Genomic DNA, 144,179 nt, shown 5'->3' on the forward strand with positions numbered 1-144,179 from the left:
CCACTGAGGCAAATCTAACACCCAATATGTTTGGAAGACCCAGCTGATTATTTGCTATAGTTGCTGAGGTATTATTGAAGGTGTGGACAGAAAAATAGCACAAGCCTTTGCTATCAGAGGAATTTTTAATTTCTTTGCTTGGAATGGACAAATATCTATGATGAAGAACAATAGTATTTTAATATACAGTGCTCATTAATTAAAGGTGGAATTCCCAGAAGGGATTGCATTGCAATGCTAAATTTAAAATAATGGAAAAATGTTGCTTATTAAAATAGTTTAAACAATTTGGCACATTGAATTTGAGGTTTTTAGCAGTTGCTGATTTTTATCTCCAGAGACTTTCATTTATACCCTGCCAAGAAACATATCCAGAAGGTTAGTTCCCAATCATGTTTGATAAAACTCACAAGAGAAATGAGACAGAGGCATCTGCAGTTTAATGCCAGAGGACATCAGTCTGCGAGTCATCCTTTTTCTCTGCTTTGCTCATAATTTAAACATTAGAACCAAGGAACAATCTAAAATATAACAATTAGGCAATGGTCAGTTGTTGAGGAAATGCTCAGTATTGTGGCATTCCTCTGAGTATCAAATTCTCTTAAAGAATATAGTACATAGGCTCATATTAGAGGATTAATTAATGTTCTTTCTAATAAACAAAGATAAGTAAATAATAATAGAAAGTCCTTCTGCTTTACAATTACAATCTACTCCTATTACAAAGCAGATTCCACTGCCTATGTTTCTTGCTTGGCTTAGTAGACTTCAAAGAATTGAAAATGTATATTGGTATAAGCTGTTTGCATGAAGACGTTATGTGGGTATATCAGTCTAAATTAAAACTATATTGAATGTTGCTTTAGATAGTGCAACATTCATTGATGTGTGCCCATCAAATATTTGTTGATTGGTAAACTTGTTTTTCTATTCATTTTTCTACAAAACATAATTTAAGCTATTAAAAATTCTTTGATATCAATTTCAATTTTTGTCTTTATAAATATATATTTCTTCTCATTTTCTCTCCTCCTCTTTAAAGCAATTAAGGGTAAAATTGAATAGTGCCAGCCTTCCTGGCATGAATTTGGCAGAGGGAATGATCTCTGAACTGGAACAGATAGGCCTGAGGCACACTCAAAATTGGGCCTCAGATCTTATTTAAATGAGACTGGCATATTACAGACACCTGTTGTGTATCCACAAGCTGCTTGTTGGCAAAGCGGGTTCAGCCCTCAGGTTGGTCATGGGAGAGGAAAAGTGATCGGGATGTGGCAGAGCGGTCGACGGAAATGGTCTTTGGGACTGCAATGGAGAAAGGAGGAGAACTTTGCTCCCCACATTCAGGTAAGCACTTATTGAAAAAGTATCCTTTTGGTGGCAGCCTCCAACAGTCCCTTTAAAAATTGCTGGTTAGGCTGCATGTAGACCTGGTTATCCTGAATTAAACAAGAATGGCACTGGCTGCATTCCAGGTAGTTTAATTTCAGGAAAGACACCTATTTGTATGTGCAAATGAACTCAGGCCTGCTTCAGGCATGGGCCTTGGACGGCAATACTTTTGCTTTTTTCAGTACTGTGGGTGTTGCATTTCTGGTGCAGTATGTCTGCGTGCATATCACTTGCCATAACGGATACTTAGGAGCCCATTATATGCTTGTAAAGTGGGCGGATGACAATGAATTTTTAGACCATTGAGACAGGATGATGCATTCCTCCATGGGTGCCTGGGTAACTCTGACAGCTTATCCAGCTACCTATCGTTTATGTACAAGCTTTGACACTGAATGCAGGATTTGATTCTTAACCACCATTAAAGCTGAGGCAGGTTTAGGCAACAAATTGGGCAGGGATCCATTCCAGCTGATCCCCATTCAATTTTCTGTGCATTGCATGCGCTGCCAGAAGTGTTGACAGCCCCTGGGAGTGCTTGTATTCAAATTGAACAATAATATCATCTGTTACCGTTTCCACAATTATTGTTTTCACAACATTGGACTTAAAGAACACCTGTACATTACAGGCAAACTGTGTTACCAAGGGAATTAAAATAGATCCAAAAGATTAAATAAATGAAGTAGGATGACCAATGCATTGCATTGCATTGCAGTAAATATTATTGCTAGACCCAATTCTGTCCTTAGCTGATGTCCAGAAATACACACTCCAATAAGGGGTCACTGAATATCAGTACAGAATTGGATGGCCAGACTTATTTTTTTCACTCCCTAACCCAGAGGCATGGTAAAAAAAAAAAGTTAGCACCTTACTCCATCAAATACATTTCAGCTGATAATTCTGACATAACACTAGGGATTGAGATGAGATCTTCCACAGAGGACAATGCATTTAGCAGCAAACACATAAGAGGATCTGTAGATATCATTATCATTTGTTTTATTCACATTAAAAATAATTTTATGCAGATACCGTAGTTGTTCTTCAAATGAAATCCACAAAAAATATAAAGCAGTGAACAGACAATGAAGACTCTGCAAAACTGCAGAAACCATGGCCAATAATCACCAGCGAGCCACATAAAAAGGCTACAAAACCTCAGAAACAACCAATGTGGAACTGGCTTTCTTAACGCAGGAGATAGATAAAGTATGAGTGGATAAAGAACTTTAAAGTACTTCCCCAGGTAATCTCAGAGCCAGGTCTGCCTCAATCATGATGTTGTGAGCTGTGGGCTGATTTGAAGAGCAGGGGAGAATGGGATGTATTTTTTTCTATCTTGCTTTTCAATGAGGTCGTACAAGCCCTACAGCTTGTTTTCCATGAGACCATGCCAGACCATTAATGAAGATGTAACAGCTGTACTTGTCCAGAGACTGGATTATTATATTTGATTTCCCAAGGCAGCAAAACGGCACAGACATCATCAGAACAGAGCCTACTAGAGCAGCAGCATTTCTCAGTGTTTGCTGTCTTGACATTTTGTGCTATTCCAGCTACCTATCCAGATGGAATATCTGTTCAGGAATTGGAAGTGGTTCCTTTTCATAGAGAGGAAGGTGGGCTAGATGCTTAAGTGTGTGAGCATGAATATGTTCTTTTTTTCACCAAGGTCAACTGACAACTAATTAACAAATTCATGGATTGATGCCTACAGCAGTTGCCAGGACCAGCTGTCGGATATGTTTCTTTATAAAAACTGCTACTGGAACTTGATGACATTCTAATTGACTCTGATTAGCTGATGTAGTAAGATATGTCTGTGATTTGATTTTTGAAAACATGCATAACATTTTGTCTCAGAATTTGATGAAAAAACAATGACAAACCAAACAGGTAGTGTGCAGATCACCAGCAACTTGTGATAAGGAGGAGATATCCCATGAATTGTGAATCAGCGCAAATTGCGAGACGATTTGTGCCACCCCACCATTAACTTTGAAAAATGGTATCTCGAGCTTAACTTCCCCATGAGTTTTATGATGTTGCTGTATTTGCACATTAATTGCCCATTGAACTCACCACAGAAAGTTAAGTCCAGTAATTAACATCCGAAGTTTCCTTTTAACAACTTGGTAATTGTTAATTACTGTCAATCAATCGCTCTTGCTCAGAAAGCAACCAATTAAAAATGTGGAGTTTCATTCCTTCCTTCAGGTTGTGAATTGTTGTTGGAGATTTCATTTTTTTCTTAAATCTTTAAAAAGTCCTTTTCCTTTCTGTCACTTTTATCTATCTCTTCATCCAATCTTTCTTTCGCTTTGTTCATTTCTCTTTCTGTACCTGATTTGACATTTAATTGACCCACTCTAATTTATCCTCCTTCTCAGTCCTTCCTCTGTTTATTTCTCAATTCTTTAATTTCATTGGTTAAGGAGGTACATGGTTCCTTTGTCCACAAAGGTTCCAGATGTCCTGTTGCCCTTGCTTGCACCTCCAGCAACTTTGTGAGGAAAACATATTTGAGTTGAAGGTACAGAAACAAGTCCAAGTAACAGAGCATATCATGAGATGCGCTGCTTCAGCAAATTCTGGGCCAATAAGCGTCCTACACAATGATTATGATGCAATATGCTGAGTGGAGATTTTTGGTTGAAGCGAGACATATATTTTTTGATTAATAGTCTTTTCAATGCAATCTCTTTGTAAAATAGCTTCAATTATAACCAGCAGCAAACAGCATTTTCCCCAGTAAGCAGCAGCCTGGCAGTGAAATCAAGGTACTTAATCAGTATTAATTGCACTTTAGCCCCTTAACAAACAGGAAATTACCCATTTGGCCACTATAAAACACCAGGCAGTTGGCAATGCAGATGTGCTGAAACACATGCAGGACGATAAAAGCAAAGTTGAATGAGGCAGATTGCTCAGAGTTTAGAGATTGCCCTCATCATAGAAAAAGTGTTGGCAGGCAGTTAAGTTTGGCATAGGAATACACTCTTTCCAATCCACACTTCAGAAAACAGATCATGTAGGAAGTAACATTGCCATCAAATATCACATCGTTAGAAAAACTCAGCAGAATGTTAGAAAATGGCATTATGTCTTAAAGACAAGTGGAGAAAAGGTCATGTCCAATCAATTGACCAGAAAGATCACTACATCAGAATCACAGAAATTAAGTGTTCTTATCGAGCTAGAAAAACACTGTGACCAAATGTTTAGCCTAAGACAGGGTAATTTTAACTTAACCACTTTTCAGGAAACTGACAGGATAACATTGGCTGCCAGTTTTACACTCTGCCTGAATTTATTACCACAAATTACCATCTAGCAGGAATGATGAAGGCTGATATTGGCTAAGTTATCTCCCAAGCTTCCTTTTTGCTTGATGTTGGCCGCAGTAAATAAAGTGCTTTTGCAGGCTTCCACTTCAGAAGAAAGCTTCTATTTCAGAATAAGAGTTTCCACATCAACATTTCAGTTTATTTAGGCTGCTAAAGATCGAAATCTTATCTAGTCAAGCATATCCTTGGAGCATTCCAGTAAGGAAGGCATGCTTGTTGCCTTATGTTTTATGGGATGGTTTTAACGAAGATTGGAAGGTTAGGTACGGTGTGTGCTATCTCGGATGAAATGGCAGCTAGATGAGAGACAATGGACATTATTGATGGGAAGCCTTTCAAGAATGTGTTTTAATGTATACAAGCCTGGGCTTGGAGCATAGAATGCAGAATATTCTCAGAGCGAAACTGAACACATTCAAAGTGTTTACAAGACCATTTCAAGATGGACCTCATGGTGTTAGTCAGGTTGTATATCTACAGCTCATTCACTGTGTAACTATTTAATGAATATAACCTTTATATTTTAATAACTTCTTGTATTGAAGCTTCCTTTGTAACTGTAATACACATATATACTTTGGAACAAGGATCCTCTAGTCTCTGGGAATCTAATGGCAAGGACTTTGAGGTCAGCAATGAGGGAACGGCACTCATCGACCATGTCGCTAACAACTGCCCACACAGTTTTCTCATAATTTTGAACATAGACTTGCTCTAATTCAGTGTGACACCCTCTACAGGGCATCAGTGACAACTGTGAGTAGAACAAGCTATAGCAAACCTGTTCAACCAATCAAGTTGAGGAATCTTTATGGAGACATGCAGGGCGGCATCTTCTCCACTTTGAAAAATTTCAGGTATCGGGTCCAGTTCCGGGTCCCGAGCCTGCACGGGTCAGAGGTGCGCTGACAGGGAATCTTCCAGAATTGTGTTCGCCATGGCTGGCAAGCTTCCGAAGTGGGACACCCAATCAGCGGGCCCACAGCACTCAGCAGATGACAACCCCACGAGGAGATGTGGACGCTGCTGAGGAGCACAAGGGCGTCATGAGGGGAAACCCCTCCATGGGAATGGTCATGGCCCAGGCTCCGTCTTTTGCAGTCATGCAGCTTAATAATAGGGCCAGTGAGATGAGGGACTGATGGCCCTCTGGCCTGCCACCGGGAGGCCAGCTCCCAGTTGCTGCTGCCCTCCTAACCTAATATGGGGGCCAGTCCGATGCTGGGAGCATCCCAGCGGCATCTGCACCTTAGCCCAAACTGGGTCCATAATTGACCCTAATTGGCTATGGACCACTGCTAGGTAAGTAGCCACTGCCACTTAGAGCCCACTTCCACACTTATAAAATTAAAATTTCAGAGCAAGAGAGATTGTTTGGCACTAATTGTCACTTATCATGCCACTAAATATTCACTTACAGCTGAATGCACCAGTCCTAACTTTTTCTGGCATCTTTAGTGGGGAACTAACAAGTGCAACAAGTTCAAATCATTGCAGTGTTGGGTCCATTGGCAAAAACTGTTAAAGCGCACTCTGTAGAAGAGCAGGGCATGGAAGATTATTGAGGGTAGGTGGAAATATGGAGTAATCAGTTCAGCCATGAACTTATTGAATGGAGGAGCAGGCTCGAAGGGCTGAATGGCCTACTCCTGCTCCTAATTCGTAGGATTGTATGTATCTCTCTGATTGCAACTTCCAGATTTCCATGTTTAACTGCACATGCACAGATGCCAGAAGTTGCTGTCAGAGTTTCTCCATTATAACGGTGAGTCTAAAAGCCTCACAGTTATTTCCAGCACAAAATGCAGGCCGATATAAATAATTTAAATGTACCACACCTAATAAGTACTATCGTCTATAATAATAGTTGTACTGTATGATATTGGATGTGATTGATTGCTTTATGTAGTGTTATGTGCCTTTCTGCAATTATACTTGAGAATATGACATAAAACTGTTATAAGAAATATACTGCTGAGTGGTTCCAGCATTTCTTGTTTTTATTTCAGTTTTCCAGCATCCGCAGTATTTTGCTTTTATATAAGAAATATACTGTTTGTTAACAATTAATGCTAATTTTCAGTACAGTTTACCTGTGATCACTTCTAAAGTCAGCTTTGAATGGCATGCCCATGATTCCTAAGAATCAAAACCTGACTTTATAGCGAAGTGAATGGCACAACATGACACAGAGTGAACAATGAATGTTTACATGAGGATAAGCATCTAAAATAGTCACCCTCATGATCTCTCTGATAGATGGAGAGACACAAACATTATAGATTGTGTAGCTAAGGCTAAAAACACTTCAGGAAGAGAAAGTAATATACCCAGAAAAGTAAAATAAGTCAGCAAATTAAAATAATAACACAGTTCTTAAGTCTCAACAGCACTTTAAAACCTTTTCCTGATACTAAGTAACAACAGTCCGTTGCTGGGATTTTTGTGGAAGCACAAGCCTTAATGTTCACAGAGTTCTGCCTTACCACAATAATCTGTAACATTGTAACTTCAGCAGAAAAATGAGGGATCCACCCCCACCCTCAGCCCCTGAGAAATTACATTTCTTTGAAGGTGCTGCTGATATCCCTGCAAAGTTACATGGGAGACCAAGAGAACATATGAACAATTTTAAAGCCACTCACTCATCTAATACAAATTAAATCTTGCACAACAGGAAAGAGTCTTGCTAGCAGGCTGTGCACTGTTGGCACCATTTTTACTTTATGTTTTCTCAACAGCCTGATAAAAAGTGGGCTAAATTAAATAGCCCCTTGAGGATTGTGATGTGTAATTAGCCCGTGTCCATTGATTTCAACTCACCAACTTCATGCTACCTGCTTATTGCCATGATCTCTGCATTCAGCCAGTGGTAACCATCCTGTTCATTGGCTGGATGCATCAGCACATCACCAATATCGTGAGTTGCCAGCATCACCTAAAGCTAACATGCTCCATTTAAGGTAGCTTGCACCACTTTAAGGGGGAGATGCATTGTGCCTGGAGCAGGCGCTGTTTGAAGAGAATCTGACCTGAGAAACAGTGAGGAATGGCACATCAGGGAGAGTGTGGATCTCCAGGTTTTGGACATTGGCTATTTGGTGGAGGGTAGAGTTGACATGCAGCACTCACAAGGCGATATGCATGCAGTCAATGGCAAACTGCACAATGGGGAAGCCTGCAGTCCTAGCAAAGTTGTGTGCTTGCTCTGTCTGCTTGACTATGACAAGAGAGAATGAAGTGTAATTAGCTGTCTTTGAATAAGGGTGGCACAGTGGCGCAGTGGTTAGCATTGCAGCCTCACAGCTCCAGCGACCCGGGTTCAGTTCTGGGTACTGCCTGTGCGGAATTTGCAAGTTCTCCCTGTGACCGCGTGGGTTTCCGCCGGGTGCTCCGGTTTCCTCCCACAGCCAAAGACTTGCAGGTTGTTAGATAAATTGGCCATTGTAAATTGCCCCAAGTGTAGACAAGTGGTAGGAAAATTGTGGGGATGTGGTAGGGAATATGGGATTAATGTAGGATTAGTATAAATGGGTGGTTGTTGGTCAGCACAGACTCGGTGGGCCGAAGGGCCTGTTTCAGTGCTGTATCTTTAAATAAAATAAAAGGAGCCTCAGTGACCTCTCTTATGCAATAATTAGTGACAAACCGGGAGATGTTGCAAGTATAACCAGCTGCAGCTTGGAAGGAGCCAAACATATAAAAGTTCATCACCATGGTCATCTTCACAGATACTGAAAATGAAGTCATTTCCCTGGTCTAAGATTGCTGTTGTGGATGCAGCAGGTAAATGATTTCAGTGAGGACATCCTTACTAAATTGTCGACATCTCACACATTATTCCTCATTGCAGTTCAGGAAGCAAAATTGCTCCCTGAACACCCTGGGCAGATATGTCCTCCTACTGAGAGCCCTCACCCTCCTCCTCCCTCTTTGGCAGCTTGCCCTGCTCTGCATGACCTGAACTGGTTTGTGCACAAGCAATGAAGTCAGCAAAAAGTCCTTTAGTACATGTTACACCACTTCCTGTAGACTTTTTCAACTTTGAACAACAATACAAAGCATCAAACACTTGTAGAATCATAGAAGAAATCAACTTCTAGCTAACCTGTAAGTAGCTGATAACTGCTTTAAATAGCACTGATGAAGGGTCCTTCCTGCTGCTTAACGTGTTTTCAGCTGTGTGACGTTAAGTGAGGGTATTCGATGGAGCATTGAGCTCCAAAATGGCACTGCTGGCATCAAATCAGTGTTGCACTCTTACTGATTTTATAAATGGCCTGCTCTGCATACTTCCAGCGGATGTTTCCTGTGTGTGCACTAATGCCTGCACAAATATAGCATCCGGCACAATCCCCCCCACCAGTGTGCATATGCACCACGCATGCCATTTGGAGCTCTAAGAGCATTCATAGCATCCAAAAAAATCAGGCACCGACAAGCCCAATTCTTTGCTCAAGTTAATTATTTCTTTCATCTGACTGGCTTTTGTATTTTCTGATGCTTAATAGGCTTTACAAATAACTTGGTCCTAAGCAACCATTAAATGGCTGATAGCAAATGACAAAATAACACAACCATTGTTCTTCAAAGCGTCCAAAGTTTTGTGGACTCTAAACTAACAATTACTGAAGCAATTTAAAATGTTCGTTTTCAGGAGAGAATTATTGAAGTCATTTAACACTTGATGTCCCCAGATAATTGGTGAAATCAGCTAACAAAACAAATTTCTTTCCTGAAAGATACCAACAAAAGCAAGTTTAATCTGTTGGAATGTAAACATAAACACAAAATCTAAATATATTTAATAAAAATAAAATGCAATATGGAAACTCATAAGATGAAACTTGATTGACCATATTTTTTCAGAGCCTTTGTATCATAGAAAGAGCTAGCTTATATTGAGCCATTGTATATTTGTGCAGGTAACTTGTGAATGCGGTTCGCATTTTACCGCCAAAATAAATACAATACAAACACAATCAACGAGAAATAAAATGCTACTCTTGAAGATCATCTTAAATGCAGTTATAGTACAGGAGATCAGACTTATTCAAATTAGTGCATTCCAACATCGTTAAAGTAAAAGACTGCACAACTGAAATCTGTCGCGTTTTTTATTTAACAAGGCATGAAATAAAATCTTTCAGTGACTGAATAATGACAGAGTATGCACTGTGTAGTTTAATGCTATGAATGTGCACATGTCAGGAGCCCATTTTACTTAACCCTCAGACGTGACTTTGGGGCATGTTCAGGATTTCCCATTTTCCTTCAGGAACAGGAATTTGTAGGGCATATTGAATTTTGGCAGCTGCCCAATCTCTTTTTATTAGATTTCCTCAATGAAACTTCCATATTAAAGTTATCATTCGGTTTTTGTGAAATAAGATTGCAGTAATTATATCAATTTGTTATTAACAATGATGCATTGTTGCTAAAATTACACCGCCAGATTAGAAGATTGGTAGGAAGATTAGATGCGTTTGAAGTTCAGGTTATCCTTAATGGTTCATTACTGGACAAAACTTCACTTCACCTGTTATGGTGAGAATAAGAAATACTGAAATGTTGTTTCTACAGCTTGTGGAAAATTACCAAGAAGTCATTTTTACACAACATAATGAAATCACTGAAAAAGAGAACTGATAAGGGTATGTAAGTAAAGACCTTGAGACAGTACAGCAGTTAAAAATTGTGCTTAGGCAGAGAAAAGAGAAACAGCAAGAGTTAGAACAAAGGATGTAGTGAATAAGAAACTGCCCCACTAAGATAAAGGCTGACAGCTGCAAGTTAAAACACACAATGGAGAGCCAAATAAGGTAAAACAACAACAAGAGTTCGGGGCTAGAAAGTTAGAGTAGGGGGAGAAGTAAACAGAGGAGGAGACTGTAGCAACTATAGGATCGGTTAGTGTCATAATATGTTATAACCAATAATGTAAACTAAAGGCGTGGAAAAATGGATTTGTATTGTATAAACATGAACTGAGTATGTTGATCGGTGTGCCTGCTTGTAGGACACCCGATCTTGCAAGAACGTTAAATAAACTTACTTCTTCTGAGTTTGACTTGGTGTAAATTATTATTAAGTGGGCTACGTTTCTCACATTATGAAAATGTAATTATATGCAAGCATCTGCAAGACATACAAGTTGTAGCCATTCCACATTATTTTTGTTCTATTATTAAGCCTATTTTTTCAGCATCGAACTTTGCCCCATGATAAGCTACACTCCAGATATTCTTTTGCAAATGAACAGTGTATACTACATGAAATAACATTCCATTAAAAGAACACAACAGGGCAGATTGTATTTTTTTTATCCGTTCGTGGGATGTGGGCATCATTGGCTAGGCCAGCACTTATTGCCCATCTCTTAATTGCCTTTGAGAAGGTGGTAGTGAGCTGCCTTCTTGAACCACTGCAGTCTTTGGGATGTAGGTACATCAACAGTGCTATTACTAATAATATATACAATTTATATAATCCTATCATTACAAAGTATATATAGCAACATTTTAGTGGGTTTGTGCTTTTTCTAATCCTCTTGCACTACATGAAAGGGAAGGGAATAAATCCATAATATCCTCAATACATCCCATCACCGCAGTTCATTTATCTCTACTGAAGGAGCTTTAGGTGTAAACATAAACACCTCAGGGTATTTTCCAATGCTTGTGCATGTATATCTAAAATAAAAAGACAACATTTTAGAAGAGTGGTTTTGTGAATGTTTTCATAAAATTATGGGTCATAAGATTTGTCAATCATTACTCGTAGCATGTTTCAATGTCTTGTTGTTTGCAGAATTTTGTTTTGTCCAAATTGGGTGCAGCGTTTCCCTCTGTACTACAGTGACGACACTTCAGAAGTATTTAATTGCCTGTGAGGTGTTTTGGGACATCCAGAGCTCATAAAAAGTGCTACATTCTTTTTCTTCTACAATTATAGGAACAAAATGTTCTTGCCCACCCAAGAAAATAATGCATTTGCATCAAAAACAAAAAGTGCTGGAAATACTCAGCAGGTCTGGCAGCATCTGTGGAGAGAGAAGCAAATTTAACATTTCAGATCTGTGACCTTTCATCAGAACTGGCAAAGGTTAGAAAAGAATTAGGTTTTAAGCAAGTGAAGGGAAGGGAACAAAGGGGAAGGTGTTTGATAGGGCAGGAGAGATGAGACACTTTATCAAACACCAGGAGGGTGCTTAAAACCTCATTCTTTTCTAACCTTTGCCAGTTCTGATGAAAGTTCACAGACCTGAAACTTCAACTTTGCTTCTCTCTCCACAGATGCTGCCAGATCTGCTGAGTATTTCCAGTACTTCTGTTTTTCTTTCAGATTTCCAGCATCTGCAGTATTTTGCTTATATTTCAATGCATGTGCATCTCCTGGTTGCTGTCCTCCCTGCTTGCCAAGTTGATTTCATTGTATGTAGGGACTTGTGTGCCCTGCGTCCCTACTTCAATCCACCTGATTCTCTGTATGCTGTTCTCTTTCTAAGTCTGTTTTCCCATATGTCCAATTCTGTATGTGTGACAGTTATCATAGGTTCACTTTCCTATCCATTAGATTTACTGTATGACTACACCATTTTCCATGGTATTCTTATTTTATTTTTCTGTGTGAGCTCTCACCTAATTGATATTGTTTCTTTTAATAACAGAGTACATTTACAGAATTCTTTGCAAAGCTTAAAGTTTCATCAGTTATAAATGACATATCTGAAAATAGCATTATTTCACCTCTGTGCTAAATGGTTATTACGACTAAAAGTGCCTTAGAAATCTCCTAATTGTCAGGGATTGATTAGGTTGCATGGAAATACTAGATGCAGGGGCTACATAAATATTACATTTTCAAGGACAAACCCAAAAACACAATATATTGGCATACTGGGTTCTTGAATTGGATTCTTTGATAAATACATCTGTAAACTGATAAATCATCTCATGAATATGGTAAGAAGAAGGCCGATAGTTGGTGTAAAGAGCGATAAACTCTTTTGGACTGGCAGCTAGCATTAAAGGAAATCCCAAAGATTTTTTATAGACATTTAAATAGTAAAAGGGTGGTAAAAGGAGGAGTGGAGCTGATTAAGGACCAGAAAGGGGATTTACACAGAGAGGCAGAGAGCATAGCTGAGGTATTAAATGAATACTTTGCATCTGTCTATCAAGGAAGAAGATGCAACCCAAGCAAAGGTGAAAGATGCAATTCAGACACTAGAAGGGTTTAAAATTGATAAAGAGGATGTGTTAGATAGGTTGTCCATGCTTAAAAATAGATAAAGCACCAGGACCAGATGAGATGTATCCAAGGATACTGAGGGAAGTGAGAGTGAAAATCGCTGAGGCACTGGCCATAACTTTTTGGGTCTTCCTTAGACTCGGGGTGGTGTCCGAGGACTCGAGAATTGCAATCATTACACCCTTGTTCAAAAATGGGTGTAAAGACAAGCCCAGCAACTACAGGCCAGTCAGTTTAACTTCAGTGGTGGGAAACTTCTAGAAAAAATAATTAGGGACACAATTAATAGTCACATGAACAAATGGGAGTTAATTAAGGAAAGCCAGCATGAATTTCTTTAGGGAAAATCATGTTTAACTAACTTGCTGGAGTTTTTTGAGGAGGTAACAGAGAGGGTTGATGAGGGCAATGCAGCTGATGTGGTGTACATGGACTTTCAAAAGGCATTTGATACAGTGCCTTGTGAGGCAAGACTTGTGAGCAAACTTATAGCTCATGGAATAAAATGACAGTAGCAACATGGATATGGAATTGGCTGAGTTACCGGAAACAGAGAGTAGTGGTTAATGGATGTTTTTCGGGCTGGAGGAAGGTTTGTGGTGGAGTTCCCCAGGGGTCAGTGTTGGGACCCTTGCTTTTCCTGATATATATTAATGACCTAGACCTTGGTGTACAGGACGCAATTTCAAAGTTTGCAGATGATACAAAACTTGTAAGCATCGTGAACTGTGAGGAGGATAGTGTAGAACTCCAAAAGGACATAGACAAGTTGGTGGAATGGGCAGACAGGTGGCAGATGAAGTTCAAAACTGAGAAATGTGAAGGTATTCATTTTGGTAGGAAGAACACAGAGAGACAATATAAAATAAAGGGTACAATTTTAAAGGGGGTACAAGAGCAGAGGGACCTGGGTGTACATGTGCATAAGTCATTGAAGGTGGCAGGACAGGTTGAGAGTGCAGTTAATAAAGCATACAGTATCCTGGGCTTTATTTATAGGGGCATAGAGTACAAGAGCAAGGAGGTTATGTTGAACTTGTATAAGACACTAGTTCAGCCTCAGCAGGAGTATTGTGTCCAGTTCTGGGCGCCACATTTTAGGAAAGATGTGAGGGCATTGTAGAGAGTACAGAAAAGATTCATGAGAATGGTTCCAGGGATGAAGAACTTCAGTTATGAAGATAGATTGGAGAAGTTAGGACTGCTTTCCTTGGAGAAGAGAAGGCTGAGAGGTGATTTGATAGAGATATTCAAAATAATGAGGAGTCTGGACAGAGTAGATAGAGAGAAATTGTTCCCACTTGTGAAAGGATCAAGAACAAAAGGGCACAGATTTAAAGTATTTGGTAAGAGAACCAAAAGTGACATGACAAAAGACTTTTTCAGGCAGAGAGTGGTTAGGTTCTGGAATGCACTGCCTGAGAGTGTGGTGGAGGCAGGTTCAATTGAAGCATTCAAAAGACTTATATGAAAAGGAAGAATGTGAAGGGTTACGGGGAGAAGGCAGGGGAATGGAACTGAGTGAACTACTCTTTCGGAGAGCCGGTGCGGACACGATGGGCCGAAAGGCCTCCTTCTGCACTTTAACAATTCTGTGATTCTATGAGAATAGTGGAGAAGAGGTGTGAATTAACATTTTCCCACAATGATCAATTTGTATATCAACAAGCAATTAGGGAGCTGAACAAAAGTACAGTACTTCACCACAGAGAAATGGGAAAATTTTCAGACTAATTAATCCAGTGATTTTCATCCACCTCTAGTGAGTAATTACATGGCAACACTGACAAAGGTCCAGGGCAGGTCATTTGTCTTGCCTCCTACTCAGATACTTGTTCCAGGACATTGTTTCTGACACTGGTAATTACATAAAAGATACTGGAAAAAAATCATTACTCTAATGTCAGATTGATCCAGTTCATGTGGAGATATAACAATGTGAATTAAACTGTTCGGAAGTCACCACGTGCTAGCTATAGTAATAGCAACTAGCTATAGCTGAATAGATAATTACAATAGGAAAGCACAACACGACTAAATAACTTACCTTGTGACCATGAAAAAATGTAAGTCTTATTTAATTATTTGTGAGAGATTTTGGTGAATGGAATTTTCAAGGTTTTCTTACTGGCTTGGAACACTTTTATTTCGAATTGTGCATAATTAACCCTACATACTTCATTGTATCTGTGTGTGCCTGCAGTATATGGCCTGTCACAATAAGACAAGTACTGTCTTTTTAATACTAGTGGAACTCCAGTGGCACATTTTTCACTTATTTGTTTAGAATAGGGTATTTCCTCTCTCTACCAAGGCTGGTCAGTGGTACTCAGAAGTGGAACCTTTAGTGGTGTAGTGTTTTGAAATTACAATTGCATTGTGCATTGTGTACATTTGTCGCTGCTGTTGAACACATATGCTTGCAAAGGGAAAGTAAAAGTAAAACACAATAAAGAAGAAGCCTTTATGTCCAACAGCGACAGTTTCTGTCTCACACATCTTATACTAAACCCGGCTAAACCACACTCCAGTCCTGAGGACATTACAAAACCTTTGCTTTCTTCCATTATACTCATGCTGCCTTAAGAACCTTTCTTCTCCCTCTGTGAGCGTATTCCTTATCCCACTTTCTCCCTGAGATATTTTTAGCTCAGAATTCATCCTCTCCTGCTCATTACTTCATATTTCTGTTTTCTCAGACATGTGTTTCAAAAAATGATTAAATAAAATTGGGAATTCAAATGTAACGGCAATGTGCTTGCAAATTTAATTAACTATTTTTCTTTGGTGAAGTTTAAACTTTATTATCCTTCAATGAATTCCAATGCCTTGCAAGGAATAAAGGTGCTGCTTAACGGTAGTTTTAAATAGCTGGTGGTGGAACCATTTTATGATGGATGCTGTGTTATCTGGGAAGAATGGTACAGGTTTTTGGATGGTCCCATTGAGTTGAATGGGTTGGTTGGATCACCAAGTATTGGGGGCATTGTATACCCAAGTTTAGGGATGTTTTTCAGAGTTGGGCGGCACAGTGGCGCAGTGGTTAGCACCGCAGCCTCACAGTTCCAGGGACCCGGGTTCAATTCTGGGTATTGCCTGTGCGGAGTTTGCAAGTTCTCCCTGTGTCTGCGTGGGTTTTTGCCGGGTGCTCCGGTTTCCTCCCACATCCAAAAGACTTGCAGGTGATAGGTAAATTGGCTGTCATAAATTGCCCCTAGTGTAGGGAGGTGATAAGGAATATGGGACTACTGTAGGGTTAGTATAAATGGGTGGTTGTTGGTCGGCACAGACTCGGTGGAACGAAGGGCCTGTTTCAGTGCTGTATCTCTAATAAAATAAAATAAATAAAAAATAAATAAGTTCGTGAGGCGCATTGGGTCACATTAAGGATCATTAATAAAATCATTGGAAGAATAAACAAAATCAGAAAGCTGAAAGATGACTTGATGGTTATGAAATAAATATCAGGCTTGTACATGCAGGCACAAGGGGCCCGGATATTCTGCTGCTTTGAAAATGGGTACATTTTCAATATGGCGGGACTTCTGCTGTAACAAAGATGTGTCACTAACGGCAGCTGATTTTCCAGCTTTAGGATCATTCATGTATTTCTGATGAGCCCCCTGGGCTCCATAAAGGAATTCTCCTGTAGTGTGGCAGAAATTGGCTGCAATATGCCTCTGGACATAAAAGTTTAAATGTGCTCCTTCAATACCATAACAACACTAGAGGCCAGGGACAAAGGCCTTTGCCTGCAATGTTACTATAGGGCAAATGACAGCACATATGTTATAGGTACCATTTCCAATATTTAAATATAATTGCAATGCATACATCCATATCTGGATGGATTGACATACCTCAATTGTTACTTCTCGTAGGAAATTGGAGGAAGGTTAAAATGGACAGGAATGCAACACAGTGGGCTGTAAACCCATTTTTCATTCTTGTGGGGTCAATTCTTCAAGATAACACAGTACTCAAGCTGGATAGAAGGACTGAACTTTTGTTTAAAAATTGAGGAATTATCCCTTTCTGTATAATGCAAACTTGTACTATTGTAAACTGAAGTAGCGTAACTCATAATTGAACCTGAAAAAGTAAAAAATGTGCATGGGACAGAAATTACATAAAATTATATCGCAACTTATGTCTTTTTTGCTGTTTCAAAATGTATCTGGCAAGCTACAGTCAAGCAGTTTAATCGCACATAACACATTATCCATAGCATGGATCAGAAAAATGGATTTCATTATCACTTTGTTTGACCAATCTTCTTACATTCTAAAATATCTTGTTCAAGTAATTCTACTGTAAGCAACTGCCTTTGTATTACAGTGGACCATTGATCCACGAAATTGGGAACATCCCTTATCACTTAAATGCTAAGTAAAATTGCTTGATACTTAATTAGAAGATACTTGGAGGTTTAAATTCATTATTGCCTGAATATGGGGTGAAAGAGTTGACAAGCTCCAATCAGGTGCCTCTTCATGTGGGCCTGGGGGCCAAGTTTAATTTGTATCTGTGCCTGCTTAACATGAAATAAATGAGCTGCCAGTTCTATTCGTGCTCTTCATTGGCAGCTCGTCTAATAGGGGTGTGAGAAAAGTCATGGCACCACTTAAGGGAACCAACAACTCTTAATGGTGAGGTGCAAGCAGCTCTAAAGTGGCATACAGAAATAATTTACTGGAAGGTCTCCCTGTTTTTTAGATGCAGTTGGGGGTGCTGGTGGATGAAGACTGCAGGAGGAAGGACTTCACATTTCTACCTAATGGCAAGAAGATATCTCAGCAACTATGGACAGAATTGACAGATAGTCAGCTCCAGAAATGTTGTTCCAAGAACCTGGCTACAATGCAGAAAGAGTTCAATTACATGACAATGGATAATAAGGTAAGACTCCTAAATCATACCTTCATTGCCCTCTGCCTAGCCCTACATTACCTGTTGCATTAGCATTCACAATGTTTTCCTTCCCTGCTTCCCACCACTCTGCTCCAATCACTGCAGCACTTCCTTCAGCTGCTACAGCACTCTGCACCTGTTACTCACTTCTTTATTACTTCTCTCACCTTCTCACATCTCTGCCACCTTTCACATACAAGCAACACTAATCTACACCAATATCACATCTTCAAATAATCTCATCATGCAAACAGTAACACTCCTTTCTTTCTTGCAGGAGAAGCTAGCTTGCAATAACTGGAAGTAGGTGGCCTCAGGAGAAGGCCCGCCATTCATATACATCCTGTCCCTCTGAAAGAAATCATCATGGACATTTTGGGCAGGGATGCACATCAAGAACCTAATGGTTCGAAAAGCTGAAGAAAACATTCACTGGGTTTTTGGCCATTTTACCCTCTTTCCCTTGCCAATAAAATCTTTCTCTCATACATTATGAATGACAAAGGGCTGTTGCTTTCTGCAGACACTCACCAGTCACTGCTTACCTGTGCCAGTAACAGCTAAAATTTGTACTTCTATTACCTTGTAGATCCTTGTCGATGATGGACTTTTTTTTGGTCTCCCCAAGACAGGTTCGGAGATGGGGAGATCCATTGACTTGTGACGGGAGGTGGGAGCGGAGGGCCCGTCACCTCCCCGTTACAACATAATTTTGTCGGGGGCGGGATAAGCCAGTGATGGCCTTCTCGCCCACAGGCCAATTAAAGCCTTTAAGAGGCCTATTAACAGCCACTTAAGTGCCTCTTTAACGAGCGGCGTGGAAGTCTCCGACATGTGGGGAGGTTGCCCAGTAAAACGAGGTGAGGGGACAGCCCTCCTCTGTGGGTAATCTGTGGGCCCCTGCCAGCAAACAAAACACCTCCCTGTAACCCCCTCCCCCTGTACTCAACGCTCACCCTTCACCACCCCCAGCATTAGGCCTGGGTCCAAGACTTCTTCAGTACCGGCAGTGGCCACCGCTCCCGGTGGTGCTGCAAATATTATTGAACTGCTGGCCCTCTAATTGGCTCCAACCCCGCCTTTTCAGCCCAGTGCTGGAAGCTCTGCCATTCGCACAAACCTCAGGTCAATATGTACAAGAACTATACAGTGGTGCTATTTGGGGAATTTAACTACCTTATATTGGGATAATATTAGAGTTAAGGGAAGGAGGGGGAGGAATTTCCAAAATGTGTTCAGGAGAGCTTCCTTGACCAGTATGTTCTTGGTCCAACTAGGAAGCAGACATTGCTGGATCTGGTGCTGGGCAATGAGGCAGGCCAAGTGGACCAAGTGTCTTTGGGGGAACACCTGGGTAAGAGTGATCATTGTATCATAAGGTTTAGATTAGCAATGGAAAAGAGCGAGGAGCAATCTAAAGTAGAACTTCTAAATTGGAAGAGGGCTAATTCAATGGAATGAGAGGGGATCTAGCCAGGATAAAATAGAACCAAAGATAGAGGAGATGTTTCAGATACAGACTAGGTACATTCCAATAAGGTGAAAGGTAAAGGAACCAAAGCCAGGGGTCCTTGGATGATAAGGGAAACAGAGAATATGATGAAACAAAAAAAGGTGGTGTATAATGCATGTCAGGTGAATTCTTTAAGTGAGAACCAAGCCAAATACGATAAATTGAGAGGGGAAGTGAAAAGGAAAATACGACTGCCCAAGAGAGGATTATGCAAACAGAATGGCAGTGAACATAAAAGGGAACCCTAGTACCGACATGTAAATAATAAATTTGTTTTAAGAGGCGGGGTGGGGCCCATTAGGGACAAAGAGGGTGATATGTCCTTAGAGGCACAGGGCAAGGCTAGAATACTTAATGAGTACTTTGTATTGGTGTTTACTAAGGAAGAGGAGGCTGACAAAATATTTGTAGAAGGGAAGATGGTAGCAGTAATGGACAAGATGAAAATTGATAGGCTGGATATACTGGAAAGGCTGTCTATGCTTGGGGTAGATACATCATCTGGTCTGGATGGCTTGCATTCCACATTGCTAAAAGAATTGGGAGTGGAGATAACAGAATGGCTTGCCATAATCTTCCAATCTTCCAATTTTCACTAGATGTGGGGGTGATGCCAGAGGTTTGGAGAGTGACAAGATGTGACACCCTTATTCAAGAAAGGGTGTAAGGACGTCCCTAGTAACTACAGGTCAGTCAATTCAACACTTGTAGGCATCGGAAATAATAATCAAGGAAAAATCAACAGGCACTTGAAGAGGTTTGAGTTAATTAAGGAGAGCCAGCATGGATTTGTAAAAGGCAGATCGTACTTTACTAATCTAATTGATTTTTTTGATGAAGTAACAGAGCAAATTGATGAAGGGAAAACAATGGATGCTGTCTAGATGAATTTTAAGAAAGCCTTTGACAAAGTACCAAATAAAAGGCTGTTTACCAAAATTGAGGCTCATGGAATAAGAGGGTCAGTCTCAGCTTGGACAGAAATTTGGCTTAAGGACAGAAAACAGTGAGTGGTTGTTTTTCAGACTGGAGGATGGTAAACAGCAGTGTTCCCCAAGGTTCAGTGCTAGGACAAGTGTTTTTTTTGCTATACATAAATGACTTGGATATTGGAATACAGAGCAAAATTTGCCAATGATACCAAACTTGGAGATGTGGCAGGCAGTGAGGATGATGCCAAGCAACTGCAACAGGACATTGATAGGCTAGCAGAATGAGCAGACAAATGGCAGATGGAATTTCACACAGAAATGTGAGGTGATGCATTTTGGCTAAGGAATAGGGAGAGGCATAGATACTACACGGTGCAATCTAAAAGGTGTACAGGGACAGAGGACCTGGGCGTTCATGTGTATAGATCTTTGAAGTAGGCAGGACATATTGAGAGAGCAGTTAGCAAACCATATGGGATCTTCAGCTTCATAAACAGAGGTATTTAGTGCAAAAGCAGGGAGATTATGCTGAACATTTATAAACCTCTGGTTTGGTCACAACTAGAGTATTGCATCCAGTTCTGGTTGCCACACTTTAGGAAGGATGTGAGGGGGCTTGAGAGGGTGCAGAGGAGAATTACCAGAATAGTTCCAGGAATGAGGGATTTTAGCTACAATCTAAGGCTGGAGAAGCTGGGGTTGTTCTCTTTGGGGAAAAAGAAGATTGAGGGGAGATTTGATAGTGATGTACAAGATTATGACAGGTTTGGATCAGGTAGACAAAGAAAGCTAATCCCATTAGCTGATAGTACAAGGACTAGGGGACACAGGTTTATGATTTTGGGTGAGAGAAGCAGGGGGGAATGTGAGGAAGAACATTTTTATGCAACGAGTGGTAATGACCTGGAACTCATGCCTACTAGGGTATGGAAGCGGAGATGATGAATGATTTCAAAAGGAAATTAGATGGGCACTTGAGGGAAATAAACTTACAGAGCTACGAGAATCAAGCCGGGGAATGGGACTGATTGGACTGCTCTACAGAGAGCCGGCATGGATTCCATGGGCAAACGACCTTTTTCTGTGCCGTTATGATTCTGACTCTAGGATTCCTGTAAATGTAGCGGTACAGCATGAATGGTGGATGAGATGGACAGTCAATCAGAAGATGTTGTGCCACTCAGTCTTACCTAGGCACGCATCAGCTTTGAGATTGTCATCCTGTGTAGTTGAGAGGTTAGAGAGGTTTGTACTTGGAGATCCATCAAGCACAAGTGCACACAGCTCAGGAAGCATGATGACCTCATATCCTACCCTGTTGCAGAAGGCAGATGTTAAGATCTTGAACCTTGAGATGTTACAGAAGAGAACTGATGCTATTACAATATCAACTTGCATTCCTTGGAGTCTTTATCATAGTAAAACATGCCAAGGCACTTCAAAAGTGTATTATCGAGTACGGTTTGACACCAAGTCACAGAAGGAGATATTAGGACAGATAACCAAAAGTTTGGTCAAATAGGAAGGTTTTAAGGAGCACTTTAAATAGAAATTGAATAAAATAGAGAAATAGAAAGGTGAAGAGGTTTAAGGAGGAATATTCATGGAGAATAAACTTCTTAGTATACTAGGCAGCTTGCCAGCCAGCTTGTGCACAATGGCTGTGAGTATAGGTCCAACTTATATGGAGCCTTTGCACAGAGCATGGGGACCAGTCACTCATGGAGTGAGCTGCCAGCGCTATGAACACTACAGCATGACTTACAATAATGAAGTCTCTGCTGGCAGCTTTGAAAGAAGCTCAGATTGCTGCTAGCTTGACACTGGAATCCAGCATATCCTCTAGTTTTCAACATATGAAGTACAGCATGGAAAGAGGCTTTGAGAATCTCACATCACTACGCCAATCTGTTCTCATGCAGAGCTGTGGGAGTGCTGAGACACATGTTAATGAGAGTGGGGATGGTTCCATGGGAGATGCAGATGTTGTTATTTCTTAGGATGGCAACAAGCCTGTTGATGTCAGACTGGGCCCGATTGCCCCGGTCACTGCTGAGATACTAGAATCTGAATCTGGGCCCTCTACAGCCAGAACTACTCAAGGTCACCCACAAAAGCCATCTCCAGTGTCCTTTTTGAATATTCAGCCACCTTCTGTTTCCCTTGATGTAGCCACTGGGGACGCATCTTGTAGGAAAACTAGAATAGGTAAGCGAGCATAAAAGATAGGCACGGGTGATTTTTATGTTCAGTGTAAGCTTTTGTCCAATGAAGAGTGATGAAGCAGCTTTGCAAAGTAAACTTCCTTGGATTGCTGATTGCCTTAATACTCTTGGTCAGATGGGCAGCACCCATTAAGTTGGACTGTACGAGGGCATTCAGATGGTAATTGAAAGGACTGGGTTAGGTGGATGGAAGGACGGTTGGTGCATTGGAGAGGGGAGGGAACGTTCATGAAAATCTCTTATCAATGTGTTGCTGCCAAAAAAGGCTAGGGTCACAGTGAAATTCACAGCCATGGGCAGTGATGTGGACGCCCTGGTGTGGGGCTGCAATTTATAGTTGAGTAGGTGGCAGAGTTAAGTCACTATCTCCCTGAGGAACCAGAGCCACTGGATGCACTGATCCTCTGTGAAGTTGAGGCAGGTAGTCCAGTTTCTGTACACTCTCATGCTGTAAGCCTGCCTCTTCCCTTCCTTTTTCCCCCCTCTGATAGCAGTTTGTGCAGCTCTCCGCTGCCTTTCTGACTGTTTCTGCTGCTTCCAAAATCCCTCTTCCACATATTGCAGCCTCAAAAGCAGACCAAACAAAATGCCCATGTCCCAACAATATTGAGAAGGCAATCCTCTTGAAGGAGTGAAGGACCTCCTAAAAATCAATCTCTGAGTTTAGGTCAGCAAAATGGAAACCAAAAATACTACCAAAAAAAAACATGCCTCTAGATCATTTTATACCTATCAATTAAAGATAAAAATTCCTCCCTTCAGTTTTCATACTAACTAATATATATATATGGATGTGTTAATTGTTGGCAAAGCAAAATGGCCCATTGCTCTTCTTACCAGATACTCTCACTCACTGGAACTCTCCCAAGCACCAGCTCAGATAATTTCACCTGGGGCTTGCGGTGGGTAGGGGTGGCAGGTTGGTTTGATTTGGGGGGGGCAGGGTGAAGACCAGTACATGAGTGAACAGGAGATCTGGCCCAGAGGAGCGTCAAGGACATGCTGTCCAGATGGTAAACTTGAATCACTCTTTGACGATTAGCCTGGGGATCTGAACATAACAACCTAATTTCAAAAGAAGGTTACTTTGTGAGAATTGTACCTTGGTTCAATCATTCGGGAGTGTGCCAAGCGTTGTGCTGAAGTTGAAGTATTCATGATGGGGTACAGTAACTGTGTTTACTGCATTGCATCACAGTTTTGCAACATTCCAATCCATTCTGGAATGTGTGGAAGCACCAGAGATATCCAAAGTGAAACCACCATGTCCAGGACCTGAAGGGAGTTAGTGATCATCCTATGATTGCACAGACTGCTTCATAGAGGCCTGGATTTTTAAGATTAACAGGCTATCTCTTCTGGCTTGCATGGAATTGGTAGTGAGCAAGAAAGAATGACAAGATCGAGTTCAGTGATCTCATCAGCGCTTTTAATTCTGATTTTACACTGATCGGTATCCTTATTGAGTCAAGATCCAGCAACAGAGACATGGCTGGAACAGAAACTAATCCTGATTCATTCAGGATGGCAACACTTCCAGACATCTCTACCAACTCCTGACGTGTGCCTGGAGCGTACAGGGCAGACCACCTAGAAATTGCTTAAGTCGTCGAGCTTGCAGCTAGTTCTTTTCAGAAGTCAACAATCTAGCAGCAAGGACCTATTCTCAAAAGAGTGCTATAGAGATACAACAGCCATCAGCCTTGCATACACCTGCCACATTGGTGGCAGCCAGATTAGAGGATATGCATCACACTGTCAGCATGGGAACCACCTTGAAACAAACAATAGGGTCTGAGATTTTTGCTTTTGCAATACTAAAGTGGCGTGCTCAGGCACTCTACTTCCAAAGGTTTATAAGCATGTTTCATAGGCTAGCAGGAATGGAAATTTTGTGAGTTGCCTGTAACATTTAAAGCACCATAAATGAGATCATATTTATGGAGGACATGGTTAATTGTATACAGGTTTGTTGATGTAACAGACATCTTGCAAAATTAAAAGAAAATCTTCTGTATCAGGCCTTGTCAAATGGCTCTCATGACTGAATTCTGTTCCACAGCCTAATCAAGCTCTTCTCGATGTGTGTGGGGGTTTTGCTGTTTTGGGGTTTCCATGATGATGCATCTTTGCAGCATGCAGCAAACAACAGCAAACCTTAATACCTCAGCTGAACTGCATTGCAAGAGACACCCAGGCAAATGAAGTGCTGCTTTAGCAAGCAAATAGTGAGCTTAATGATTGCTTGGGTGGATGCATTGTATCTGTATTCAGTGGCTTCATGTGGTGTCATGAACCAGTCCATCTGGCACACAGGAGAAGAAGGCTAGGAGAGATGGTCTTGATTACCCATTAGCCATTCTAGGACTTGGTGTTGAGGATCAAATATTGGGAACAAGGACAGCCTTAAAATTAAGGCATCATGACAGCTTCCTCAGAAGCAAGTGCTGAGTTGCATAATCTGGTGCTGATGGTTGCAAATAAGGAAAACTTTCAGAGAGTGACGTCCCTTCTGATTCACATAGGAAGTGGCAATTTGCAATGGGGTATGTTGAGACACATTGTGCAAACAATAACTCCTGGCTATTTAGTTAAATTGCACAGCCCCCTCTCATGATGCTGTTCATTGATTAACCTGTTTGATGTCTCCAGTGAGCCATCATCCAGATGCGTAGAAGCTAAGGGTTGTTGTGATAGCAACAGTCACTGATGGAATCATACTTGTAGATAGGTTTGACTGAAGGTCACTTTGCAGCATGTGGAAAAGTATGAGGTACAACTCTCCCTTGTGAATTGCAGCCAATGCAAGTATTGTTCCACTGCCAATTGGAGGTATGCAAGTCTCAATCTATAAATTTGAATGCAGGGATACTTTTTAATGGGTTAAGAGTGGGTACAGCCTGACCTCTATTGATGCTCTACACCCTTCAAAAAAACAGATATATATCTTATGGGGAAACCCATTGTGGCCCAATTGCAGCTAATGGGAAATAATAGCTGCGTGTCACAATCAGCAAAAGGTTTATCAATACCAAGCTCACTCTTGGACCCTGTATGAGGGAGCTGATAGAAAAATTCTTCCCCTTCATTGAATGTCCAAGTCATGTTCCTAGCCTGAAACTACTCATTGAACCCACATGTATCATTTAGTTACTGGTATGCCTCAACTCACTCAGTCTACTAACCCCCAATTTTATGTCTGGTTTCCAAAAGGCTGAAGCCCAGGAGATATCTGGACCAGCAGTCCCTGGTTCCACCTCACTCCAAATCTACCCTCTTGGAATTATTGGCCTTGTGAGGGGGTGGAGCAGAGTTTTTTGCCTAATCTGGAACCTGTCCAAATCCAGAGAGTAACAGAAAAGCTGAGCATTTTGACTCCTTGTATTTTTGAAACTAATAAATTCCATGGGAGATCTTCAAGTCTGTATATAAATGTCTTGCATATTGCTTGCATCCACAGGCCTGATACCAGAAAACTAATGTTACATACCGCATGTTGCATTTTATTACAAGTCCAAAGGTTGGGGTTGTTATCCTGGGAACAAAAGGGATTGAGGGGAGTTTTGATAGAGATGTACAAGATTCTGACTGCTTTGGATAGGGTCGACAAAGAAAAGCTATTTTCATCAGCTGAGGGTACAAGGACTAGGGGACAGACATTTAAAGTTTTGGCCAAGAGATGCAGAGAGGACATCAGGAAGAACTTTTATATGCAACAACTAGTAATGACCTGGAACTTACTGCCTACGAAAAGGGTGGAAGTGGAGATGATGAATAATTTTAAAAGAAAATTGGATGGGCACTTGAGGGAAATAACTTACCAGGCTATGAGGATAGAACCGGGGAATGGGACTGATTGGATTTCTCTACAGAGAGCTGGCATGGACTCAATGGGCCTAATGGCCTCTGTCACACTCACATGAAGTGCAGCGATGAAAATAGAGAACCCAAACTGAAAAGTTATAAAAATTGACTTTTCTTTTAAAAAGGTAGACAATGTGCTGCAAAATGGCCACCAAAGTTTGAACAACCTGGCCTTATATATTCAATTGACTTACTGTCTGTTAAGGACAAAAGGATACATTCTGAGTTAAGAGGGGGTAGATGCACCCATCCTGAACCCACCAAGAGACATTTTTGAATTGAATGGGTTCTTCTGAAACAAAGAAGGTATGAAGTAGCCACATCCTGGTCCATTGTTGGTCACCAGAAGGAAGGGCTCTGTGTCTCCCAACATGTGAGAGATTTTTGGACCTCAAAAAGTAGCTCTCTGGAGAGACAGGGGGAAATCAGAACAAACATCACAAAAGCCTGTCCAGCCGAGAGCTGTGAAAGACCCAGGCAAAGCCAAAGAAGGAGCCCCACTGTGAATTATACAATTCATCTTGTTGCAGCAGAAAACTGAGCATGATCACTGTCTCCAGACTGAAGACGCAACCACCAGAAAAATCTACAAACAACCCATGCCTGGAACTTTAAAAGAGAAATTGACCTCCGAGAAGATTCACCAGGTTTACAATGAACCCTAAATGCCTACCTCACTTCAAACCACAGACTCTTTCCTATCTATTTATCTATTCTTGCGTGTGTGTGTGTGTGTGTGTGTGTGTGTGTGTGTGCGAGTGAATACATTTGTGGGTGTGGTTGCGACCATTTCGGGAATGAATATTACTCAATAAATAGTTAATCTTCTGTCATAAACCTACAAGAAAACCTGTTGCTGTATGTTTATTTTACAAATATAAAACAAGCGGTTAAAACGCTAGTAACAAAAGCATTTTCTTCCATCAGTTGGGAGGTGAACAGTGGCAACCACCCACACCCCTTAGCACCTGGCTATAACACCTTCTCTGTACTGTAATGACTCTATGACTCTAAAATAATCTTAAAATAAGAGGAATAAAGCCACTTAGTGAACTACAAATTGACTACCAGCAACAACTTATCTAAGATTAACTATTATAATTAACTGGATTTGTCCATTTCGAATGAAGTAGAAAGTTATTTTCATCAATTCATGCAATGATTGTTCAAATCCTTGATCTGTTCCTTTGTTTGTTCAACACATTTATCTAATGGGTCTCTTTTTTTCTAGAGAAGACCAATGGGTGAACAGATAGAGGTCATTAAGATTTAAAAAGGATTTGATGGGATAGCCATAGAGAAGATGTTTCCACTTGTGAGAAGGACCAGACTAGGGGCCATAAATATAAGGTAATCACTAATAAGTTCAATAAGGGATTCAAGAGAAACTTCTTTGCCGAAAGAGTGGTTAGAATGTGGAACTTGCTACCACAGGGAGCAGTTGAGGCCACTAGCATAAATACATTTAAGGGGAAGTTGGATAAACACTTGAGAAAGAAAGGAATATAAGGACATGATAGTGCATTTAGAAGTAGGGTCGGAGGAGTTTAATGTGGAACATAAACACCAGCATGGACCTCTTGGGTTGAATAACCTTTTTTGTGTTATAAATACTGTCAAAGTCATGCAAATCAGGAAGAAACCAGATTCAGTCTCAGTTGGGGCAGGAGGAAGGTGCAAACAATTTCCCTCAGCAATTTTGGGCAGCATAGACACCAGGTAAGGATCGTGTTCTGTGGCCAAATAATCTATAAATTCTTTGTGAAGGCTCATGAGTGAATAACAGCCTGGAAGGAACACAGCCCCTGTGGAACTATACTAGTGCAAAGAAGCAATACCTTTGGGAGAGGAGACGTGAAATTTTGTCAGTGGAAAAATAATTGCGTTGAATCTTAAATTCAGCATTTCTATTAAGTTCATTAACTTGGATGGATTGGTGGGTTATATCATTGTTTAACAATCTGTTATCATTAATTTGAAAGTCTACACTGACTATCCTTGATTATTTCCATTTCCTACAGGAATAAAATTAATTTGCATTTACACGAAGAAAAAGTCATTGAATCCTGAAAATAAATTCTCTGTCAGAATGATTCCATATGATTGTACTCAACCAGTTAAGACAGGACCAAATTAATTTCAAGATATTCAAGGTTTACAAAATCAGATTTTAATTAAAATCTCATCGACATAAACAGAAGGCTCTTGGCACAATGTTCGAAGGAAGAAAGCACACAAGAAACAAGGAATTAGACTGAAATTATTAAAGCAGAGGAAAAGGATGGGCAAAGCAAAATAATCTCCTATCTTAAAAAAGATCCAACAGAAGACCTATTGTCACTCAAGTGTTGGATTTCTGTACTTATACATAATCCTTCTAATTATTTGATAATTTCTTTAAAAATATGCAGAATATTTCTTAAATATTGTACAGATTCACTGTAAACAATGCAAATAGACATCTTATGTGTGCATCTTTAAACTGTTCACATCTGCTAGATTCCTTCTATCCAAGTCTCATTTTTTTTCATATTTATAAAATGATGATCAAAGAAGTGCCAGAGAATAATATTAACAAATGAATGAGAGTGTTGCAGTAGTGCAAATATAGTAGCCTAGAAATAGCCTAGAAATGACTGTGCAAATATAATATTGTAGGCATGTGAAATGGTTCGAAATTTTAAAGGCCAGTTTTAACTATTAGGCAGGTGACTTAAGGAGAGTTATCTCCTGGCAACAGACAGGCCAGAGCCATTTTGAGGTCTGCACTCTCATAAGCCCACAAAACGAATGAAACACTTACCTTTCTGGAGCCTATTCGGCTGTATTGCCAGTGATATTGATTAGAGAGTGCACACCGCGGGCTGAATTTTATGGGCCCCCTCAGGATGGGCATAATGCATTCTTTCTGTCGTCTGATGCAACATAACTGAAATGCGTGGAGTCCAGTTGGTTGAATATCTCCAACAGATTTAATATAGCTAAGCTATCATATACAGTAAAGACCAAACTATTGACAGAACCTTCCTCAAGGTGTTACAGTTGCTGTGTGACTCTGGCTTGTCTGTATCCTGGTACTTAGCTCATTAACGTACAAAGATCCTAAAGGGACATCACTCTTAAAGGCAATCATACAACATCCCCTTTCTTTCCAAAGATAAGTCTCAGTGCTATAAGTAAAAACATATAACATTGGATAACATCAAAATTATGTACACATGGATAGAGATTGTGAAATTTACACATGCAGAAGTTTAAAAGTCTACTTATTGTTTTGGTTGTTTGACAACTCTTGCTTGGAGAATTTGTGTCTCAGCTGTTGCTGTTTTTTCTGAGGTTTCTCCCTTTCTGCATTCAGTTTCTGTTGTTCTGCCTTCAGCCTGTTAATATATTTTGTTGCTTTTCTCAAGATGACCACTTTTGAGGCCTTGGCATTCTTGGAAAGTTCCGGCACCTCATCTTGAAGAGCCAACCGACAATGCTTTAACTCATTCGTCCTCTGCCTCTTCAGGACATTTTGTGTCTTTCACCTCTCCTCATGATCTGCGTCTGAAGGTCTTGGGCTCAAGGTTGAGGACTTGTTGGGGAAGGAGTACTTGGCCTCATGGAGGTACCTGTTCGTTCTGGCTCATTGTGGTGCTGGAGGTTCTCTAGATAGCAGAGGTGAAGGCATGGCATAGTTGTGCTGTTGCTGGGGTTCCAGACTGCACCATTTAATGCTGGCCAGAGTCTAGTCCGAGTGGGTTACAGTCCTTGGAGATTTCCCCTTGGCAATGCTCCCCACTGCCAGCCTTTGCTTCTCAGTACTGACACCGTCAATCTCTTCTGAGTCACTGGAGCGTGAGCTTTCATCATCTGAGTTTGTATCTTCATTCTCTTGATGTGGCATCTCTGAAAAGGGGTTGATACTTTCCAAACCAGAAACGCTGAGATCCTGGAGGGACTGTGACTCAATGTGGGTACCCTTGGTCTCTTCTGCTGTTATTGGTATCTTGGATGACCTCGTGGATAGTTCTGATGTTGAGGTCCTTACACGTCGGTAGTCCTGCCACTGCTGGTCTGCTCGTGTCTACCAGGTGGAATATTTTTGTTTCCATGCCGACTTGCCATAGCTGCATTGCATTGTCAGTGTGCCACTGCAAGGGATGGGTGACCCGTTGTATGCAGATAACTTGGCAGTTGTTAAGTTGTATCATTGATTTCTAACAACTCCTTCAGGATTCGGACTTGTAAGATATTTGCACTAGCTCCGGTGTCAACCTGCTTGCCAGATTTCTTTGGGCATGCGATGTTAATGGCAGCAGAAGCTTCCAGAAGTTGTTTGATTTCATCAACATGATGTGTCAGGTTCAGAATCTGAAACACCCACTGGTCTTTTGGCTGAGAATTGCTTCTCTCTCAGTCTTGTCTGCGGTGTGTTTCACTGTGGACCTTGTGTATCAGCTGGCATTTATGCAGGTCTCTGGCGCCTTCCTCGCTGCTGTTGCCCTGTTGCTCTTCCTATCTGTTTGTTTTTGTCCTACTGTGACTTCTGTCTGTGTCTTTTTGTTGATTTGTTGCATAGGTGGGCCCAATGTCCTTTTGCACCCCACATCTTGCACAGATCTTGAAATGCAGGACAACTTCACGGTGAGTGGGACAGACCACACTTACCACATAGCTTGCTTGCTCTTTTTGACCTGGTTATCGTGACGATACTGTTGGCTTTACCTAGTGTTTGCAGATGCCGTTGTCCAGCTTCGTATTTCCTGCCATCTTCTAGCAGTGCATCAATGCTGTGACCTTTCTTTTTCCCCAAGACATCTTTCTGATATATTTCAATGGGTGTTGAGACAATCACCAGCTCCATTATTCACTCTGACAGCTCAGCTTCTGAAAAATTGCATTTGTTGCCCTTACTATGGCATCTCCTGATGAACTGATCAATTTATTACTATAGCTGTTGCCTGTTGGACATCAATTCCAGGCAGTGAATTCTAAAATTCACTCATAACCGGAGCTGATCTTCTAGCACTTTCCATATCTTTGCGGGATCTTTCTGGTTCTGTTCAGATAAGCCAGAGGTATTGATTCTGTGTAATCCATCATTGCCACATGCTATTAGTATTTTTAGAGCCTGTTTTTTCTGGTTGTGCAATCACTTGGTCTGTGAAGCGTAACTGCATCTTTGTTTGAAAAGTTGGAACTTGGATAGGACATCCATGGCCTTCCAGTTCATGCTGGGAAATTTGGTATCCATCTTCCTGCTGTTCTTTTGCTTAAAACTTGCATTAAGATTTGTTCTGTGACTCTACACTGCTTCCCCATTAAGAAAGTCTTTGTCATTTAGACTGGTTGTTTGGATGGGGAGGAGAAGGTGTTTTATAGTGTTCTGTGTTTATCTTGCTTGCAGCACTTAAGCTAGTCTGTTTACGTAGCTGTTCACGAGGTGGTTCCATTGCATTTTTTTTGCTACAGTTTGTTTATGTTCTTCATGCTCAAGCAGTTTAATGGTATTTTTAAATTTTGGCTGCGTGGATGAGGCTCTGCAGTGATTGGGGCATTCCCGTGCTTTTTGCAATTGGACTCCTCCTATAATGGCACTGACCTCGATCAGCCTGAGAAAGTAGTCAGGTCTTCCCCGTTGTTTTCCACAGAGTCTTTAGGAAAAAAATCAATCTCTTGAGCACTTCAAAACTTGTATTTTTTAAACCAGTATCCCTCGACCATTGGCACAATAACTCACCTGATTTACTTGTAGCCTGTTGTTCTGAGATCTGTCTTCTACAGCTTGAGATAAGTTCGTTTTTTCTTTCTACTGTTTGGGCCAGTATTTCTGTGGAACTTTCTTTCAGCTGTAGGAAGGGTCATATTCAAACATGTTTTAACTGTGATCTCCAAACTTAGAGTTTGTCTTCTCACCACAGCTGCCACCATGTAATGCGTTATTTCTGTTGTCTGATGCAACATAAATGAGATGCATGGAGTCCAGTTGGTTGAAAATCTCAAACAGGTTCATTATAGCTAAACTGTTATATACAGTACAGAGCAAATTATTTACAGAACCTTCCTCTAGGTGTTACTGTTGTGGAGTGACTCTGGCTTCTAGTCACATGATTGCATCCTTGTATTTAACTCATTAGCATACTAAGATCTTAAAGGGACATCACACTTAAAGACAATTATACAACAATGGGAGCGGATCCCCGACTTTAAAATTGCATTGGAAGGTAGAAGGCGGAATGCAAGTCACCTTCCTGATGCCTTCCAATTTAGTCTGGGGCAGGGAAAGCCTCTTCCCACCTCTAGCTCAATTTAATATGGGCAGAGGGGCCTACAACTGCGAGGAGATGCTTCCTTATTTAACCTGCAGGCCTCCAAGCAGGGTTGGGGGTCCCCCACTTCGAGGCAAGCCCGGGCCCCCAGAGGGCCCCTCCCAGCAGTGATCAACACCCCCCTCCCCAGGAAGTTCTCCCCTACCCTCACTACCCCCCCTCACTTCCCCATTGCCGGGCCTGCCTGAATAGCTCTGGTGACCCTTACCCCATTCACCTATCCCAGGGTCACTGCTAGTACTGCAGATCTGCCAGCCTTCTGATTGGCTGGCAGCTCTAGCAGCGAAAGCTCGTCCTGTAAAGGAACAGTGACTGCAACAGCAGGAAGCTAATTGGCTGCCCGCCATGTAATTGCAATTGGGGTCCGATGGAGGGCTGAGGTGGGGTCTCCCCCAACCTTCCAGCCCACCAGTGGGATCCCCGTTTCCATACAAAATTCAGCCCTGCTTATGCTCCAACTCATTCTGCCTTAAAATGGCAATCAGGTCCTATGTACATCATAGGATTCCAATTTGCCTATTGAAATAGACTTACCACCTAATGCAGTGGTAGGCACCTGTGAAAATGGTATTGAGCAAATCACAGCATTAATGAGGTGGGAAGCCATATCTGACCTGTTAATGCTGACTTCTGGAAGTTAAAATCACCTCGTCTGAATTCATTTGATCAATTTTCTCTCTTCCAATTCTGAAGACACTTGAGGTAAATTTTCAGTTTCACTGCACAGTAACTTGATGGATTGGATTGCCTGCTGGTTAGAGAAGCCATCTGATTTTCATACAATCCAAAATCAATGAAATAAAAATTGGGCAGCTTCATATTAGGCAGGCAATCCACTTTATAAAATTATTAGGCATGCAGCAAAGACAAAAAATTACCACACTGACTTTTGCTGGCTTGCGATTCAAGAAACACCTCTCCAGCACTTCACCCAAATAGTCATTCTTCATGTCTGAGCCGAGACAGCAGCGGGCTGCATTTCCACTTTACAAACACTGCTAAAGTGAGCAGAGAGGGCGGAAAAATTAAGTAGGGAGCCACTCCACCAGCTTTCAGCCACTCAATGCTGCCTCAGTTGTACAATATGCCTATACAAACTTAGACAGGTGTATTATAATTAGATAAGAATGATGGTATTCCTTGACATTGCACCCTAGCAATGCTGGGTGCGAGGGATGCCTTGCATGAAAATAGCTAACACAACAAAAGGCAAGGAATTGATCCTGGGGAAGGGGTGGGTTCAATTTCCACAGTGGTTTTCTTGTTCATCTGCCGTAGTGTAGGTGGAGGAGCTGCAGAATCCCCAGGAACAGTGCCGGCTGTTTTTCTAAGGTGTCTGTGACTCTTCTACTGAAGTAATATGCAAGGGTATGTTTTGCTTATGTGTCTTAGTATAATGACAAAGTTGCCTTTACTGACAATCTGAGAAAGGTGTCTTGTACGTGGTGGTTTTCTTCAATTGTTCTCATACATTTATTAACTGTCCCCATTGCCCTCTTCACAAAGAAATATAGACTTTCCGAATCCACCTGCATGTTTCAGAAAGTCATGAGCAACATACCTATGTGTGCTGGCAATGGATGAGGCACCTCATTCGGTAAACCTACTCTGTGTTGTTTTAATTACCACATGAATTAGAGCCAGCAATGACTAATGTTTTGTTCTGATGATGCAGTCTCCAATTGTTAGAACTGTGGCCCAGGTGATAATTAAAATATAAGGACAGAAAGCCTGGTGAAGGATTGAAACCAAAATGTTAACTTGCCTTTTCTCTCCACATACATTGTTTGGCCTGCTGGATTTACCCAGTATTTTTTGTTTTTATTTCAGATTTCCAGACAGAATCCATTTGGTTAGAGTTGAGAAGCAAAACAGATATGATCACTTTACTAGGGGTATTCTCTAGGCCTCCAAATTGTGAGAGGAAGATAAAGAAGCAAATCTGCAGGGAAATCACAGAGATGTCTAAGAACTACATAGTGATGATATTGGGGGACTTTAAATATCAATTTGGATAATGTTAGAGTAAAGGATAAGAAGGGGGAGAATTTCTGAAATGTGTTCAGGAGAACTTCTTTGATCAATATGTTCTCAGCCCAACTCGAAAGGAGGCAGAGTTGGATCTGGTGCTGGAAAATGAGATGGGCCAAGTGGACCAAGTGTCTGTCAGGGAGCACTTGGGTAAGAATGACCATCGTATCATAAGGTTTAGACTCATAATGCAGAAAAGCAAGGAACAAAATAAGTTAGAACGTCTAGTTTGGAAGAGGCTAATTTCAATGCGATAAGAAGAAATCTAGCCAGGGTAGAATGGAACCAAAGACTGACAGGAAGAGCTGTATTGAAACAATGGGTTACCTTTAAGGAAGAGAAGCTTCAGGTACGGGCTAGCTACATTCCAATGCGGGCAAAAGGTAAGGGAACCAATAACAGGGCTGCTTGGATGATGAGGGAGATAGAGATTATGATGAAACAAAAAAAGATGGTGTATGACGCATGTCAGGTGAATTCATCAAGTGAGAACCAGGCAATATATAATAAGTTCAGAGAAGAGGTGAAGAGGAAAATTAGACTGCCAAAGAGAGAATATGAGAATAGAATAGCAGTCAAAGTAAAAGGGAACCTAAAAAAAAAACTCGACTGGCATGTAAATATTAAGTGGGTAGTAAGCTGGAGTGGGGACAATTAAGGATAAAGAAGGTAATATATGCTTAGAGGTGCACGGCAATGAGTACTTTGCATCAGAGTTCACAAGGGAAGTGGAATCTGACAACATATCAGTCGAAGTGGAGAGAGCAGAGGCAATGGATTGGGTAAAAATTGAGAGGGTGGAGGTACTGTGCTTAGGGTGGATAAGTCACCTGGTCCGATGGCTTATAGCCTAGGTTTCCAAAGAAAGTAGGGGTGGAGATAGCGAAAGGGCTTGCCATAATCTCCTAATCTTACATGGATTTAGGGGGACATGCAAGGCGATTGGAGAATGGCAAGAGCGACACACTTATTTAACAAAGGGTGTAAGGACAGTCCTAGCAGCTACCCAGGCCAGTTAGTTTAACATCAGTGGTGGGTAAGGTTGTAGAAACAATAATCAGGGAAAAAAATCAACGCACACTTAGATAAGTTCGAGTTAATTAAGGGCAGCCAGCGTGGATTTGTAAAAGGCAAATCAAGATTGATTAATCGAATTGCATTTTTTAATGAAGTAATAGAGAAGGTTGATGAAGGGAATGCAGTGTATGTTGTCTATATGGATTGTCAGACAAACCCCCCACCTGCCAAGACTGAGGCTCGCATTATTTTGCCACATGAACACTAAAACTTAAAAATTGCAAGTTCCTGACTGAAAAGACATTTGCATAGTACCAGACAATGTGGAAACAAAGGGAGCCAGTACCCGCCCCCCAATACACAGAAAGAGACCCGGTCGAACCAGTCAGTCACGTGACCACTTGCTGGCCAACTAGGGGAGTTTTAAACTGGAAAAACAGATTATGAACTCAGAACGCCATGTGCACATGGACTGAGAACATCTTCTCACCTGTCTGCCTGTCTCCATCTCTTTCCCACGAAACTGAATCTTGTGAAGACACCTAACCTCAAAGAGAGAACAGTCTCCTACGTGAACAAGGTTTAAGATGAATACTGGGCCCCAACGAAACGCAAAACCATATCTCCAATCAATGGCTACAGCGAGTTCGAGAAAAAGTAACAAGATATTGCCTCAAACTGTTCTACTTATCTTTTCCTGCTCTTTTCTGTCCCTATTTGCATGTGTGTATCGCAAGTGCATGCAAGCGTGGGCGCATTGTATATCCATAGGCGTTAACTGCATTAGTGTTTAAGTTTAAGGTTTAATAAATTTAATCTTTCTTCTTTAAATCGCAGAAAGCCTGTTCGTGCTTATTTCTTTGCCTTATAATTGGAAAGGTGTGAACAAGTATTGGCAAAGGGGGAGGTCAATACACAGTGTGTTTAAAATTAAACCCTGTTACAATAAGACCAGTAAGAGACACCTAGACACCTTTCGCACCTGGTCGTAACAGGATTTTAAGAAAGCGTTTGATAAGGTATCACATAAAAGCCTTGTTAACAAAATTGAGGCTCATGAAATAGGAGGGTCAGTGTCCAAATTGGATTTTAAAAATTGGGTTAAGGAGAGAAAACAGAAAATTGTGGTAAATGATTGTTTTTCAGACTGGAGGATGGTAGACAATGGTGTTCCCCAAGGGTCAGTGCTGAGACCACTGCTTTTTTTGCTATATATTAATGACTTGGATCTTGAAATACAGAGTAGACTCTCAAAATTTGCTGATGACACCAAACGTGGAGTTGTGGAAAACTCCTGAAGTCCCCAGCATCACAGATGCCATTCTTCAGCCAATTCGATTCACTCCACTTGATATCAAGAAATGACTGAAGGCATTGGATACTCCAAAGACTAGGGGCCCTGACAACATTCCGGCAATAGTACTGAAGACCTGCGCTCCAGATCTTGCCGCGCTCCTAGCCAAGCTGTTCCAGAACAACTGCAACACTGGCATCTACTCGGCATTGTGCAAAATTGCCCAGGTATGTCCTGTACACAAAAAGCAGGACAAACCCAACCCAGCCAATTACCGCCCCATCAGTTTACTCTCAATCGTCAGTAAAGTGATGGAAGGTGTCATCAACAGTGCTATCAAGCGGCACTTGCTTAGCAATAACAGGCTTAGTGATGCTCAGTTTGGGTTCCACCAGGGCCACTCAGCTCCTGACCTCATTAAAGCCTTGGTTCAAACACGGACAAAAGAGCTGAACTCAAGTGGTGAGATGAGAGTAACTGCCCTTGACATCAAGGCAGCATTTGGCAGCAAGGAGCCCTAGCAAAACTGGAGTCAATGGGAATCGGGGGAAAACTCTCCGCTAGTTGGAGTCATACCTAACGCAAAGGAAAATGTTTGTGGTTGTTGGAGGTCAATCATCTCAGCTCCAGGACATCACTGCAGGAGTTCCTCAGGGTAGTGTCCAAGGTCCAACCATCTTCATCTGCTTTATCAATGACCTGCCTTTAATCATAAGGTCAGAAGTGAGGATATTCGCTGATGATTGCACAATGTTCAGCACCATTCGCGACTCCTCAGATACTAAAGCAGTCCATGTAGAAATGCAGCAAGACCGGGACAATATCCAGGCTTGGGCTGATAAGTTGCAAGTAACATTCACACCACACAAGTGCCAAGCAATGACTGTCTCAAAGGTGACAGAGGCACCTGGGGGTGCGTGTGCCTTGAACTTTGAAGGTGGCAGTATATATTGAGAGAGTGGTTAGTAAAACATATCGGTCCTTGGGCTTCATAAACAAAGGCATTGAGTACTAAAGCAGGGAAGTTATACTGAACCTTTATAAAATTCTGATTAGGCCCCAACTGGAGTATTGCGTCCAAATCTGGTTACCACACTTTAGGAAGGATGTGAGGGTCCTTGAGAGGGTTCAGAGGAGATATGCCAGAATGATTCCAGGGATGGGGATTCCTTAGAACAAAGGAAATTGAGGGGATATTTAATAGAAGTGTACAAGATTATGACAGGCATAGATAAGTTAGACAAGGAAAACTGTGTTCCCCTTAACTAATGGTACAAGGACTAGGGGACACAGATTGATAGTTTTGGGCAAGAGATGCAGGGGGAATTTTTTACGCAGTGCAAGCAATATTGACCTTGAACTTGCTGCCCACAAGGTTGGTGGAAGCGGAGACAATCAATTACTTCAAAAGGAAATTGGATGGCCACATGAAGGAAATAGGTTTGCAGGGCTATGGGGATCGAGAAGGAATGTGGGTGTGAGTGGATTGCTTCGGGAGAGCCAGCATGGACTCCATGGGCTGAATGGTCTATTTCTGTGCTGTAAATGACTCTATGAACCTATTTGCAGATTGTCTTTTAATTTGCTTTTGCTTCTTTCTTGGCCTATCATCATTCAGCATCTAACTCTGTTTGGACTAATTTCTCTTGCACTTTTGATGAAACATATTTAATGACCTACCTTGTTTTGCCCAACAATTACATCTTGCACTCCAGATGTAGGAAATGGGACCCATAATGTGGAATGGAAAAGCTAAGCAAGTCTACTAAGCAGTCCATATTGAACACATCTTGGTGAAACAGCAGTTTGCAAGCTTGCTTGGATAGAGGTCTGGTGATGCTATTTTTCCTTCCTGGAAACAACAGCACTAGAGAACTACTGTTTGTGTCAAGTAAACATTGGGCCACTTTGGAAAGGTGATGCTCCCTGCTTTTTCCTAGCATACTGTAAGCAACTAAAAGCTAAATGTTGCGTGTTCCTTGAACTTCTGTGTCTGTATAGACTGTACACAAAGACTGACGACTCAAAATGGGATCTGCAGCATACTCTGTGGGTCCTTTATTGATTACTGAGAGCAAATGTCCAGGTATATCTTCAAGACTAACACTCAGAATCACATGGTGTGTTACATCATAGCTCTTACATAACTAACATGATCTTGTAGCCACACCTCTTAAAGGTTTGGACACACAAAATCCCCACCCCCCCCCCCCCTTTTCCAAAAGAAAAGGAAGAGGAAAGTATTTACAAATTTAAACATCTCCTTAAGGCAAGTAGATGTTAACTATATACATGTACAGAAAAGTATCAGGAGATAATACAAAAAAGACAATAAGAATATGCAAGAACATCAATCGTGAAAATGTAAAGGTGGTTTGATAACGCTGCCAGATTTTGAAGTAGGATAGCAGTTCTCAGATATTGGAACAGATGTTTGTGAATTGGATTGCACAGAAGAAGATTGTGTAGACTCTGCCTGAGATCTAGTCTTAGATCTTGTACAAGTTGCAATGGAATCTTCCATGGACGTGGGATAATGAACAGCTCTGACTTGAAACAAAAACAAGAAATGCTGGAATCACTCAACAGGTCTGGCAGCATCTGTGGAAAGAGAAGCAGAGTTAACGTTTCGGGTCAGTGGCCCTTCTTCGGAACTGACAAATATTAGAAAAGTCACAGATTATAAGCAAGTGAGGTGGGACAAGAGATAACAAAGGAGAAGGTGCAGATTGGACCAGGCCACATAGTTGACCAAAAGGTCACGGAGCAAAGGCAAACAATATGTTAATGGTGTGTTGAAAGACAAAGCATTAGTACAGATTAGGTGTGAATACACTGAATATTGAACAGCAGCAAGTGCAAACCTGAAAAAAAAACCTGAAAAAAACAGTGGGTAAGCAAACTGAACAAACTAAGATGAAATGCTCTGACTTGACCTCGGTTACGATACAGTGTAGTGCCAATAGGTGTAGTTACTTTGTAAGAACATGGTTCTGGTCCAACTTTGGAGACTGTTGCAGAATTCTATATACCAGTGATAGGATTTTGAATGGTAACTTGCTGACCGATAACAAATTTGGGAAGTTCACTCCCAGCGTGACTGTCATGCATATCTTTCATTTTCCTTCCTTGTTCTAGAAGAGCATCTTTAACTTCATGTACTGGGTACAGTTCACACTGCGGGTACGGTATATTGGATGTAACAGGCTGTGCCTCATCCTTGTTCTCACTCTTGGGAATCTTGAAACCACAAGATGCGCAGAAGTTGAATCGAGCTTCTATCTTCTGACCAGAATGGGCAGAATTGAAAAGCCATAGGAAAACCAGGGGAATCACAGCTCACATTGCACTTCTTTGTTGCAAGGCACCTTCTAGTTACCGTCTGAGGACTGGAGGGAGATAGTGCTTGGTGTTGCCCGATACCGTGGATGGTAATCAAAGCTAGGTCACTGCATGCTCACAGTCCAGCAATAGCAAGTCCATTTGTTTGAACAACATAGAAGAGTTGGGGTTTGGGCTCAGAATTATATAACAGCACTTAGTCGCACTGGATCCGAGACATGGGATTGGGTACCCATTGTAAGCAGTTAACTGAGCATTGGTCGAAGCAATCTTGGCATGCCATTTACCTGGATACATGCATTTTAAGATGTGTAAGGGTAAAATGTTCACACTGGCACCTGTGTCCACTTTTGCCGAGAGCAAGTGTGTGCCCACTTTTACTGAACAGGAAATGCGACTAGATGCAAATGCTTCTAGTGGAGTAATTGAATCAATGTGCTTGGAAACATTGGCAACATGGAATCCTGTTCTGCTCGCTCACTTGTGCTTATACCCTGATCTTCGGGGTCAGTAGTGTTTGTGTTACCTGAAATTTCATGGATGAATCAATTGTGTCGTGACAAAGAATTACAAAGCTTGTCAGGGCGCGGAGCTGTCCTGTGGCTTGACCTGTTTGTGTCCAGGACTCTTGCCCGCAGTGTCTGTCTTGGCTTTGTGACATTGCTGCTTCCAGTGGCCTCTGACACCACACGCTTTGTATATGGATTTAAGTGCTGGACAGGCTTTAAGGAAATCTAAGAGCCTGCAGCTTGTGCATGGTGATTTGGATTTGATAACTCTGTTCAATGCACTGATGGTTCCCGTAACACATAATGATCGAAGACTTTGTTGAGCCACGATGATGAACTCAAATATACAGCCATCCTTCAATGAGGTGTCAACCGTGTATTCTTTTGGTTTGTTCAAAAGATCCTTGTGGCAGAGTTCCATCGGTGTGGATGCAATCACAAGCTTGATGACGCGATATGCCAGTTTGGAGTCAGTAAAATTGCACTCTCAGTCTTTGGCACAACAACGACTGACAATCTGGTCTGTGGATTCGCTAGGTTTTTGAATTCGAGTCGGTGCACTTGAAAATTGAGCATGAGGCATAATTGGCCTTCTAGAGTGGACCAAATCTTTGTGGGATCCTTCTGCTCTTCATTATTAAGACCAGATGTGTTGAGACAATGGAGACCTTTTTTGACAATAACTATGAGTATCTTTATTGCTTGATTCCATGGATCAGGAATGGCTAAGTCATCGAAACAAAGCTTGACTCTCTGCTTGAAAAGAAGAAACTCTGAAAGCAGGTAAGATACTTTCAAATTAATGGAAGGGAAAGGCATTGCCAGGATTGCAATGGCTCTGTGTTGTTGCACCTACAGAAGAAAATAACAGAAAAACTTGCAGTACTACTTCCGAACAAACTTGGATGGTGTGGTGCTGTCTTCTGCAATGGAAAAAAGCAGTTGCAGTTTCACTGGTTGACTGGTTTGGAGGTTGTGGCGCTATCACTTGCTTGTGAGACTCGTTGCAATACCACTAATGGACAGGCTTGGAGGTTGTGGCGCTGTTGCCAAATTCGCATACCTTTGGTTTAACCCCACCCATGAAGGGTGAATTTGGCATGAAGAAAAACTAAAGGCCTGAAACTGTGATGGCGATTTTCCCCAGAAAAAATAGCAATCGCGATTGTTCCTCCTGAAACAACAACCAAAGAATTTCCTTCATTCTGTGTTTTGACTATCACCCGTTACCCTGTTCACTGATGGATCGCGGCACTCTCCGTGCTGATTTTGTGCTCAAACCGGTAGCCCACTGCCATTATGGCACTAAACCGTCAGATGCACCTTGCAAATGTAACGGGGTCTGTCACCTCTATACAACATTCACTCGCCCATAGCTTTTCAACTTGCTCCCGATGTGGAAAATTGATCTGGGAATCCCTGTTTCAATCAAGTCAACCGGACTTTGCAGCTACCTGAGCTCACAGCCTAAAATGAAAAGAAGTGCTGCTGACTTCATTGCTTTGAAGGTAAGAAGGCTGAATGGGTTGGGGTGCTGGAGATCCAGATCGTTGCTGAGCAGATTTGAGAGAAACAAAAAGCTTACAACGTTGTCTGATCTTCCAAGAGTAAAAGAAAACTGTTCTCTTCAGTATTTTAACACCATTTTTATCTATGGGTCTTCAGAAATCTCACCGCTGTCAACTTACTGCATGTTCCTTGAACTTCTGTGTTTCTATAGACTGTACAGAAAGACCGATCACTCAAGATGGGATTAGAAATGCAATATTGTGGGTTCTTTATTGATAACTGGGAGAGCAGCTAGTGCATTGAGATGGTAACTGTACAGGTGTACCTTCAAGATTAACACTCAGAATAACATGGTGTGTTACATCATAGCTCTTGCATGACTAACATGATCTTGCAGCCAGACTTCTTAAAGGTGTACACACACAACACTAAACTGTTCTAATCCCAGCATAACAGCTGCTGATGGAATAATATAATGGCCTCGATATTAAACCCCCCCCCCCCACCCACAGTAGGTGGTAGGAGCTGACGGAGATTAAAGCATTAAGAATGTTGGATACACATGGTGCAATTTTTACAGTGGTGGGTAGCCTATTGTGTGAGTGTCTTGGCAAGGTGGGAGACTTCATTATCATATCTAAATCAGGTCCTCACAGTGCAGTTAGGAGCCTGACTTAAATTGAACAATTGCTGGCCTGAGCCTTGGGAAGCCCGGCAACAATGTGGAAACAGGAGCTTCTGGTTCCAGAAGGTAAGTGATTTTTATAGCACTCTTTAAGCGCCAGCAGGAGCAGAAGTGACCCCGTCACTCTGGCCCCTCAAGCCACCCTCTCCCTTTCTTTTGCTGATTGTGGCTGCTCTCTAGTCACTGCCACGATTGGTGACACCCCTCCCCCTTCCACAAACTCTGATGTAGCCTTGTTTCTGATTGGCAGTCCTCCCAGCCCCCTAATTCCTGATCTTTGGCCTTCCCCACATTGACAGCTGACGCCCCCCACGCTCCACTCAACCCCGCCACCAACTCCTGATTTCTGGCCATCCCCGTGATTGCGCTGGACTATCGCCATTGTAATGCCTGTCAATTTCGAAACAGAAAAATATATTTATAATGGGGTCCTGCCATTACACTTGGCAGAAATTCTGCATCTCCGAGCCTCAACAGATTCTCCCCGCATTCCCTCGCAACCTCATTGCCAATATCAGGGTCAATCTTTACAAAAGAGCACTAAGGTTGAGCATTTGTAATTAGCATTTTAAAATTATTTGATTTCTTCTATTTTGAAAGTACAGATGTTTCTGCACTGACTTGCAGCACTGCAACTGACTTTTAATGATCCACCAACTTCAATATAAATGCTGGGAAAGGAACAGGAGAAAGGCTGTGTGTCCATGCTGGATTTAAATATATTAAAATGACAGCATTGCTGGGGGCTGAAAGTACAGCTTACAGTGCTACATTGGTACTGGAAAAGGTCCAGTTTTGTCTAGGTTTGCACAAGAAGAGAATTCTGCCCAAGGAATAAAGAGAATTTTTAAGAGTAATTTCAAAGAATTGGCACAATATCCATTTAAAAAGACATAAGAGCTTATGAAACTGACCGAGCCTAACTAGTATATTCAGTTGCCAGAGGGAAACTTTAATCGGTTGTCGAGTGAGAGAATTGCAGTCTATTAGTGGTCTTGGTAAATAAATTAGATTGGCAAATTCACAAGCCACTTCTGGTGGTGGGGTGGGGGTGGGGAGGTGCTGCTAGGGATGGTAGTAACTTTCAATTGTCATGTGGAAAATGGACAACAAGCAGATGAATATCGGCGTTTATGTTGTATCCTCAACAAAAATCTTCCAGCTGAATTGAAATAAAGCCCGAACTTGAAAATGGCTTGGGTGTCCTGACTGCAACTGCGAATGAATGACATGGTTGCTGCAACCACTTCACATCCATTTCAGCTCAAGTTCAAAAATCTCTCCCATAATTATATGGGTTACTGATAGCTTATAGCATACTCTGAGTGCACTGTTTCTGCCTTTATATCTTTGCAAAAATAATAATTGACATCAATTGGTACTATCCCCAGCACAAAGAAAACCCTGTTAAATGATGTTAAAGCAGTCGTATCCCTTTCTTTCAGTTTTTTAAAATCTACTAACTAATATTTATGAGTCTAGGGAGGGTGATGCTATGGCACATTGGTAGTGATGAGGAGGAGAACTTGGGGCTGAACTCAGATCCACCAGGATTTCACCCATTCTGGCCATTTTGGAAATCCCAGCACTTTTGCGAACAGGCTACAGATGGGAAGGCATATGACAATACAATGTAGGGAACTATGTCATACAATATATTTCTCTAATTTGTATCGTCAATGAATCCAGTTGCTAGAGATGCCTGGAGAGAGGCCTGATGGGGAGAGGTGGGGGTTGGTGGGGAGGGGTTGGGGGGAATTAACAAATCCAGAGGCACAGTGATTGATTGCATTGCCAAAACTGGAAAAAAGAAATAAATTGTAGTCTTTCAATAATTTTGGACTTCTGATGGATTCCAGATGGAATAATGACTTTTTCAGTGGTTGGGCAGAAGTTCTGTTCCACTCCCCATTCAGATCCTCAGTCTTTGGCAAGCAGTTGGTCTAATGAGCCTCCAAAAATGGTTTATGGCTGCAGGTAGTGAGGCTATGCTGGCTTTTGATTAACCTGGGATACATTCTTTCAAAGAGTGCTGCAGAAAGTATGATATACTTCGTTGGTCCAAGTCCAGAAAAAACAAGGTCAAGAGGACCCATGGTCTCTCTGACCCAATTTTGCAATGGGAGCCCTGAACCCTAATTTCAATGGACTAAAGGCACAGGAAAAGTTTTTTTTATTCTTTCATGGGATGTGGGCATCGCTGGCAGGGCAGCATTTGTTGCCCATCCCTAGTTGCCCTTGAATTGAGTGGCTTGCTAGGCCATTTCAGAGGCCAGTTTAGAGTCAACTGCATTGCCATAGGTCTGAGTCACCTGTAGGCCAGACCAGGTAAGGACGGCAGATTTCCTTCCCTAAAGGACATTAGTGAACCAGATGGGTTTTTATAACAATGGGGACAGAGGTTATGATCTAAAATTGTTGAATGGTATGTTCAGTCTGGAAGGCTGTAAAGTGCCCAGTTGAATGACGAGGTGCTGTTCCTTGAGCTTGTGTTGTGCTTCATTGGAACACTGTAGCAGGTCAAGGACCGAAAGGTCAGATTGGGAGCAAGATGGCGAATTAAAATGAATGGCGATTGGAAGCTTAGGATCACGTTTGCAGTCTGAAGAGGTGTTCCAAAAAATGGTCACTCAGTTTGCAATTGGTTTCCCCACTGTAGAGGAGTGAATCCAATATACTAAATTGAAAAAGTACAAGTAAACAGTTGCTTCACCTGGAAGGAGTGTTTGGGGACTTGGACAGTGAGAAGAGAGGAACTAAAAAGGCATGTGTTGCATCTCCTACATTTGCATGGAAAGGTGCTGTAGGAAAGGGAGAGGGCATTGGGGGTGTCTGAGGAGTGGACCAGGGTGGTGCAGAGGGAATAGTCCTTTCGGAAGGTTGGTGGAGGGGTGGGTGGCGGTGGAGGTTGCGGGACGATATGTTTGATGGTGGCATCATGCTGGAGGTGATGGAAATGGTGGCGGATGATTCATTCTTTGTAATTGAGATAGATGACCAGAACTTAGAAGCTCAATGAAATGTGGTAAAATTTCTAAATGGCATCAAACGAGGAGGGCTGGTAGAAATAGGGGAAGAAGTTCTGAAATTACAGAATAAATTGGACAAATTATGGAAGTGACTTGAACATTGGCAACTACATAGCCAAATAAACTACATAGCCAAAATAGCAGAATATAGATCAGAGGAGATAACCAAATTTTATCATATCTCAATACAAATGCAAAATTTTGTGGGCGCTGGAAATCTGAAATAAAAACAGAAAAATCTGGAAATATTCAGCAGGTCTGGCAGCACCTGTGGAGAGAGAGAAACAGAGTTAATGATTCAGGACGATGACCTTTTGTCCTGTGTTACTCCAATCTTCCAGATCTCCTCAGGCTGCAGACTTAAGGGGTGGCTGCTAGGAGCCTATATTTTGGCTCACGAGACCCATCAGAAACCCCAACAATGAAGCTCAATTGAATGTCATATCACACCACCAGATGTGTGATTGAACAGGCCATCGGCATGCTCAAACATCACTTCAGGTGCCCAGACAGATCTGGAGATGCTCATTGGGACATACCAGCCAGGGTCATCAGAATGATGAGTTAACGTTTCAGGTCAGTGACCCTTCTTCAGAACTAGCAAATATTAGAAATGTAAAAGGTTATAAGCAAGTAAAGTGGGGGTGTGGTGCAAGAGATAACAAAGGAGAAGGTGTAAATAGGACAAGGTCACAAAATAGCTTACCAGAAAGTCATGGAGCAAATGCAAACAACACGTTAATGGTGTGTTGAAAGACAGTGCCTTAGTACAGATAGGGTGTTCATGGACTGAAAATTGAACAGCCGCAAGTACAAACATGAAAAAATCTTTGGGTAAGCAAAGTGAAGTGAACAAACTGCGATGAAATAAAATAAAATAAACGCAAAAAAATATTTTAAAATGGAAAAAGAAGAAAAAAACGGAAAATAAAAGTAAAATGGGGGGCCCGTCATGCTCTGAAATTTTTGAACGCAATGTTCAGACCGGCAGGCTGTAGTGTGCCTAATCGGTTAATGAGATGCTGTTCCTCGAGCTTGCGTTGATGTTCACTGGAACACTGCAGCAATCCCAGGACAGAGATGCGAGCATGAGAGCAGGGGGGAGTGTTGAAATGGCAAGCAACCGGAAGCTCAGGGTCCTGCTTGTGGACTGAGCTCAGTCCGCAAGCAGGACCACGAACTTCCGGTTGCTTGCCATTTCAACACTCCCCCCTGCTCTCATGCTCACATCTCTGTCCTGGGATTGCTGCAGTGTTCCAGTGAACATCAACGCAAGCTCGAGGAACAGCATCTCATTAACCGATTAGGCATACTACAGCCCGCCGGACTGAACATTGAGTTCAATAATTTCAGAGCATGACGGGCCCCCCATTTTACTTTTATTTTCAGTTATGGTTTTCTTTTTCCTTTTAAAAATTTTTTTTGTGTTTATTTTATTTTATTTCATCTTAGTTTGTTCACTTTGCTTACCCACTGTTTTTTTCCATGTTTGTATTTGCGGCTAATCAATTTTCAGTCCATGAACACCCTATCTGTACTTAGGCTTTGTCTTTCAACACACCATTAACATATTGTTTGCCTTTGCTCCATGGTTAGCTATTCTGTGACCTTGTCCTATTTACACCTTCTCCTTTGTTATCTCTTGCCCCACTCCCGTTTTACTTGCTTATAACCTTTTACATTTCTAATATTTGCTAATTTTGAAGAAGGGTCACTGACCTGAAACGTTAACTCTGCTTCTCCCTCCAAAGATGCTGCCAGACCTGCTGAGTATTTCCAGCATTTCTTGTTTTTATTTCAGATTTCCAGCATCCACAGTATTTTGCTTTTTTGATCAGAATGAACATGGTTTGCTGTGCACTGCACAATATTGCATTATGGTGAGATTTGGATCTGCAGGAGGAACTAGGCAAAAAGCTCAGATCCTCCTCAACGATTTGGAGCAGAAGGAGGAGGAGGGTGATGAAGTTTCCCTAGATGCTCAAAATGCTGCTTGGAATGCCAGGGGGCCCTTATTAATAAGAGGGTTATTTATGCTGCACAGTTGGGGCAATGTCAGAAGCACATGCAACAGCGACTCTTCCCATGCTCCTGCCTCAGCAATGCTACTGGCACAAAGCAGTTCTACAACCAGTTAATCACCCCTTCAATCATCCCCCATTCCCCATAGGCCTCCATCAATTCATGTCGTCATGTTCATCATCAAACAACTTAGAAGGCCGCATACAACCCAACACCCAAAAATAGACAAGATGGAAAGGTGGTGAGAAAGAATATAATTTATGTGATGTAAATAAATTTATCAAAAACATCAAAACAACATTTTCTCAGACACCCTTGTGCAACTGCAAAGACTGTCATGAGTTTTTTTTTTAACTCTGAGGTCTGTGTGCCTTTAAGACTTGTTGCTTTCTGTGAACAGTGACTACAGAGACTTGTTGTGGTATTTGAAGTCCAGGCTGAAGGATAATTTGTATCCAAGCAACCTGAAGGTTTTACGATTGTCTTGTGACTCTATTGTTTGTAAAAAAGGTCTTTCAAGTTCAGTTCTGCAAAGGGAAATGGAACAGCTAGCAATGGCTGGAACTGTCATTTGCTGATAGACCAGAGAAAAATACCTATTCTCTCTGAAAATGGGCTTTGCATTTCAAGGGAAAAGTGCTACATTTAAGGTGAGGTTATGACCTGCCTGAAGAGAGAGGAAAAGATAGAAAAAAGAGGAGTTTCTATGTTCTGTGGAGAAACACTGCTTTGGAGAAAGGAAGCCTATATTGTTGAAGGTAGCCAAATGTCCTATTGTCTCCAGTCTCTGGAAAATTTCTGCCTCAAGAGTGAGTTTTGTCGTTACTGTGCTCTGTGGAGAAGGCTGCTTTGCTGAGAGTAAGTCCTGTTGACTTTTGTGTTTTGGAAGTTCCTGAAATCTCAAGAAAGTTTCTACTATTAGACTGCTACTTTAAAAATTTAAATAGACCTGTGCTACAACCTGTTGCTGAAAGATCTGTGTGATGCCTGCTGCTGACAAACTACCTTGAATGCCTACCCACCACAGACTATTCATTAAATTCACTTGGAGATTTTGAGTGGCATCTGACTCTTTGACTCTGGGATACCTGACTGATCCAGGAAAATACGACCAGAAGATACAACCCTGTTATTTTATTATCCCTAAGAAACTGTTATAAAATCAATTTAACCATTTTCTCTGGTTAACCGTTGGTAATTGAATATATGTGTGTGCATGACGGTTAAGAAGATTAAGGAGTTATAAAATCTTTTGATATATATAGATTCATCTCATTATCATTTAAATCTTAGTTTATTAATAAATAGTTAATCTCTTTGTTTAAAGAGACCTGGTTTGGTGTGCTTTATTCTGGGGGTTAATAAAGTGATTAATTTGGCTATTTTTTTCAGTAGATGGGAAACTTTACTAATATGCTGTGACCTGTGGAGCGGTGACACTGAATTAACAATGCATTATTCCCAGCTTGGTCTTTACAAGCCTTGCTTTTTTTTCTGCTATTCCTACGTGGTACTACCCCTCTGACTTCAACAGAGGCAGAAGCAGGCTGCTGAGATCCCAGCTCTGTCTGCTGAGATGCTCTTCGCCCGAAGATGTCCTCCAGAAAATGAAGCCTGTTATGCTCTTGCCAAAAACTGCTCCACCTGCACCTGCAGAGGGGAAGACTTGGCCATCGGGAGAGGAAGCAGCTTGTCAGCTACTGACTTGAGAAGTGGTTGAGAAGTTGGCATCCCCACTTCCATGTCTCTTTTTGTGCTACCATCCTCATTATAACCCTGACACACTTCACTGCTACCACAGTGCTGGAGGACACTTTGGTGTAGATCAGTACAGCCCTGTAAGGCTAAGGTCTCTGCCATTTTATTTAAGGTAGCAGGCATGTTGACATACAGGGCCTGCACAGAGATAGTCAAGGCATGCATAGGTACATCTGATGGGAGTGTATAACAGTACATGGTGCTGATCACTCTATCCATGGAAGAAGATAGCATCTCAGTGGACTGTGGCATCATCTCCTTCATGCTTGAGTTGGACTCCTCCAATCTTTCTGCAATTGTGGTGATTTCACTTTGAAGGTCAGTCAGTGCATCACATACCGTCTGCTGCTGCACAATGATTCTCCGATTCTTCAGTGGTGCCCATGTTGCTGTTTATGAAGTGTGACTCACCAAGTGAAAACCAGTTATCTGTTCTGGTGCATCGTCTGAAAGTGTCCTGTGATGACGTAACCTCAGAAGAACTCAGCTCCTCTAAGGACTCATCACCAGCCACATCCACTGACTTCTATTGCACATGTGAAGGTCCAGTGGCAGATAAAAGACATGAATTAGGCACAGCGAGGTAAGAATGTTGCAGTTATAGTTATGAAGATGATCATATTTCAATCACTGAAATCAAGTCAACATAAATGATTGCTATATATTGCACGTGGATGGCTTTTATTTAACTGTATTGACAGCCAAAATGTTAAAAGTCCACTGATCTCCAGTGCCGCCGCCTCTGCAGATGTGAGCTATGCAATCTGCAAAAGGCCCCTTCCTGCTCCCTCCTTCTTCCTGATGTTCTGGGCTTTCTTCTCCTGCAAGAAGGGAAAGAAGAGACAGCTGAGAAAGTGTAATGGCATGTGTTCAGCAAATGGATGGAGTGCATTTGATGAGGGTAACTGAGGTTCAATGACGGCATTGCATAATGATGGGGGTGATGGTCGAATAGATGTAGATAAGAGTAAGTCGTTACAAAAAGTATGGATGTACCTGCAAGTTAAGTGGGTGTGAGTTGTGATAGAGTAGGCTGTTAATTGTGTATCAATTGTTTAATTCTATGCAAGTGGAGAGTGTTAATTGGGGGCCTTACTAGAGCACTTATAAGGGACACTTAGTGGAGGTTTTGAGTGAAGAGCTATTTGTTTATAATCCTTTTTATACTCTGTAAATAAATATGAAACTGAGTAAAGATAGGCTCTGGCATCATGCTTCTCACAAGAAGCTTTCTGGAATTTAGCATGGTAGCAATGGATGGTTGCTGAAAGCTGAAGGTTGGAAACTAACTTTTTTTGACATAGAAAACTATAAAATCTCATTGTGGAAAATAAAAGCAAATGCAAATGTAAGTTGTCAGGGTATGATTACCCTCTGATGTTCTGAGTCTGAACCATATGATCAGTGGAAGAATGAAAGGGATTTGTGGGCACCGGTTACATCCCTACCAAAGAGGAAACAAGGTATGACCTTGGCGTTGTCACTTCCTACCAAAAGTAAAATCAGAAGTAAAGTGTTTTGTGAACTGGTTGCTCGTCAGTTGAATAGTGATGAAGATTTGGAGCTTCTGTTAGAATTTTTCGATGAAATGTACAAGATGGCCTATTGAATGCATATGAGGCATGGTCACATTTTGATAGATGTCAGAAAACATATGGTTATTCAATGGAGGAGATACTCAGGTGACACATATTGGTTGAATGCTCAAGATGATGGTCACATTAAAATCCAGCCCAATGTATCGGGCTGTCATCTGCTGTAGCTACAATTGAAGCCTCAAACCAGGACATGGACAGCACTGCCTGTGGCTGTCAAGGTGGCCATGTCATTTAACATTTTATGCTAAGTGATCCTTTCAGGCTGAAGCCAGCAACATAAGTAACATCTCCCACTTTACTGTGCAGTATTGTATCCTGGAAGTCACCTAGATCTGGGGCTCCACTTTTATTTTTTTTTAACTTGGTGCCCTCTTATTATACTCACACTTTTGCAAAGAAACAAAATCAGTGAAGCTTCAGTATTAATAGTTTAATTGATTCTGACCAAAAAAGACAACTGACTAATATTTTATGTTGGGAAAAACCTTTTAAGACCTTTGGGCAGATGACCTGTTCATAAGTGAAGACCTTTATTGATATTACAACACATCGTGATGTTTTAAAGTTTCAATAAATGGAGCAATTAAAGTTATGGGCCAGATTTTGCTGAAGTGGGGCATCTCGTAGCATACATGTTTAGATCTAAAACATTTCTGCCCACAAAAGTACTAGAAATTCAAGCTGATAATGGTGCAGTGAGGGCAACAGGGCATCTGGGACCTTGGTGCGCAATGGGACAAATGGTGTATCTTAATTAATGAGCTTAAAGAATAGAGAAATAAATAGAGGAAGACCTGACAGGAGGGTGAATTAGAGTGGATTAATTCAATGTCAAATCAGGTACAGAAAGATAAATTAATTGGGGGAAAGAAAGATGAGATTCAGTGAGAAAGAGACAGAAAGGAAAAGTAAGAAAATAACTTTTGAACATTTAAAACAATTCACAATCTCAATCACAAAATTGCTCACTTTCTGGGCAACAGAGATTGATTGGGAGTCATTAATAATTTTAACATTTTAAAAGGGCACTTACACCGTTAATTACTAGACTTAACTCTGTGCCCAAATTTTAATGGACAATTGATGTGCAAATACATGAACTTCATGAAAATCATGAATCCAACAGTGGAGTGACGCAAATAGATCTGCAACTTGTGGTAATTTGCAATTCATGGGGTATCTCCTCCTTGTTACAAGTTACTGGCCAATTTACACATTAATAAGTTTGTGCACCATTCAGATGCCATCATTTTGTCTGCAAAATCGGACCCATTAAATTATCATCCCTCTGAATCAGTTCAGTTTTTCACTTGGTGTACAGTCATTCATATTGCCTTTCACAGATCAATTTGAACATCCTCATCCTTGCCTTCAACTTTCTCCATAACCTCACTTCAGCCAAGCTCAGGACTGACTCTACTTGCCTGCCCTTGCACCCTGCAGTAAAATCTGAAATATGGACTCCTTTGTACTGGATCAACATGTTCGTTGGGAGATTGTTTAGAACTCTTTGCATTCATTTTATTTAACCAGCAGACTTTCTGTTGTTCTGAAGTTCATGACAGTGAAAGGTTTTACCCATTATGCCAGCATGCATGTTTGAACAAAAATAGACCTTTCTTGCTCTGGTTAAAGCTACAAATAATCGCTTCATAACTGACAACCTCTAAAATAATAGGAATCATACTTCAAGTTGTTTAAATCAATGGTGTTTAGACACAGGGCCAACTGTACAAATGTGCCACCATTTTTTAATAAAGTTGATTCCAAATTAACTCATACTGGATCACCTCAGGCCATTTGTGGTTTAGAGATATGTTTAGTGCAACTGTCTAGGAATTAACAATATCTTGGATAGCACACTGAATCATCCAAGCACTGTGGTTGATCAGTGTAGCAGTTGTGAAAGTTCGGAACATATCAGTGCATGTCAATAATTATTAATGCAGAATGCTCAAATGGGCGATTATATTAAGTCAATAGATTTATCATCAATTTGCTGCCAAATGATTGTAACATATGGTCCCCTGTTATTATTGTAGTTCCAGACCAGTGTGAAATCTGGAATTACTGTCTAATCCAGTTGATGCTTGTAGTTGAATTACATTTCCCATCAGACTCGAGAGCAATGAAAACTGACAAGAGGAAAAAAAAACACATGAATCTCAATTAGATCTCAATTTATTCAATGAAAAGTAAGACTCCAAAATAGAATGGTGCTGGCAAAAAAGGGACCCATCAACTTATAGGAGGGAATACTTGGCACTCTTTTTTTCAAATTATTTCAGGACAGTCATGTCATTTAAAAATAAACTAGTATCAAAGTTAAATTTGACATTGCAGATGGATCCATTGTGGTTTCCACTTAGAGTTGTTTCACTGTTCACCACCAAGAGCTGGGCATATCATTCCTCCATGATCTTTGACCATGTTACTATTGGAATAGCTGTAAGAAATAGTATACAATTGAACCTGATTAAGTCTTTTGACTCAGTGGGCAGGATCTTCTCTGCTATACTGACTGAAATTGGGCTGTATAGTAGTGCAAAATGAAGGGAAACGGGACGGAGCGCTCTACTGCTCAGTGCCCAGCCCTGCCAGTGGTGTCAGAAAACTTCTTCCCCCTTCTCCAAAGCAAGATTATGGCTCCTTAACCACCCTGCCTCATTTAAATGATAGTGAGGGACAGGACCCAGCAAACCAGTCAGTTTCCCGGCCTCAAATGCTAAACCCAGTGACTGCCAAGACAGAGGTGATAGTGGCAGAAAACCTGCTATTGTCAACATTAGAGGGACATGGCCTAATATTGGACATCTTCCTTGTCTTAAAACTCTTTATCTGCAGCTAGAATGCCAATATCTCAATAAAAACTGCTTCTTTATATTAAAAAAAACAACTTTGGTGCATCTATGTCTTTTAAGATATCCTTTGTTCCAGTGACACCAAGTAGTAATGATCATCTGAAGCCCACTCTACACATTTAATGACCTCAACTGAGGAAAATGTATAAGGTGCACAGAGGGATCAGGCTGATGGGGATACTCTGCTACAGAATCATAAGGCTGAATGTTCCAGGGTCATGCTCCCTGTCACGCAAATGTGCTAGGTTGAATGATGATTTTTTTTTTAAAGCCAATGGCTGGAAACCTGAATATTTTAAACTGGTGGAGAAGAAGCACTCAAACCTTGCAAGCTTCGAACTCTGTCTGCTGACCTTGAGCACTGAGGCATATTCCCTGCTGCAGACTGTAGTGTTCAGTGGTCTAATTGATCTGTGTTTGATTGTGTTAGTCTGTTCACCGATCGATGCTCACTGTGCTTAATGACTGAAGCCTGAGGGGGATCTAGTGGGTAGAGAACTTTCCAGAAAGAACAGAAAGAAACCTCTTTTAGCTACATAGTTTTGAGAACTTTCGGGAAGAACAGACAGAGATCTCCCTTGAAGGAAATCAGCTGCATTGCTATCTCCTGGATAACCATTGAATTAGCATCCACCTCTTCAAACCGGAAGCCAGAGAACCATCAAATCAGCATCCATATTTACAAGCCAGAAGCCTCAGGGCTATCGAAGGAAAGTCGCACGACCACCAAATTCAGCCTGAAGCCAACCAAGTCAGCAACCTCTACAGACTGTATACTCCTTTTATTTCTCGGGTCTCGATTTTGACCAAACTATCCTTCCCCACTCTAACTTGTGTGTGTGTGTGTGTGTGTGTGTAAGTTGAAGCGTATTTTATTATTTTTACTTAGATCGGTTTAAGTACAATAAAGTTAGCCTCTTTGGTTAAACTCAAGAAGACCTATCAGATTGATTTTATTATGATCATGGCACGTAAACAAGTAAGCACTCACCGAATTGGCAAATATATCCACTTAAAGAAATAAATCTGTTGTAGTCAAACAAGGAGAGGGAAAAGAGGGGAGCTCTTTGACCCCTCCTCACCTGATCGTAACATCCCGCAGTTCGTCTCAGTTCTGGGTTAGGAATCCAGCAGTATCCGTGGCAGGACATCAGTCCCAAACATTCTGGAGGCAGCCAATTATGAGGCCACCTCTGAGAGCCCCATCCAGTTAAGGATGGTGTATGGGCCAGGGAATTGGCAGGCCCAAAAGGAGGGCCCACAACGATGTGCAGCCAGCAGCCCCATGTTGAGGCAGGCAGGAGACCACAAGCTCACCTCAAGATGTACGTGCCCCCCTGAACAATTATGAAATTGTAAAAAAAAAAGTGTGGCCACAGCTGCCAGGCCATCATTATGGAGGGGGACCCCCTCCACAGGATGGCCTGCAGAAGAGGCCATGGCCCCCAGCTCCCATGGATCTGGGAAGGGAGGATGTAAAGGAGGTGTCTATGCTCCCCTCACCCCCACCCCCCCCCCCAAGCCTGCCACTGGGAGGCCACCTCCAGGCAATGGCTTCAGCAGGGGTCCCATCTGCTGTCGGGAAGATCCCGGTGGTGTCACCACTTTACCCCCAAGTGGGGACTGAGTTGAGCATAATTGGTCACTCACTGCTGCCAGGCGGGCAGCCGATGCCGGTCAGACAGCTTCTCCGACAAGATCTCTCGGGACCGGGAACGTGTCGGTGAACCATCCCAATTTGAGAATCTGTAATTTTACTCCCGGTCCCACCTCCTAACCTGCTTCTGTGGGACCAGAAAAGTTCAGCCCATTCTGCCTGTGCTGGTTCTTTGAAAATATTATCGAATTACTTTCACTTTCCTGCTGTTGCCCCATAGCAAGTTGCAGAGTTGCTTCATCGAAGAACCTGTCGAGAATCAATGTAAGGAAATTATAAGAGTGCTCCTAGTGGCTCGGTCAGTAAAAGTTCAGTCCAATGTGATGCTGAGCCATAGAGATAAGGAAGATATTAGGTCGGTGCAGATTTAGTTTAATTGACACGTAAATGTTCTGTTGAGCTCAGTAGCCCTTCACTAAGGGAGAGAAAAATCAGCTCAGGTTCACACTCCTGATTACTTTGCAGTGAATCCTGCTGGTAATTGTGTACGTGTGGACATTAGCTGTGGTCAGGATTAGGTTTGGCTGTGATGCTCATCGCTCGCCTCGTCCTCATAGTGAGATAGATCGCTCACTTCCTGCGCGTACACACAAAGATGATTTGCCACTAAACCCCAGCATTACCCTGATGTCTTCAGGAGAAAAAGGATGGCATTTTGAGGAGGAGGGCAGCAGTGAAGGAAAGGAGGCAAGTAACAGTTTATAGGAAATGAGAACTTATCTTAGTATTCGGACTTGCAAACTGTATCAGTTCAGCAATACACAAACTCTCAGGTTCAACTTTTTAATTTTGTTATTGAAAACAAACTGAGTAACATGCATCTGAATTTGTTTTTTGCTACATCAAAAATTCTTGTTACATAAAATTACACAATGGAAACAGGCCATTTGGTGTTTATCCTCCACTCTAACAGTTGTCCTAATCTTACATGCATGCCCCGTTCCAATAGTCCTTTACTTCCCCTTTCTTCGACTACCTATCTCACTAATTTTTAACTGTTGACCAGGGCTGGTCTCTGCTTTGGTCGCGAACTCCAGTAGTGCATTCTAGATCCTCATGACCCTCTGTGTAAAAACATTTCTCCTGCTCTCTGTCCTAAATAACCTAAAATTAACTTACCATCTATATTCCCTCATTTGAAATCCCTTAACCACTGGAAAAAAATAGATGGGATTTTAACTGCCTCCCCCAGCAGAAATCAGGCAGCACAGGATGTAAAATTAAAGCCATAGGCTTAAAGTTAGTTATCTGCCTCATCTGTCACTTTCCCACCACTGGTTTAATAGGCAGCTAAGTCAGCCACCTGACTCAGGCACATGTCTCATGAAGACTTTTATATTGGGGTCCTATTCCACAGCTAGGACCCAAAGCCTAATGGGCAAAGCAAGCACCATGGACGCTTTGCTCAGTAGAACCTGTTGGCCAAGAAGCGGATGCTCTTCCTGGTTCTAAAAAAATAAGCTGGACCTCTGCTGCTCTGGGTTTCCCCCTCCCTACTTTGCAATCATGAAGTCCCCCACCGCCAGGGATTACCTTGATGACAGCAGGCATCCTCCAGCTGTCTGATATTGCACTGGCTCAAATCCGGCGAGTTGCTTTAAGACAAACAGTTGGGACAGGGAGCTTGCTGGTTCTACTTAAATGAGGCCAGGTCCTCAAAATAGTGCAGTCCTCCCATTGGAACCTCCTAGACGGTCACCCACATGATGCACCAGCTACCTGCCAAAATGATTAAATACCTTCTCATACTAGTGCATCTACCCTGTCCCATTTTAAACACCTCCATCAAATCACTCTTCAATGACCCCTCAACATCTACTGTGGTTCAGTTGGTGGCACTCTCGCCTCTGACACAGTAGGTTGTGGGTTCAAGTCCCACTCCTATTTCACAAGAGCTTGAGCACAAAAAATCTAAGCTGACACTTCAGTATTGAGGGTGTACTGCACTGTAGGAGGTCCTGTGTTTCAGATGAGGTGTTAAGCCGAGGCCCTGTCTGCCCCCTCAGGTGGATGTAAAAGGTCCAGTGATGCTATTTTGTAGAACAGGAGAGTTATCCCCAGTGTCCTGGCCAATATTTATCCCTCAATCAACATTACAAAAACAGATAATGTTGTCATTATCTCTTTGCTGTTTGTGGGAGCTTGCTGTGTGCAAATTGGCTGCTGTATTTATGTTGCACCAGGGACTACACTTCAAGAAAGTACTTCATTGGCTATAAAGGGCTTTGGAAGTCCTGAGATTGTGAAAGGTGCTTTATAAATTGAACTCTTTCTTTTTTTCAATCTCCTCTGTTCTGATGAAAGTAGGACCATCTCTGATTGGAACTTTGAATACTGGATTTGAGATTGCGTCATCCAGGGGATTGTTGTCACACTCAATGATCCATATTAGGCGCCAAACCCTTGAAGTAAAATGTGTGTTTCAGTGAGGATTCTACAGTTTGATTGATTGAGGAGACACACTGTTGCTGCCGTGTTTACACATGTCAGATCCCCTGTAGAAGGCACTGTGCTGTATCAGACTCATGATTACCATAAATTGCCATGCAAAATCCCACATGAAGTCTGCGGGCAGCTGTAATCATAATGAACAGTGAGAGCCATTCAATCGCCACTGACCGCAAAATTTAGGCCACTATAAATGAAATAAATTCAAGTGAGTACAGCGCAGCTGCAATGTGTCTAGATAGCGAGTTCACATTTTTGGACCAACTTTTGTGATATTTTTAATTCATCATACCATCCATTATCCAGGTGAATATGTGCTGCATCTTCTCTATTACCTCAGCATCCTGTCTTTAATGAGGAGCCCAAAAAATGGCACAGTGCCTTCTACAGGGGATCTGACATGTGTAAACACGGCAGCAACAGTGTGTCTCCTCAATCAATCAAACTGTAGAATCCTCACTGAAACATACATTTTACTTCAAGGGCTTGGTGCCTCATATGGATCAGTGGGTGTGATGACAATCTTCTGGATGAAGCAATCTCAAATCCAGTATTCAAAGGGACAATCAGAGATGGAATTTGGAGGGGTTGTAGTTGGAAATAAGATAAGATAGGACAATGAACTCCCAGGTACCTGGTGACACAATTAAATATCAGCGGCCCACAAGTCATACAACACTCATTCATGTTGTCTTGATTTCAACAGCAAGTGAAATACGATCATCTTCACAATAGGTTGCAAAGTTCTTTTTTTGCTAGTACTAACTCATATCTTTTATCTCTAACAGAGCCTTCACGTGTGCAGCAGCAGAAGGTGGAGGTCATGAACAATGATTCCTCAGAGGAGCTGTTTCTTTCTGAGGTTGCACTGTCACAGGACTCATGCTTAACTTCCACCGCTCAGATAGTCACATGTTAATAGAATCAGTGAGATAGAAATTTGAGTTTTCACCAGGTGACTCACACTTCACAAGCGAGCAAGAGCAGATGGTGGTGATAATGACTGTAGTACAGGATTTGAGACAGGTGATGGAAAGGCATACATGGGGAAGCTAACCCCAATCACTTTCATGATATTGCAAATTTGTGCAAGAGGAAGGTCCAAGGATGCATTCTTGGAAACACATCGGACAACCCATTTGGCACAAATCACCAGGAGAAAGGAGAGGAAAAGAATGAAGAAGAGGAGCCCCTGCCCTGTTCAAAGATGAGGGTTCCCTGCATCAATTGGAGTGAAAGGGATCCAGATGTACAGAGACCTTAATTGGAACACAGGGCTGCATTTTACAAGCTCACCGCGGGCTTTACTCCGTGATATTAAATGCGGCGTAGATCGGGCAGACCGCCCCCACCCCTCCCCCCCCACCCCCAATGGTGGAAGGGCCCCCACCCCTCCCTGGCAACGGCGTCTGGCGCCACTGCACAGGTGCCGACACCATTTTTAAAGGCCTTCCAGCCTTCACAATTAATTACCTTTTTTTCAAATTAGAGGAGTTTAAAGCTTAAATAAAGTTGCCCCAACCCTCTCCCACCTCCCCCGCCAATTACAAACAAATTTATTACTTGCCCTCTTCCCCCCCACAAAAACTTGTGCTCCTGAACTTCCCCCTCAATGTTAATAAACTATGAAATTTATTTCTTCCCGCCACATCCTAGACCAATCAAAAACGTTTAGCCCGGCTGCCCCCCCACCCCCGCACTGCCCTGAAAACTTGCCTCCACCCGCTCCCAAACACTGTTGTGCCTTGGATCTCCGAGAGGAGATCCGAAGGCGCGGGAGTCCTGGCAAATGACCTTCATATCGCAGCGGGAAGGCCGGCAGGAGCAGGTAAGTCATTAATTTATTAACATATTTAAATTCTGCCCCCTTTGCCGAACGTCAGGAGAGCTGCCATGATGCTTTGCCGCCGACGACAATATGGGGCCGGGTCTTCCTGGCGCTGAGGCCCGTAGTGGGCCTTTCCCAGAGGCATTTTCCTGGTCCCCCCTGCCACGACCCCCGATGCTAGAGGGTCAGTAAAATTCAGCCCACAGAATGCTCTCAGTGCACAAGAATTAGTTGGAACCATACCGTGGCACCACAGGTGGCTCAGCTGCACAGGAGGGCAGAAAGAAGAGTGGAAGGGCAATAGTAATAAGGGATTCATTAGTTAGGGGAATGGACAGCCGTAGACGTGACTCCAGGATGGTGTGTTGCCTTCCTGGTGTCAGGGTCAAGGATGTCATAGAGCGGCTGCAGGATATTCTTCTGAGGGAGTGTGAATAGCCAGAGGTCACGTTGGTACCAACAAAATAGGTAGGAACAGGGATGAGGTCCTGAAAGCAGAGTTTAGGGAGTTAGGAATGAGATTAGCAAGCAGGACTTCAAAGGTAGTAATCTTCAGATTACTCCCAAGGACACATGCTAGTGAGTATAGAAATAGGAAAATACACCAGATGAATGCATGGCTGGAGAGATGGTGGAGGAGGGACAGCTTCACATTTCCGGGGCATTGGGACCGGTGCTGGGGAAGGTGGGACCTGTACAAACTGGACGGTCAGCACCTGAACAGGACTGGGACAATTATCCTTGCAGGAAGGTTTGCTAGTGCTGTTAGACATGGTTTAAACTAGCTTGGCAGAGGGATGAGAATCTGAACACAGTCTTAAGGCAGGAAACAGGAGGCAGAAAATTCGCGAGTTACTCTGAAAGACTGAAGAAGCAAAGGTTAAAAAGTGTGCAGCACAGGAATTTGGCAGTATTGAAGGGTATTTATTTAAATGCAAGGAGTATAGTAAATAAAGCTGATGAACAGAGGGCATAAATAGACACATTGCAAAATAATGTTGCTAAAATGGAAACGTGGCTTAAGGAGGGGCAAGAATAGCAACTTAACATCCTTGGATATAGAGTTTTCAGGCAGGATAGAGAGGGAGATAAAATAGGAGGGGGTGTAGCATTATTCGTTAAGGAATCAATAACTGCTTTGAGGAGGGATGATATGCAAAATGAATCATCAAATGAGGCCATATGGGTGGAGCTCAGAAATAAAAAAGGGGCAGCCACAGTACCAGGAGTGTACAATAGACCTCCAAATAGTTAGAGGGAGGTAGAAGAACAAGTAAGCAGGCAAATGTATGAGTGCAAAAACTATAGGGCAATAATAGTTGGAGATTTCAACTACCCCACTATCAAATGGGATACAAACAGTGTGAAGCGCACAGAGTGGACAAAATTTTTGAACCGCGTTCAAGAGAACTTTTTTAGCCAGCAAAGCCCAACGAGAGAGACGCAATTCTAGATTTAGTCTTCAGTAATGAAGCTGGGCAAATGGAGGAAGTAACAGTGAGTGACCATTTTGGAGATAGTGACCATAATACAGTTAGTTTTAGCATAATCATGGAAAAGGACAAAGATAAAACAGGAGTAAGAGTTCTAAATTGGTGGAAGGCAAATTTGAAGAAACTGAGAGGTGACCTGGCGAAAGTGGACTGGATACAGCTACTTGAAGGAAAATCAGTGGCAAACCAGTGGGAGGCATTCAAAAGAAAGAAACTACAGGCACAGCGTAGGCATGTCCCCACAAAGGTAAAGGGCAGTACTGCCAAATCTAGAGCCCCCTGTTATCTAGAAGCTTACAGGGTAAGTTAAAGCAAAAAAAAAGCTTATTACGATCACAAAAATCTTAATACTTTAGAAAGCCTAGAGGAGTATAGAAAGTCCAGGGCTGAAGTAAAAAAGGAAATTGGAAAAGCAAAGAGAGGACATGAAAAATTACTGGCAGGTAAAATCAAGGAAAATCCAAAGATGTTTTATCAGTATGTTAAGAGCAAGAAGATAACTAAGGAAAAGGTAGGGTCTATCAGAGACGTACAAGGGAACTCATGCGTGGATGCAGAAGATGTGGGCAGGGTTCTTAATGAGTTTTTTGTCTCTATCTTCACGAAGGAGAGAGCTGATGTAGACAATGTAATTAAAGAGGAGGAGTGTGAAATATTAGCTATGATAAGCATAATGAGAGAGGAAGTACAAGAGGGTCTGACTTCCTTGAAAGTGGATAAATTGCCAGGGCCGGATAGATTGCATCCCAGGTTGTTAAAGGAAGCCAGGGAGGAAATAACGGATGCTCTGAGGATCTTCTTCAAATCCTCACTAGATATAGGCGAGGTACCAGATGATTGGAGGTCTGCAAATGTTGTACCATTGTTTAAACAGGGTGCGAGGGTTAGGCCAAATAATTATAGGCCCATCAGTCTGACCTCGGTGGTGGGTAAATTGTTAGAATCTATTCTGAGGGACAGGATAAACTTCCACATAGAAAGGCACAGATTAATCAGGGATAGTCAGCATGCATTTGTTAAGGGAAAGTCATGTCTTACTAACTTAATTGAGTTTTTTGAGGAAGTAACAAGGAGGATTGATGAGGGTAGTGCAGTGGATGTGGTCTACATGGATTTTAGTAAGGCATTTAGCAAGGTCCCACATAGCAGACTGGTCAGTAAAATGAAAGTTCATGGTTTGCAGGGAAATGTGGCAGCTAGGATCCAAAATGGGTCAGGGCCAGGAAACAAAGGGCAGTAGTCGACAGATGTTTTTGTGAATGAAAAGCTGTTTCCATTGGCATTCTATATGGCTCAGTGTTGGGTCCCTTGCTGTTTGTGGTATATATTAATGATTTGGACTTAAATGTGGGAGGCATGATTGCGAAATTTGCATATGACACAAAAATTGGCCGTGTCGTTGATAGTGAAGAGGATAGCCGTAGACTCCAGAAAGATATCAATGGTTTGCTTGAGTGGGTGGAAAAGTAGCCAATGGAATTCAATCCAGATAAGTGTGAGGTAATGCATTTCGGGAGTGCAAATAAAGCAAGGGAATACACAATTAACGGGAGGATATTGAGAGGGCTAGAAGAAGTGATAGACCTTGGAGTGCATGTCCACAGGTCCCTGAAGGTGGTAGAACTGGTAGACAGAGTGGTGAAGAAAGTATATGGAATGCTTTCCTTTATTGGCTGAGGTATAGAATTCAAAAACAAGGATGTAATACTAGAACTGTATAAAACGCTGATTAGGCCACAGTTGGAGTATTGCATACAGTTCTGGTAACCACAATATAGAAAGGACATAATTGCTCTGGAGAGAATACAGAGGAGATTTGCAAGAATGTTGCCAGGGCTTGGAAGTTGCAGCTACGAGAAAAGATTGGGTATGCTAGAGTTGTTTTCCTTGTAACAGAGAAGGCTGAGGGGTGACTTATTAAAGGTGTAAAAAATTATGAGGGGCCTAGATAGACAGGAAGGACCTGTTTCCCCTAGCGGAGAGATAAATTACCAGGGGGCACAGATTTAAGCGGATTGGTAGAAGGATTAGAGGAGACATGAGGAAAATCTTTTTCACCCAGAGGGTGGTGGGTATCTGGAATTCACTGCCAGAAACGATGGTGGAGGCAGAAACTCTCAATTCTTTTTAAAGGTACCTGGACATGCACCTAAAGTGCTGTACCAGCAAGGCTATGGACCAGGTGCTGGAAGGTGGGATTAGATTGGGCAGCTAATTTTTTCAGCCAGCATGGACATGACAGGCTGAATGGCCTCCTTCTGTGTTGTAATTTTTCTATGGTTTTATGGTTTCTAGGAAATAAATTAAAAAGCAGGACCTCAAAAGCAGTAATCTCAGGATTACTCCCAATGCCACGTGCCAGTGATTTAGGAATAGGAGGATTGAGCAATTGAACAGATGGCTGAAGAATTGGTGCAGGAGGGAAGGCATCAGATTTCTGAGGTATTGGAACCTGTTCTGGATCAGGTGGAACCTAAACAAGATGGACAGGTTGCACCTTAGCAGGACTGGGACTAACATCCTGGCAGAGAGATTTGCTAGTGCTGTTGGTAAGGTTTAAACTAGATTGGCAGGGGGTTGGGAACCTGAGAGGGAGCTTAGATTGGAGGGAAGCAAAACTGGTAACAGGAAGTAGAAAAGTAGTAAGCAAAATTAGCAGACAGACGAAATGAAGGCAAACATCAAATAGGATCAGAATGAGGAATAATGTTAAAACAAAGTTAAGGGCACTTTATCTGAATGCATACAGCATTCGGAACAAGGTAGAAAATTTGAAGACACAAATAGAGGCAAATAGATATGATTTAATTGCCATTACAGAGACATGGTTACAGGGTGACCAGTACTGGAACTGAATAGTCAGGGATATTCATCATTTAGGAAGGATAAGTGGAGGGGAAAAGGAGGTGGGATACCCGCTGTTAATAAGGGATGGGATCAGTACATTAGTGAGAGAAGATCTTAAATTGAAGGAGCAAGATGTAGAATCAATTTGGGTGGAGCTAAGAAACAGCACGGGGCAGCAAGCATTGGTGGGAGTTGTTTATAGGGCACCAAACTGTAGTGGTAATGATGGGCACGGTATAAATCAGGAAACTAGAGCTGCGTGTAGCATGGGCAATACAGTAATAATGGGCGATCTCAATTTACATATAGCCTGGGTAAACCTAATTCGCACTCATGCTGTGGAGGATGAATTCCTGGAGTACGTATGGGATGGGTTTCTGGAGCAGTATGTTGACGAACCCACTAGGGATCGGGCTATTTTAGATTTAGTATTATGTAATGAGAAAGGGCTAATTAATAACCTTGCTGTAAAGGCTCCATTAGGAAATAGTGACCACAATATGATAGAATTTTACATTAAGTTTGAAAGAGATAGGGCTGAATTTTATTGGCAAGCTGCACATCGCGGCAGCGTGCTTTGAACTCAGCGGCCTTCAGGCATGGAAGTGCCATCGTTGAGACCTCGCGATATTTCGCGTGGGGGCTCATTTAAATGGAGGGGGCGGAGCGGCCGCCCCCGATGACATAGAGGATCCAGCCGCTCCATCCCCAGCAATGGCGTCCAGCGCCAACACACAGATGCCACCGGCATTTTCAAAGGGCTTCAAGCCCTTAGCATAGATTTGAATTTTTAAAGGTTTAACACATGTTATTTTATTTTTAAAAACATATTAAAAGCTGGAGGCCCTTTCCAACCCCCACAATGGTTTTTTTAATTGTCTGATATGAATAAAATCTAGTTCAGTCCCAACCCGAACTTGCCCCCCAACCTCTTTACATTTGCCCTTCAAACCCTTCCCACCATCCCCACTGCCAAAAGGAATTGTTTTTCCCACTCACACCAACACCTCCCGCCCCCCCCACCGCCCTGATAATGCAAACGGAGTTCCGAAGGCGCACGAGTTGTGGCTGGCGGCCGCCAGGACCAGCTAAGTTAATTAGCATTTGGTTTTCATTAATTTAAATATTTAAATGAAGGCCTTGCGCCACACTGAGGGCCTTCTCTGCATCGGGAGTCGTGGCGGGCCTCTCCCAGAAGAATTTTCTGGCCCCTCCAACCCCCTGCCATGACTCCGGACATCAAGGGGCTGGTAAAACTAAGCCCATATAGTTCATTCTGAAACTGGGGTCTTAAATCTGAACAAAGGAAATTATGAAGGTATGAGGGGCAAGTTGGCTTTGGTGATTGGGAAAATACATGAAAAGATTTGACAGTAGACAGGCAATGGCTAGTATTTAAAGATGTATTACACAGTTCACAACAAATATAGATTCCTCTAAGATGCATGAACCCAACAGGAAAGGTGAATCCACCGTGGCTAACAAAAGAAGTTAAAGATTGCATTATATCAAAGGAAGTGGCTTGTAAGGTCACCAGAAAAAGTGGTAAGCCAGAAGATTGGGAGCAATTTGGAATCAGCAAAGGAGGACCAAGAAACTGATAAAGAAAGGGAAAAAAGAATATGAATGCGAGCTATCTAGAAAAATAAAGTCAGACTGTAAAAGCTTCTTTAAGTATGTGAAAAGGAAAAAATTAGCAAGGACAAATGTGGAGGCGGAGACAGGAGAATTCGTAGTGGAGAATGGGGAAATGGAGAAAGACTAAAACAGAACTGATGTCCTCGCAGGGGCATTTGCTAGTGCTGTTTGGGAGGATTTTATCTAGAATAGCAGGGGAATGGGAACCTGAGTGTGGAGATTGAGGAGGAGGAAACAAGGATAGAAACGAAAGACAGGAAGCAAAAAGCCAAAAGTGGAAGGCAGAGAAATCAAGGGCAAGAAACAAATAGGGCCATAGTGTGAAATAATGCTAAGATGACAAAGAATGTTAAAAAGACAAGCTGAAAGGCATTGTGTCACAATGCGCGGAGTATTCATAATAAGGTAGGTGAATTAACCGTGCAAATAGATGTAAATGAGTATGATAATTGCGATTACGGAGACATGGCTGCAGGGTTACCAAGGATGGGAACTGAACATCCAAGGACATTCAATATTTAGGAAGGACAGGCAAAAAGGAAAGGAGGTGGAGTAGCATTGTTAGTAAAAGAGGAAATCAATACAATAGTGAGGAAGGATATTAGCTCAGAGAACACTGATGTGGAATCTGTATGGGTGGAGCTAAGAAACACCAAGGGGCAAAAAACATTGGTGGGGGTTGTATATAGGCCACCAAACAACAGTGGTTATGTAGAGGATGGCATTAAACAGGAAATTAGAGATGCATGCAATAAGGGTGCAACTGTAATTATGGGTGATCTGAATCTACATATAGATTGGGCAAACCAAATTAGCAATAATACTGTAGAGGAGGAATTCCTGAAGTGCGTACGTGATGGTTTTTTGGACCAATACATTGAGGAACCAACTCGAGAACAGGCCATCCTCGACTGGGTATTGTGTAATAAGAAAGGATTAGTTAACAATCTTGTTGTGCAGGGCCCCTTGGGGAAGAGCAACCATAACATGATAGAATTCTTCATTAAGATGGAGAGTGAGAGAGTTGATTCCGAGACTAGGGTCCTGAATCTAAATAAAGGAAACTATGAAGGTATGAGGCGTGAGTTGGCTATGACAGATTGGGGAACGTTACTTAAAGGGTTGACAGTGGATAGGCAATGGCTAGCATTTAAAGAGCGCATGGATGAATTACAGCAATTGTTCATTCCTGTCTGGCGCAAAAATAAATCAGGAAGGGTGGCTCAACCATGGATTACAAAAGAAATTAGAGATAGTATTAGATCCAAGGAGGAGAAATATAAAATGGCCAGAACAAACAGCAAACCTGAGGATTGGCAGCAGTTTAGAATTCAGTAAAGGAGGACAAAGGGATTGATTAAGAAAGGGAAAATAGAGTATGAGAGTAAGCTTGCAGGGAACATATTCAAGATTCTATAGACTCTGGAACAGTTCCAACAGATTGGAGGGTAGCTAATGTAGCCCCACTATTTAAAAAAGGAGGCAGAGAGAAAATGGGGAATTATAGACTGGTTAGACTGACATCAGTAGTGGGGAAAATGCGAGAGTCCATTATAAAAGATGTAATAGCAGAGCACTTGGAAAACAATGACAGGATCGGACAAAGTCAACATGGATTTACGAAAGGGAAATCATGCTTGAAAAATCCACTGGAATTTTTTGAGAATGTAACTAGTAGAATAGATAAGAGAGAACCAGTGGATGTGGTGTATTTGAACTTTCAAAGGGCTTTCGATAAGGTCCCACATAAGAGATTAGCGTGCAAAATTAAAGCACATGGGATTGGGGGTAAGGTACTGACATGGATAGAGAACGGGTTGGCAGGCAGGAAATGGTAGGAATAAATGGGTCTTTTTCCGAGTGGCAGGCAGTGACTAGTGGGGTACCGCAGGGATCAGTACTAGGACTCCAGCTATTCACAATATATATTAATGATATAGATGAGGGAATTAAATGTAATATATCCAAGTTTGCAGAAGATATAAAGCTGGGTGAGCTGTAAGGAGGATGCAAAGACGCTCCAGTGTGATTTGGACAGGTTGAGTGAATGGGCAAATACATGGCAGATGCAGTATAATGTGGATAAATGTGAGGTTATCCACTTTGGTGGTAAAAACAGAAAGGCAGATTATTATCTGAACAGTGATAGATTGGGAAAGGGGGAAGTGCAGCGAGACCTGGGTGTCCTTGTGCACCAGTTGCTGAAAGCAAGCATGCAGGTGCAGCGGGCAGCTAAAAAGGTAAATGGTATGTTGGCCTTCATAGTGAGAGGATTCAAGTACAGGAGCAAGGATGTCTTGCTGCAATTATACAAGGCCTTGGTGAGACCACATCTGGAGTATTGTGTGCAGTTTTGGTCTCCTTATCTGAGGAAGGGTGTTCTTGCTATGGAGGGAGTGCAGCGAAGGTTCACCAGACTGATTCCTGGGATGGCAGGACTGACGTATGAAGAGAAATTGGGTCTATTAGACTTGTATTTGCTAGAGTTTAGAAGAATGAGAGGGGATCTCAAGGAAACCTACAAAATTCTAACAGGACTGGACAGACTAGATGCAGGAAGGATGTTCCCGATGGCGGGGGAGTCCAGGACCAGGGGTCACAATCTAAGGATAAGGGGTAAGCCATTTAGGACTGAGATGAGGATAGATTTCTTCACCCAGTGAGTGGTGAACCTGTGGAATTCTCTACCACGGAAAGCAGTTGAGACCAAATCATTAAATATATCGAAGAAAGAGTTAGATATAGTTCTTAGGGCTAATGGGATCAAGGGATACGGGGAGAAAGCGGGAACCAGTTATTGAGTTTGGATGATCAGCCATGATCATATTGAATGGCGGAGCAGGCTCGAAGGGCTGAATGGCCTACTCCTGCTCCTATTTTTCTATGTTTCTAAACAATTACTTTGTATCTGTCTTCGTGGAGGAAAATACAGAGAATCTTCGAGAAATACTTAGGGAACCAAGGGACTTATAAAAATGAGGAACTGAAAGAAATTAGTCTCAATAAAGAGGTGCTACTCAAAAAATTAATTAGATTGAAAGTTGATAAATCCCCTGGACCAGATGAGCTACATCCCAGAGTATTGAAAGAGGTGGCTATAGAGATAGTGGATGCATTGGTGGTTATCCTTCAAAATTCTATAGATTCTGGAAGGGTTCCTACAAACTGGTAAGTAGCCTATGTAACCCCACTATTTGAAAGGCAGCAAGAGAGAAAAAGGAGAACCACAGACCAGTTAGTTTAACGTCATCGGTAAGGAAAATGTTACAATCTAATATAAAGGATGTGATAACTGGACACTTGGAAAATTATGATATGATTGGGCAGAGTTAACATGGACATATGAAAGGGAAATCATGTTTGACAAACCTGTTGAAGTTTTTTGAGAATGTTACTTATAGCAAAGATAAAGGAGAACTCGTGGATGTGATGCAATTGGATTTTCACAAGGCTTTTGATAAGGTTAGTGAACAAAATTAGACCACATGGGATTGGGAGTAATATACTGCTATGGATTGAGAGTGGTTAACAGACAGAAAGCAGACAGTCAGAATAAATTAGTCGTTCTCAGGATGGCAGGCTGTTACTAGTGGGGTACCACAAGGGTCAGTGCTTGGGCCACAGCTGTTCACAACCAATATAAACGATTTGGATGTGTGGACCAACCGTAATATTTCTAAATTTGCCGATGACACAAAACTAGATGGGAATGTTATTTGTGAGGAGATTGCAAGGAATCTTCAAGGGGATTTGGACAGGTTAGGCGTTTGGGCAAGAACATGGCAGATGGAATATAATATGAATAAGTGTGAAGTGATCCACTTTGGTAAAAAAAGAAAGGCAGACTATTTCTTAAAAGGTGAGAGATTAGGAAGTGATGATGTCCAAAGGGACCTGGGTATCCTTGTTCACTAAAATTTTGTATGCAGGTGCAGGAAGCAATCAGGAAGGCAAATGGTATGTTGACCTTCATTGCAAGAAGATTTGAGTACAGGAGCAAAGATATCTTGCTGCAATTGTATAGAGCCTTGGTGAGACCGCACCTGGATTATTATGTACAGTTTTGGTCTCCTTATTTAAGGAAGGATAGAGGAAGTGTAATGGAGGCTCACCAGCCTAATCCCTGGGATGGCAGGATTGTTTTATGAGGAGAGATTGAGGAAATTGGGCCTGTATTCTCCAGAGTTTCGAAGCGTGAGAGGTGGTCTCATTGAAACTTACAAAATTCTTACAGGGTGTGACAGGGTAGATGTGGATAGGATGTCTCCTCTGGCTGGTGAGTCTAGAACAAGGGGACACAGTCTCAGAATAAGGAGCAAGTCATTTAAGACTGAGATGAGGGGGAATTTCTTCACTTAAGAGGATGGTGAATCTTTGGAGTCTCTACCCCAGAGGGCTGTAGAAGCTCAGTCATTGAGCATGTTCAAAATAGAAACTGATAGATTTCTGGATACTAATGACATCAAGCGATATGGGAATAGTGGGAAAAATGGCATAGAGGTAGATGATCAGCCATGATCAGTTTGAATGGTGGAGCAGGCTTGATGGGCCGAATGGCCTACTCCTGTTCCTATGTTCATACACCTGGCCATTTCCAGCATATAACTGCTATTGTAAGGAATGCAGGGATTTCAGACTGCTTTGGAGTGAGTGATAGCTCCTGGACAGCCTGTAGTACAATCCCTGAGAACTGATGCCACAATCCCAGACTTCTTATTTCTCATAAATGCCAAATTGCTGCAATCTAGGCATCAGGATGCATTATATTGTCCCCTATTAACAGCCTGATGGAAGAGCTATGATAAATAAAGAGAAACCTGGGGGTAACCTTAACTCCCAAAAATGGGTGGGCTTGAGTCAGGTGAGAAGTTAAAAATTTTTTAAATGTCAAACCTGCACGCAACCTGTACACTTTTAGTTTTAGCAAATGTGGGACCGGTGGTAGGTGACCAACCCACTCTCAGAAGGCAGACCTCTCCTTTAAATATTTTAATGAGGTTGCCTGCCTAAGATTTTTTACTCTGTTCCAGCTTTAACACTGGTTGGCTGGGTTTTCCAGCTGAAGTTTCCAGGTCTTCTCCCAAGGAAGCACAAATTCCTCTGATCTCCTGCTTGGAAAAATGGTAGCCTTTGTACACACTAAATGCCAGATAAGGTCAGCTATGTCCTTCAAGCTTTTTAGATGTGGTTAAGATAACACCTGCTTCAATTCCCTGACATGTACTATCATTTCATGCTCTCTATTTCTTGCTTCCTCAGATAGCATACATAAAGAGGAAGAAGGAAAAACATACCTCTTAGCTCTGATATGATGGTTAGATTTAAGGATGAAAAGGTCACTCAGCTTCCTTAAAGTACAATCATAAAATCATAGAATGCCAACAGCACAGAAGGAGACCATTTGGCCTGTCATATCTGTGCCAGCTCTTTGCAAGAGCAACTCACCATTCCCACTCCCCGGCCTTTTCTCCATAGCCCTGCAAATGTTTTTCTCTTCAGATAAATTGTCCAATTATTTTTGAAGACCTCTATTGAATCTGCCTCCACTGCACTTTCAGGCAGAGCATTCCAGATCCTAAACACACACTGTGTAAAAAAGCTTTTCCTCATGTCACCTATGGTTCTTCTGCCAATCACCTTAAATCGGACTCCTCTGGTTCTTGGTCTTTCAGCCAATGGTAATAGTTTCCCCCTATCTACTCTGTTCCGAGCCATCATGATTTTGAACACCTCTATCAAATCTCCTCTTAATCTTCTCTTCTCCAAGGAGAACAGACCCAACCTATCCACATAACTGAAGATCCTCGTTCCTGGAAACATTCTCATGAATCTTTTCTGCACCCTGTCTAGTGCCTTAACATCCATCCTAACGTGTGGTGCCCAGAACTGGAGGCAATACTCCAGTTGAGGCCAAACCAGTTTTTTATACAGGTTTATCATAACTTCTTTGTTCTGTACTCTATGCCCCTATTTATAAATCTCAGGGTGCTGTATGCTTTATTAATACACTAAAAATATTTCCAATGCAGTTTCTCTTTAAATGTACAGTTTAATTTGCAAGGTTATTCAACTGAAGTAGTTTTGCTTACTGATAATATCCAAAACAGTGACTTGCCTGGCTCAAAGCACTCCAGTTATAAAGGGCAATAGCACCTGACTTGAACATGCAACAAATAAAAGAAAATGGGGCCCACATCATTATGATGTCATCTGGACCTCATTAGCATAAGATTTAAATCGGAACATTCCCTCCCCCATACTGTCTCAAGGCATAACAAAATGCAGGTGCTAAATCTGGGAACAAGAAAAATACAGGTTAATATTGCAGTGTTAAATGGCCACTGTAAGAAAGTGTCCAATTTTCCTCTCCATTGTATCCAAAAAAAATGCACGACTTGGGTGATAAACACGGGAAATCCACCTTGTAGAATTTTGTGATCAAATTGATACCATAGTGTTATTGAGCAAAAAACTTCTGCAGTTCTGAAATTGTACATATTACTTTGGAGAATGAAAAAAGTACATGGAAGTTATTGTTGCCAATTTTGTCAGGCAAACACAATGTAACCATAGAACACTTTTCTGTCCATTACTTTAATGGTAATATAAACCTGTTGTAAATAAATGGGCTAACTCTTCTATTTGTTTACTAATATCACTGACAGTAATCTCCAGCTGAGAATTTAAGCAAAATGCTAAATGCTTTCCAAGAAAATCAAATTAATGTCACCTGAGGATAAAGCAAAATAATTTCTATGATATTTGAAAAAAAAAACTAGAATCTTCAATTGGTCACGCTAAACTTCTGCCCTATCAAATGTAGTAAATCAAGTGATTTTCAAACGATTGATGGAGAGAAACATGCTACAAATGCTGGTGGTGTTCAAATTACTCGAGGAAACAGTTCTGTCTTTTTTTGTGCCTGTGTAGCCGGAAGTTAGTTTTAATACTGCACTTGACTAATGGGTTACACCTCACCCCCTAATGAAGCTTCCCCACCTGGTTGTACTTCCAAACTACCATGTTGATAGTGTGACCCTTATTACCAAGTTACACCTTGGTTTCTGCTCCAAATTGTATCAAACAGCCTCCCCTTTCCTGCACCTTGCCTTGTTCCTCCTTCACCTCTCCTTTAAAATCTTCATTTTCTACCATCCCCAAGCCTAATTCTGAGTTTCTTCCCGAGGTATCCTCCATCCTTTACTTCCTCAACATCTTCACTGAATGATTTATCATCCTCAGTGATTCAAATCTCCATCTCAACTCAGCTTTCTCCTTCTCCTCTGATTTCACTGCATCCTGTTCTCCTTAATCTTCCATACAAAGTCATCGACCCATATTCATGGCCATCTTAACTTTTGGCATCTCTCATTGGCTCTCTACTCCCATATTCTTGATCCTAGAAAAGGCCAGCTCCTACCACTTCTTTATATTCCTCAGCACCCACAACCCCATAACCCTTCTAATCACTTCCTTTAGCCTGCTCTAGCAAAGCTTCTCCCCCAATCATTTACAATTGTACTTTCAAACTCCTAACTGCCTAACCTTAGGACTTCCATTTGGCATGATACTTCAGCAAATATCAGTTTGCTTAATCACTTCCTTACCTCCATCTTGGATGCCCTTGTCTCCAGTAAAAGTTGTACTGTTTCCCATCTGCTCAGTTCTCTTGGTTTGGCCCTTATATTACTTTCCTCAGGTCCAAGAAGCACAGACTTGAATGTATCTGGTACACATCTGATTTAGCCTTCCATTATCAGATCTGGTTGGACATTACAAGCACTTTCAAGCTTCGCTGTCCTCTGCCAAAACTGTCATATGGTCCAGGATCTTCTTGCAGTTCAAAGATTACGCCAGACTTCTTTTCTTCCCCACTGCTCTTCTCAAACCCCTCTCCCCTGGCTGCTCCACCTATGCCTCCAGCAAAAAGTGAAAGGAACTTACAGGCTGGATTTTGTGGCGACAGCAGGGCTCCTGGCACTGGCCTGAAAGGCGGAGGGATGCCCCGCCTCAGCCTTTCCCAGTCCCCCGGTGCTATCTTCTGTTATTCAGGCATTTGGCTCCTGGGCGGGAAGGCTGTCCTAAGCCTATCCCACCCCCAGCAAAATCGCTTGGCAACGGGAAGGCGACGGACTCTCCACCACCCCACCATCACAATTCTATGCGCCCCACCTCCTCCGACCCTGCCTCAGGGGGTCCATAAAATCCAGTCCGTAGACTTCTTAATCACTAAAGTTGTGATCATCCATTCATCTTTACTGTTTTCCATCTGTTAATTGGGTCAGTGTGGCCCTTATATCACGTTCCACAGCAACAATAACTTGTATTTATATAGCATCTTTCACATAATAAAATGTCCCAACCCTCCTCAGGTCCAAGGAGCACAGACTTGAACATATCTGTTACAAAACTGATTTTGTCTTCCATCACCAGATCTGGTTGGACACATCAAGCACTTTCAAGTGCACACTCCTCTGCCAAAGCCTGCCACATTTACTTCTTGCCCATCAAACCACAACTCTCCTTGCCAAATCTTCCCCTTGCCCTAGACCTGATCTCAATGGCTTTCTCCATTTGCTCTCATATGCCTTCATGTCACCGTAAGCTCATCTTGTCCATGCGACCCACCTGATTTCTATTAAATTTCTGACCACTTAATTTTGATTCCTGGCGCACATTTTAGCTGCCATTTGAAATGTGTCCTCCTCAACAGCCATTGTCCCGTGCCCTTTCAAAGCCATCAATGTCACTCTTTTTCAAAATCCTACCCCAGACCACACTGTCCTTACAAACCACTGCCTCATCTTTAACTGCCCTTTTGTCTTCTTGAATGAGCAATCTCCTATCTTACTCATCACTCTATATTTGAATCTCTTCAATCAGGTTTTTACCCTGGCCACAGCACTGCAATGGCCGTGACTGTGACCATGATGCACTATTTCCCCACATAATCCTCAACCCCTGTGCAGCCACTGATGAGGTCAACCACAACATAATTCCCCAACACCTCTCCTCTGTTGTCAAGCTCAGTGGGACTGCCCTTTCTTGGTTCCACTCTTACCTATCTAATCATAGACAGGACACTTACAACAATAGTTCTCTTCCTGCTTACAAACTCTTCAATCTCACAAAGGGAACAGTGATGAAATATGAAATGAACTGGAGGAATTATGAAATAAAAGTCAACTGAACTGAACTACAGAAAATGGACAAATTTGTGCCACAGACAAGATGGAGTAGAGGTCTGGTGACCCCCTCCTGTACTGTCAATAAATATGTTTGTCTGTTGAAGACGAGGCCCATTATCCACATCAGAATTAGCTTTGGGGAAAACGCATTGAAATGGTAAACAGCCCATTCCATGCTAACAACTGCTATATGCAGGAATGGTGCGAACAAATACTTTTACAGATAGACTGACTCTGCAGCCAAGACTAAGATAATAGGTGTGAAATAGTACCACTTTATCAGAATGGATCATATTCAGACACCATCATGTAACAATGGTTCCCATATCCTGTAACATTGTATGAATCACCCCTGGAACGAGAAAGCCCTTAGTCACATGATCAAAACCCCAACCTGACAAATTTCTACTTTAAAAGGTATCTCTCTGGTGTGAGGGGGGAGAACAGTCAGGAAAAGCCTTTTCCAACCAGAACAGCTGTAAGACCATTTTAGCTAAGCAGCACCCCTGCTGACAACATCTTTTTACGACTGCAGAAAAGAAATTACAAGCTGACTTTGGGACTCGCCATCTGTGAAAGTGAACCAGGATTTCCACCATCGACTTCAGATTGAGGCTTAACCACAAGGAGCCTGTGACACTTCATCCTTTTCAAGACAATTAATATTCAGGCCTACACCTCTGAAAGATTTCCTCCCAAAAAGATTCTAAAGGATTTTTTTTAAAACAATGAACTCTTTTACAACAATTTGACTCTAATTGCATGTTGCACTCTATCCTTTCTGGTGTGTGTGTGAACGTGTGAGTGGGTGAAGTCATGAACATTTTTTGGTTATTGTGTAAAACAAATATTTGTCTTTCTTTTTTAACCTATCATTTGTCTATTTATTTCACCATTAAAACGCTCAGGAACTAAAACTATTTTTAAAACAGTATCTGCGGTCAGTAGAGAGGTAAGAAGTGGAAGTCACCCACACCACTTCCCACCTGTCCGTAAGAACCGCTATCTTGGACAGCCCTTTGGATCTATCCCTGCCATCTCTCGTTTCTTCATCTACATGCTGACTCTTGCTACTTTTATCTGAAGACATGAGGGTCAGCTTCCACATAACAACATCCAGCGGTACCTCTTGAGGAACTCTTTTGATCCTTCTGCTGCCTCTGTGTTTTCAGACTGCTTATCAAACATCCAGCCTTGAGTGAGCCATAATTTCTGCCAGTTAAACATGAGGAAGACAAAAGGCATTTTACTCTATCCCAGACACAAGCTCTGTACCCTTGCTATCAGTTCTATCCTCCTCACTGGCCACTGTTTCAGGTTGATCCTGACTGCTCACAACTTCCACATCCTATTCAACCTCTGAACCCATGGAATTTACCACCTTAAAAAGATAAGGGCAGCAGGCAAATGAGAATACCGTCACCTTTTCAAGGACAATTCAGGTAGGGAAATAAATTATCTCCTTACTTGTGATACCCATATCCTAAAAATAAATAAATACAAATGAGCCTGCAATCTCTTATCCTCCGCATTACAAAGATTTCCACTTCTATATCATTATCTGTCTTCACCTATGCCTTATCCTTTCTGCTACTGAACACCTCATCTGTGCCTTTGTCATTGGACCGACTCGATGATTGCACTGCTCTCCTGACATCCAAAAACTCTTCTGTCCATATCCTAACCTGCAACAAGTCCTGTAAACCCATCACTCCTGTCTTTGCTGTCCTACATTGGTTTTCAGTCAGTTAACATTTCATCCTCATGTTTAAAACTCTTAATAGCCTTGCCCCTCCCCTATTTCCTTAAGCTTCACTAACCCTACAACTCCATAAGAGCTCTTTATTCTTCCAATTCTAAGCCCTTATACATCCCTAGCTTCAGCCAACCATTGTGCATAAGAATGGATGTAGCTTCAGCCATCTAGGCTCCACATTGTGAAATTTCCTCCCTAAATCCCTCTTCCTTACCATTCCTCTCTGTTCTTCTGATCCTCCTCAAAATTCACAGCTTTGACCAAGCTTTTGGTCATCCTTCTTGATACTACCATCCTTGGCTCTGCATCAATTTTTGTTTAATTACAGCTCAGTGAAGCACCTTGGGGTTTTTTTTCTATGTTAAAGGAACTATGTAACTGCAAATTATTGTTGTTGTGCAATGATTATCAGAATGTTGAAACAAGCATACTGAAGTGATGGACAGCTGTCAGCAAACACTCATAAGTTTTGATGATATCCAATGCGATGTATCTCAAAGACAAAACAGGTTTCTTGAAAGTTTTCACAAAATCTTAGCCTACTGCCTCACAATTATCAGCTGAATCTTTGCCTAGGTCAATATAAAGTTGGCCTTTATGGTTTTCTAGTTCATCCTAGACATGGTAGCAGACAGCTTTGCAATTATCAAATTATGATATGTAATATATATATAGATGGGAGTGTGGAATTCGAGACACAAACAGATCAGCCATGATCTTATTAAATGGCGGAGCAGGCTCGAGGGGCCGAATGTCCTACTTCTGCTCCCAATTCATACATTTGTATGAATGGAATTGTGTTGTGAACTTGTTACGATTTTGAGTTTCACCCTATACTTCTTTTGAGTTCAGCATCTAGCATCACTTTGTAAGTGAGGCCTCCTTGGTTACAAACCAATGTGACTTTTTTGGCACAATTACTCAGGAGTCAAACTTCTTACTGGAATATGTTCACTTGAATTTACACAGCCCATCATCAATTTCTCCTTGCCTTCAGATAGTGAAAGAAATTAACACCCTTGAGACCAGTTTAGACTTTAAACCATGTCCCTCACTTATTAGAGGTAAAGATTAAACTGACACCTCCTCAGATACAAAAATAATAAATGACACAACACTTAGGTAGCTTGCCTAATAAAACTAAATCTGGATTAACTTCTGCAACAAAAATTATACTTACGGCTTAGTGCACTCCCATTATGTCTTCACATCCACACCTCCTCATACATTATAATACAGAAGAGCAGGAAGAACAGAGGATCTGCTGAAAACCAGGTTGAGCTATATCCCTGCATCCTTTGATATACAAATGCTACAAAAAGAATCAGAAAAGTGTCTTTCATAATTAAACTGTCAATCATCCATAGGATTTGAATAATGGAGAGAGCTTGCTAATTTAGATTATGCTCCCTAGTGAGTCAGAGCCGTAATGATGATTTGTATCCATGCCATGATTTGAGCGAGATGTATTCAGCACTGAAGTGATGATGCTTCTTCTCATTTGCTGATTACAAAACAAGTCAGTATGTATCTACAGAATGTGCAGAAGGGTAATATTCCAGACAGCCTTTCAAATGGATTTTTTTTCCAGACATCTGGGAAATTTCTGAGATTCCTTACAAGCATCTACAACCTTTTTGCACTGTTTTATTCTAGAAACATTCATCAAATTCACCATGACTAATGGAGAGCTTTACACTGATGGGGATTTAGGGATTTGATGGCTGCGAAACAGGCTTTCCAGTGGAATCTCACTTTATGCCATATACATTTTAAAGAAAGAGGGAGCAGCAGCAGGCAACCAGCTAAGCTAGAAGAATCAGGAAGCATCAGAGAAAATTCACACTGTTTAATGGTCAGCCATCTAGCAGGATATATCGATTTGTTTCATGAATATTTCAAGAGCTTGCTCAGGAGCTTTGTTTCAGGCAGATGCACTTCAGCTATGAAGCTTTTAATAGTTATAGCAGCCAGATCGGCAAGCAAGATCAGTAGCACAAACAGCTCTGATGGTGGCAGAGCAAGTGACCACAGCTCGGAAATTCTGTACTACATGCTCATCTAGGAAAACACAAAGCACTTTTTCCAAATTCATGTTTAATGCAACGGTGCAAAAAGGTTGTAGATACTTGTAAGGAATCCCAGAAATTTCCCAGATGTCTGGAAAAGCAATCCACATTGAACCCTGTCTGGAATATTACCCTTCTACACATTCTGTAGATGTCCTCTTTGCCAAAGAAACTCAGTTCATATCATTCAACAGTGGTCCCAGGCAGATGACCAGGAGGAGAATTTCTTTTTTTAGAATCACTGGATTCACCACAGTTGTGAGCCTTATTGTGAACACTACTCTGGCATTGCCTGCCCTAAATGCATATTCCCATATTTACATCAACAGCAGATGCCTTCACCCCATAAATGTACTAGTTGTGATGTCCTCGGGACTTGAATGAGGTATAGTGGAGTTTGGTACAGGATATGAGGCAAAGACAGGGAGACAAAGACTGCAGCAACTGAACACAAGGACTTCTCCTTTTTCTCTTTGCTAGCTTGTGTTTTCTACAGCAGCCTCCAGAGTACACAATGCACAATGCAATTGCAATTTCAAAACACTACAACACTACACTTGTCATTCATGGTCATAGGTATGGCCTTCTGCATGGGAATTCACAATATGATGGAAAGTGTCATTATGCTCTTATACTGTATCAGTCCAGTGTCTCAACTCTTTTAACGCAAGACAAAGGGTAACAAGAGGTATCAGGTGGTCCCTTGTTTCATAATGTCACTTTATTGGACCACCAGTGCTGATGAGAACTGCTAAAATGAAGACAAGAATTGGCATTGATTGCGTCATCAAGATGCTTAAAGGATGACTCCGCTGACTGGAAAGATCTAGGGATGCTGTGCAGTATATGCCAAGCACCATTCTTCAAATTATAGTAGCATGTTGTGTGCTTCATAACTGGGCTACCCAAAGAGCACTGTTGGTAGATATCTTGGAGGATGCCAGAAAGGCTAATGACACCACTGATGCTGAAGAGTGGGCCAATGAAGGAAGTGAATCAGATTCAGTGGTTGGTGCTGCTCTTTATACCTAACAATCACATGCTAATCATGAGTCTCAACATCAGCTGAGTACGTGCATCCCATTGTCCTACCAGATAATTAAACTTCAAGCACCCACTGTATCAATAATTGCAATGATTTATTACAACTACAGTGGTTATCATGTTAGAACCAGGCCCATAGAACCATAGAAAAGTTACAGCACAGAAGGAGGCCATTCAGCCCATTATGTCTGCACCGGCTGCAAAAACTAGTTGCACAATCTAATCCCACCTTCCAACACCTGATCCGTAGCCTTGCAGGTTACAGCACTTCAGGTGCATGTCCAGGTACCTTTTAAATGAGTTGAGGGTTTCTGCCACTGATCTGGGTAGTGAATTCCAGACACCTACCACCATCTGGATGAAAACGTTGTTCCTCATATCCCCTCTAATCCTTCTACCAATCACTCTAAATCTGCATTCCCTGGTAATTGCCCTCTCCACTAGGGGAAACAGGTCCTTCCTGTCTACTCTATCTAGGCCCCTCATAATTTTGTACACCTCAATTAAGTCACCCCTTAGCCTCCTCTGTTCTAAGAAAAACAACCCTAGCCGATCAAATCTCTCCTCATAGCCCTGACAAGGTTCTTGTAAATCTCCTCTGTACTGTCTCCAGAGCAACTATGTCCTTCCTGTAATGCAGTGACCAGAACTGTATGCAATACTCCAGCTGTGGCCTAACCAGTGTTTTATACAGTTCCAGCATTACATCCCTGCTTTTGTATTCTATACCTCGGTCAATAAAGGAAAGCATTCCATATGCCTTCTTCATCACTCTATCTACCCATCCTGCCACCTTCAGGGACCTATGGACATGCACGCCAAGGTCTCCCACTTCTTCTACCCTCTCAATATCCTCCCATTTATTGTGTATTCCCTTGCTTTGTTTGTCCTCCTCAAATGTATTACCTCACATTTCTCTGGATTGAATTCCATTCGCCACTTTTCCGCTCACTCAATCAAACCATTGATATCATTCTGGAGTCTACAGCTATCCTCTTCACTATCAACTACATGGCCAATTTTTGTGTCATATGCAAATGTATTAATTGTGCCTCCACATTTAAGTCCAAATCATTAATATATGCCACAAACAGCAAGGGACCCAACACTGAGCCCGATGGAACGCCACTGGAAATGGCTTTGCATTTGCAAAAACATCCGTCGACCACTAACCTTTGTTTGCTGTCACTGAGCTAATTTTGGATCCAACTTGCCACATTCCCCTGTATACCATGGGCTTTTCTTTTTCTGATCAGTCTGCATTGTGGGAACTTGTCAAATGTCTTACTAAAAACCATCCACTGCACTACCCTCATCAATCCTCCTTGTTATTTCCTCAAAAAATTCAATCAAGTTAATAAAACATGATCTTCCCTGAGCAAATCCATGCCGACTATCCCTGATTCATCCATGTCTTTCTAAGTGGCAGTTTATCCTAACCCTCAGAACTGATTCCAATAATTTACACAGCCACCGAGGTCAGACTGACCGGCCTATAATTAGTTGGCCTATCCCTCGCACCCTTTTTGAATATTGGTACAACATTCGCAGACCTCTAATCCTCTGGTACCTTGCCTGTAACTAGTTAGGGTTTGAAGATGAACCTCAGAGCATCCGCTATTTCCTCCCTGGCTTCCTTCAACAACCTGGGATACAATCCATCAGGCCCTGGTGATTTATCCACTTTCAAGGATGTCAGATCCTCTAGACTTTCCTCTCTCATTATGCTTAACGGATCTAACATTTCACACTCCTCCTCTTTTACTACTATGTCTGCATGATCCCTGTTCTTTGTAAATTCAGAGACAAAAAACTCATTAAGAACCCTGCCCACATCTTCTGCATCCATACAGGAGTTCCTCAGGGTAGTGTCCTAGGTTCAAACATTTTCAGGCATTTCATCAACAACCTTCCTTCTATTATAAGGTTAGAAGTGGGGATGTTTGCTGATGATTCTATACTGTTCAGTCCCATTATCAACTCCTCAGATAATGAAGCAGTTCTTGCTTGCATGCAGCAAGACATTCAGACTTGGGCTGATAAGTGGGCAGTAACATTTGCACCACACAAGTGCCAGCAATGATCATTTCCAACAAGAGAGTCTAACTACCTCCTCTTGACATTCAATGGGATTACCATCACTGAATTCTCCACCATCAACTTCCTGGTGGGGTCATCATTGACTAGAAATTTTAACTGCAGCAGCCACATAAATACAGTAGCTATAAGAGCAGGTCAAACACTGGGAATTCCGTAGTAAGTAACTCACCTCCTGACTCCCCAAAGCTTTTCCACCATCTACAAGGGACAAGTCAGGTGTGTGATGGAATAATTTTAATTTGCCTGGATGAGTGCAGCTCCAACAACACTCAAGAAGCTCAACACCATCCAGGACAGAGCAGCCCACTTGACTGGAACCCCATCCACCACCTCAAGTATTCACTCCCTCCACCACAGGTGCACGATGATGCAGTGTGTACCGTCTACAAGATGCAATGCGGGAACACACCAAGGCTCCTTCAACAGCACCTTCCAAACCCATGACCTCTACCATCTAGAAGGACAAGAGCAGCAGACACAGAGAATACCATCACCTGAAAGTCCTTCCAAGTTATGCATCATCCTGACTTAGAAATATATCTCCGTTCCTTCATCGTCACTGGGTCAAAATCCTGGAACTCCCTATCTAACAGCATTATGGGTATATCAGCACCACATGGACTGCAGCAATTTAAGACAAGAGTTCACTGCCACTTTTTCAAGGGCAATTAAGGATGGGCAATAAATGTTGGCCTTGCCAGCGATGTTCACATCTCAAGAAAGAATGAAAAAAATTACATGCTCTCTTCATGACATGCAACCTTTCTGACCACCCAAACTTTTCCCTGTCCTATTCTTACAGTTCCTGTAAGTACAAAAGGTCTGGAATCTAAGATATAATTAGTTGCACAAAAAATTGAGTCTCTTGGGATGGAAATGGCTCTCCTTTTATGTCCCTGAGTCCTAGATAAACTCAGGCTTTCCTGAATGGGGCGAATTTTCACTGCCTTTGTATGGAGTTAATAGCCTCAAAATGTGGTTTGAAGCTTTATCCTTCTGCTAACACAGGCAAGGCAGTTGGCTGTATTTCGATAGGGGCCTACCACCGCGTGTCCAAAGTGCCTGCCTGTTTCAAGCAATAGGCCTCTTTTAATATCGAAATCAAGTTGACATAAGTCATTCCATGGGCTATGGAACCAAAGAGGCCTGCCAAAGGTAAGTGTTGAATTATTTCTGTGGGCTCAGGAAGAACAGGAGTTCTCCTCTGGGGCTCACAAACATAGTATGGGTCACTGCCACTCAGGTACCCTATCCCTCCCCGTGGCTACGACCCTGCTCCTGCAGCTTAACTTGCTGGTGGCTGCTGCAGCCTGATCTCGAGGCCTCAACTGGTAAGCTGTATTAAGACACCTGTTTGGTGCCCTACATTTTGCTAGCCAAATTTAAATGAGTCCAGGACTTCAAAACCATGGGGGCCATTTATTGGTGACAGAAATGGGGGACTAATGCACTCCACCAGTTGGTCACCCAAGAATCAAAATTGCCCCTTTTGTCTTAGGCCATGTGTCAGCCTGATCCTGCAAAGTTGAAGACTTCTGCTCAGAGCTGATGGAATGGCTCTTTGTGTTGCAGCCATAAGGGGAAGCAGCTTTTTCAGCACGTAGGTCAGCTATTCCATCGGTATTCGGATTGGGTTTTGGTTACCAGGGATCGGTGGGGGAACTGCTGGAATGAAAATAGAAAGATTCTTAAATCCCTGAGAGATAGTAAACTGAATATCCTCCAGTCCCTCCATTGCTGTGCTGTATAATTTACAATTGATTGACATGAACATCTCCAAACAATACCGCAACTCATTCAGTCCTTCATCTAGTGCATCTACATTGAATTGACTGACTTGCCCAGATCGCTTATGAAACAAGAGAATCTATGCAGATGGCCTACTCCTGTTCCTATGTTCCTATGTTTCTATCCAAGCCATCTGGCATACATTTTGTGAGGGACTGCTCAGAACATCCATATGCATTTTGATGTTCAGCCAGCATCCATTTTTTCACAGCAGGACACCTAAGATTGTTATCTGCGTACGCTGTAACCAGAAGCTGACATTTTTTAAGTATCCACTGAGGTGTATCAAGTTCCATTTCCACTGCATCATCTGGCTTCCTTGTACTCTGTGTCGGACCACACAATAATTTCTCATCTACACGATCTATATTCCCCCCACTCTGACCAAGTAAGTTTTTCTGAGCTGCTGACTGTCAAGGAGAGGGTGAATAACAAGCGAATGACAAGCAGTGTTGCCTGAAGTAGAAGGGACTGTAATCTCATGGCCATCATCATTCTTCTCTTCTATTTCCTGCCTTGCAACCTCTGGAGGAAAAAAATAATTAGGTCACCAACTGTATGACACAGGACAATAATGTTCAATTATGAATTCTAATTTGCATTATGCAGGACTTGCAAATTCTTCTGAATATAACTATTTATTCTGTTACAGGATGCTGGGGATTCATGCTAGCGTTGCAAATGAGTTTTTCTAACTCTCAGTAATGGTTGTTGTAGCTCTGGCATTCAGCAGGAATTGATGTCTTCACAATTGCATCAAAGCAGTCCCTGTGCACTTATTAAGGAAGAACTTGAGCTGTTCAAGCATATCCCTATTACTATAATGGAAACTTCCCATACTTTATATTTTCTTCTGTGATTTACGAGTAAATGTACAAAGCAAAGGAAAAATACAATAGATCACCTGATATATGAAGCTAGAGATCAAATCAGAGTTTTCTCGAGGGGAAAAGATCCTCCAATTTGACTCAAATGAGATGTAATGGATAGTGGTAGACAAACTGAAATAGCGTACCAAGATCTTTTATTAATGGTGGAGATCTCCGACAATTAGTTTCAATTGGCAGGAAGAAGCAAACACATTTTAATTTGTTTTTACTTTATTTTAAGATCTCTGTTTTAATTTTGACTACCTTAAAATTAGGTCTTGCAATGTTGATTTTCTATCAGAAAATATGGCAAGCTATATTATTAATAGCATGAATTCAATTTATTTCATATTTTGTATCATAATTTTATTTGTGTTGATTGACAAACTACATTTGTGCATTCCCCATATTTTTATCTTCTGGTCTATCTTTTATCAGTTATGTATTTCAGCATAAAAATCATGTGTGAAAGCTATAGATAAGGTGTTGATGAGATGAAAATAAACAACATAAGCCACAAGGTTCTGTAGAGGGATGGTGCTGGCTCTGGGCTCCTCAGAACATGACAATGACACAAGATGACTGATGAATAAAGCATCTTCAGCATGGCATCAGATTTTTTTGTGGTAAAGGTGCTAAAGTTAAGACTTTTTTGTACATTAACAATTAAAGGCCCAAAGCATAAGAGCATAAAAAAGCCAAGAGCAAAAAAAGTCCGTGCTCCCTTATCTCGCTCCGTTTGCACCCACATTTTCCCAGACAGCATGCAGCTATGTTTTGAATGTTTATAATATTTTTATTAATTGCTATGGTTTTAATATAACCTGTGCAACTGAATATTTGTATTCTGCTGGCCAAAGACTTGCAGGTTGATATTCCTCTGTATACTATTTTGAGCAGCCTAATTAACAGCTACATATCCAATTCCTGTCAGTGCCACTTAACAGCTTCAATAAAACAGCACGTACAGGAATGTGACATGTACAAGCCAGTGCGCTAAATATAGCACACAGAAAAATTTGAAATCCCCAGATTTATATCTTGATGACTTTAGGACACTCAAACCAGCCTGAATAAAGGGGTAAGAAAGGGTTTGTCTTTATCAAAAAAAAGAGGATAATAAAAATTGTCAGGATCTGCAGTCAGTAATCCAATTATTCTGAAGAACACAGGCCACGTTTTTACAATTACTAGAACAGGGCAAGGGTCTGGATAGACCTGACACTTCCCATGAACCTGCTACAGAGAAACAACCAAACCCACAATTGCCCGTCCATTTTCAAATTAAAATCATAGCAATCCAGGCACTACCAGCATACAAATGAAAGCAATTTATGATGCTCAAGTTGTGTCAACAAAGGATCACATTTGGAACTGTCCAATACAGCTGACATTTCATATATATGCCATTTGTCAGTTTAATGTCACAGTTGATACACTTAATAGTTTGTAAGGGCTCATTTACAGCCTGCTGCTAGTTAACAAATATTTATATTTTGAAAATAAGGGAAGTCAGGTACTGATCCATACTATCTACTGAGCTGCAGTTTTGTGCAATAATATCATTAAACTGGCAAAACAACCAGAGTTCATCGGATCTCCTTAGGAAAAAAATCTTCTTGTCAATAATTTTAAACTTCAAAAGTTGACAGGAGTTTCTTTTTAGAAATAAATTGACTGGATAAGCATTTGATCCCCTTTGAGAAAAAGCATCTGCAAATGAAAATGAAATGCTACAACTATTGCTGGAGTATTTGGTTGTGATGATACAAAAGACAATTAGACAGGTAAAGTTAATTAGAAAAAATAATACAGTGGATGCCAGATAAAATTAATATTAATGTGATGAGGGATACTTCTCTTTCTGCAATTCAAGTTGTCCATACGATAACACAACATTCATTTTTAAACTAGCAAGACAATGTGAAAATACCAACTAATATGTACAGTTCCAAATGCTATTATCAAAACAATAATGCTGTTTAATTCATGCATAGTAAACGGCAATTGCTTAACTAAATAATGCTCGGCTAAATATATCTCAGGGCCTGAAAGTTTTACTACTGACTGCATGAAGTCTTAGTCCAGGGCAAATTTTGGTTGTCCAGCCATCCAGCATGGTAGTAGTTGTAAAAGATATAATGCTTGAAATTTCTCAGAGTGTTCTCCAGAGGGAGATTGGTAGAACCTACACAGAAATAGTATAAATAACTAAAAACGGTTGCTTTTCTGCTGCTTTCCCGATCTACCACCATAACTTTTGCAGAAGGTTGACCCCATTTACACATGTATCAGCGTTTCTGCTCATCATCCACCGAAGTTATGCTGGCCAATTGGGAGAACCTGCAAGGAAATTGCTGGTGTAGCTGTTTAGCTCAGGTCATGTGCTTGGTTACTGACTGCTCAATACACCATGCTGTGCAACACCTTAGTTACACTTTTTGGCATAGATGCATCAAACCACACTTAGTTTATTCGCTTGCCGAATTTGATTGCGATAAAGCCTTTAACACTGTGATCACAATACAACCCAAACTGTGAGCATAATTTTCATATTACCATGGCTACATAACACTTAATCTCATGCTTATTAATGCTGTTGATCTGACTCAAAGTGGAGGTGAATAATCTTGATATTTCTGTACAGTGAGTAAAAGTTCATCTTGCCTGTGGCCATAACTATATCACATCCATGTAGGTGGAACACATCTTCGAAAATTCTGATGGGTTGATGTTATTTTCTTCTTCTTTTATCTGTGTTTACGCTGATCAATGTGTGCTCATCAGTGACTATGGATTACAATGGTCTCACTGCAGACACCCAGTGTAATGATGCTGGTCATAAGTATCTGTTTAAAACTCATTATCGCCTGACTATAAACGAGTCTGTATTTTACATAAATGTATTCCAAAGTATCGATAGAATAGCAAAAAAATTAAGTACTCCAGGAAATTGAAAAGTAGATGACAGGCCTGGAGCACTTCGCTTTCAAATTCAGAATTATGCTGCATAAACAGTTTCTCTGTATTAATGGTGCTTTGAAAATGTGCTGGAATGAAGCGACATGACATGGGCTTCAAATACTCTGATGTACTTGCTGAATGTGTCAACTCACTGTGAGAAAATTACTCCATATATATTAATAGAACAAAAATAATTCTAATCAGAGCATGAATTTTCAAAAGGATTGAAGGAAAGAGGCTTTATCATTTCAAAAAAAAGTGTGATTAAAAAAGAAATCGTATAAACTGTGAAAAGGGGATTCTGAACTTTGAAGATTTCATTCAACTACTAGCCTGGAAAAAGAGGTCTTAAACCCTTAACAACTCTTTGGATAACTGCAGGCGAATGGATTTAATAGTCTTCACTATGTGGAAATGGATAATATGACAGTTTTACACTATATTCATTTAGCATATGCTGAGATGGGGGCATGATGAATTCATGCTTAGAGGAGAAATTTGACGCATGCAATTTATTTTACAATTAGAGTGCTGACCAAGTCAAGATTTGGTTTTTGTGTCTCTGATGAGTTCAAAGAATGGATTGTGCAGTGTAAACACAAAACTCACTGAATGTAATGGCCCAGCAAATACTTTTCAGCTTATCAGGTTCTTACCATGTAAAAAAAAAAGTTAAATTGCATCAGATATTTAATTATCTTCTTGGCAACAGTCCCAAATCAAATGATATTTTATCCTTCAAAAGGCCTGCTGCACTTTTTATCAAATCTACGTATTTTATCAGAGCAAAAAAAAGAAAGCATTTTCAACACAATGGTTAATAAAATGAGAAAGTTGTATTCTTTTAATTCCCTGAAAATAGTGACTTTAAGTGATATGAAACAAAGTTAATTATTATCATATTCTGGCTCTCTACCCAAAAAAGAAAAGATCACTTGAAAACACAGTACTGAATAGTATAGAATAACATTAGAGGAAAGTAAAACAACAGGGTTATTAAATTATTTTATAATTAAACCTTCTTTGCTGTCAAAATTATGTTGAGGCTAATCATGCTCACTGTTATTTATTTGTGAATAGTTCAGCAACTACAGGGAAAGAGCAGATGCATGGTTAAATTAATTGTCCAAAAGCTGCTGTCTGAGTTGCACCTTTCCACCATCAGCTTTGTGAAAACAGCATCTCAATCTCTGGCTCACCATTAAAATGCTTTGAATGTCATGAAGTTGCTGTATTTGTATAGTAGATAAGATCATAAAAAACCCCCACAGTCCCCCACCTGCCAAGCATGAGGCATATTAATTTTGCCACATGGACATTAAATTTCAAACTGTTGTTGAAGTGAAGAAAGGATTTACTTTTTAACAATTGCTAGATTTTGGGGGGAAAGTCATTTGCATATTAACAGACAGTGTTTGGAAGGACAAAGCAGCCATTCCCTGACACATTCAACCCACAATGGACTTTTGATCACCAGACGTTGAAGGTGGGGGAGCTCGCATTCCAGGTTGACTGCTAAGATGGTCAAACCAGCTAGTCACATGACTAACCTGCTGGGCAACCTGAGTTTTTTGAATTTGTACAAATAGTTTGGGCAGAAAGCTGTTTGCTCCTGGACTGAGAAGATCTCTCTCCTGTCTGCTCCCATCTCTTTCTCACAAGCCTCTGAATCCACTGAAGACACATAAATCCCAAGAAAGAAAAGTCCCCTACAGGGAACAAGGTTTAAGAAGAATACTAGGCCCTCAAAGAAAAGCAAGATCTGCCTACAATCAAGGACTCTCCAGTGAGCTCGAAGAACCATAACAACAACTCTTCAGATATTGCCTCAAACCTTTCCACTTTTTCTCCTGTTCTTTTCTGTCTCTATTTGCATGTGTGTATCGTGTATACATGCTAGAGTAGGCGTGCCATGTATCCTTAGGCATCAACCAAATTAGAGTTTAAGTTCAATAAATTTCAACTTTTCATCTTTAAACCTAAAAAAGCCTGTTTGTGCTGGTTTATTTGCCTTATAATTGGAAAGCGGTGAACAAGGATTCCCCAAGGGGGGAGCTAAAAACACGCTGTGTTTAAAATTAAACCCTGTTACGGTAAGACCAGGTAAAGGCTGAAAGGGACCCCGAGATACCTTTCTCACCTGGTCGTAACAGTTGGAAATTCTCTCTCTTCATCCAATATTTTCTTTCCTTCCCTTTATTTTTCTTTCTGTACTTGATTTGAGACCCATTCTAGGTCACCTTCCTTCTCAGTCTTTGTGCTGTTAATTTCACAATCCTCAATCTGATTGTTTAAGAAGATACACAGTTGCTTGCCATGTTCACTCAGGTCCCAGGTGTCCATTTACGCCTCCTTGCAATGTCATCAGCTTGCAATTTCAGCAACTTGCTATTCAAAAAAAATTAACAATCTAAGTATTCAAGGGCAAGTCTAACTACTGAAAATGCTGCTAGAAGGCTTGACTTGGCAAATTATGGCCCATTGTATCAAGGACTCATAAAAGAGTGTTGAGAGAAACTATAGAGGAGCGTAATTCATCTTTTTCCAATAAATTTTAGAGAAACCCTGATTTGAGGTGCTATGAACAGAGAACAAATGAAACCCTAGGAATATATAATTTTATTAGAGATAACACTCAAACATTGGCCAGTCTTGGCGGATCTGCAACAGTGATATTGAAATATCTCTCAAGCAGTGACCATGTTTGCAGAAACTGCTTCATATTTAGAGGACAGCAATGTATAGAAATGGAGATAAATAGGCTGGCTGGAGAAGAAAATCCATGTGGAAGATGTTCACAGTCGAGTTTAGTCATACAGCATCCTTCAGTAATTGATCGTGTCAAGTAGAGAACACACTGTAATGATGTTCAGTTACCTTTGTACCAGTAATGATCCTCAACCCTTGCAAGGTTCATGCTGCCTTATGGTGGAGTATTGTGGGCTGGCAGCTAAAGCAGAAATTGTGTTTGGGTTTGTGTTGCTTTCTGAACTGCTTTTTTGCCACATTACTGATGTAACAGCAGACGTGTCTCAAACTTTTGACTATTGAAGCTGGTTATACATATTAATAGAATAGCACCAGTAAAACTCTTTTAAAACTACAGTCCCCGAGACTTGCATCATCCATGCTTCTCATAGACAGCCACCTATATTAAGTAAATGGCATTAACTATTTGCTATTTCCACCAAAAAGCTAAATGCAAAGGTGCTGCTTAGGACACATTAAGCACACCAGGTGTTTCAGGCAGACTTTGCTGTCTCGCTTTCCTTTCTTGCTCTGCCAGTTTGGCCTTCTCCCAGTTAATTGGATAAAAGGTCATTTCCAAATGCTTGTATGCAGTGAAATGGTTCTATTTAAGTTGAATTGTAATGGTACTCTTTCTCCTACAGCTCCTAGAGTTGCATGATTGAAGTCAGGAGCAGGTAAATTTAAGGTGGCAAGGAAGCAGAAGAACTTACATTTATAACTCCCCTCATTGAGAGACACATTTTGAAAAGGATAAATTAATAAATGGCTCGCAAATGAAAAAAAAATCAACAGTGTTGAACATTCATATTAAAATTCCTTTTCATTTGTATCACAAACTCAGAAGAACTGGCACATTAATTTCTATGTAATATAATTAGCACAATTTTCCCAGCTTTTACTGTCAGAGGACAGGTGTAATTAGTCACACGGCTCCCTCCTGCCTTCCCAATACTTTTTATACAGTCCACTGCCTGCAGTGGACATTGAGCCTGCGCAGATATAAATACTTGTATTTTACAAGTGCTGCTTGAAGAGTTGTAGACATCTTCAAACTTAAAGATGATTCTGCAAGTGAATATTGAGGTGGCCACAGAGCACTTAATCTTCATGGCTTCGGCTCCTTTCAGACTAGCAGAGTTGGCAGATAGCAGCAGTGCCAGTGGACCTTTTTACACATGGACAAGTATGAGCTGACTAAAGACAGCAAGCATGAATTTATGATGAGGGCATTTTTGAGGAGGTGACTAAAATGGTAGACAGGGGAGAGTCTATGAAACAAAAACAGAAAAAGCTGGAAATACTCAGCGGGTCAGGCAGTAACTGTGGAGAGAAAAGCAGAGTTAACCTTTCATCAGAACTATGTCAAACAGTGTCTATGGAAGTTGTCAAAATGGATTTTCGGAAAGCATTTGAAAGTCTCCATAAAGAAACTATTAGCAAAAATAAAAACATATGGAATTATAGGTACTGTTGTGAGGAGGGTTGGTAATTGGCTGAAAGGTAGTAGATCAAGGGGAGGGACAATGGAAATGTATTTTGATTGGCTGGATGTGACAAGTTGTGTTCCACAGGGATTGTTACTGGGGCCTCAGTTTTTCACATATCAATGGCTTAGATGAAGGAGTAGAGGGTTGCATATAAAAGTTTGCAGATGACACTAAGTTAGGAGGCACAGTAATTTGTGAAGATGGGGACAGCAAGTTATGAAGGGGCACAGACAAATTAAGTGACTGGGCAAAACTATGGCAGGTGAGTGTTATATGGGGCAGAATGAACCTCACAACCCCGTCCCAGCCCACCCCCCCCTCGCACCATCTTCACCCCGCACCCCCTTCCCCTGCACCCCCACCCCCTCCCTCTACCCCTCCCCCTTGCATCCCCTCCTCCCACCGGCACCATCCTACACCTGTGTAGGGGCCCCAACAACCCCACTGCCTTGTGGGCGTCTCGGGAGAGACCAAGGCTAAGGGAGTAAACCCTAACAGATAATCCGGAGCGGAACCCCGTAGGCGGTCATGTGTCACCTTTGGCATGTTTCCGGCAGTTCCTGCAGCCATACTGGTGCCAAACGTCGTGTCCTGCACTCCTTTGGACCCCACCAGAAAGGCCGAGAGGGGGGTTTTGACGACTGGGCAACTCTCAACCTCCATAAATTTGCCCAGGCATGCGCCATGGAGAGGTCACTCCATAGTTGCCTCACAGCGACTAAAACAACACGGAAGGCAGCAGTTACGGGTTATAAGTCCAGATAAATTGGCGTAGAAACTGGGCGCCACGGGTTGCCTTTGTCGGTGGGAGAGGTCATTGCACCTCACTGGACAGCTACCGCCCGCCTCAAACCGGGCAGCCCCCGGTCAATAAGGTTCTGTCCCGCCACAGTCTGCCTGCTTCAATGGGTGCTTGGAGCTCAGGGTTATTGCCCGAAAGGTGGACTGATATACCGCACCAAACAACACGAAAAAAGGAAAGAAGGTACCAGCCCTTCGCTTTGCAAGCTGGAACGTCAGAACTATGTGTCCTGGCCTGTCGGAAGACCTTACACAAATCAACGATTCTCGGAAGACCGCCATCATTAACAACGAGCTCAGTAGATTCAATGTGGACATTGCAGCACTTCAGGAGACTCGCCTCCCCGCGAGTGGCTCTCTAGCAGAGCAAGACTACACCTTCTTCTGGCAGGGCAGGGATCCTGAAGAACCAAGACAGCATGGAGTGGGCTTCGCCATCAGAAACTCCTTGCTCAGCATGATAGAGCCTCCCTCAAATGGCTCGGAACGCATACTGTCCATCCGACTGCTCACCACCTCTGGTCCAGTACACCTACTCAGCATCTATGCTCCAACACTCTGCTCCCCACCTGAAGCTAAAGACCAGTTCTATGAACAACTCCATAACATCATTAGCAGCATCCCCAACACCGAACACCTATTCCTGCTGGGGGACTTTAATGCCAGTGTTGGGGCCGACCATGACTCATAGCCCTCCTGCCTTGGGCGCTATGGCGTTGGAAGGATGAATGAGAACGGGCAGAGACTGCTTGAGTTGTGTACCTATCATAACCTCTGCATCACCAACTCGTTCTTTCACACTAAACCCTGTCACCAGGTTTCATGGAGGCACCCAAGATCGCGTCGTTGGCACCAGCTAGACCTCATTGTCACAAGGCGAGCTGCCTTAAACAGTGTTCAAATCACACGCAGCTTCCACAGTGTGGACTGCGACACCGACCACTCCCTGGTGTGCAGCAAGGTTAGACTCAGACCAAAGAAGTTGCATCATTCCAAGCAGAAGGGCCACCCGCGCATCAACACGAGCAGAATTTCTCACCCACAGCTGTTACAAAAATTTCTAAATTCACTTGTAACAGCCCTTCAAAACACTCCCACAGGGGATGCTGAGACCAAGTGAGCCCACATCAGAGACACCATCTATGAGTCAGCTTTGACCACCTACGGCAAAAGTGCGAAGAGAAATGCAGACTGGTTTCAATCTCATAATGAAGAGCTGGAACCTGTCATAGCCGCTAAGCGCATTGCACTGTTGAACTACAAGAAAGACCCCAGCGATTTAACATCCGCAGCACTTAAAGCAGCCAGAAGTACTGCACAAAGAACAGCTACGCGTTGCGCAAACGACTACTGGCAACACCTATGCAGTCATATTCAGCTGGCCTCAGACACCGGAAACATCAGAGGAATGTATGATGGCATGAAGAGAGCTCTTGGGCCAACCATCAAGAAGATCGCCCCCCTCAAATCTAAATCGGGGGACATAATCACTGACCAACGCAAACAGATGGACCCCTGGGTTGAGCACTACCTAGAACTGTACTCCAGGGAGAATGCTGTCACTGAGACTGCCCTCAATGCAGCCCAGCCTCTACCAGTCATGGATGAGCTGGACATACAGCCAACCAAATCGGAACTCAGTGATGCCATTGATTCCCTAGCCAGCGGAAAAGCCCCTGGGAAGGACAGCATTACCCCTGAAATAATCAAGAGTGCCAAGCCTGCTATACTCTCAGCACTACATGAACTGCTATGCCTGTGCTGGGACGAGGGAGCAGTACCCCAGGACATGCGCGATGCCAACATCATCACCCTCTATAAAAACAAAGGTGACCGCGGTGACTGCAACAACTACCGTGGAATCTCCCTGCTCAGCATAGTGGGGAAAGTCTTTGCTCGAGTCGCTCTGAACAGGCTCCAGAAGCTGGCCGAGCGCGTCTACCCTGAGGCACAGTGTGGCTTTCGTGCAGAGAGATCGACCATTGACATGCTGTTCTCCCTTCGTCAGATACAGGAGAAATGCCGTGAACAACAGATGCCCCTCTACATTGCTTTCATTGATCTCACCAAAGCCTTTGACCTCGTCAGCAGACATGGTCTCTTCAGACTACTAGAAAAGATCGGATGTCCACCAAAGCTACTAAGTATCATCACCTCATTCCATGACAATATGAAAGGCACAATTCAACATGGTGGCTCCTCATCAGAGCCCTTTCCTATCCTGAGTGGTATGAAACAGGGCTGTGTTCTCGCACCCACACTTTTTGGGATTTTCTTCTCCCTGCTGCTTTCACATGCGTTCAAATCCTCTGAAGAAGGAATTTTCCTCCACACAAGATCAGGGGGCAGGTTGTTCAACCTTGCCCGTCTAAGAGTGAAGTCCAAAGTACGGAAAGTCCTCATCAGAGAACTCCTCTTTGCTGACGATGCTGCTTTAACATCTCACACTGAAAAGTGCCTGCAGAGTCTCATCGACAGGTTTGCGGCTGCCTGCAATGAATTTGGCCTAACCATCAGCCTCAAGAAAACGAACATCATGGGGCAGGACGTCAGAAATGCTCCATCCATCAATATTGGCGACCATGCTCTGGAAGTGGTTCAAGAGTTCACCTACCTAGGCTCAACTATCACCAGTAACCTGTCTCTAGATGCAGAAATCAACAAGCGCATGGGTAAGGCTTCCACTGCTATGTCCAGACTGGCCAAGAGAGTGTGGGAAAATGGCGCACTGACACGGAACACAAAAGTCCGAGTGTATCAGGCCTGTGTCCTCTGTACCTTGCTCTACGGCAGCGAGGCCTGGACAACGTATGCCAGCCAAGAGCGACGTCTCAATTCATTCCATCTTCGCTGCCTTCGGAGAATACTTGGCATCAGGTGGCAGGACTATATCTCCAACACAGAAGTCCTTGAAGCGGCCAACATCCCCAGCTTATACACACTACTGAGTCAGCGGCGCTTGAGATGGCTTGGCCATGTGAGCCGCATGGAAGATGGCAGGATCCCCAAAGACACATTGTACAGCGAGCTCGCCACTGGTATCAGACCCACCGGCCGTCCATGTCTCCGTTATAAAGACGTCTGCAAACGCGACATGAAATCGTGTGACATTGATCACAAGTCGTGGGAGTCAGTTGCCAGCATTCGCCAGAGCTGGCGGGCAGCCATAAAGACAGGGCTAAATTGTGGCGAGTCGAAGAGACTTAGTAGTTGGCAGGAAAAAAGACAGAGGCGCAAGGGGAGAGCCAACTGTGCAACAGCCCCAACAAACAAATTTCTCTGCAGCACCTGTGGAAGAGCCTGTCACTCCAGAATTGGCCTTTATAGCCACTCCAGGCGCTGCTTCACAAACCACTGACCACCTCCAGGCGCGTATCCATTGTCTCTCGAGATAAGGAGGCCCAAAAGAAAGAATGAAATTATCCACTTTGGATCCAACAAAGATAAAATGGAATATTTCCTTAATTTTGAGCGACTCAGAACTGTGAAGGAGCAAATAGATTTGGGCACACAAATCACTAAAAGCTACAGCACAGGTACAAAAAGTAATCAGCAAGGCTAATGGATTGTTGACCTTTATCTCAAGGAGTCTAGAATATAAAGGACGTTACTCTTTAATGTACAGAGCATTGGTCAGACCCTATCTGCAGCACTGCATTCAGTTTTGGGAACCACATCTCAGGGAAGACATTGGCCTTGAGGAACTGCATCACAGATTGATTGGAATGATGGCAGGTGCTTAAAGAGTTAAAATATGACAGGTTACATTAAACTAGCTTATATTCCCTGGAGTTTAAAATATTGTGGGTGATAAAACTGAGGCGTTTAAAATGATAAAGTGATTTGTAGTGCAGTTACAGTGAAAGTATTTCCTCTGATGGGGAATGCAAAACAAGGGGTCACAATCTTAAAATTAGAACTAAGATAACTAGGAGTGAAATCAGGAAGCATTTTTCACATAGTGTAGTGGAAATCCAAAACTCTCTTTCCCAAAGACTGTGGATGCTTTGACAATTTAAGTGTTCAAGACTAAGAGCGTTAGGTAAGAATATCAAGAGGGACAGATTTTGACATCTTGAACATCTGTTATCCGGACAGATCAGTGGATGACTTACTCCCAGGGTCCCTAAAATCACCCATTTCCTGTGCATCTGGAGTCACATCTAGGCCGGATCAGGATAGCAGATTTTCTTCCCTAAAGTGCATTCGTGAACCAGGTAGGTTTTACAACAATCTGGTAGCTCCATGGTGACCATTACTGAGACTTTTTAATTCCTGGTTTTTGTACTATTAATTAATTGAATTTCAACTTCACCAGCTGCTCTGGTGGGATTTGAACTTGTATTTCTGGAGCATTAGTCCAGGCCACTAGGTTAATAGCCCAGTAACATTAACACTATGCCACCACTCCCTTGAGAAAGTAGGGGTAAGCTGCCTTCTTGAACTACTGCAGTCCATGTGGTGTAGGTACACCAACACTGCTGTTAGGGAGGAGTTCCAGGATTTTGACCCAGAGACAGTGAAGGAACGATATTCTGACCTTATGATGGAGGGAAGATCATTGATGGAACAGCTGAAGATCATTAGACCTAGCACACTGTCCTTAGGAACTCCTGCAGCAATGTCCTGGGGCTGAGATGATTGGCCTCCAACCACAACCATATTTCTTTGTGCAAGGTATGACTCCAACCAATAGAACGTTTCCCCCAATTCCCATTGACTTCAATTTGGCTAGGGCTCCTTGATGCCATACTCGGTCAAATGCTGCTTTGATGTCAAGGGGAGTCATTCACCTCACCTTTGAATTTCAGCTCTTCTGTCGATGTTTGGACCAAAGCTGTGATGATGTCTAGAGTCGAGTGGTCCTGGCAGAATCCAAGATCGCCTTATAATTGTCAGATTGTGCAGCATGCAGCAAACCAACTCGAATATGAACGTCTTCTCAGTCGAGTATAAAAGGGCACATCTGAATGGTCAAGGCATCTAAACCTCTGCTTGTGGCTCGCATTGGTCTGCAAATGATATTACTAGTGGCAGAGTGGCTCTCATTGTATGAGTGTTCAGCTGATGTCTGGGGTTTTTCAAGGGGAGGCATAGGTCCTTGCATGAGAGGGTATCATTTGTCACCTGGTAGATAGGCATGTGCGTTGATCTGTGGGATGGATGACTGTCTCAGTACAAAAGCTCTGTGGCAGATCCCTGGATAGCAGGCATTCACCTGCATGATGCACTGCTGGTGGTTGCACATGAACTATATATTGAGAGAAAAGAACCCCTTCCTCTTCCTGAACATCTCCAAGTTTAAATGCTAAGCTCACATGACCACAGTTGTGCAGTCAGTGATGCTCTGGGTGGTGGAGAATCCCACAACTAGTTGTAACCTAGAGCTGTCTGCCTCTGGTCTTCCCTAGCAATAGAGGATCATATGTAATCATTCCTCAGAGCATACAGAGCAGCTGTGACCTCGCTTGTGCAGAAGTGCACAGAGCATTGTGATATGCAACTGATACCACCTGTGGGAGCCTGGAAAGTTCCAGTAGCACAAAATATCAGTACTAATGGGACCTTAACTGCTACAGGCAATACAGTCCTGGAATGCTGTGAAATCTGAGTCTTCTTTCCACAGGTCCACAGATCTCTGTGACAAACATCTTGGTAAAGTGCTACTTTACCATACACTGCTTTCTGAAGACCCTGGGTGGATAGGGCCTCCTACTGTCCCTCTCAGGAAGAGCCGTCTTCCTGAACCGCTACTGTCCATTTTATTTAGGCACAGCCACAGTGCTGTTCGGGATGAGTTTCATGAATATGACCCAGTGACAGTGAAGGAATGGCAAAATAGTTCCATGTCAGGATGGTGTGTGACTTGTAGGGGAATATGCCAGTTGTGATGTTCCAAAGTGTTTGCTGCCCTTGTTCTTCTAGATGGTAGAGGTTGTGGGTTTGGAAGGTGCTGTCGAAGAAGGCTTGGCAAGTTGCTGCAGTGCATCTTGTATATGGTACACACTGTTGCCACTGTGTGCCAGGGAGTGAATTTTTAAGGTTGTATATGGAGTGCCAATCAAGTGGGCTGCTTTGGATGGTGTCAAGCTTTAGTAACATAACCACTATGCTACTGTTTCTGCAGCAGCTGGTGCCGCTCTGCTTGGCCTTATATTCTCCTCTAGAATAAGGAGGACTCCCTCGTAAGATCCCCATGACCATGCCCTTCTGGTAGCTCCTATAAGGTTTCCAATAAGGTACAGTAGTGCAGTGCTTACTCTATTTAGGTGAAGTCCTTAGAGAATTCTCAAGAAAAGTGTTGATAGAGTGTTGGTAAAGTCTTGATAAAGTATAGAAAGTCTTCCGATGTGTCTCGAAAGTCCTCTTGAAATACACTCTAGTCAATCGATCTCCAGCAGCAAGAAAAAACAGCGCAAGGTGAAATTAAGTAGCACTGAAAATCCACATCAATGACTTCTTTAATCCTGTTCAGCTGGTCGCTATGAGGAAAAGTTGTTAATTGCGGCACTAGCCAGCAAAGTGGCGTGCAGCCTTTTTAATGAATGTTAGCAGGCAATTTAGTTATCAATCCTCTTGGCAGCTGAAATAAAAACAGAAAGTGCTGGAAATGTTCAGGAGACCTGGCAGCATCTGTGGAGAGAGAAACAGAGTTAAGGTCGATGACCTTTCATCAGAACTGGCAAAGGTTAAATGTAATAAGTTTTGAGCAAGTGAAAGGGGGAAGGGGGAGAAGAACAAAAGGGAAGGTCAGTGATAAGGCAGAGGACAGGAGAGATTAAATGACAAAGACGTCATGGGATAGATTGAAAAGGGAATGGTAATAGTTGGAGTAAAAGACAAGGCATTTGTCCAGAGAGGGTTCTAATGGCAGAATAATGAAGAGCTCTGTCTGAAAGCAAAAAAATGAAAAACAAGTTTAAGACCAGGTCATGGTCTGAAATTGTTGAACTCAATGTTGAGACCAGAAGGCAGTAACATACCTAATTGGAGGATGAGGTGCTGCTTCGGAACACTGCAACAGGCTGAGGACAGAAATGTGTATGTGAAAGCAAGGTGGTGAATTAAAATGGCAAGCAGTCAGAAGCTCGGGGTCATACTTGCCAACTGAGCAGAGGAGTTCTGCAAAGCAGTCACCCAATCTGTGTTTGGTTTCCCCAATGTAGATAAGACTGCATGTCGGTGAGCAGCGAATACAGTAAACTAAATTGAAAGTAATACAAGCAAATCACTGCTTCATCTGGAAGGTGTGTTTTGGTCCTTGGATGGTGAGGAGAGAGAAGGTAAAAGGGCAGTTGTTACATCTCCTGCGATTGCATGGGAAGGTGCTGTGGAAAGGTAATGAGGTATCGGGGGGATTAGAGGAATGGACCAGGGTGTCGCAGAGGGAATGGTCCCTTCAGAATGCTGACAGGGGAAGGGAGGGGAAGATGTGTTTGGTGGTGGCATCATGCAGGAGGTGGCAGAAATGGCGGAGGATGATCCTTTGGATGTGGAGGCTCGTGGGGTGGAAAGTGAGAACAAGGGAGCCCTATCACGGTTCTGGGAGGAAGGGGAAGGGGTGAGGGCAGAAGTGTGGGAAATAGGTCAGACACGGTTGAGGGCCCTGTCAACTGAGAGAATCCTCGGTTGAGGAAAAAGGAAGACATATCAGAAGCGCTGTTGTGGAAGGTTGCATCATCAGAGCAGATGCAACAGACAGAGGAACTGTCTCAAGTCAAATACTTTGTCTTTTGCTACAACTATTACCACTCCTTTTTCCTTCTATTCCATGACATCTTAGTCATTTAATTTCTCCTGGCCTTCACCCTCTCACAGACCTTCCCGTTTGTTCTTCTCCCCCCTTTCACTTGCTCAAAACCTATTATGTTTCTAACCTTTGCCATTTCTGATGAAAGGTCATCAACCTGAAACGTTAATTCTGCTTTTCTCTCCACAGATGCTGCCAGACCTGCTGAGTATTTCCAGCACATTCTGTTTTTATTTCAGATTTCCAGCATCTACAGTATTTTGATTTTATCTTCTTGGCAACTGATCCCAGTGAGCATTTCAACTCCTTTATCAAGATGGTATCTTATGCTAAAGGCAGGCTAAACTGGTGTTGCAGCTAAAGAGCCCAGCTTAGCCACCTCTTTAATACCTAAAGTATCCAAAGAAAATTGCCCCCATAGTTTCTTTTTGGTTTAAGGTTTTTAGATTAGTTTTAGACTTTAAATTCTGGCTTCTATTTCACCTGGTGCTTCAAATGCACTTTCAAATGCTGATTTATGCAATTTTTAATTGATGTAATGAAATAATAGCAGCAATTTCAACCCAACCAGTCCAATGGGAAACTGACAGGAACAGTCGAATGGAAAGTAAAATACGGCAGGGTGTTAAAACAACATGCATATTGGTCTCATCAATTTCCAGAAGGTTAGTTAGGTTAAAATTGCCTCAAAATGTTAAGATTGGGTTAGAGCAATGTACAATTCATCTCTTTAGCTCCTCATCCTTTTTTTGATTGTACATAAGGAATTGATGAGTGAAGAATCAACAATAATTTCCCCTGTGTATCTTCTAACTTTGGCATGCTTCCCACAATCTCTTGGTTACATCAATAACTGCTACATAGTGCACATTCTGATATGTAAAATTCAACCCAACCTACTTGAAAATTTACAAAAAAATGTACCAATATGTACCTCAGTGTGGAGGGAAGGTTGTGTACCTGCACTGAATTGAGTTTGTCAGATATGTACATGGGTCACAACCTTCTGCAGTATCAGTTTCTTAGAGCATGCAAACAAAAAATTAGCTCTGCAAAAAATATTTGCCATGTAATCTGTTTCCTTTCTCACTTCAAAGATAACATGGTTTAATTAGCCTCTTTCAGGCCGGCAATTTCATAAACCTGTCACAAAGAATGATTACCTGTCTGTGAGTCCATGCTGATCACTATCAGTTGTGAACTTGGAAGAGCGCATCCCATGAATTCTGCTGCTCAACATGATTGTTAATTTACCAATACGAATGCAGTGACAGTCATTGCTTAGATAACAGTGCCCGAAAACAGGTCCTTGTTTACAGCTTGTAAATCACATCATCCATATCCTGCCACCATATAAATTGTAGGTTCGAACAATTCCATGAAGTCACGATCACACATCAGTTTGTCTCTCTCTGACAAAGGCAGGGTGCAACAGGGATTTTGTTTCACATTTTGATGACTTGCTTCAACATTTTCCTGAAACATTTTCAATTACTTAACTTCATGGCAGCACATCTGAATCATACATTTGTGCTGCTGTCGGTTTAGAATGAGTATTGCCTCTTTATAGTGCAGGCGGTATCAGCTTCAGATTCTGTACAATACTTCTGACTGTAGTGGCACTCCCTGATAAAGATTTTAGCCCATTTCTAATTATTCTTCCATTCGATTCACTCTGCGTGATATCAAGAAATGACTGAAAGCAGTGGATACTGCAAAGGTCCTGACAACATTCCGGCAATAGTACTGAAGACTTGTGCTCCAGAACTTGTCGCGCCCCTAGCTAAACTATTCCAGTACAGCTACAACACTGGCATCTAACCGGCAATGTGGAAAATTGCCCAGGTATGTCCTGTACACAAAAAGCAGGACAAGTCTAACCTGGCCAGTTATCACCCCATCAGTCTACTCTCCATCATCAGTAAAGTGATGGAAGCTGTCCTCGACGGTGCTATCAAGCAGCACTTGCTTAACAATAACCTGCTGAGTGACGCTCAATTTGGGTTCCATCAGGGCCACTCAGCTCCAGACCTCATTACAGCCTTGGTTCAAACATGGACAAAAGAGCTGAACTCAAGAGGTGAGGTGAGAGTGACTGCCCTTGACATCAAGGCAGCATTTGACCGAGTATGGTATCAAGGAGCCCTAGTAAAACTGGAGACAATGGGAATCAGGGGGAAAACTCTCCGCTGGTTGGAGTCGTACCTAGCGCAAAGGAGGATGATTGTGGTTGTTGGAGGTCAATCATCTCAGCTCCAGAACATCACTGCAGGAGTTCCTCAGGGTAGTGTCTTAGGCCCAACCTTCTTCAGCTGCTTCATCAATGACCCTCCCTCCATCAAAAGGTCAGAAGTGTGGATGTTTGCTGATGATTGCATAATGTTCAGCACCATTCACGACTCCTAAGATACTGAAGCAGTCATTGTAGAAATGCAGCAATACCTGGACAATATCCAGGCTTGGGCTGCTAAGTGGCAAGTAACATTTGTGCTACACAAGTGCAGGCAATGATCATCTCCAACAAGATGGTGTCTAACCATCTCCCTTGACATTTCATGGCATTACGATCGCTGAATCCCCCACTATCAACATCCTGGGGATTACTATGGACCAAAAACTGAACTGAACTGAACAAGTCACTTCATTACAGAAAGGATGTAATTGCACCAGAGAGGGTACAGAGGAGATTTACGAGGATTTTGCCAGGACTGGAAAAATGCAGCCATGAGGAAAGATTGTACAGGCTGGGGTTGTTCACCTTGGAACAGAGAAGGCTGAAGGGAGATCTGATTGAAATGTACAAACTTTTGATAGACTGGAGGTGAAGGGACTATTTACCTTAGCAGAGAGGTCAGTGACTCGAGGGCATAGATTTAAAGTGATTGATAAAAAAATTAGAGGGGAGGTGAGGAAAAATGTTTTCACCCAGAGGGTTGTGGGGATCTGGAACTCACTGCCTGAAAGGGTAGTTGAGACAGAAACCTTCAACTCATTCAAAAGGAGTTTGGATATGCACCTCAAGTGCCGTAATCTGCAGGGCTATGGACCAAATGCTGGAAGGTGGGATTAGATAAGGTGGATTGTTTTTCAGCCAGCACAGACACGGTAGGCCAAGTGGACTCTTTCTATGCCTTACACGCTCTATGATTCTATGATTCTATATAAATATTGTGGCTACAAGAGCAGGTCATAGGCTAGGAATCCTGCAGCATGTAACTCACCTCCCGACTCCCCAAAGCCTGTCCACCATTTACAAGGCACAAGTCAGGAGTGTGATGGAATATTCTCCATTTGCCTGGATGGGTGCAGCTCCAATAACACTCAAGAAGCTTGATAGCATCCTGGACAAAGCAGCCCACTTGATTGGGACCCCATCCACAAACAAACATTCAGTCCTTCCACCACCGACGCACAGTGGCAGCAGTATGTACCATCTACAAGAGGCACTACAACAATGCACCGAGAATCCTTAGACAGCACCTTCCAAACTCACGACCTCTACCATCTAGAAGGTCAAGGGCAGAAAATACATGGGAACACCACTGCCTGCAAGTTCCCCTCCAAGCCACACACCATCCTGACTTAGAACTATATTGCCGTTCCTTCACTGATGCTGGATCAAAATCCTGGAACTCCCTTCCTAACAGCACTACCCCATTTGGACTGCAGCAGTTCAAGAAGGCAGCTCATCACCACCTTCTCAAGGGCAATTAGGGGTGGGCAATTAATTCTGGCCTAGCCAGTGACGCCCACATCCCAGAAACCAATAATTGTAAAAAGATTTGGTTCATCCTGAAACATACTTTAGATTTTGATACATGCTCTGTCACAATGTTAGTTAAAGCAATTTCACAGATCGTATGCTAGTGATTTCATGCTTGACTGGACAATGGTCCATGCTGAGAAAAGGATTTTGTGCGTTGTATATATGATCTTACTAAATAACAGACCAGGCTTGATGCTCATGCTCCTGTTCCTTATGTTCTCATATGTATCACAGCATTGCTCATTGTATGTCGCAGGAGAGACTCTGGGCTGAATATTATGTTTTAAATGCCGGTCCCACCATCAGGCCAGGGGTCTGGCTCAAGGCATACTGGCAGCTGGAGTGGCTGGCCGCATTCAGCAGTGGCGGGCCAATTAAGACTAATGAGCCGTGATCTCCAACCAATTGCATGGTCGGGGCTGGGCCCAGAGGCGGGAAACACGGTGTCAAGTAACAGCTTGGCAGTTGAATGGGATGTTTTTAAAGAGCTGTCAGGCTTGTAGTGCAGTCTGCATTGGGAAGGCCTGGAAGAGGAGGAGGTAACAGTGCATGTTTATAGACGGCTAACAGGAGATCCTTTGCAGCTCCACACTTTCCTGATGCCTCCCTCCAGGTAGTCAGGGCGAGGAAGAACATCTTGTTCCCAATGAACAGGAGGAGGAGACCGGCGAGCCAAAACAAACAGGCCTGGCTCCAGATCGCTCAGGGGGTCAGCACATTAATTTTCTCACGAACATTGATTTTAAACTGTTGCTGGAGTGAGGAAATGACTTGTTAAACAGATCAGCCGTGCCTGGAAAAGACATTTGCATATTAACAGATAGTGCTTGGAAGGACAAAGGACCATTCCCTGACACATTCAACCCACAATGGACCTTGATCACCAGCTATTGTATGTAAAAGGTGCATTCCAGAAACTTCTAAGGTGATTCAATCCAGGACTGGTTAGACCAGCTGATAACATGTCTAACTGACTCTTCCAGGGTTTTTTGAACTAGCTATAGAGAGTTTGAACTCAGAATGTCTTCTGGCTGGCTCACCATTGCCTCTCCTGTCTGCTCCCATCTCTTTCTCGTGGAACTCCAAATCCACTGAACGCATATGAACCCCAAGAGAGAAAAGTCTCCTACAGCGAACAAGGTTTAAGAAGAATCCTGGACCCCAATGAAAAGCAAGATCTACCTCCCATCAAGGACTCTACCGTGAGCTCGGAGATCCAGAACAAAAACCCTCTTCAGAGATTGCCTCAAACTTTTCCACTTCATTTCTTCTGCTCTGTTCTGTCTCTATCTGCATGTGTGTATCACAGTTACATGCTAGCGTGGGCGCGTGGTGTATCCCTAGGTGTTAACCAAATTAGAGTTTAAGTTTAAGTTTAAGAAATTTCAACCTTTCTTCTTTAAACCTAAGAAAACCTGCTTGTGCTGATTTATTTGTCTTATAATTGGTAAGCGATGAACAAGGCTTCACCAAGGGGGAGCTAAAAACATGGTGTTTTAAAAATTAAACCTGTTACAGTAAGACCAGGTGAAGGCTGAGAGGGACCCCTAGACCCCTTTCTCATCTGGTCGTAACAGATATCTGGGCACTAAGGGTTAAATTACAAGGAGAGATTACACAAGGTCAGGTTGTATTCCTTGGAATTTAGAAGATTAATACTGATTTGATTCAAGTTTTCAAGATATTAAGGGGAACAGATAAGGTAGATAGAGAGAAACAACTTCCATAGATTGGGAGTCTAAGACTAGGGGATGTAGTCTAAAAATTAGAGCTTGGCCTATCAGAAATGAAATTAGGACACAATTCTAGACACAAAGGGTAGTAGAAGTTCAGAACTCTCTTCCACAATCAGCAATTGATGCTAAACAAAAACAGAAAATGTTGGAAATACTCAGCAGGTCAGGCAGCACCTGCAGAGAGAAAAACAGAGTTAACGGGCTGAATTTTAAGAGCCCGCCATCGCCCCTGGTGGCGAGCTCTAAAAATGGTAGCCTGCACGTGCGGGTCACTCACCGAACAGCCATGGTGATCTCCCGCGTGGTGGCCCATTTAAATAGCCGGGGTGGCCTGCACCTCCCCAGTCATGTGGAAGGGGCAAGCTGTCCATCGCCAGCAATGGCGTCAGCTGCCTGTGCGCAGGTGCTGGTGCCACGTTTAAAGGGCAACCAGCCCTGCTGGCAAATTTTAATTTTTAATGTGAAACTCTCCCTCCCCAAAAATTTACAAAATAAAACTGTAACGCCCTTTTCCAAACCCCCACTAAAAATTAATGTAAGTATTTGCCCTTCCCCCCGCCCCCAAAAACACACCTTTAAATTCAGACCTTTCCCCCCGCCAAACTTCACAAAATTGAAAGTGCACCCCTTCCCACCATCGCCAATACTGATGAAGCTTATTTGACCCCATTCCCCTCCCCCACAGCAAAAGTCTTAGCACCTTCCCTCTCCCTACTAGTGTCACAGCTGCCCTCTGCTGACGGGGAATTGAAGGCGCAGGAGTGCTGACCACCACACTGAAGATCACAGCAGGCCCACACGATTCAAGGTAAGTTGATTTAAATTTACTCAACTCATTAATTTAAATATTCAATTCCAGGCCCCGTCGCCTAGCGGCAGGGTGGGTGACCACAGAACCTCACCGCCACCGGGAAGATCAGGCCGGGCCCTCCCGGCGTCAGCCTCCTTGGCAGGTCGCTGCCGAAACCGTCTTCTGGTCCGCCGTACCCCCACCACCACCATGGAGCCCGACATAGTGGGCTAGGTAAAATCCAGCCCAACATTTCAGGTTTGTGACCTTTCATCAGAACTGTCAAAAGTTCGAAATGTGTTAGGTATTGAGCAAGTGAAAGGTGGGAGGGGGAAGAAGAACAAAGAAAGTCTGTGATAGGGTGGAGGGCAGGACAGATTATCAAACGTTTCATGGTACAAAGCCAAAGGAAGTGGTAATGGGACAAGTAAAGAAACAAATATTGTGTCTGGCAGGATAGCAGCCATCTAAACACAAAGCCAAGGGATGAATAAAGAAACAAGGGGGAAAAAACAAACCAGAAAAATACAAACAGAAAAAGAAAAGAAAATGGGGGCAGAGGTTATGATCTAAAATTATCGAATCGATGTTGAGTCCAAAAGGCTGTAAAGTGCCCAGTGGAAAGGTGAGGTGCTGTTCCTTGAGCTTGCGTTGAGCTTCAGTTGAACACTGTAGCAGGCCAAGGACAGTATGATCAGGGAGCAAGGTGGAGAATTGAAATGACAAGTGACAGGAAAGCTCACGGTCGTGCTTGCGGACTGAACAGAGGTGTTCGGCAAAGTTTGCGTTTGGTCTCCCAGGTGTAGAGAATACCACATTGTGAACAGCGAATACAGTATATTAAATTGAAAGAAATACAAATAAATCACTGTTTCACTTGGAAGGAGGGTTTGGGGCCTTGGACGATGAGAAAGGAGGAGATAAAAGGGCAGGTGTTGCATCTCCTGCACTTGCATGGAAAGGTGCCATAGGAAAGGGGGAGGAGTGGATCAGGATGTTGTGCAGGGAATTTTACAGTGTTTGAGCCTTCTGGACTCAACATTTGAGTTTAATCATTTTAGAATATAACCTCTTCCCCCATTTTTTCCATGTTTTTTTTGCTGGTTTGTTTCCCCCCCCCCCACCTCTTGTTTCTTTCTTAAACTTTATGTTTGTACAGCTGGTATCCTACTATTTACATATCATCCAGATATATCTTTTGTTTCTTTACTTGTCCCATTGCCCCCATTCCATTTGGCTTTGTACCATGCAACCTTTTGTCATTTAATTTGTCCTTCTCTCCACCCTATCACAGATCTTCCTTTTTTTTTCTCTCTTACTCCCTCCCGCACCTTTCACTCACTCAAAACCTACTACATTTCTAACTTTTGACAGTTCTGATGAAAGGTCACAGACCTGAAATGCTAACTCTGCTTTTCTCTTCACAGATGTTCCCAGACCTGCAGAGGATATCCAGCATTGTCTGCTTTTGTTTCAGATTTCCAGTATCCACTGTATTTTGCTTCTGTGGAACAATTGATGTGAGATTATTTGTTAATTGTAAAGCTGAGACTGATAGATTTTTGTTTATCAAGGGATATGGGGCAAAGAAGGGTACATGGAGTTAGGTCACAGATCAACCATTGAATGGCGGGCGGAACAAGCTCAAGGCATTAAATGGCCTACTCCTGTTCTTATGTGCCTAGATCCTTAAGTTCTAGTCCTAGTCCTAATCTTCTTCCTATCTCCCTCTTCCCATGACTTCCTGATCTTCCATCTTTGTCTCGCCCGGTCACGTATTCTTCAGCATCCTGTTCCTCTCTCCCTTTCCTTTCCAAATATCCTTCCACTTACTCCTCTTCCCTACCCTTTCTCTTCCCACTCCCCTTTTTCACCCGTTCCCTTTTCACCTCTTTCAGCTATTCCCCTAAAATTCCAGAACTTACCTCAGTGAGCAAATATATTGGGTTTAATTCCACAATCACGTGCTCCCAGCATGGAACAGTGCTCACACACAGCACAGCCCATGATTTTCTATTCATTAACATCAATAGACAGCCAACCATGGATTACAGGGGAGCAATTTATTGAGCAATAACTTCCTGCTCGTTATCAAGAGTGCTTTGATAACTTAACTGCCTGTGACCAAGCTCAAATGCAGGGAGATTAGCATGCATTGGGGAGCAGATCCAAAGGCAGGAGGCAGCATCTGCAGGAAAGAAAGCTGTGAGACCAAACTAGCAGCTCGTGAGGGAACCATCCTAGCAGCCGATGCATGGGAGGCAGTATGTTTAAGGCCAGGAGGCAGTAGGCTTTGGCTTGGTGGCCGATGGTCACCAGGAGAGTTGCACAGATACTTGAGCCCAGATCAGCAGAAGAGTCTTTTAATAGCTGCGGAAAGGGGTGGAGTAGGAGGGAAGAGTTGAAGAGGAAGCAGCAAGTATGAAATTACCAAAAGCAGGCTTGGTATCAGTGACAACAGGAAGCAATGGCAAAGACTCAGAAGTGGACAGATGGCAGGGAACTTTAATAAAACTGAAATAAAAGTCAATGAAACTTAAACAAATTTAAAATGAAACTTTTAAATCAAAGTGGAAAGCTGGCTTGGAGGCAGTTGAAAGCAGACAGGCTCCAGGAGAGGAGTGGAAGGTGGTAAAGCATAATAAATTTAAAATAAAACTCATAAATTTTAAATAAAACTTACCTGCAGGGAATGTAGCAGTCCAGGGAACTTAAAAGTATATATAAAGTTTAAATAAAATTTACCTTCAGAAATGACTTGAGAGGCAGAGCTTGAAGGCTGCAACGGTACCACTAAGCATTGGGAATATAGGAAGGTAAGCATAACGCCAAGGAAATAGTTTTCACTATCTATTATATGATAAAAGGGATAATAGGGATTATGACCAATTGTGCCTGATCACCTACCTGGGCCTCTTCTGGCAGTGACTCCTGTCTGCTGCTATCTTTCCCTGGCAGCTTTGATATTAAGCATTGTGTCCCACGATCCCCAGTTAAAATGCAGTGAACTCTAATGATGTCATTTAGACCCTGTCATTTCCCCATTAATGAGGCCCCTGCCTGTCTGTGCCAGGCAGCCTCCACATTCCCAAAACCTCAGGTGTTAAAATGGAGGGGGTTGGGCATCACCAAGTTAGGTATATAGTGACAAAGATAAACTAAACAGTGAAAAAAATAAGCGAATTGGTAAATGTTAAATAGGCATAAGACAGTTTGAGACTTTGTCATTGGTAAAGTTTTGCTTATTTGATCCCTCCGAAGTCCCTCCGAACTAGAATCCATAATTTGATGAACTTTGATATTTCCAAAACTTCATCAAGCATCAAATACATATTAGAGGATTGATTTACAGATTCCCTACTTGTTACATACTTTGCATGGTATGAGCACACAATGAAAAATTGTAGCTCACAATTTTCTGATGTGTGCTTGTGTCATGTAGGGTTCTTTGTGGTTTGTAAGGGCTTGGAAATTCTATACTTGGATGGATTCTGTAACAAATTACATCTAATAAATAGCACTGATTTACAGAAATAAACATAAATTCAAAAATGATCTTCGAGAAGAATGTTATTTGGGTTCACATGCTATTTCACGATTTACAACTATGACTTGAGAAGTGTTTATATCTATAAAGAGATTTAAACATGTTGATTAAATATAATGGCTGAGAGTTTCTGCTTTGGGTGCAACAGGTGATGTGGGTGCAAGCTGTGGTTAAAATTGTGCTATTTTTAATAAGTGTTTTTTTTTTGCTCATGTTTCTGCTCGAACTCATTTGCTGATCACTGAAAGTGGAATCTGCCACGAACCAGCACAATCAGGCAGTGTTTTAGAATGATTGTTTTTTAAAATTTACATTAAAAAAATCCCATAACCTATCCAAGAGTGATAATCTCGTAAAGGTTTATTAATACAACTGAAAATAGATTTAATATAAAAAAAGCACTTTTAATCAGAGTTTCTAGTCCACCACATGTAAGTAACCCAATTTTAAATAAATTAAAATGATTTTAAAAAGCCATACGTTGCCTAGTTAATGTACATAAGTCAGTTTCTTTGTAAATTAAGAAAAAAAAAAGCTTTTAAAATGAGCCTGTTAATGTCCTTCCACCCAAAAAATCTTCATTTTAAGCCAAAGGCTTGCGAATGGGCACAATTAGTGAATACTCACCATGGTGATTTATTCAATCTGGGGGGTGGGGGTTATGGCCTCTTTTGAGGGTGGGTCAGGCTTCCAGTGTGATCCTTCTAGACTAGTACAGAAGATGCCAGAAACTCATTTTGTGCTGAATCTAACATGCACTTGAAATTCCTCAATATTTAGTGCTGATTTCAGAAGAATTGCACTTTAAAAGCAGTGCAACCTAACGGAAACTCCAAGCTACTGATTTGAGTATGAATATTGACCAACTTAAAGTGTTATGACCAGGTGAGAAGGGGTCTATGGGTTCGCTCTCAGCCTTCACCTTGTTTAACTATAATAGGGTTTAATTTGAAAACACCGTGTTTTTAGCTCCCCCTTAGCCCTTGTTCACTGCTCCAATTGCAAGGCAAAGAAATCAAACAGATTTCCTGAGATTTAAACAAGAAAGGTAGAAGTTTATTGATCTTAAACACTAATCCGGTTAACAACTATGAATATGCGACGTGACTATGCTAGCATGCATACGCGATAAACACACACACAGATAGCGACAGAAAAAGTAGAAGGAATGAAGGGGAAAAGTTTGAGGAAATATCTGGTAGTTACAGTCCTTTGAGTTCAATGTGGAGTCTTTGGTTGCCAGTAATTAGTTGGGGCCTAGTTCACGCTTCAACTTTTTCCAATGTAAGCGTCTTTTCTCTCTTGAGGTTTCCCTGTCTTCTGTGGGTCCGGTGGCTTGGGAGAAAGTGAGAGAGAGAGAGAGAGAAGCTTCATCAAACCTGCAGACAAGGGTGGTGCTGTTGTTGTATGGCGTACCGACCTCTACCATGCAGAAGCTCAATGCCAACTCACGGACACTTCTTCCTACCTCCCTCTGGACCAGGACCCCACCACCGAACATCAAGCCACCGTCCAAAGGACTGTCACTGACCTCATCTCCTCTGGAGATCTTCCCGATACAGCGTCCAACCTCATAGTCCCACAACCCCGGACAGCACGCTTCTACCTCCTTCCCAAAATCCACAAACGGGACTGTCCCGGCAGACCAATTGTGTCAGCCTGCTCCTGCCCCACTGAACTTATTTCTTTCTATCTTGACTCTATCTTTTCTCCGCTGGTCCAGTCTCTTCCCACCTACATCCGTGACTCTTCTGATGCCCTACGTCATTTTGACAATTTTCAGTTTCCTGGTCCCAACCGCCTCCTCTTCACTATGGACGTCCAATCGCTCTACACCTGCATCCCCCACCAGGATGGTTTGAGGGCTCTCCGCTTCTTCCTGGAACAGAGGCCCAACCAGTCCCCATCCACCACCACCCTCCTCTGCCTGGCTGAACTTGTTCTCACATTGAACAACTTCTCCTTCAACTCCACGCACTTCCTTCAAGTAAAAGGTGTCGCTATGGGTACCCACATGCGTCCTAGTTATGCCTGTCTTTTTGTGGAATATGTCGAGCATTCTTTGTTTCAGTCCTACTCAGGCCCCCTCCCCCAACTCTTTTTCCGGTACATTGATAACTGTATCGGTGCCGTTTCCTGCTCCCACCCCGAACTGGAAAACTTTGTCAACTTTGCTTCCAATTTCCACCCTTCTCTCACCTTTACATGGTCCATCTCTAATACTTCCCTTCCCTTCCTTGACTTCTCTGTCTCCATCTCTGGGGATAGGTTGTCTACTAATATCCATTATAAGCCCACCGACTCCCACAGCTACCTCGACTACACTTCTTCACACCCTACCTCCTGTAAGGACTCCATTCCATTCTCCCAGTTTCTTCATCTCCGACGCATCTGCTCTGATGATGCTACCTTCCATGACAGTGCTTCTGATATGACCTCCTTTTTCCTCAACCGAGGATTTCCCCTCACTGTGGTTGACAGGGCCCTCAGCCATGTCCGGCCCATTTCCTACACCTCTACCCTCACCCCTTCCCCTCCCTCCCAGAACCGTGACAGGGTTCCCCTTGTCCTCACTTTCCACCCCATCAGCCTCCATATCCAAAGGATCATCCTCCGCCATTTCCGTCACCTCCAGCGTGATGCCACTACCAAACGCATCTTCCCCTCCCTTCCCCTGTCAGCATTCCAAAGGGATCGTTCCCTCTGTGATACCCCGGTTCACTCCTCCATTACCCCCACCACCTCGTCCCCTTCCCATGGCACCTTCCCCTGCAATCGCAGAAGGTGTAATACCTGCCCATTTACCTCCTCTGTCCTCACTATCCCAGGCCCCAAACACTCCTTTCAGGTGAAGCAGCGATTTACTTGTACTTCTTTCAATGTAGCAAACTGTATTCGCTGCTCACAATGTGGTCTCCTCTACATTGGGGAGACCAAGCGCAGACTGGGTGACTGCTTTGCGGAACACCTCCGCTCAGTCCGCAAGCAGAACCCTGAGCTTCCGGTTGCTTACCATTTCAACACTCCCCCCTGCTCTCATGCTCACATCTCTGTCCTGGGATTGCTGCAGTGTTCCAGTGAACATCAACGCAAGCTCGAGGAACAGCACCTCATTTACCAATTAGGCACACTACAGCCTGCCGGACTGTACATTGAGTTCAATAATTTCAGAGCATGACAGCCCCCCATTTTACTTTCATTTTTAGTTATTTTTTCTTTTTTTCTTTTTTACATTTTTTACAAACTTTTATTTGCATTTATTTCATTTCATCTTAGTTTGTTCAGTTTGCTTACCCACTGTTTTTTTTCAGGTTTGCACTTGCTGCTGTTCAATATTCAGTCCGTTAACACCTAATCCGTACTAATGCTTTGTTTTTCAACACACCATTAACATATTGTTTGTCTTTGCTCCATGACCTTTTGGTCAGCTATGTGGCCTTGTCCAATCTACACCTTCTCCTTTGTTATCTCTTGCCCCACCCCCACCTCACTTGCTTATAACCTGTGACTTTTCTAATATTTGTCAGTTCCGAAGAAGGGTCACTGACCCGAAACGTTAACTCTGCTTCTCTTTTCACAGATGCTGCCAGACCTGCTGAGTGGTTCCAGCATTTCTTGTTTTTATTTCAGAGAGAGAAGCTTCCTTGTTTCAGCCTCAGTTGCACACTGCCTTCTGAATTTAAACTGTCCTGTGGCTAATTCAAAAAACCTGGACCAACCAGTTTGTCATGTGGCCAGCTGGTTTAACCAGTCCTGGCTGTGTGGATTGTACCATCTTAGCAGGGCCTGGAATGCACTTCCTTACACCTTCAATGTTTGGTGATCAAAATCCATTTGGGTTAATTGGAGCGGGGAATAGCCCTTTGTCTTCACAAGCAGCATCTTAGTATGCAAATGTCCTACCAGCCCAGTGTCTGGTGATCTTCAAACAAGTCATTTCTTCACTCGAGCAACAGTTTAAAATGAATGTTCATGTGGCGCAACTAATATGCCTCATTCTTGGCAGGTGTGGGACTGTCTGACAAAGCTTTTATGAAAGTTTTCAATCAGTTTGAAATTATCAACACAGCAAATTATTTATTCTGATATGTTTTGAATGCTTTTAGTTCTGTGCTGAAACAAGTTATTCTCATCCTGTCTGAAACACTAGTAGGCAGGTCACATCTTGAATTTTCTAAGCAACTTTGCCTTACTTTCGAAAGGATGTTAATGTGTTGGCAAGAATTTAAACAACAGCAACAATGATGATTCCAGGATTTAGGGTCTCTGAAGAGACTATTCTGGGAGAAAAGAAAGCTCTGAGGTTTATGATCCAAGTCTTTGAATTGCTGAGAGCCATAGGCAATGTAACAATCAACAGGTTATTTAATCTAGATTATGATTAGATTAGATTAGAGATACAGCACTGAAACAGGCCCTTCGGCCCACCGAGTCTGTGCCGAACATCAACCACCCATTTATACTAATCCTACACTAATCCCATATTCCTACCAAACATCCCCACCTGTCCCTATATTTCCCTACCACCTACCTATACTAGTGACAATTTATAATGGCCAATTTACCTATCAACCGGCAAGTCTTTTGGCTTGTGGGAGGAAACCGGAGCACCCGGAGAAAGCCCACGCAGACACAGGGAGAACTTGCAAACTCCACACAGGCGGTACCCGGAATCGAACCCGGGTCCCTGGAGCTGTGAGGCTGCGGTGCTAACCACTGCGCCACTGTGCCGCCCATATGAGTGCTGCACTAGGATTACAAATAATGAAACTAACTCGCATCAAGAGATTTTGGAGATTTATTGATTTTTTTTCTCCCCCCAGAGTATTAGATTTCTGCAATTTACTCTGAACAACAGGAGCTAATGTTATGGTAGTTTCCTCATTTAAAAAAATGTCTAGATCAAAATCTATTTCGGAATTGAGTTGAAGATTACAAGACACAGTTAGAGAGGATTAAATCCTCCTCAGGAAACAATGGTTTCTGTGCTCGTAGGACCAAGAAAACTCTTAAACTTGAAAGATTTAGAGAAGTTAATATTGATAGAATCATCCTGGTGTCAATTGAATAGTAATGTACAGTGTGATTATGTGGGAAAGAAAACCCTGTGGGCACAATCTCATTGGAATTGGAAATCCCACTCTACAGCTTGCCTATTTATACTTGGTCCATTTATTTCTCTTGTCTTTCATCATTCATATCAAAGTTCAGAGATTTGTTGCTGTAGAGCTTTCAGTCACCCACTGTCCAGGTCTATCTCCCTCGTCGCAGATCTGCAGCAGCTGGATAACTATAATCTTAACTCTTCTGTACTGTGTAGACAATAACAGTACGGTCCAAAATAGTAGTATATTTTAATCTGTGCTTGTCAAACTGGTAAACAGTATTTGGAAGGTGATATTGTGACAGAAATAGCAATCTTTATCCACATCTTCAAACAAACTGAGTGAATTGCATATGACATCTGATACGCCTACTGCCTTCATGATGTGTTATGTCAGCTGTTTTGGTTCTTCCCCTCTACGTTAAGCAAAGGTAGAAAAATATGAGTGAATAAATGTTCAGCCATATGAATCCATATGTGAATGAATGAGATGGCACCATGACTGACTGTACTGAAGAATGGTAAATTACTGGAGAAGATGGATCTGAATGTATGGTTTTCTAGTGAGTTCTTTTATGTTGTCTGATGCAACATCGATGAGATGCGTGGAGTCCAGTTTGCTGAAGATCTCAAACAGGTTACTAACAGCTAAACTATTATACACTACAGTGCAAACTATTTACAGAATCTTACTCTGGGTGTTACAGTTGCAGAGTGACTCTGGCTCCAAGTCACATGACTGCGTCCTGGCACTTAGCTCAATAGCATACTAAGATCTTAAAGGGACATCACTCTTAAAGGCATATGACATCCCCTTTCTTTCCAAAGATAAGTCTTGTATGCTAAAAGTAAAAACACATAGCAAAATTATTTACACATGGATAGAGATTGTGAAATTTACAAGTATAGAGACTTAAATGTCCATATATCGTTTTGGTAGTTTGACAACTCTTGCTCGGAGAATTGCGTCTTAGCTGTTGCTGTTTTTTTCTGAGGTTTCTCCCTTTCTGCATTCAGTTTCTGTTGCTCTGTCTCCAGCCTGCTAACGTACTCTGTTGCTTTTCTCAAGATGACCACCTTTGAGGCCTTGTCATTCTTGGAAAGAGGTGTGTCCTTCGCCTCACCTCATCCTCCAAAAGTCTCAGTTCAAGGTCGAGGGCTTGTTGGGGGAGGAGTACTTGGTTTCAGGGAGGTATCTGTCCATTCTGGCTCATTATGGTCTGGTGGTTCTCTAGAGAGCAGAAGTGAAGGCACTGTATAGTTGTGCTTTTGCTGTGTTTCCAGACTGCACCGTTTGATGCTGGTCAGTGTCTGCAAGTGGGTTCCAGTCCTTGGAGACTTCCCCTTGGCAACCCTATCGTGGATGGTTATGATGTCGAGGTCCGTACACACTGGTGCTCCTGCCACTGCTGGTCCGCTCATGTCTACAAGGTAGAATGTTTGTGGTTACCATGCTGACTTGCCATATCTGCATTGCTTGTTAATGTGCCACTACAAGGAATAAGTGACCAGTTGTATGCAAATAACTTGGCAGTTGTCTGTTGTATCATTGATTTCCAATGGCTGTGGTCATTGAGGGTTTGGACTGGTAGGATATTTGCACTAGTACCGGTGTCAACCTTGACCCTGAATCTATGTTTGCCAGCTTTCTTTGGGCACGTGATGTTAATAGTGGCAAAAGCTTCCAATTGTTTGACTTCATCAACTTGATGTGTCAGGTTCACAATATGGAATGCCTGTTCATCTTCTGGCTGAGAATAAGACCTCCACGTTGAGGTCTTGTCTCTGGTCTGTTTCACTGTGGACTTCGTGTATCAGCTTGCATTTACGCAGGTCTCTGGCACTCTCCTTGCTGTTGTTTCCCTGTTGCTGCGCCTGTCTTCTGTTTGTCTGTGTCCTGTTGTGGCTTCTGACTGCGTCTTTGGAGTCAGATTTCTTGCATTGGCAGGCCTACTGTCCTTTTGCACCACATGCCTTGCACAGGTCATGAAATGCAGGGTAATTTCGCTGTGAGTGGGACAGACCACACTTATCACACATCTTGCTTGCTCCTTTCCACCTGGTTATGGTGCCGACACTGTTGGCTGTTTTAGTGCTTGCAGGTGCTGTTTTGCAGCTACAATGGTTTTGTATTTCATGCCATCCTCCAGCCGCACATCAATGCTGTGACCTTTCTTCCCCCCCACCACCACCCCCCCACCGCCAAGAGGTCTTTCTGAAACACTTCAATGGGTGTTGATACAATCACAAGCTCCATTATTGGGTCCGACAGCTCGGTTTCTGAGAAGTCGCATTCATTGCCCTTACTATGGCATCTACTGAAGAACTGGTCTATTGATTCCTGTGGCTATTGCCTGTAGGATATCAATTCCAGACTGTGAATTCTAAAATACACTCATAATTGGAGCTGATCATTTAGCACTTTCCATATCTTTGCGGGATCTTTCTGGTCCTCGTCAGATAAGCCAGAGGTATTGATTCTGTGTAACCCATCATTTCCAACTGCTGTTAATAATTTCACAGTCTGTTTTTCTGGTTCAACAATTCCTTGGTTTGTGAAGCATAACTGCATTCTTTGTTCGAGCAGCTGGAACTCGGATAGAATATTCAAGGCCTTCCAGTTTACATTGGTAAATTTGGTATCCCTAATTTTGTTGTTCTTTTGTTTTAGAACTGGCTTTAAGACTTGTTCTATGATTGTACACTCTTCTTTCAGAGGCTCTGTTATTTATACGAGTTGCTTTGATTGACAGGAATAGGTGTTTGCTAGTGCTGTTTGTTTATGTTGCTTCTAGCACTTAGGCCTGTTCTGTTTACACAGCTATTCCAGTAGGCAGATCAATGGGGTTTTTTTAGCTGTTTTTTAAGAAAAATGTTCTTCACACTCAAGTGGTTTTAATGTTTTATTTAAACTGTGGCTTCATGAATGGAAGTTTTTATTCACGCTTGAGTAGTTTTTTTTTAAACTTTAGTTGTATGGATGAAGGCTCTGCAGTGATCTAGGTTTTTCAGTGTTTTTTCTAATGGACACCTCCTGTAAGGGCGCAAAACTTGATCAGCTTGGGAAAGGAGTCGAATCTTCCCCATTTTTTTTCTACATGGAGCTTTTGAAAAAAAAAAGATCGTTTGAAGGACTTCAGTACCTTTTTTTGAAGAAAGCAGTATCGCATGCCCATCAGCACAATAAAGTCACAGAATAATATAGCACAGAAACAGGCCCTTCATCCCATCATTTCCATGCCGGCCATCAGGCACCTATCTATTCTAATCCCATTTTCCAACACTTGGCCTGTAGCCTTGTATGCTATGGCGTTTCAAGTGCTCATCTAAATACATCTTAAATGTTGCATTGATTCCTGCCTCTACCACCCCCATTCTGTGCTTTCTCTTCTGCAGCTGGAGGCAAGTTCTTTTTTTTCTGTTTGAGCAAGTATTTTTCTTGACCTTTCTCTCTACTGGCTGTAGGAAAGGTTGTTTTCAGATCTAATTTAACACGTGCCAGTGCTGGCTCTCTCTTCTGCAACCTAATTCACCCCCCAGACCTTTTATATTCCTCCTTTTCAAATACTTATCCCATTCTCTTTTAAATGATGCTTTAGTCTCTGTCTCAATAGCATCCAAGTAACCTCCTGTTCAAAACTATGTTCTGTGTTCCCTGCTTTGTTCTTCCAATATGAATCCTCAGTCTCAGAACCCTTGTTCCCCATTCACCCACCAGTGGAAACAATTCTTCACTGTTTATCCTTGGTCGCCGGGTTTCACTCACCTCTTTACTGGCTGCTGTTCTCAGAACCATTCCCCCAAATGCTGCTGTTGCTGCTCCTAGCTCTGCAGGACATGCTGGGCCCCACATGGCAGTTCCCAGTCTCCATCTCTCTTCCAACCCCCAACAGCCCCCATGCCCCACACCCATTCCACAGTCTCCCTTTCTCCCTTGAGCTCCAGTCCCTTGGCACCCATCCTCCCAGTCCCTGGTCACTCATGCTACCATCCACTCGTCAAGCCCCAATGCCTGGCTCCTGGCAACCAGGTGGTTCCATTTTTAGCCAAGCTGAAGCAGAGAGGACATCTCTCTATGTTGGCTGGAGTGACATGGAGCAGAGGGAGGGGGAGAAAGACTGTTTCAGCAAGGGATTAAAGCAAAACATTCTCGCAGGCTGCCAGCAGCAGTGAACATCCATGTTCCATTTTGGGAGACTCCCAGGCAATCTGTGACAGTTTGCAACTCTCATGCACACACACACGTACAGACATTATCTTGTACATTTTTTCGCACAAAGTGAAAGACTTGTAATTGTACAGCATCTGATCATGACTTCGAAATTTTCCTTGATCAGTGCCCAGGCACACTGGTTCACCTGGGTACTGTGCATATCAGAATATCGGGCAGGCAGGAGCACCAGCCTGTTAAAGGAATCTGCCTAATTTTCAACCATTGATTTAAATGAAGGAAGATTGAGCAGGTTGCTACATTCACGCGAAGTGCCGTGTTTGAAAATACTAAACTCAAACTGGAGAGTTATAAAAATGGACTTTTCTTTTTAAAAAGTAAACAATGTGCTGTCAATAAAATGGAGGACAAAACACATGACCCTCAGTATCTCTTGCCCTCAAATCCACATCTGTGTCTACCAAGACTGAAAACGACTAAGCCTCATCTGCATGGAAATGCGACAGATAGTCATACCTGAATATGAGCTTTACTCAAACACAATAAGACAAGGTCTTTCGCAGACTTCTTATCTCCATATAACCTCCATTACAATGGCTTGTGAACACCCTCATCTCCTCAGAATGGGGCCATCACCAAGGCCATTATACAGCCCAGCTAGGACTAAAACCTGAAGTCACATATGTGTGAAAATAGTCACCTTAAAAGATATTAGTTTTGAGGAACAAAGGGAGAGTCTTTTCAGGACAGGACTAGAGACATCATCAGTCTGGTCTCTCCTCAGCCACACAGTGCAACAAAATGCCATATTGAATTCCAGAAAGGCTGAGAGAGAGAGAGAGAGAGAGAGATCATTTCCAGCCAACACAGTTGAACCCTGATGAGGCAAGTGGAAGCTAACAACAAAGACAAGAAAGAGTGCCTTGGCACCATCTTCAAGCCCAAGTGAAGTGCCAGAAGACTGCAAGAGCCCAACGAATACCAAGACAACCAGCAAACAGGACTTCAACTTTAAAAATTCACATTCCGGGGATGATCCCACAGATTATTCCTGAAACAGCAGATTTTTACAACCTGAGCTCTGTACACCTCTTACCCTATACTTTTCTATCTATCTTTTCTTGAGAGTGTGTGTGCGAGTGAATGCGTGAGTGTGTGCTGTTGTGAAAATTTCAGGATAAGGGATATTTCTCAATAAATAGTTAATTTTCTGTTTTAAACCTATAAGAAAACCTGCTGCTGTCTGTTTATTTGACAAATAAACACAAAGGGGTTAAACCCTAATAACAAAGAACACTTGCTGCAGTCAGGTGGGCGTTCAAGAGCGGAACCACCCACACCCCTCACCACATGGCTGTAACAAATTGGGGGCTCACAGCCAGGATCTGAACCACCAGACAAACAAGAGGTTTGTAAATGGAAGAAAAATTGATCTCTAAAATTGTGGAACAGTAAACAAACAGGTTTTCTTGTATTTGGTGCCAGAAACAAAAGATATGGCCGCATTTAATGCTAAGGAGTTTGGAGAGCAGGGAGATATAGCCATAATAAGTTAAATAAATTAGCTATTGAAGATTTAAAAGGGTATTCACTTTCAAACAAAAAACATAAAAACCTGAACTGGTGAAGAGTCTGACTAACCATTTTAAACTTACACCTGAACCAGAAGAAGAAAGCATGGAATCTGAAAATGAAAGGATAGCTCTTGCTAGAATTCAGAAGGAAAGGGAAGAGTTGCAGCTGAAAAAAGAGGAGATGCAATTGCAGAAGGAAAGAGAGGAAGCAGCCAGGAAGTTAAGTTTGAAAGGCTACATGGTGGGCATGCTACCAGCTACTCGAACCTTATCCCCAATGCAGAGCAAAACTTTGATGCACTGAGACACTCAAGAATAGTGCCAAAATTTGATGAGAAGGAGGTTGAGTCATATTTTATCTCATTTGAGAAAATAGCTATCAGGATACAATGGCTGAAAGAATTTTGGACTCCCCTCTTACAAGGCATGTTTGTGGGTAGGGCTCGTGAAACTTTTCCCTGTTATCAGAAGTGAGGTTCTCCGACTATGAACAAACTAAAACTCCAATTCTAAATCCATATGAGTGAGTACCTGAAGCATATAGACATTATTACTGTAGCTAGTGCACCCAAAATCCAACACTCTGATCAAGACGGAGCCTTTGTTTCCAAGGTTTTCAAAGACTATGTGTGCCAAAGGGGATTGGGTTAGAGCACAGCACACCACGTCTTCCGCAGTCAGTGGGACTGGTGGAACGTAAAAACCAGGAAGTAAAAAAGCTGTTGACCAAACTGTTGAGAATCAGAGGAATAAGTGGGCCGCCATCATTCCAGAAATGCAGTTATCAATAAATAATGTGCCCATCTGTACATCAGGGACAGTGTTCCCTAGAACACCGTATTATTTAATGTATGGTGTTGAAATGCATACACCACTTACTCGAGGTTTTTTTATTGCCTGTACACTTTCTGATTCCTTAACTCGACAGCAACAATTAGATTAGAAACAAGAAACAACAGATCAAATTCATGCAATTGATCAGAGGATCAGAGAGAAGAATAGACAAAAACAGGTAATTAACAAAGCTTGGCAACCTGTAACCGGGGAGTGGGTTCAGGAGAGAACTCAGGAGAGACTTACCTGGAGACTGGAGCGTCGGCAGGTGGACCTGGGAGGAAGCGCACCCTGAGCGGGACCTGAAAAGGAGGGCGGGGCTCGAGGCCCTTACGTAGCTGGAGACCGGAGCGTCGGCCGGCGGATTTGGGAGGAGGTGGATCCGGAGCGGGACCTGAAAAAGAGAGCGCGGGGCTTGAGGTGCTTACTTACCTGAGGACCGGAACGGCGGCAGACTGTCTCTCTGTGCTGGTGCTGAGACTCAAAAGAGGAAAAAAAGACTTATAGTGACATCATAGGAAATCTGTAAGCTGATTGTTTGGGTAAGTAACAGCTGTTTTTGCCTTTAAATAGCTTAAAAAAGTAAGGGGATAGTTCTTTTTTTGTTGAAAAAGCCTCAAAACCTACTGTATAAGTGATGAGGTTAGTACCACGAACGTAAGTTTTTTTAAAAAATTAGTGTAATTTATTAAGGACTTTAGATTGGAGTGGGTAGTGTTTGGAATAGAACAAGGCCCCTAGTGTAATTGGTATTTTTAAATTAAGGGAGCAACTAAGTAATCTAAAGATAAGTCATGGCAGGAGAGCTCACACCTGTAATATGCTCCTCCTGCCCTTTGTGGGAAATCAGGGATGCTTCCAGTGTCCCTGACGACCATGTGTGCAAGAAGTATATCCATCTGCAGCGACTGGCTACCTGAATTATGGAGCTGGAGCTGCGGGTGGATTCACTGTGGAGCATCCGCAATGCTGAGATCATTGTGGATAGCAGGTTTAGCAAGGTGGTCACACCACAGGCAAATGCAGCAAAGGCGGAAAGGGAATGGGTGACCACCGGGCAGAGTAGAGGAAGGCCGGTAGTGCAGGCGGCCCCTGTGGCCATCCCCCCCTCTAACAGATATATCACTTTGGATATTGTTGGGGGAGATGGCTCAGGGGAAAGCAGCAAGAGCCAAGTTCATGACATCATGGTTGGCTCTGCAGCACAGGAGGGAAGGAAGAAGAGTGGCGGGGCTACAATGATAGGGGATTCAATCATAAGGGGAACAGACAGGTGTTTCTGCAGCTGTAAAAGAGACTCCAGGATGGCATGTTGTCTCCCTGGTGCTAGGGTCAAGGATATCTCTGAGCAGTTGCAGGGCGTTCTGAGGGGGGAAGGCAAGCAGCCAGTTGTCGTGGTACATATAGGTATCAACGACATAGGTAAAAAAAAGGATGAAGTCCTACAAGCTGAATATAGGGAGTTAGGACAAAAAATTAAAAAGTAGGACCTCAAAGATAGTAATCTCAGGGCTGGGACCAATTTCCTTGTGGGGGGTGGGGGGGAGCAGTGGCGGTGGTGTTTGCTAGTGCTGTCGGGGAGGATTTAAACTAGAATGGCAGGAGGATGGGAATCTGAGCAGGGAGACAGAGGAGAGGGAAACAAGGATAGAAATGAAAGACAGAAAGGTAACAGGCAAAAGTTGAAGGCAGAGAAAACAAGGACGAGAAGCAAATGGGGCATAGTGCAAAATAAAGCTAAGATGACTAACAATGTTAAAAAGACAAGTCTAAAGGCATTGTGTCTTAATGGGTGGAGCATTCACAGTAAGGTAGATGAATAAACAGTGAAAATAGATATAAACGATTATGATATAGTAGCGATTATGGAGACATGGTTGCAAGGTGACCAAGGATGGGAATTGAACATCCGGGGTATTCAATATTTAGGAAGGACAGGTAAAAAGGGAAAAGAGGTGGGGTAGCGTTGTTAGTAAAGGAGGAAATCAATGCAATAATGAGGAAGGATATTGGCTCAGAAAATCATGATGTGGAATCTGTATGGGTGGAGCTAAGAAACACCAAGGGGCAGAAAATGCTGGTGGCGGTTGTCTATAGTAGTGGAGATGTAAGGGATGGCATTAAACAGTAAATTAGAGATGTATGCAATAAAGGTACAACTGTAATCATGAGTGACTTTAATCTACATATAGATTGGTCAAACCAAATTAGCAATAATACTGTGGAGGAGGATTTCCTGGAGCATGTATGTGTTGGGTTTTTTAAAGCAATACGTTGAGGAACCAACAGGCTATCCTAGACTGGGTATTGTGCAATGAGAAAGGATTAATTAACAAACTTGTTGTGCAGAGTCCCTTGGGGAGGAGCGACCATAACATGATAGAATTCTTCATTAAGATGGAGAGTGAAGTAGTTGAATCCGAAACTAGGGTCCTGAATCTAAATAAACGAAACTTCGAAGGTATGAGGCGCGAGTTGGCTATGGTAGATTGGGGAACTTTACTAAAAGACTGACGGTGGATAGGCAATGGCTAATATTTAAAGAATGTGTGCATGAAAGACAACATTATTCATTCATATCTGGCGCAAAAATAAAACCAGAAAGGTGGCTCAACCGTGGCTTACAAAGGAAATTAAGGATAGTATTAGATCCCAAGGGGAGGCACATAAAATTGCCAGAAAAAGCAGCAAACCTGAGGATTGGTAGCAGTTTAGAACTCAGCAAAGGAGGACTAAGAAGTTGATTAAGTGGGGGAAAATAGATATTGAGAGTAAACTTGCAGGGAACATTAAAAACTGACTGTAAAAGCTTCTATAAATATGTGAAGAGAAAAAGATTAGTGAAGACAAATGTAGGTCCCTTACAGTCAGAAACGGGGGAAATTATAATGGGGAACAACGCAATGGCAGAACAATTAAACACATGCTTTGGTTCTGATTGCACAAAGGAGGACACAAATAACCTCCCATAAATGTTAGGGAACCAAAGGACTATTAAGAGGGAGGAACTGAAGGAAATCAGTATTAGAAAAAAAATAGTGCTAGGGAAATTAATAGGGTTAAATGCTGACAAATCCATAGAGCCTGATAATCTACGACCCAGAGTACTTAAGGAAGTGGCCCTGGAAATAGTGGATGCATTGGTGGTCATCTTCCAAAATTCTATAGACTCTGGAGCAGTTCCTACAGATTGGAAGGAGGCAAATGTAACCCCACTATTTAAAAAAGGAGGAAGAGAAAAAACAGGGAACTACAGACCAGTTAGCCTTACATCAGTAGTGGGGAAAATGCTAGACTCTATTAAAAAAGATGTGATAGCAGAACACCTAGAAAGCATAAACAGGATTGGGCAAAGTCTGCATGGGTTTACGAAAGAGAAGTCATGCTTAACAAATCTACTGGAGTTTTTTAAGGATGTAATTAGTAGAACCAGTGGATGTGGTGTATTTGGATTTTCATAGAAGGCTTTTGATAAGGTCCCACATAAGAGGTTAGTGTGCAAAATTAAAGCACATGGGATTGGCGATAACATGCTGGCATGGATTGAGAATTGATTGACAGACAGGAAATAGAGAGTAGGACTAAACGGGTCTTTTTCCGGGTGGCAGAGAGTGACTAGTGGGGTACCGCAGGGATCAGCGCTTGGGCCCCAGCTATTCACAATATATATTAATGACTTGGGTGAGGGAACTAAATGTAACATTTCCAAGTTTGCAGACGACACAAAGCTGGGGGGGGAATGTGAGCTGTGAGGAGGATGCAAAGAGGTTCCAATGTGATTTGGACAAGTTGGGGGAGTGGGCAAATGCATGGCAGATGCAGTATAACATGGATAAATGTGAGGTTATCCACTTTGGTTGCAAAAACAGAAAGGCAGATTATTATCTGAATGGTGATAGATTGGAAAAGGGGGGAATGTTTAGTTTAGTTTAGAGATACAGCACTGAAACAGGCCCTTCGGCCCACCAAGTCTGTGCCGACCATCAACCACCCATTTATACTAATCCTACACTATTCCATATTCCTACCACATCCTCACCTGTCCCTATATTTCCCTACCACCTACCTATACTAGGGGCAATTTCTAATGGCCAATTTACCTATCAACCCGCAAGTCTTTGGCATGTGGGAGGAAACCGGAGCACCCGGAGGAAACCCACGCAGACACAGGGAGAACTTGCGAACTCCACACAGGCAGTACCCAGAATTGAACCTGGGTCGCTGGAGCTGTGAGGCTACGGTGCTAACCACTGCGCCACTGTGCCGCCCAATGGCAAGCACTCTTTTAAAATGATCTCTGTAGGCAACCTGAAGAGGTGTCCTGAAGGGTACAGGCCTGAAAAAAACAGTACAAGGTGCAGTCGTCCACTGTCTTTCGGGATCTAGCCTGGAGAATGGCATCGGAAATGGCGCTAATCGAACTGAAACCAACTGTGTCAATAAATGTTCCTCACCTATGCAGGACCTCACAGCGCCTCAAAGGTTGGTTTCACAGGGACCCGCACTCGGCGCAACGAGCGATAGTCAAGTCACACCAACTGAAGAAGGAAACACTGTGGGAATGGAATGACGTACTGCAGACTCTCAGTGACGGGACTTGCTCCTGCATAAAGCAAGGATTAAGGTACTTCTAGATTCTTTTGTTAAAGATCTTCTGGATGCAAGCAGTGCATGTGACATGCCAGAGATGTCTTACTGCTTGAACACCTTACCCTATGCGATTTTTTGCAGAGAAGCAGGAATAAAATATTTGACTGTATTTGCCCTGAGTGACGTTTTGGAGGGGAGGTAATGCAAGTGATGTTCTTATTCATCGTAACATTGGAAGAGTGTGATGGTACTAGGGAGAACATGGCGGAATGGCTTTTCTTTGTATCGCCGAGTTAGCATCTGATGGAAAGTACACCTGTTATACAGATACTCAGGTTCTGAATAACACTTTTATCCAGGTGAGCTCAGAATTCCCTGATGTTAAGCTCTTTTCAATTTTATTCCTGGTATGTGGACTATGGCTGGAATGTGACTGACAATAGACTAAAGCACATTTTAGTTTATCTCAACAGGACTTTTTTGGTTTGGGATCAAGCAGCAGCTATGGATCCTTTCGTAATTTCATCGATTGTTCATTGATGTGCGACATGTCGAGCTACCGTCGTCTGACTGAACATTTTGTGACCTCAGATCGTGGATGCTTCACATAGTTATATTCTGAACTTTGGACTGGAATTACAAAATTTATTTTTGGAAAATTTAGATGATCCATGTAAAAATGCGTACTATGATTGTTATCAATGTACTCTTTTGTATTAATGCCCTGTTTCACATAATAGGTTATGACATTTTATTGAATGTTTATATTTTAGGCACTGTTTTGTTAAATAATCTATTTTTGTTATTCGCCTTTATCCAGGTCAAGAGGTGGGTATGAGGGAATATAGGTATGATAGGCTTGATTAAGTAGAATTTGGAAATAGTGTATTATGCCTTTAGAGTTAAAGATTGAATAAATGGTTAGTTTTCAGAGCTCACTGAAGTTCCCCTTTAAGATGGTAGAGTTAAACATTTCAAAGTTTCTGTTTGGATTGAATCTCTGCTACCAGGCATCTCTGATAGAATAGAATTGCTGTTACCAGGGCCTTGGAAGATAAACACACACATTGAAATATCCTGTGTGACCTCAGTAAGAGATAGCAATAAAACTTAATTGTTTTATGGGGTTGTTGTTCAGACAGTTCAGCTCCAACGGTTGCTGTGGGTACCATGGAAAGGGTAATTAACAATAAATGGAATGTACTCACAGGAACAAGAGAGGTCAGCTAAACACAATTATAAACATTTTGACCAGATAAAAGCTCACAAACTGCAAATTCCAGTAAAACATTAAATTACAGATATAGATTATAAAAGGGAACAAGGAAAGGTCACATCTAATGCAAAAGTCATATGACACCTTAGAAATAATATAAAAATACAAGGTTCTGCAGCAGACACTTAGAAGTGTTAACAATGCGTCTCAACTACAGGGCATTTAAGGTACAAGTTTACTTTAAATTTTGATGGATATTCTGGATATACTAAGATACTTTTGCTGTAACATTAGCAAGGTTAAACTTTTGGATTCTATGTTAGAAATAAGATTATGTGTTACATCTCTCAGTAATATTTGATATTGTGATATGCTTATCCACTTAAGAAGTTTATTGTATGTTAAATTCTTTAATAAACATATAAAATTTAATACATTGTCTCAAGTAGTATTCTTTATACAACTACAAGAACCCCCTCTCTGTGTCTCTTTACGTGGAGAGATATGTATTGAAGAGAGTTTCCCAGATCCTTATAATATCTGGGATATTTATGACTTAGCCATAAAAATATTCGATGTTGGCTATCGAAAGATGGTCAAACCTCTGTTGGTTTTCTTTCTTTGAGGGAAAGCTAGTACAATTCTTTGGACCCAAATAAGTGTCTGAGAATTTGTCTGGTTTGAACTTGATTAAAGGAGATTCGTGAGGATGTGTTCCTGATTTGGTTTAGTGTCTACAAGGGGTTAAAGTCTTAAATCACTTCACAAATGCTTGATGGTTCCTTTAGTTAAAGTTCACTGACATGGTAAGTTGGTCTCCAGCATAGTGATGTTCAGGATCATTCCAAGCTTACCAATGCAGGGGGTCGACCTATTGATGGGCAATGATTTGGCAGGAAGCACAGGATTGTACCCAGAAGGTGTAGAACCGTCCAAGGAGACTGGAGAAACTAATGGGAACAAACAAATTCTGCACAAAAGCAGAGGGCTGAGAAAGTCCCAAAAATCCCATAGTCAGTGATAGGGCCAGTAAAGATTATAGGGGCTAAAGGAAAGCCAATAGAATTTAAAAAGGCCAAGAGAGAGTCAGAAGAATTTAAAGGAGCTATGGTAAAAGCAGTAAAGTTTGAAGGAAAAGCACAAGAGATAGAGTTAGCTAAAAGCTTCTTTAAAGATTTAAATAGGGACAAGGAAAGTTTCCCAAACAGGCAAGCCAAGAGTGACGGTGATGCTTCACCTAATTGAAGTGCCACAGGGGAATGTAGCGAAAGCTGGACAACCATCTGTGAGCAGTAGTGTCCTGGAAGACATGGGGCAGATGAAGGAAAAACTCATCCCTGAAGTAAAAGGAAAAGTGAAGGTAAAATACCCTATGGTAAACAGCACTAAAAATAAGTGAGGTCAGTGTGGATCTACTCACTGAAGAATCAAAAGATCAGGTTCCAAACCCAAAGCTAATCTAACCCAAAAATCTAGATTCAGAACTCAGCAATAACAAGAGACAGGAGAAAATCCAAGACACATCATAGGATCTAAAACAATATCATGCACTATCTTTATTTTCTTTCTTTGGCCTCCTTGTCTCGAGAGACAAGGGGTAAGCGCATAGAGATGGTCAGTGGTTTGTGGAGCAGCGCCTGGCTGGCTATGGAGGGCAATTCTAGAGTGACAGACTCTTCCACAGGTGCTACAGATAAAATTGGTTGTTGGGGCTGTTACACAGTTGGCTCTCTCCTTGTACTTCAGTCTTTTTTCCTGCCAACTGCTAAGTCTCTTCGACTCGCTACTCTTTAGCCCCACCTTTATGGCTGTCCGCTAGGTCTGGTGATCACTGGCAACTGACTCCCACAACTTGTGATCAATGTCACAGGACTTCATGTCACGTTTGCAGACGTCTTTAAAACGGAGACACGGATGGCCGGTGAGTCTGTTACCAGTGACGAGCTCAATGTACAATGCGTCCTTGGGAATCCTGCCATCTTCCATGCGGCTCACGCGGACAAGCCATCTCAAGCGCTGCTGGCTCAGTCGGGTGTATATGCTGGGAATGTTGGCCGACTTGAGACTGCTGTGTTGGAGATATGGTCCTGCCATCTGATGCCAAGGGTTCTCTGGAGGCAGCGAAGATGGAATGAGTTGAGACATCACTCTTGGCTGACATACGTTGTCCAGGCCTCGCTGCCATAGAGCAAGGTACTGAGGACACAGGCTTGAAACACTCAGACTTGTTTTCCTTGTCAGTGCACCATTTTCCCACACCCTCTTGGCCAGTCTGGACATAGCAGCGGATGCCTTTCCAATGCGCTTGTTGATTTCTGCATTGAGAGACAGGTTACGGGTAATAGTTGAGCCTAGGTAGGTGAACTGTTGAACTACTTCCACAACATGGTTGCTGATATTGATGGATGGAGCATTTCTGACGTCCTGTCCCATGATGTTCGTTTTCTTGAGGCTGATGGTTAGGACAAACCCATTGCAGGCAGCTGCAATCCTGTCGATGAGTCCCTGCAGACACTCTTCTGTATGGGATGTTAATGCAGCATCGTCAGCAAAGAGGAGTTCCCTGATGAGGACTTTCCGTACTTTTGTCTTCGCTCTAAGACGGGCAAGATTGAACAACCTGCCATCTGATCTTGTGTGGAGGAAAATTCCTTCTTCTGAAGACTTGAACGCATGTGAGAGCAGCAGTGAGAAGAAGATCCCAAACAGTGTAGGTGCGAGAACACAGCCCATGCACTATCACCCTAGAGATAAGTATTATAAATGTGCCAGAACCCCGAATTGTTAAAGCCATATGTCGTGGAAGCAGCAGTTAAGCTTGTACAGACAGGAACCAACGGATCAGATCTCAGCTCTGCAGTCCTGCCACATTCAGTTGAGAATGGTGGTGGACAATTAAACAACTAGCAGGAAGAGCAGACTCCAATAATACCCCCATCCTCAACGATGGGGAAGCACATCAGTGCAAAAGACAAAGCTGAAGCATTTGCATCCATCTTCAGCCAGAATTGCCAAGTGGATGATCCATCTTGGCCTCTTCCTGAGGGATCCAGCATCACAGATGCCAAACTTCAGCAAATCCGATTCACTCCACATGATATCAAGAAATGACTGAAGGCATTGGATACTGCCAAGACTATGGGCTCTGACAGCACTCCGGCAATGGTACTGAAGACCTGTGCTCCAGAACTAGCCGCGCCACTAGCCAAGCTATTCCAGTACAGCTACAACAGTGGCATCTACCCTGCAATGTGGAAAATTGCCCAGGTATGTCCTGTGCACAAAAAGCAGAACAAATCCAACCTGGTAAATTGCCACCCAATCAGTCTGCTCTCGATCATCAGCAAAGTGATGGAAGGTGTCATCGACAGTGCGATCAAGCAGCACTTGCTCAGCAATAACTGGCTCACTGATGCTTAGTTTGGGTTCGGTCAGGGCCACTCAGCTCCTTGGTCATTACAGCCTTGGCCAAAACATCGACAAATGAGCTGAACTCCAGAGGTGAGAGGTGAGAGAGATTGCTCTTGACATCAAGGAGCCCTGGCAAAACTGGAGACAATGGGAATCAGGGGGAAAACTCTCCATTGGTTGGAGTCATACCTAGCACAAAGAAAGATGGTTGTGATTGTTGGGGCTAATCATCTCAGCTCCAGGACATCACTGCAGGAGTTTCTCAGGGTAGTATCCTAGGTCCAACCATCTTCAGCAGCTTCATCAATGACCTTCCCTCCATCATAAGGTCAGAAGTGGGGATGTTCGCTGATGATTGCACAATGTTCAGCACCATTTGCAATTCCTCAGCTACTGAAGCAGCCCATGTCCAGATGCAGCAAGACCTGGACAACATCCAGGCTTGGGCTGAGAAGTGGCAAGTACCATTCATGCCACACAAGTGCCAGACAATGACCATCTCCAACAAGAAAGAATCTAACCTTCTCCCCTTGACATTCAATGGCATTATGATCGCTGAATCCCCCACTATCAATATCTTGGGGATCACCATTGGCCAGAAACTGAGCTGGACCAGCCACATAAATGCTGTGGCTACAAGAGCAGGTCAGAGGCTCGGAATTCTGCAGCGAGAAACTCACCCCCTGTCTCCCCAATGCCTGTCTACTATCTACAAGGTACAAGTCAGGAGTGTGAGGGAATACTCTCCACTTTCCTTGATGGGTGCAGCTCCAACAACACTCAAGAAGCTCGACATCATCCAGGACAAAGCAGCCCACTTGATTGGCACCCCATTCACCACCGTTAACATTCACTCCCTCCACCAAGAAGCCAGAAAGTAAGGTGCCCTACTGTAAATTCTACATTTTTAACTTGTACAACAGTGAATTGTAAGTGATCTTCTGTCTCAAATTGAACTTTCAACCAAGAGAGAAACCTATAAACAGCTCAGGCCTGCAAACAACGAGACCTTGACTTCTGAGAGAATTCAACAGGTTTACCATGAACCCCGAAACCCTACCTCACTTGAAAACCACGTACCCCTTTTCCTCTCTATCTGCCTCTACTTGTGTGTGAGCAAGTGAATGCATGAGTGGATGCAGTTGCGACAATTTCTGGATGTGTCATATTACTCAATAAATAATTCATCTGTTTTAAACCTAAGAAAACCTGTCGCTGTCTGTTTATTTGACAAATACAAAGGGGTTAAACCCTAATAACAAAGAACACTTGCTGCGGTCAGGTGGGAGTTGAACAATGGGAACCACCCACACCCCTCACCATATGACTTTAACACCCTTCTTTAACTTCTATCAGTCACCGTTTTTCAAATTGTTGCAAATGGACTGACTATGGAAATACACTATCACTGTCTGTGATCACTATACGCATGCTGTGTGGACAGTTAGAGGTGAAAGAGTAGCCATAACTCCACTCCCTTAGAAGCATAGAATCTTATAGCACAGAGGTAGGCCATATCCATGTCCAGGTCATTTATACAAGAAAAGCAATGATCATAATACCAAGCCCTAGGGTCTCCATAGCATCCTTCTCCAAGTACAGATTACAGCTCCCTTCTCAGTCACTCACTCAAACTGAAACACACTGTGTGAAACTTTGGCATTCTTTATGATAATGAGCTGAATACCATATATGAGTACCCCATATAATAAACACCACCAACACTACCTATTTTCAACTGTGCAACACTGCTGTCCTGAAATCTTTATCCATTCTTCGTTCAAATGTTATGACTCCATGACTCTATTCAAATCCCTTCCCATCCTCCACAAACTCCCAATTGTCCAAAACACAGCAACCCCGTATCCTGTTCTGCAGTCCCATTTGTCCATTATTGACCTACACTGACCTCTGTCCACAACATATTAACTTTAAACTAATTCTTATTAAATTCCTTCACTGTCTTGCTGCACCCTATCTCTACAACATGCTTCAAGTCTTATATTGCCTTTCCTGGCATTCTTCAGTCCTCTGATTCAGTTTTTTTTATTTATACAACCCCCTCCCTTTACTTCACTAGTGGTGGATCATCCCTAACCTTCTCTGCATGTCCACCTCCCCTTCTTTTTGGCCAGGTTTTGGTCATCCCCTACTAATCTCTCCCTCCATTGTTAGCATCACTTTCCCTACCAATTTTCATTTTGAAGTCCCTTGGTACATTTCTCTTGATGTTCAAGGTGGTATCTGTCTGTTTTGTTTGAATTTACTGTTCAGGTTATTGTGTTGTATCTGCACACAGATGAATTAAACTTTCTTCAGCGTCCTCCTTGAAATGTTGGTACTATCATGCACACATTTATACAACATATAAATGATACATTTTATTAATGGAGTGTTAAATGATGTATAGTTTTTCAGAATCTGTGATATTGAGAGTTAGATTATTTTTGAAAAGTATGGAAACTCTGAATCGGTGAAAGTTTCAGCTGAGTCTCCCACCCTACACCATGTGTCACTGGGAACTGTGCAGCCTCGCCGGCTCTGCCCAGCTCATTTGCGCTGATGAGCAGCAACGGGATCCCAAAGGAACTAGCCTCTGCTTGGTATGTAGCAGACTCCCTGCAGAGAGGGGCAACATGGGGGGCTCTCAGAGCCCATGATCAACGGGTGAGATCAGCAGGCTGGAGCAGTTGAACCACCCAGCTCCTCCAGACCATGAAGTTTAATCTCCAGCCAGGAGACCTGTGTTGTTAGGAAGCCTTCGCCGGTTGTTGTGCTTGTCTTGCTGCTCCAGGCAAAAGGCAAGGTAAGTGTGTGCAATGGTCTCCTCCTTCCAGAAAGTGCATTGTTCTACATGACCCTGCTGGCTTCAAGCAGCTTGGAAGAGGATGTGTCCTCCTTGGAGACCTTTAACCCTCATTAGAAAGCTCAAACAGTGGGCTGAGGGGTCGCTGGTGACCAAATATTACTGAGACTTGTCCCCCGGAACAAACGCGCCAGCCTGTCCCCAGGCCACACTCCATACCCTTGCACTTGGGAAAAAATAGGACAGATAGAGCAAACAACGGGGAAGCATCCTAACGTTTTTCCTTTACACACACACACGCGCAATGAGAAGTTAATAAATGTTACAAAAATGAACGGGGAAAAAAAAAAGATTTAAATGCTTGCATTAGACCTTAAATCCACCATTAGGCAATGTCTCCCTTGTATCTCCCAGAGGTATGTGCACCACAGTTTTGGAATTGCTGATGTACATTGATCATTAAAATGCCATGGACAGGTACAGAAAATAATCAAAATAAAGAGTAATAGAATGCTGGGCTTTATACTTAGAGGACTAGAATATAAAGGGCTAGAGGTGATGCTGCAGCTATGCAAAGCCCTAGTTAGATCCCACCTGAAGTACTGCGTTCAGTTTTGTCTAGATACACATGACTGGCCACATCGCACTTCATTTGATGTCGGTCTTTGGTAGAATCTAATCTCATTTAAATTATTTTCTCCACTTCAACACGAGAGCAACTGGATCAAAACATTCACAAAAGTCACACAATCTGGTGATTGCCTCCCTGCTAAATCACAGATTCAGTGAGGGCAGCTCTTTTCCTACCTGCCCAGATAATTGTTCATGGATCATATCACGTAAGTCCTGGGCTGCCTACAGGTGGGTGCCAGGTACCCGAATTTCAAGCACACCTGCTTTTTCTCCCTCTACAGGACAATTACTTACAGATGTAGTGGAATGTTCTGTTGAGTACTGTGCTAACAGCTGCAGGTGGTAACTGGTGAAAGCGAGAATGGTATTGCTGGAGGCATGCACCAAAATAGTTGTGAATTACAGAAAACACAGCAAGCAGCCAAGAAAAATGCTCTAGCTGTCTTTCACAAAATTCTGTTCAGCAAGACAAAAATAGCAATCAAAATGCAAGTTTCACAAATATGAAAACTTGGCTTTAAATGGCGGGCATCTGGATTTAATTGCTCGAAGGCTTGCCTGCACTCATTTTATATGGCCACTGAGCATGGGAGGAGTTGCACTGCGGAAGAACAAGGGGAATCTAGTGCACAACACAATTTACATTAACTTCAATTATTTTGCAGGGCCTAATGAGGCCAGCTTACGCACATAGTACTGCCTCCAAAATTCTCCCACAGAATCAGGAGATCATCACTAAGTGACCTAAGTTTATCTTCTTGTAAAAATAATGTATTTACAAGAATACATATGCAAGGGGCTGCCTGTCGATTGTTATTCCAGGGAATCGGCCTTTAAAGGCATGGTATTGGGGTGGGGTCAAAGATGTGTTATGGTTATGTGTGTAGCAACATCATAAATTAATTTGAAAAGTATGTGTTTATAATTTTATAATATATAACAACCAGATCATTTTTTTCCTTGGGAAGTATTATTTTTGGAAGCTTCTCTTTGCATATGAAATTATAGTTTGAAGTCAATCAGTCAGGATCTGAAGGAAAAGATAGGTTAACATTTTGGATGCAAATCTTCATCAGAAGTGATATAGTAATGCTAAAGAAACACCAATTATGAGTCAGGACATGCCCAAGAGAACAAAAAGAGCAGGTGAGAATTACTTGTAGTGCCAGCAGAAATCTCAGTTTAATCACTGGACACTTGAGAGTTTAATCAAGAGAGTGCGGGAATGAGAGGCACTGTGAACAGGATGAAGGGCCAGCCCTTCGCCTTGCCCATACTGTCTTATTAACCAGACATGGTAAGAACTGATCAAGTGAGTCAATGTTGATGCACAAGCTTGTTAGATCTAAAAAGACAACGTCAAAAAGAAATCCACAAGATCAAAAATACTATTGAACAGGACATACAGCTGCTACAATGAAAGTCAGTCTTGGCAAATTTTTCACCTCGAACTGTTTCTCCATATAAAACTGTAATGAGGAAGATAAGCATTACACTGTTGCTAGGAAATAACTAGAAGAATGAATAGTTTGCATAAGTGGAAAATTGCTGTTCTGAATGAAATCAGTGGGCTATTGTGCTAAGCTTCTGCAAGCCCACATGTGCAACTAATATTCTAATGATCTATAAGTAGTGATTGATCGGAAGGGTATCTATGAGAGTATGTGTTTCCTTCACAATCTCCAGGGGTTATTTTGGTGAGAGGTTGAAAACAGGTGCTAAGTGGGCATGGTGTTAAGATACACCTGTTTGAGAGTCTGATTTTAGCCTACCCTCTATGTCCTAATTGCTGATTATGATAATTTGAAGTTGCCTGGAGACATTAAATTGCTGCACCTGCAGATTTAGCACTTAAGCACTGATTAGACTTATTTTTTGTGGAGCAGTATATATAGACTCCACTCATCTAGTTCCACTGAAAGTATGGTGGCTGATACATAGTAGTATATTTTAGGGTGGCTTAAGGACCAAGAGAGAGGTCATGCAGGTTCTCAGATGTGGTACTGGAAGAGGAATGTCCTGTATCTGCAGGAAGGATGTTGGAACATAGGAACAGGAATAGGCCATTTAACCTCTTGGGCCTGTTCCACTGTTTAATGAGATCATGGGTGATTTGTGACCTAATTCCATGTACCTGCCTTTGCCCATATCCCTTAATACCTTTGGTTAACAAAAATCTATCAATCTCAGTTTTAAAGTTAATAGTTGACGTCGCATCAATTGCTGTTTCTAGAAGAAAGTTCCAAACTTCCACTACCCTTTGAGTGTAGAAGTGTTTTTTAATTCCACTCATGAAATGGCTGATTCTAATTTTAGACTATGCCCCCTAGTCCTAGACTCCCCAACCACCTGAAATAGTTTCTCTCTATCTACTGTCTGTTCCCCTCAATATCTTGAAAAACTTGAATCAAATCTCCCCTTATCCTTCTAAATTTCAGGGAATAGCACCCTACTTGTGCAATCTCACCTCATAATTTGGAGTCTGGATATCATTCTTGTAAATCTATGCTGCACTCCCTCAAATGCCAGTATATCCTTCTTAAGACCTAGTAACCAGAACTGCTCACAGTACTCCAGGTGTGGTCTGACCAGGGCTTTGCACTCCCATTGTATTCTAGACCTCGAGATATAAAATCCAGCATTCCATTAGCCTTGTTTGATTATTTTCTGTCTCTGTTCATAACATTTTAATGATCTGTGTACCTGAACCCCAAGTCTTTTTGGACATCCACTGCCACTGCTTCTAGCTTTTCACCATTTAGAAAGTACCCTATTCTACCTTTTTCAGTCCAAAGTGGATGACTGTACATTTGCCTGCATTGAAATCCATTTGCCACAGTTTTTCCCAGTCAATCTATCAATATTTATTTTTAATTTTATGCTTCCATCTACACTGCTGACAAAAGCACCGACCTTTGTGTCATCTGAAAATTTGGATCTATGGCTTTCTATCCCAGCATCTAAGTTGTTAATTAATACGGTGAACAATTGAGGCCTCAACATAGATCCTTCTAGGACACTAACTGACATTCTGCCAATTCAAACACCTGCCTATTATATCTACTCTCTGTCTCCTGACACTCAACCAATTTCCTAACCAGGTTAATAATTTGCCTTCAATTTGATGAACTTCAACCTTAGCCAACATCAATCTGTAGATGCGGTGTACATTTGGGAAGGTGCCACATCAAACGTTATGACACAAGATAAGAGCGCATGGTGTAGTGGGTAATGTATTAGCATGGATAAAGGATTGGTTAGCTAACAGGAAGCAGAGAGTAGGGATAAGTGGGTATTTTTCAGGGTTGGCAAGCTGTAACTAGCGGAGTGCCACAGGGATCAGTGCTGGGGCCTCACCTATTTACAATCTGCATCAATGACTTGGATGAAGGGACCGAATCTATGGTAGCTAAATTTGCTGATGACACCAAGATAGGAAGAAAAGTAAGTCGTCAAGAGGAGTAAAGAGTCTACAAAGGGATATAGATAGGTTAGGTGAGTGGGAAAAAATTTGGCAGATGGAGTATATGTGAGAAAATGGGAACTTGTCCACTTTGGCAGGAAGAATAGAAAAAGCATTTAAATGGTGCACTTATTAAATGGAGAGAGATTGAAGAACTCGGTGGTACAGAGGAATGCAGGTGTCCTCGCACATGAATAACAAAAAGTTAGTATGCAGGTGCAGCAAGTGTTAAGGAAGGCAAATGGAATGTCAGTGTTTATTGCAAGGGGAAATCGAGTAGAAAGGTAGGGAAGTTTTACTGCAGCTGCAAAGGACCCTGACGAGACCACATCTGGAATACTGTGTTCAGTTTTGGTCTCCTTATTTGAAAAAAGGACATCATTGCGTTATATGCAGTTCAAAGAAGGTTCACTCGACTCATTCTGGGGACAAAGGGCTTATTTTATGAAGAAAGGTTGAACAGGTTGGGCCTATACCCATTGGAGTTTAGAAGAATGAGTGGTGATCTTATTGAAACATATAAAATCCTGAGGGGACTTGATAGAGTGGAGGATGTTTCCCCTTGTAGGAAAGACTAGAACTAGGGCACACAGTTTAAGAATAAGAGGTCTCCCTTTTAAGATAGAGATGAGGAGAATTTTTTTCTCTCAGAGGGTCTTTAGTCTGTGGAATTCTCTTCCCCAGAAAGTAGTGAAGGCTGAGTCATTGAATTTATTCAAGGCTGAGTTGGATAGATCTAACTCGGAGTCAAGGGTTATAGAGGGCAGATGGAGTTGAGACCACAACCAGATCAGGCATGATCTTATTGAATGGTGGAGCAGGCTCAAAGGGTCAAGTGGCCTACACCTGCACCTAAATCCTATGTTCCTATATTTTATGAGGAACTTAGAACCATAGAAAGCTTATGGCACACGATTCACCTCATCGTGTTAGTGCTGGGCTTTAGTAAATGCCTTAGAGAAGTCCATATAATTAATATCCATAGACATTCCCCTGTAGACTATTTTAGTCACCTCTTCAAAAAAATTCAATCAGATTTGTTAAGCATGACCAACCCTTTACAAATCCATGCTGGCTCACTCTGACCAGCTGAAAATTTTCATGGTGTCAGTTAACCTGTACTTAATTATAGATTCTAGCAATTTCCTGACAACAATTCTAAAGGGAGTGCAGGAGCAAAGGGACCTAGGTGTATATATGCATAAGTTATTGAAGGTGGCAGGACAGGTTGAGAGAGTGGTTAATAAAATGTACAGTATCCTGGGCTTTATTAATAGGGACATAGAGTACAAGAGCAAGGAAGTTATGTTGAACTTGTATAAGACACTAGTTCGGCCTCAGCTGGAGTATTGCATCCAATTCTGGGCACTGTACTTGAGGAAAGACGTGAAGGCATTGGAGAAAGTAAGGAGAAGATTCACGAGAATGGATCCAGGGATGAGGAATTTCAGTTATGAAGATTGATTGGAGACGTTAGGACTGTTTTCCTTGTAGAAGAGAAGGCTGAGAGGTGATTTGATAGAGGTATTCAAAATCATGAGGGGTCTGGACAGAGTAGATAGAGAGAAACTGTTCCCACTTATGAAAGGATTGAGGACGAGAGGACATAGATTTAAAGTATTTGGTAAGAGAAGCAAAAGTAACATGAGGAAAATCTTTTTCACGCAGCGAGCGGTTAAGGTCTGGAATGCGCTGCCTGAGAACATGGTGGAGGCAGGTTCAATTGAAGTATTCCAAAGGGAATTAGACTATTATATGAAAAGGAAGAATGTGCAGGGTTATGGAGAGAAGGCAGGGGAATGGAACTGAGGGAATTGCTCTTTCGGAGAGCTGGTGCGGACACGATGGGCCAAATGGCCTCCTTCTACACTGTAACATTTCAGTGAGTTTGGGAACAGATGTTAGACTAACTGTTCTATAACTCCCTGGTTTCCCTCTCTCTCTTTTCTTGAATAGTTGTGAAATTTCTGTTACAACCAGGTGAGGAAGGGGTCTCAGGCTCCCCTCTTGTCCCTTTCCTGGTTTGGCCGTAATAGGGTCTATCTTTTAAAAAACAGTGATTTTAGCTTAAGCTCCTCAGTGAGCCCTTGCTCACTGCACTATAATTTTAATTGCAATTTAACCAATCAATCAAGTTTTCTTAGGTTTAATCAAGAAAAATGTCAGTTTATTAGCCTTATCACTCAAACTCGGTTAAAATTACTAAAATTCATGATGCAACCATACTCGCATGCATACGAGAGGCACACACACACAAATAGATACAGAGGGCAAGAAAGAATTGCTGTGGGGGGCGCGAGGGGAGGTTGAAGTAGAGTTGGCAATAAATGGAATATAGGTACTGTGCTTTGTGTTCTTGGTGTAATATCCTTGATTGAAGTTAAGGAGTTGATCTCGCTGGGGCCCGGTGCACAATTCCAGACTTGCTTCTCTGGTACCAGAAGGCTGAAGAGATGCTTTGTCTGTCAGCTTGCAGTTTATGCTGCCACTATGGGTTCCCTGGGACTTTGTAGGAGAGAGAGACAGACAGAGAGAGAGATCTTCTCCTTGGTGTTCAAATTGCAGTCTGTTCCTTTCTATGAGGCACAATTCAAAAAAGCCCAGCCTGGTCATGTGACCATCTCTTTTTTTGAAACAGCAGCTTCTTGGAGGGTTGTTGGATTTCAAAGCTTCCCAGATACACTCGGTGAGGGTGGAGTTCTGGATCTTACACAAAGGATGTTGATCACCACTATTGACAAAACCCATTTCACTAATTGAATCAGTGAGCATTCCCATTGTCTCTCTATTCAATGGTCTCACTGCTAGTTCTTGTCTTTTCCGAATGCAAATGTGCAACCATGTTTTCAGCTGTTCAGTTCTGTTTTTTTAAACAAGCTCTTTGCAATGTTCAGTAAAAAAGTTACAAATAGTGTTCCATATGACACAATTAATACGTTTCCATTTGGCAGGTGTGATTTCCGTCTCATAGTGGAGTGACATATACAATTTTCCAATCAAGAGAACTTGGGAAAATTATAGTTAGGGCATCTGTGATAATCTCACCTCTGCCTTTTAAACCATGGGATATAAACCATTTGGTCCTGGGGATTTGTCACTCTTTAGAGCCATTTCTCCACTACCATTATTTTGCCTCTGCTAATTTTGGTGAGTCCCTGGCCTTGATTCAATATTAGTTTCCTTTGGATGTCTAGCATGCTGACATCTTCCTCTTTTGTAAATATTGATGTAAAGTAATTATTCAGTGTAGAATATGAAATCATGTTTAACCAATTTATTGGAGTTCTTTGAAGGGGTCACATGCACTGTAGATAAAGAGGAGCCCGTTGACATACTGTACTTGGATTTCCAGAAGGCATTTGACAAGGCGCCACGTAAAAGTTTATTGTGCAAACATGGAGCTCATGGTGTAGGGAGTGACATATTAGCTTGGCTGGCTGGTAGAAAACAGACAGTCTGCATAAATGGGTCTTTTTCTGATTGGCAGGATGTGACGAGTGGAATCCCGCAAGGGTCTATGCTGGGGCCTCAACTTTTCACAATTTATATCAATGACTTAGTTGAGGGGAGCGATGGCATGGTAGCTAAATTTGCAGATGAGACAAAGATAGGTCGAAAAGTATGTTGTGAAGAGGACATAAAGAGGTTGCAGACTGATATGGATAAGTTGAGTGAGTGGGCAGAAATCTGGCAGATGGAGTATAATGCAGAAAAATGTGAAGTTGTTCACTTTGACAGGAAGAATAAAAAGGCAGAGTATTACTTAAACGGAGGACGACTGCAGAATTCCGAGGTGCAGAGGGATCTAGGTGTTCTAGTGCATGAATCACAAAAAAGTTAGTATGCAGGTATTAAAGAAGGCAAATTTGCGAGACAAATTGAAAATAAAACTAAGGATGTTATGCTTCAGTTATACAGGGCATTGGTGAGACCACATCTTGAATACTATGTGCAATTTTGGTCTCCTTATTTAACAAAGGATATAAATGCGTTGGAGGTTGTTCAGAGGAGGTTACTAGATTGATAGCTGGTATGAGTGGGTTGTCTTATGAGGAATTATTGGACAGACTGGGCTTGTTTTCACTGGAGTTTCGAAGAGTGAGGGGAGAATTTAATTGAAGTATATAAGATCCTGAACTTGACAAGGTGTGCGTGAAAAAAATTCTAGCATTTTCCAAACAACTGATGTAAGGCTAACAGGTGTGTAATTCCGTTTTCTTTCTTCCTCCCTTCTTAAATAGTGGGGTGATATTTGCAACCTTCCAATCTGCAGGAACCATTCCAGAATCTATAGAATTTTGGAAAATGATCACCAATGCATCCACTATTTATTTATTTTTATTTTTATTTAGAGATATAGCACTGAAACAGGCCCTTCGGCCCACAGAGTCTGTGCCGACCAACAACCACCCATTTTTGCTCACCCTACAGTAATCCCATATTCCCTACCACCTACCTACACTAGGGGCAATTTACAACGGCCAATTTACCTATCACCTGCAAGTCTTTGGCTGTGGGAGGAAACCGGAGCACCCGACGAAAACCCACGCGGTCACAGGGAGAATTTGCAAACTCCGCACAGGCAGTACCCAGAATTGAACCTGGGTCCCTGGAGCTGTGAGGCTGTGGTGCTAACCACTGCACCACTGTGCCACCCCATAGCTATCTCCATAGCTATGTCTTTCAACACTCTGGGATGTAGAATATCAGGTCCTGGGCTCTTATGAACCTTCAGCCCCATTAATTTATCCAATACAACCTTCTTACTAATACTAATTTCCTTCAATTCCTCATTCCCATAAATCCCTTGGATCTCTAATTCTGGGAGATTTCTTGTATCTTCCTCAGTGAAGATAGACACAAAGTAATCATTTAGCTTCCCTGCCATTTCTTTGTTCCCCATTTTAAATTCTCCTGACTCTGCCTGTAATGGACCCACATTTGTCTTAGCAAAACGTTTCCTTTTTATGTACCTATAGAAGCTTTTACAGTCCGTTTTTATATTTTTTGTTTGCTTGCATGCATATTCTATTCTCCCTTTCTTTATCAGTTTCTTTGCCTTCCTTTGCTGTATTCTAAAATGTTCCCTATCCTCAGGTTTACTACTATTTCTGGCATCTTTAAAGGCCTTTTCTTTTAATCTTATACAATCCTTAACTCCCTTTGTTATCCATGGTTGACTGCTTTTACTTTTGGGGTTTTTGTGCCTTGAAGGAATGTGTAGTTACTGTCAACTACACAGTATTTCTTTAAAGATGATCCATTGCCATACCTTTTAATATATTTAATATTGTCATACCTTTTAATGTATTTCCCCAATCCACCTCAGCCAATTTGCCCCTCATACATTCATATTTTCCTTTGTTAAAATTTAACACCCTGGCTTCAGATTGAACTACACCACTTTCAAACATAATGTAAAATTCTATCATATTATGATCACTCATCCCTAAACTTTCTTTTACAACGAGCTTATGAACCAGACCTTTCTCATTGCAAAATATTAAGTGGAAAATAGCCTGTTCTCTAGTCGGTTCCTCAACATACTGTTCTAGAAAACCATCCCTAACACACTCCAGAAACTCATCCTCAACAGCATTAGTGCTCATTAGGTTTACCCAGTCTATATGCAAATTGAAATCACCCAT

This window comes from Heterodontus francisci, chromosome 6 (genome assembly GCF_036365525.1).
Source record: "Heterodontus francisci isolate sHetFra1 chromosome 6, sHetFra1.hap1, whole genome shotgun sequence".
NCBI lineage: Eukaryota > Metazoa > Chordata > Chondrichthyes > Heterodontiformes > Heterodontidae > Heterodontus > Heterodontus francisci.